The 121,896-nt window shown below is 44.7% G+C and overlaps 2 protein-coding genes across 5 annotated transcripts; one reads left to right on the forward strand and one right to left on the reverse strand.

Moving 5' to 3' along the window:
* Window positions 1–45,563: 45,563 nt before the first annotated feature.
* AMN1 (antagonist of mitotic exit network 1 homolog) lies at window positions 45,564–88,481 on the forward strand. 2 transcript variants are annotated; one of them, XR_014775953.1, is made up of 8 exons: window positions 45,564–45,712; window positions 58,090–58,222; window positions 61,834–61,978; window positions 78,310–78,527; window positions 79,326–79,382; window positions 80,357–80,468; window positions 88,027–88,181; window positions 88,215–88,481. XR_014775953.1 is itself a non-coding variant. In XM_084764865.1 (7 exons), the coding sequence occupies exons 1-7, from the start codon at window positions 45,675–45,677 to the stop codon at window positions 88,098–88,100; spliced, it is 777 nt and encodes a 258-aa protein (XP_084620991.1). In that variant the 5' UTR covers window positions 45,564–45,674; the 3' UTR covers window positions 88,101–88,481. The 2 variants fall into 2 exon arrangements, 1 of the variants encoding a protein (XP_084620991.1); XM_084764865.1 differs by having other exon boundaries at window positions 88,027–88,481.
* A 648-nt stretch (window positions 88,482–89,129) lies between these two features.
* Window positions 89,130–103,585, reverse strand: ETFBKMT (electron transfer flavoprotein subunit beta lysine methyltransferase). 3 transcript variants are annotated; one of them, XM_084764867.1, is made up of 5 exons: window positions 103,413–103,585; window positions 99,825–100,231; window positions 97,141–97,271; window positions 94,135–94,497; window positions 89,130–91,325 (listed from the first exon to the last, which is right to left on the reverse strand). In XM_084764867.1, the coding sequence occupies exons 2-4, from the start codon at window positions 100,115–100,117 to the stop codon at window positions 94,154–94,156; spliced, it is 768 nt and encodes a 255-aa protein (XP_084620993.1). In that variant the 5' UTR covers window positions 100,118–100,231; window positions 103,413–103,585; the 3' UTR covers window positions 89,130–91,325; window positions 94,135–94,153. The 3 variants fall into 3 exon arrangements, with proteins under 3 accessions (XP_084620993.1, XP_084620992.1, XP_084620994.1); XM_084764866.1 differs by lacking the exon at window positions 89,130–91,325 and having other exon boundaries at window positions 93,538–94,497; window positions 103,413–103,584; XM_084764868.1 differs by lacking the exons at window positions 89,130–91,325; window positions 99,825–100,231; window positions 103,413–103,585 and adding an exon at window positions 99,343–99,363 and having other exon boundaries at window positions 93,538–94,497.
* Window positions 103,586–121,896: the final 18,311 nt, after the last annotated feature.

Genomic DNA, 121,896 nt, shown 5'->3' on the forward strand with positions numbered 1-121,896 from the left:
GTGACCATTTCCTGTTGTTGTTAACCACTCATATAAATTCAGCACGTGTTCTGTAATTTAGTAGGGCTTGAGGGTGTTTCCCTGAGAAATCAGGTGCTGGAAGCTGTGTCCTCAGTGTAGTGTTGTGGAGGCATCAGAACCTCTGATCAGGGAGCCTAGCGAGGATGACTGCGATGCTAAGAGTGCTTTTCTCCTTCTAGAAAAACAAGTTCCTATGAGAGGAAGTTGCCGTAAAAAGGTGATTTTAAAACCAAGTGTGATACATACCTACAATCCTAGCATTTGGGAGATGAAAACTAAAGCATACATGAGTTCAAGGTTATCCTTAGCTACACAGTGAATTTCCAGATGACTGAAGTTACATGAGACCTTATCTCAACAAGGGAAAAAGTGGAATGCAGGGATGGCTCGGTGGTTAAGAGCACTGGCTGCTCTTTCAAAGGACCCAGGTTCAATTACCAGCATCTACATAATGGCTCACAACTATCTGTAGCTTCAGTCCCAGGACCACCTTCTGTCCTCTGTGGGCACTGCATAAAGGTGGGACACAGACATACACTCAGAACAAACAGCCATAAACATAAAAAAATAATTAAAAGACATGGTAAAAAGTAAATAAACAGTGACCCTCACGAGGATTGTGAGTTCCAGACCATCCTTGACTTGTCCTAGATCCTGAATCCGACTTCTTACCGTGTGATCCTGCCTTGTTCTGCCTTGCTGTGGACAAATTCTAATGCAGTTCAGAGGAGCCTCATCAGAGGGCAGCCAGGTAGGATAGTTGTGATTTCAGGCTTTAAAACTGAACAAGCAGCCAGGCGTGGCAGTGCACGCCTTTAATCCCAGCACTTGGGAGGTAGAGGCACGCCAGCCTGGTCTACAAAGTGAGTCCAGGACAAGTCCAGCCAAAGCTACACAGAGAAGCCCTGTCTTGAAAAACAAACAAACAAAAACAAACAAACAAAAAGGGCTGGAGAGATGGCTCAGAGGTTAAGAGCACTGGTCTACACTCTTCCAAAGGTCCTGAGTTCAATTCCCAGCAACCACATGGTGGCTCACAGTCATCTGTAATAAGATCTGGTTCCCTCTTCTAGTGTGCAGGTGCATATGTAGGCAGAATACTATATAAATAATAAATAAATAAATCTCTAAAAACAGAAAAATAAAAAACCTGAACAAGCAGGTAAAGGCTCTTGCTTTCAAATCCAACAATCTGAATTCAATCCCTGGGTCCCACATGGTAGAAAGAAAGAACTAAGGTCTGCTGTTCTTCCCAGATCTTGAGACCTGCCCCCTCCCCCCCCCCAGAGACCACCAGGAACACGAGTCTGATATAAATCACACAGGGACACGGGGTCTTTATTGGCAAGCTCAGGGTTGAGTAGCAGACCTCCCTGGCACAGCAGGATTGAAGTGTGGTCCCAAAGCCCCAAGGAAGAGGGATCTGAAAGGGGAAAACTGAAAGGGAGAGGGGATGGTTCCAAGCCTTATCACTACATGATTGGTCTAAGAGTAGAAAGTTGGCCTTTGGGCAGTGGTTATGGACCAAGCTGCAAGGGGGAAGTTTATCTATCCAAAACATCTGGTACAAACATAAAAGTTTATGACCCAGAGTCTGATCAGCTGGCCCCGGTGCAAGTCTCTGTGAAATCAGCAGTTAGGACAGTTTGTAGTCTTTCCAGTAACTGCAGGTGGTGGCTGGTGTAGTGGATATAAACATGTTTTTGTTTTGATTCCAAGTATGGAATGGGGAACAGACTTGTGAGAGAACAGGTGATGCCTATCCACGCGGAAGTCGAACCACTTCGTAGGGGGCTTGTTTTTTGCCAGCTGAAAAACATCCTAGTACAGACTCAGGAGGCTGGGGATTTTTGTGTCTTCGTATTGTTTGGCTGTTCATCGCTCCACTTGGAACACTCCAAGAGAGGACTGCTCCAGCGAAGGCCTCCAGGCTCTGCTGTTCCCAGTTCCAGCAGCAATTTTGGTGGAATTGCTGCTCTGTGAAAATCTTGCTGACTACTCCAGGGGAATCGCTCACAGGAACTGAATTCAGCAGGGTCTACTTCTCTTGTTCCCATAAACCTCCTTTCTCTCCTATCTAGAGCGGGTGGGTTGGAAGGCAGGTATAAGCATTTAAAGACCCCCAGCCTACAGGAAGGTCAATGGAAGGACAAGCATGTACAAAATGGAGTCTGGAAGGTGAAATGGGTTAGTCCTGCTCTTTCACTGAAAGTTGTCCTCCGCTCTTCATATGTATCCTAGGGTTTTCACGTGCTTAGATCCCACCCACAAACACACAGATAAATGCAAAACAAACCAAAAATTGATCTGAAGATTATTTATTTCCCAGCTTTAAATATTTTTGTTAAATAAAAATTGCAACTAAGAAAAAAAAATGGAATCACTTTCTTCTTGGATGTTTTTTTTGGGGGGGGGGGTTGCCAGATATGTATAGTCTTTCAAAGTAATTCTTTATTTTAGTGTGGATTCATTTAGCTATTTTTCTGATCCGTAATTTTAGTTTTTTGTTGTTGTTTTGAGATGGGGTCTCACTATGTAGTTCAAGCCTCAAACTCAATATGTACCTGAGGATGGCTTTGAATTCAATGGGATCTTCCTGCTTTAGCCTTCTTAGTGCTGGGATTGGTGCCAGTTTCCTTTTGGATTTTCTTATGTGAACTGTGTTTTCTACTCTCTATACTGTCCTCCATTAGTTGTGGAGGATCCACAGAGAAGAGCGCGCAGACACAGGTCTAAGCCAATGGGCTTTACCACGCAGCCGGCGGCTATGCTGGGTGTTTGGGATCCCAGGTAGCGCTGAGCCTTTCTCAAGGTGAGGTTCTAAGCACAGAAGCATGCCTTGTGCTGACATACTTCAGTTAACAAGAACAGTTAGCTAGAAGCGAAACTATAGAAGCTAAAAAAAAAAGCAAGGTAGAATGTTCAAAGACCTTCCCAGAAACATGGGTCTTTGTTTTCATTTAACAGGTGGTGCTGTTTATGGGCTGTTTAGTTCCATAGGAGTCAATTGTGATAAGGTCTGGGGGCCGCCTGAGGTCTGGAGGTCTGCTGCACGCAATGTTAAAGAAAAAATGTTGGAGAGTGCAGCTAAGATATACCCCAAGACCAACCGTATGTAATCTCATAGCCAAAATACAAGTCATGTGATTTCCTTGAAACATCCACCAAAATCATGAACAACACTTAAGCTGCTTCTCCTTGGCGTGACTTGGTAATATAAATTTACCAGCTGCGTCTTGAACAGCATGTATGCCCTAAAAACAACAGATGACAGTCAGTCACAAGGAAGGCCAAGTTCTTCACCCTTTATAACCTTTGCTGCAACGCTATCCAAGCTGTTCTCACAGTCAAGATCCACTTGTCCTGAGTGTTACATTTTTTTTTTCTATAACCTTGGGGTTATAGGAAAGTGTTACTCTACCCACCTTCAGTTTTACTTGTTTTTTATTTTGCAGTACTAAGGATTAAGCCCGGGGCCTTGCAAATGCTAAACAAGTTCTCTACCACTGAGCTACTTCTGCCCTGATTTTATAGTTTTAAGTATTTATTTATTTTTATGTGTCTGAGTGTTTTGTCTGCGTGTATATCTGTGAACAGCATGCATGTTTCATGCTAAGAAAGCCAAAGGGGCTTCCAGACCCCTCTGGGAAAGCAGAAACTGATGAGGGCGCCTTCAGCAAATATGGCCATTTGGACCTCCTGTGTTCTGCTTGACAAAATCTCTCCTGCCCCCTCCCTTTCGGTGACTTCTCGGAGAACTCTCCAAGAGACCTCCTGTCTTTAGGTTTCTCAATAACGAGATATAGATCTGTTTCACCTAAGTTAGCGTCCAGTCTCGCTGTCCCACACTTCTAGAAAACTGCCAGCGCAGCGCCACCTGACCATGAAGGGAACATCCTGTGCTACGCAGCAGCAGGGGTTAGGGTTAGGGTTAGGAGTTCCCCCCCCCCCCCCGCCCCCACCCAACATCCTGCCTTGGGCTTTTAAGCAGCCTGAGAAAATAAAATTTTGTCAGCTTGATCAGACCTTTTTGACTTGCTGTCTGCTCTTTGCGTCTCTTGTCCCCCATTTTCTCCCTAGGGGTCCGTGGGTCTCAGTTGATTGTCCGGTGGGCCCAGACAAGAAACCAATAACTACCATGTAGTGCTATAAAGTTGAGCCCAGTCCTCTGGAAGAACAGCCAGTGCTCTAACCACTGAACTTCTCTCCAGGCCCTGATTCCAGTTTTGACTCAAAAAAAAATTTTTTTTCCTTCTTCAAGTTTTCTCTTTATCCCCTTTTCCCATTTCTTCTATCTCCCCCTTCCCCCATCATCCCCCACTCCCCCCCCCATGAATCAGTCTTTATCTGCCACACTCTGCACTACAAGCTCACAAGTAAAACACACACTTGAGCACAATATCTAGAGAAGTGTCCACTGTGCATTTAGTTCTGGAGTTCACAATCCTGAGTAAATACTTCAAATTCCCCTTGTCACCACTGTGCTTGTTCCATGTTTCTGAACAGTGTGTGAGAGCTCCAGGCTGAGGTAGACAGGGAGATGGAGTTGTCCTTTCTTGTCCCTCCGCTTAGAAGGATGCCCTGGCCGTGGCCCAGCACTTGTCGGATGGGTAAGCAGGATCTCTAATCTTCTCTTCTCCCTCCAAGGAAGGACTGTGAGATTTCTTCTCAGATAGCTGCCCGAGGGGCACACGGGGGCTGGGACGAGCCAGCCCTCAGCAGGGGATGAGATGCCAGTGAAAGACCCCCGAAGGGAGACCCTCACTCAAGCCTCGGGATGGCGCGCACCCAAAGACACACAAACGACTGTCTTGCTGTAAACACATGAGGCAGTTTATTGGCAGAGCTCCGGGTTGACACGTATCTCACGCAGGAGACAGAGGGGTCGACCCAGAAGCCCAGGGGTTAGGGGTTTATATGGGCAAGGGTCGGGGGGAGTGGGAAGTTTTGGCGTGGCCACACACGATTGGTTGTTTCAAATATTTGAACATCAGCAAATTGCGTAGGCAGATCTGGGGTAAGCTCAGACTTAATCACATGGGGACAGTCCTTGATTCCTGTTTTTCTTGGAACCTGAGGGTATATGTTTATCTGAGCTAACGACACATCTGGTTAAACTCAAACCTGGAACATTGTGTGCGGGCCTCAAAGAGGATTAAGCAGACACCATAAAATTGGATGAGGGGTCTTGGCTCATTACTCACTCGACCATGTCCGGTACCTGTTTCTCTCAGGAATTTGTCCTTGTGTATCCTCCCTATCTTTTATGGCCAGCCGGTCCCTGGAACACTCAGTAGGCCTTTGTCTCCTAGCTCCGCATTCTTTGTGACTTATCATCTGGGACCTTGGGCTAGAATACCTGTTGACCTGCACTTATGAGTTAGAGAGCTCTGCTGTTCTGGTTGCTTTAATGCTAATTAAAAATTTTCCCTTTCACCAGAAGAACTAAAATTGGATTTCAGGGTAACTGGGGATAAGATTAAGAAAGAGGCCTATAGGAGATAATCTGGCCAGCTGCAAAGAGCAGCCCCACTAGAGATAACGTTGCCTAGTGACTGACCCGAAGGGTCCCACTGGAGATAGAGTTGATAAGAGACCCAATTTAATGGCCACATTCCTTCCTGCCCACCAGAAATAGGATTAATAAGAAACCAGGCACTTCCCTGGACAAGGTAGTGAACAAAGAGAACAAAGAAAGCTAAGTCATGGGTGGTCTTGGAGCCTTTTTCTGTAGCCTGTCACTTTAGACATTAGACCTCTTTATGTTACTCAACCTATATATGCTGCCAGGTTGGAACTCCCCTGCTTTGGGGCACTGGGAGGGATACAAACCTATAAACTTACCCTCAGGCCAGAGATCAGGGCTCTTTCTGGGTACCATTGCGTTGGTGACCGGTCAGAGTCCGACTCGATTGGATTAAAGGTCCTCATGTATATTGCATTGGTATCCAGTCCTGGTGGTTTTATTTGGGGGTCTCGTGATCTGGGCACAGCAGGAAGGTAAAACCTGCCTGGGTGGCCAATGTGTAAAAGGTCTGCACCATGACTCTCAGAGACCCTGAGAACTGTGTGAGCTGAGAGAGCTGGTCCTGAGTGAGCAGGGGGCCATAGAGCTGGGCCTGCATCTGCACTACATCTCCATATATTTCCTTAGCCATGGCTCGAAGAGAGGTCATCAGGCTCTTGGGTAGTGGTGGTGGGGCTGTGGGGGATGGGGGGGGGAGCATTGTTATGGGCAACAGGCTAATCCACCTTGGTGGCCATTGGCTTTCAGTTCAGACTTCTCAGCTGAGATCCTTTGTCTCTTTTTCATCAGGGGGTTGCCTTCATATCCTGTCCTGACCTGGCTGGAGTCCTTGGAACAGTGTTCCCTCTTCCTGTTTTTTTTGTTTTGTTTTGTTTTGTTTTGTTTTTTTTTTTGTCATCTGTACTGATGTACTTCTGTCACAGGTGCTCTGTTGACTGGTAGGTTGGTGCAGTGGTTGACAGGAAAGGTCTGGGCGGGGAGTTCTTGATTCCATGCTTAGGTTGAATTGACAAGCCTTCCCTCTTCCAGCCAATGGAGCAATGGCAGCTTTTGAGCAGAGGTCGAAGAACACAGGAGTTGCTACACACACGCACGCGCGCGCGCGCACACACACACACACACACACACACACACACGGCTGGATGTCTCAGGTACTCTTCAGTCTGTGCTGGATCCTGAGCAAGTGGGCTCCAACGCCAGAGAAGGAAGAGACTTCCTAGCAATGGGAGAGCAAGCAGGCGAAGAGAGAGACTTCCTTCTTTCATGCCTTTCATATGGGCTTCCATTGAAGGTGTGGCCCAGATTAGAGGCGTGTCTTCTCAAAGATCTGGATTAAAGGTTTGTTCCACCTTGAGTGACCCAGAGTAGAAGTGGGTCTTCCAACTTCAGATGACTCAGTTAAGCAAAATCCCTCACAAGTGTGGCCCTACAGTTTTGGGTTTCAGCTGTCAAAGTTGGTGACAGCATGCTGCAGCATCTCAGATAGTGATGGGGCCTTTTTGATGTCTTTACATAACGACCCAAGCAGGACAACAAAGCCAGGAACAAAAGCAGAAGGGACCGGGAACTAGTCCACCAGTTCCTCCTCCTCTTTCCGCCAAGAGATACCTAATCCTTCTAAGCTACACAGTGGATCATCATCACACTGACCACCTATGAATATCCTGACCTACAGCAGCCACCATCACTTTCTCATACCCAGATTGTAGGCACAGATGTAAAACCTCAGACTTAGCAATGACAAACAGAAGTTTGCAGATGGTGTTTCAAATACACTTGGGTGATGTAAGTGTCAAATGTAACCCCTCTTTTTTTTGTAACAGGAATGTAGCACAATGGAATTCCTTCCATTCATAAACAAGAATGACTTTGTAAACGTTAATAACAGTGGGTGGAGATGGGGATAATCATATTAAACAAATTAAGCCAATCTCAGAAAGACAAATATTAAAGTTTCTTTCACTGTGTGTCACTGCCTAGAGTCTGTTATGGTCACATTGCACCAAGCATACACATGTAAAACAAATGAATTCTGCTGCTTTGCTAAGAGATTGTGTGGTTAAACTCTTTCTAAACACTGATGTTTGTCTCCATAGACCTCTGAGGTTCTCACTCTTGTCAAAGAAGTTTTTTTCTTTTAAAAATTATTATTATTATTATTATTATTATTATTATTATTATTATTATTATTAATTCACAATACATCCCAATTATAATCCCCTCGATCTTATCTTCCTGTTCCTACTCTCCCTCCCTTTTCTGTTCTATTCCTGTCCCCTGGACCTCTAACAGGTGTGGTCCTCCTCCCCCACCATCTGACCACAACCTATCGGGTCTCATCTGGATACCCTGCATCCATTTCCTCTGTGTTCCCACAGGGCCTCTCTCCTAAGCGGCAGTGATCAAATCAAGGGCACCAGAGTTCTTGTCAGAGGCAATCCCCCTGCCCCAATGTGGAGACTGAAATGTCCATTGACTAAATCTGAACAGGGGGTCTAGGTCCTCTGCTTGCAATGTCCTTGATTGGTGCATCAGTTTGTAAAGCGCCCCCTGCCCCAATTATTCTTAGGTTGTTTCTTTTCATGTTGTCCCAGATTTCTTGGATATTCTGTTTCAAGAGCTTTTTAGGTTTTCTTTGACTGTGTATCAGTCATATCTTCTATCCCTGAGATTCTTTCTTCCATCTCTTGTATTCTTTTGGTGATGCTTGTGTCTGTAGAGCCTGTAAATCCCTTTCCCTAGGTTTTCCATTTCCAAGATTGCCTCAGATTGTGTTTTCTTCATTGTGTCTATCTCCATTTTTGGGTCTTGAATCATTTTATTCATTTCCTTCTTCTGTTTGATTATAGTTTATTGTCTTTCATTAATTTCTTTAAGCAATTTGTTCAATTCTTTCATCTCTTTCTTTGTGTGTTCCTGTTATAGTTTGAGGGATTTATTTTTCTCCTTTAAGGCTTCTATCATTTTCATAACCTCAGATTTGAAATCTTTCTACTATGTGTCAGATGTGATATTATCTACAGGGCTTGTTGTGGTGGTGGGACTGCTGGTTTCTGGTGATATCAAATGGTCCTGGGATTTGTTACTTGTGTTCTTACACTGACCTCTGCCTATTGTTATGTCTCTGGTGTTAGCTGGTTTGGTGGTCTCTGAGGTCAGATATTTTGGGAGTAGATATAGAGACAATGAGGCTTTGGTCCCATGCCCTACTCACTTCTGCTGAGATCCCTGTCTCTGTTAGCTCCCTGTTTATGACCCAGGGAGGTCAGGCACCTCTGTTTACTTCAGAGTCTCTGTTGGCTCCCTGATTGTGAACCATGTAACCTGGGGAGCAGGCAGAAAGATACCAGAGCAGAGAGCTGCTCCTGTGGGCCAGCTTGCCTTCAGGGGTCTGATGGCAGTGTTCAACCCTGGTACTTTAGCAGCCCACAGCTCTCTCTAGGCCCTGGGGGTCAGAAATTGCACTCCCACCCCACTTGCTGCTGCTAGTCCTTGGGGAGTGCCTGGTGCCTGCTGGGACCCGGAACTCTCCGTGGATTGACCTGATGACCCGCAGTCAAACCCAGCCATGTTCCAGGCTGTGGGGTTTCCTGTGGGCCAGCAGCCCCAGATGCTGGAGTTCCAGCAAATCATAGCTCTCTCTGGGTCCCGGAGGTCAGAAACTGCGCTCCCACAAGGTATGCAAAGGCCTGTGCCTGGAGCGCTCTGGTGCCTGCAGGGGCCCAGGAAATTTCTGTCGATTGGCCTGGGGACCTGAGGTCAAACCTGATTGCTTTCTAGGCTGTGGGGTCTCCAGTGGGTGAGCAGCTCCAGACACTGGAGTTTCAGCAGCCCACGGCTCTCTTGGGGTCCCAGAAGTCAGAAATTTGACTCCCACCAGGCATGCTGCAGCTAGTCCTTAGAGCGGGTACCTATGCCTACAGGGACCCAGGGTCTTTTCTGTGGACTAGACAGGTGGCCTGAGGCCAAACCCACCGATGCTCCACACAGTTTGCACCCTTCTCACCTGAGGAACAACAGCACTGCTGCTCTCAGTTCGGTCCTTAGGTTGCTGTACAGCCACTGTTGTCCTGCTGATTAAACAAGATGGGTATTCAGCTCCGCCATCTTGCATCCTCCCTTTCCTTCTATCTTTGGGAGAAAAAAAAAGCTATGCAAAGATATTAAAAGGGTATGTATATATGTATCTGTATATCTGTGATACTGGGGCCTATATATCTTATTAACAATATTAAATGTAAACCACTATTGATATAAAAAACACACACTCATTTCAAAAGAGGTAAGAGACAGTTTATTCTGGAATCAAATACGAGTGACCATGGTCCAGGGATACATATTTAGGTGTTCCTAAATTCCATGTTTCAACATGGAAGCGTTTAATGAAGTTCTTATAATGACAAAACAAAGAAACAGAATTCCAAAAAAAGGTAGTCTCTAATACTAGTCAATGAAGGGCTTAAAGTGGGATCTTCCTATGTTGTAGAATGAATTATTCTTTCTATATTAAATAATGCATTAAATTATTACGGTAGTAGTTTTCTTTAACCAGCTAGTTCCCCAGTGACTGACACAGAGAGAGTATGATTTATTTTTAAGCTGTAAGCACTATGCCGGGCATATTCTGAGCTACTCTAATCCTAGTACCTCTAAAACCTACATAAAAACCAAGCACTTGCTCAGCACCATCTTCTTCACACATACACACACTGAGACATGGTTTCTCTGTGTATCCTTGGCTGTCCTGGACTCACTTTGTAGATCAGGCTGGCCTTAAACTCACATCAATCTGCCTGCCTCTGCCTCCTGAGTGCTGGGATTAAAGGTGTGTGCCACCATGCCTGGTGTAAGCACCATCTTCTTTCTCTGCTCTCCTCTTCTCCTGTTTCCTCTCCCCCTGCTCCTCTTCTGTTTCCTTCCCCTTGAACCAAAGCCTGGGCACCTAAGATTCTGCCTCCCTCATAGGCTTCAGCATCGTTATTTGTCCAATCAGGGATAACTGGGGAACATTCTTTATCATCACATGGTTACAGGAGACAGTTCAATTAAAATAGCCAAATTAATAGCAAAAATGATCAGAAAAAGGAGACAGCACCCCACACTGCCAAGAGAGACAAAGAATAATCCACACATATATGGTCACTTGATTTTTACAAAGAAGCCAAATCTATTCCATGGAAAAAGGATAGCATCTTCAACAAATGGTGCTGGTCTAACTGGATGTCAACATGTAGAAAAATGCAATTGGACCCCTATTTATCACCATGCACAAAACTCAAGTTCAAGTGGATTAAAGACCTCAACATAAAACCAGAGACACTAAACCAGGTAGAAGAAAAAGTAGGGAAGAGCCTGGAACACATTGGCACAGGAGACAACTTCCTGAACAGAACACCAATAATCCAGGCCTTAAGGTCAACAATTAATAAATGGGACCTCATGAGGCTGAGAAGCTTCTGTAAGGCAGGAAACACTGTCAAGAGAACAAAGCGACAGCCTACAGACTGGGAAAAGATCTTCATCAACCCTACATCTGACAAAGGTCTAATATCCAAAATATATAAAGAACTCCAGAAATTAAGCACCACCAAACCAAATAACCCAATTGAGAAATGAGCCTCAGAATTAAACAGGATTCTCAACAGAGGAATATCGAATGGCTGAGAAACACCTAAAAAAAAATGTTCAACGTCTTTAGTCATCAGAGAAATGCAAATCAAAACGACTCTGAGATTCCAGCTTATACCCATCAGAATGGCTAAGATAAAAAATTCAAGTGACACCACATGCTGGAGAGGATGTGGAGAAAAAGGAATACTCTACATTGCGTATTTAAAGGGTGAAAACTGCTAGGTGAGGGGACACTGGTGAGTGTCAGGGACAGCTGCGTATGCAGCTGGGGAATTTTTGCTGATTAATAAGGCCATGGGGTAAGCTGATCATAAACATAGTTTGTGATTGACTTGACCTGCTGTAGAGAGTTTTTCCAGAACTGAAGGTATAAACATTTTCCTCAGAACATAAACATTATTTTTATCCAGTCTTGTGGTCAGCTTGATCTTTCCTAAGGAATTTCCCCAGAGCTGATGGTCTTTGGGATGGAGTTAGACTGTTTCTGACAAAATGGAGTCTGACAGCTTTTAACATGACCCCATGAGTCTCACCTTAGACTAGACCATGCTTACTCATGGCAAGGGGTATCTTGTCACTCATTTGTTCTGCCAGGTAAGCTGGTAAGTGCAGTAATTCAGTAGGAAACTATCAAGAGCTGCCCAGAGAAATGATGTGGGGGGGCGGGAGGTGGGAGTGGGGGGAAGGTGTGGGGAGGAGGGAGGAGGGAGAAAGGAGGGACTCAAAAGGAGGGAAACTTGGCTCTTCTCTTCCTGTTTTCCTTTTTTTTTTTTAAATTGTTTTTAAATTTTCCTTCTTTCCTTGCTCCCCTCAAGGTGGGACTGGACTTAGTGCATTGTATTTACCAGGAAGCAAGCACCCCACCATAAAGCTCTGTCCCCAGGTTTTTGTTTTGTTTTGTTATTTGTCTGTGAAAGCATCTCACTATGTAGCTTGTTCACGCAAAACGCACAGCTATCATTTTTTGTTTGTCTGTTTGTTTTTGTTTCTTGAGACAGGGTTTCTCTGTGTGGCCCTGGCTGTCCTGGAACTCATGCTGTAAACCAGGCTGGCCTCGAACACACAGAGATCCGCCTGCATCTGCCTCCCTAGTGCTGGGATCAAAGCTGTGCACCACCACAGGCCCATCATCCAGGAACACAGGTTAGGTTACCCAAAATTCCATGTTCCAACGTGGAAGCAGTTTTACAAAATTTTTATACTTTAGCAGAACAAAGAGAGTCATAAACCAAGGCAAGTTTAAAATGCGTTGGTAGGTACACCAGAAAGGCAGGGATGGAGGGAGCTAGTCTATAGGCCTAAAATACTTTCTGATAGCATTCTTTGAGGTTTTGTTTTTGTTTGTTTTCTGTTTTTTGAGACAGGGTTTCTCTGTGTAGCCCTGGCTGTCCTGAACTTACTCTATAGACCAAGCTGGCCTCACACTCACAGAGATCTGCCTGTCTCTACTTCCTAAGTGCTGGGATTAAAGGCTCTGATGGCATTCTTAGTGTGTGATGGCTAAAGAAATTCCATTTTATGGTAGGCATACCATCTTAGTACCAACTAGCCATTTGTCTCTGGCTCCAGTGCCTGGGAGATAAGTTCCCAGCAACCCTGACTCAGTGATCCCCACCCAGAAATGGACAGCCGTGACCGGCTGCTTGTTCTGATATCACTAACTGCTTTTTGGCTTCTGTAACCTGCTTATGCAGATAGTCAAGGACTTTCCTGAGGGCGCCTTGACTACCTAATCTTGACAAAGCATAAGGTCTTCTTGTGGCTTTTGTCTGTTACCCCACCTCCGTCCCCTTGAGAGCAGCAACATCAAGTTTGGCTCAGAGACTGCTTTCCTGCTTGCAGCACTCAGTAAACCCTTTAATTATAATTGAATTGATTTAATTATAATTTTTTCCCAGGGACCAGGAATTCTGAAACACTACTTTTTGGATTGGTAAAAGCTGGATGCTTGCTAAGTCAATAGATGCTAAAAGGTTTTTATCTGTTGTCACAGGATGTGCATTCCAGCGCAGAGGTGGGCAAGGAATTGTGGTTTTCGGAGGCCAGATCTCAGAGAAGCTAATTAGCAACATTGCAGTCTCTCTACAGTGCTGAAATTCTAATCAGCCGAACAGACTCTGCAAGCGACTTTCGGGAGTTTTTGTTCACACTCAGATGCAGCTTCTTCCTAGAAGCTTAACTTCCCAGAGTCATGCTAGTCTTGAACCAGCAGCATCAGTTGCCCTTCCGAGTCTCCTGCACATAGGAATAACAGGTGTGCTTTCTCCTGTCCCTCCTAGGAAGAGGCTCCTCCCAGCCAGCCTGTCCTAAATGAAGGAGGGCTACAGGCCAGACAAGTAGCATCCTCCACCTCATGTTAACTAGGCTCTGGGGTGGACCACATGGCGGCCACTGCTGCTTGACAAAGAGCACATGGACGTCACAGATCACAACCCTCCAGCGCATTTACTTTCGTCTTGATGACTCTCACTGTGTGTTATGGGAGTTTCCTGATGCTGTTTTCCTTTGGGAAGTTTTTTATGGGTTTCGGTAGAGGATGTGAATGCATACAATGACAGTCTCTCTAAAAATATTTATAATTCTTTGGAAAAAGTCTCTGTCACCATTGAACCATATAGCATTATAACTCTGCCTACTCCACACAAGAATCCCCTGTGTGTCCCATATGCACCAAGTATAGAGAAGGGAAAGATTTAGTAACTGAAAGATGGTTCCAACTTGCACCTGGTCCCAAGGATGAAAACACATAATCGAGAGAAACAGTGGGTCCAGACCCAGAGTCTGAGTTCAGTTAATAAGTGTAGAACAGTGTCCATGACTGAATTCCTGGGTACGTGATTTACATGACGAATGGCAAGATCTGGTATACCCCACGAGGAGCAGATTCTGTTAAGATGTTAGACAGGCTTGACGCCCGTCTGCCTTATGCAGGAGCCTATGCAGAAGGAACTAGGAAGGCGTGATGTAATGGGGGGTGAGTAAGATATCAGGACCTTCCCTTTGGGGAGTGTGTGAGGAGAACAGGCCCGCATTGTGAAACTAGGCACATAGAAATGCAATTAGAAACCAGCTCAGAGCTTGTTATGCTGCATGGTGCAAACACTGCATCCTGAGGAATGAAAACTGCTCTTACAGCTTTGTTTTTTAGAGCCAACGTCTGGCACCTCATGACCACAGGGCTGAGAGTGTGCGGGAAGAAATGTAAAGGGACAACTGGCAGGGCTGCTGAACTTAGAGAACAATGGGGCCTTAGGTGCTTGCTGAGCTTACTGCTTTTGCATCAAATTAAAATACTGTAATAAAGTTAATTAGCTCTTTCATTGTGGATGTTGAAAAATAGGGCTAAAAGAGAAGAAGATAGGGCTAAAATGAATTAAAACAATCTTTGAAAAGACCATATGTTTCTTGGAATCACTAGGTTTGCTTTCAACATTACCTGTGATTAAGCTACTATGCAAATATAGAGTATAAAAGATGTAACCCATTTTTTCAGCAGATACATGAGCTATCCTTGGGGACAATAGGCCATATGGCCAGTGTTCAGCCATCTTGTCCAAGTCTGCACCTTTAAGTCTCTGTCTTTCCCAAAGCTTGCCTTTCACCAGAAACTAGCTGACCCTGTTGTGAGTCAGCAGTTAGACTAAAGACAGATGGAGATAAAGTGACCCTGTTGTGAGCCAGCAGTTAGACTAAAGCTAGATGAAGACAAAGCAAGATACCCTGTGTGGCAGGACATTATGACCCTGCCTGGAATTCCCTGTGTTTTGAGAAAGGCCTGCAGCTGGGTTACTATAGCGATATGCTTCCCTGCCTTCTGACTTATAAAAGCTGCTGCCTGACTAATAAAGTTTGAGAGCTTGATCAACCAGACTTGCTCTCCTTCTTTGGGTCTTGTATTTTCCACAGGTGACCTTCCTCCCAAGTATTAGTCGAACCCTGCAGGCCGGAGCACTGGTTTACCCTCAGAGCATGTTCATGTCCTTCCCTCTAGAATTCCACACCTCCTCTTTGGGACCTGAATCCCACTGGAGCTGGACTCTAGCAAGGCCCATTGTTTTTCCAGAGATCCTTTATCTACGAATGTCCTTGGGACTTTTCAAATACCTGCCTTGGTCTAAACCACACAAAATAAAAATAAAAATAGTTTCTCTTAGTCTAGTTTCATAATGTCAGCCAAGTGTTAGGCTCCCTTTATTGGTAGGACACCTTTCCCTCTCTAGTCTCCTGAAAGGGCCCTTAGAAGAGACCCCACCCGGACCTGCGCGAAAGGATGCTCAGTCTCTGCCGATTTCTGGCATATCTCTGTGCCATTTAAGGTGAGCACCATGCTAGGTGCAAAATAGTCTTTTGTCTGTGTTGGTAGAATCTGAAGATGTGGAGCCATAGAGCTGGTGAGTTGTCGAGGCAAACTTTCCCTGAATCCTAATGTTCTCATAGGCACATTTGTCAATTGTTTCCTTCAGTGATTATGAAATATTCTCTCTCTCTCTCTCTCTCTCTCTCTCTCTCTCTCTCTCTCTCTCTCTCTCTCTCAAATGGTTTTGTTTCATCTTCACATTAGGACACAATTAAAGTTCTATGCAGAATTATATGTTGGAAATTCAACTTTCTTAGGATATTGGAGACATTGCAGGATACTTTTAAAGCATCTTTTTCATATATGTTCCTTTATTCACCTCATATTTGGTTCTGTTTTGAGACCAGGTTCAATATGTAACTTGATCATATGTAACTGAAGATGACTCAAATTTCTGATTCTCCTACCTTTTCCTCCCCAGATGCTAGGCCTGCTGCTGGGTTACGTTTCCAGAAATTTCCTTAGGCATGGTCAGCTGATTATGCTCCAGGCTGGGATTCAGCAATCTAGGTACCCAAGTTCTGGTTCAGCTGTTGGAAGGACCTGGTTGAAGGATCCAAGCTTTGGGAGACATATTGTGTTGTTGTTCATTGGCCTGACAAGAGCAAATAAAGCCAGGAGGCGAATCAAGCCTGCTGAAGGCCTCAGTTTATGTTCATATCCATTCTCGGCATTTCACTGGCCAAAGCAAGGCATAAGGCCAGGCTTAAGTGTTACCTGCCCACAGTAGAAGTGGAAGGAGAGTAAATATTTACTGAAGAAAAAGCAAGCTATTGCCCTAATCCATCGTTCAGTAATTGGCCGTAGTCATCTGGTGGTCATGATACTGCCATTATATACAATTTTGTCAATGCACAGGAATTTATATTTCCTGTACATCTTTTTTTTCCTCACAAAGGGTAACATTAGATACAAATTCCTGTTGTGGTAGGTATTATACGACTTTGAAATTATTCCAAATATTTATCTGGTTTGCTACTTGAGTAAGATGTATTGCTATAATAAAAACCTGGAGTATTCCCTCTTCCTTTGTGACTATGACTTTTGTTTTTTTTTCCTTCTCTTCCTTCCTTCCTTTCCTCCTTCCTTTTTTCTTTTTTCCTGTGCTGTGGATTGAAACCAGGACCTTGGTAAATATTAAGCAAGTATTCTCTTAAGTAAGCTACAATCCTAGCTTACTCTTTTAGCAGGCCCCATATCTGAGAACTTAGGGTGAACTCATACTTAGTAATACAGTGTTAAAACTTGTCAGACCAAATATTGTTGGGGGTCTCCTTAGCTACAGAGACTCCCTCTTGTATACAGTCTCCACCTTGTATTAAGCTAAATTCTCAGAAACAGCTTCAGAGTCCAATGTCCCAGATGCATCTAGACCATAATGTCTCACCCTACTTTGGTGGTTAGCACCCAGCTGGGACCGAGACCTAGCAGCTGCTGAGTGAGCTCTGATTGGCAGGCTGAGTGAGCTCAATCCAGGCCAAGCTATCAAGGGAGCCATCTGAGACACCTGAGATATAGGAAGCCACTTAAGGTACCAGGTGTGAAACATACAATGTATGCCTGTATCTGATCGGATGCCCTGACCCCCATCTTATTTGTGGATTTTTTATTTAAGAAGTTGCCCTACTCTACCTTCTATGACACAGTTTGGATCCTGAACCCAGCCGTCTCCCTGATATATCAGCTTTTAAATAAAGATAATTTTTGTTGGCTCAAACTCAGTTTTCATGCTTTTAACCTCTCTTCACATTTTAAAACACAATCTCCAGGAAACAATAGACCCCATCTTTCTTGGTGCCCATAAGCTCTCTAGACAAGTCCATAGGTATTTTGTGTCATATTTCAAATCTCCAGTGATTCTGGATGGATAAACTCTCTTTAAGATGTCCTTTTCAGCCAGGCAGTGCTGGTGCATGCCACCCAGCACTTGGGAGGCAGAGGCATGCGGATCTCTACGAGTTCAAGCCAGCCTGGTCTACAGCATAAGTTCAGAACAGCCAGGGATGTTACACAGAGAAACCCTGCCTCAAACAAAACAAAACAAAAACAAAAAAGCAAAAGACCAGCCAGACATAGTGGTGCAAGCTTTTAATCCCAGCTCTTGGGAAGCAGAGGTAGGAGGATCGGTTTGAGTTCAAGGCCAGCCTGGTCTACAAAGTGAGTCTGGAACAGCCAAGGCTACATAGAGACACCCTGTCTCAAAAAAGTCTTTTTTTCTATAATGTTCCTAGGTCACTGGGAGCCATGATGGTAATTTAAATGTTGACCTTGTGAAGAATTGTGTTTAGGAAATAGTAAAGGGTGTATGTTGGGTATTCACATCAATTCTAGTGGAAGGGAAAGCCTTCTAGGCCTTGGACTTTGTAAACTTTTTAAACCCTCAAGGAAGGAAAGTGGCTAGCCTTGCTGCCCACCTCAGGAGCTCCAGCAGCCAGACCCTGCCCCCAGACTTCCCTAATGTCACTGTCATTTTTTAAGTGTTCTACCTGTAATTTACAGCCTGGAGGCAGAGAGTAGCCAGGCTCCGCCCTACAAGAAAAAAATCCCATCAATTCCTGAACAGGAAAACCAACCAATCCCTGAGCTCTCCCAAGCTCAGGACTTGAAATCCCACCAATCCTCACCCTGGAAATCTCTGTCTGGAAATCTCTGGAACTCTCCCCACCTTCCCCAAGAAACCCTATATAAAGCCTATGTCTACTCAGTTCCCTGCTGTCTTCTCACCCTATCAGGTTTTTCCCTCCCAACAAATCTCTTCTGTGAGATTTGGTGTGGGGTGTGACTTTATGGCATTGCTTGGCTTGCTACTGCCAGAGTACCTTTTCCCTTAAGAGATACAACACATACACACACACATACATACACAATATGTCCCCCTGGTAGACAACACAACACCATTTGAGGTGAGCTTAAAATGTCAATACCTTAATGCTCAAATGCTTTAATACCCAAACAAACACCTCAAGGTTCTTCTAGTTTAGCTTGCTAAAATAAAGCAAATACATTTGGATCTTAAAGGGTTACATTTAACCAGGGGTCCAGGGAACAAAAGACGAACGTTCTGGGTGTGGAGGCACACATCTTGAATCTCAGCACTTGGGAGGCAGAGGCAAGTGCATGGGCCTCTGTGAGACCATAATCAACAGTCTGCACAAAGAGTTCCAAGCCAGCCAGAAAAAAACCATGAGACCCTACCTCAAAACAGATGTCAAACAAGAACCTAAATTAGGGGCTGGAGAGATGTCTCAGAGAGGTTAAGAGCACTGACTGTTCTTCCAAAGGTCCTGAGTTCAATTCCCAGCAACCACATGATGGCTCATAACCATCTATAGTGAGATCTGGTGCCCTCTTCTGGCATACAGGCATACATGAAGGTGAAATACTGTATATTTAAATAAATAAATCTTTTTTTAAAAAAGGAACTAAATTAAATTTTAATAGTTTATAATAAAATTCAATATTTTAAAACATATTTTAAGATTGATTTACTTATATAGTGCTCTATGTATTTTACTTTTTTCCATAAAGCACTACAAAATGTTAAAAATATCATAGACGTTTGTGCTAACATTTAAAAAGAGACGAGATCATCTCTCACGTTCTTTTAATCCTTCTGTGCACCAGAGATAGTTTGAATTTTTTGCGTAAATATAATAACAGGATGCTATTCAAAAACACTGGTCAATAAAACAAGTCCACCTTCTGCACAGTTGATCTCATCAGCAAATAGCCACATTTATGGACAGACAGACAGAGAGAAAGAAAGAAAGAGAGAGAGAAAGAAAGGAAGAAGAAGAAGAAGAAACCTTTGCACCTTGCTCAGTATTTTACATATCTCTTTTTCCTTTTCATTTAATTTTGTTTTCACTACAGCCTGGCTACATAGCAAGACCTTATCTCAAAAAAATGATGATGATGATGGTGATGATTGATAAATTTCTTTGTTAGCCTAGAATTTCCATTATTATCAAATACTTAATAATCCAAGTTCTCAAGCAGTATTATAATTAACGATTCCTTTTACTGATTTATAAAAAAAAAAATGAAAATCTATTTATTTGGTGAGTTAGTTAGGGTTTCTACTACTGAGATGAAACACCATGTCCTGAAGCAAGTTGGAGAGGAAAGGGTTTGTTCGACTTATGCTTCCACCCCACCATCCATCATCAAAGAAGTCAGGACAGGAGCCCCAGCAGGGTAGGAACCTGGAGGCAGGAGCAGATGGGAAGGCCACAGAGGAATGCTGCTTCCTGGCTTGTTCAGCCTGCTTCCTTACAGAACCCCGCACGCCCAGCCCAGGGATGGCACCACCCACAGTGAGCTAGGACTTCCTCATAAATCATTAATTAAGAAGATACCCTACAGGCTTTGCCTGAAATTTGATCTTATGGAGGCATTTTATTTTTTTGTTTTGTTTTGTCTTGTTGTTTGTTGTTGTTCCAAGTATGGTTTCTCTGTGAGTAGTCCTGACTGTTCTGGAACTTGCTTTGTAGACCTGGCTAGCCTCAAATTCACAGAGATCCTACAGCCTCTGCCTCCCAGAGCGCTGGTATTAAAGACATACTTCAACACACCTGGCACGGTGGAAGCGTTTTCTTTCTTTCTTTTTCTTTTCTTTTCTTTCTTTCTTTTTTTTTTTTTTTTTTTGTTGTTGTTGTTGCTGCTGTTGTTGTTTTTCAAGACAGGGTTCCTCTGTGTAGCCTTGGCTGTCCTGGACTCACTTTGTAGACCAGGCTGGCTCAAACACACAGAGATCTGCTTGCCTCTGCCTCCCGAGTACTGAGATTAAAGGTGTGTGCCACCACGCCCAGCTGGCGGCATTTTTAATTGTGATTCCCTCCTCTCAAATGGCTTTATCTTGTGTTAAGTTGACATAAAACTATTGAGCACAACATGTGTGTGTGTGTGTGTGTGTGTGTGTGTGTGTGCATGTGTGTAAGTGGGTAAGCGATATATGTGTGTAGTGCATACATACATCACACATGCCTTGGTGCTCTGCAGAAGTCAGAGGACAGCTTGCAGGAGTCCACTCTCTCCTTCCCCTGTGTGGGTTCCAGGAATCAAACCTAGGCTGTCAGATAGGGGGCAAGTGCCTTTACCCTCTGACCCATCCTCCCAGCCACAGTTTTCTCCTTTGAGACAGTCTCAGCCTATAACCCAGGCTGACCTGGAACTCACAGTGGTACTGCTGCCTCAGACTTCCTAACACTAAGATCGACCATTGATGCCCAGTGTCATTTTGCATTTAGAAATCATGCTATTGCTCTATGGCTCAGGCTGGTCTTGAATTCACTATTGTAGTTCAAGCTGTCTTCATTCTGTATGAACGGATTTTATATAATCTCAACATTAATACCTCACAGTCAAGAGACAGATCTTGGGACCGGCAAGATGGCACTGCTTGTGGGTAAAGACACTTGCCAAGCAAGCCTGGTGACTGGAGTTTGATCCTTGGAATAAATGTGAAATAGAGAAATGAAGCCACCAAGTTGTCTTCTGATCTGTACATATGCATGAACAATCTGTGTGTGTGTGTGTGTGTGTGAGAGAGAGAGAGAGAGAGAGAGAGAAACAGAGAGAGAGAGACAGAGAGAGACAGAGAGAGAGAGAGAGAGAAGGCCAGCTCTTACAGATATATCTGGCAGATGGTTTTGCCTCCTATGTAGAATGCTTTCATGTAAATGCTGACTAGAAGTTTCTTACTTTGTTCGTTAATTATCCCTAGAAAATCACCTAAAGGAAATAATTCTAAGAGATGTCATATGGAGACGTGGTACTGCCATTTCTTAAATATAAGATGTATGAAGCCATGGGCTGGCAAGATGGTTCATCAAGTAAAGGTGCTTGCCAAGAACTCTAAAAAGTCTATCTTCATGGTTGAAGGACAGAATCAGCTCCCACAACTTATCCTCTGACCTCTATGCTTGTGCTGTGTGCAGACAGACACATGCACACACACAAAAATATATAGATTCAATAAAATAAAATATAAAAACAGCCAGGCGGTGATGGCACATGCCTCTGATCCAAGTACTTGGGAGGGTTAGGAAGTAGATCTCTGAATTCGAGGCCTTCCTCATCTACACAGCAACTTTCAAGACAGTCGGGGCTACAAAGAGAAATCCTGCCTTGAAATAAAATAAAATAAAAAAAAAACCAAATTAATAAATAAAAGCCAGCAAAATCTAAATCTAATGACAAGATCACAGAAACTGAAATTGAAAAGCATTCTACAATATGGTAATAACAATAATAACCAGAACTCAATGTTATACAACATACTGAAAAGATGAGAAGCCATTCCAGATTAAGGGCAATTGAAAGGATATGGGATCTAAATGGATTGGACCCTGGCCCTGTGCAGCCTTTTTAATAAATATTTCTAGCTGGGCGGTGGTGGCGCGCACCTTTAATCCCAACACTTAGGAGGCAGAGGCAGGCAGATCACTGTGAATTTGAGGCCAGCCTGATCTACAAAGTGAGTTCAGGACAGCTAAGACTACACAGAGAAACCCTGTCTTGAAAAACCAAAAATAAAAATAAATAAAAAATTAATATTTCTAGAACATTATAATTAAGGGGTACTAAAAGGACTCAACTATTTGTATACCCACCTAAAATAGAATCTGTTCTCTCTCATTTTTTCCCTTTCAGAGGGTAGGGGTGTTTGAGACAGAGTCTCACTCTGTATCTCTGGCCACCCTGGATTTTACCACATGGTCCAGACTAGGCTTGAGTTCTTCCTGTTTTGAAGGAGAGAAACCTGTTCTTTAGGATCCCAAGTGTGGGATCAGAACGGTCTCTTGAGAGAACAGGTGAGGTTAATTCACTAGAAGAGCAACCACCTCATGCAGGAGCTTAATTGCTGCCAGCTGAAAAAATCCCGTGAACAGACTCTGGGAGGAGATATATAAATGAGCCCAGACCTGGCGGTGGAGCAGATTGGAGACTTGGGATAGATTTGGCTGTTCATCGCTGCCCTTCAAGTCGCTCCTAGAGAAAACTGCTTGAGGGAAGGCTTCAGAGCTCCAGCTCCTGCTGAGGCTCTGGGGTCTGGTTACCCCAGTGGAAGAAATCCTGCGGCTCCCCACCGGAAAATCGTTCCTCGGAACTGATATCCTTGTTGTTGTGTCAATTAATCCTCATTTCCTACTGTTTTGGTTAATCGGGTTATAATTGATGTAGGCCCGGTCAATAAGTTACTAATAAAATATTTTGGTTAAGAAAATTGAGTCAACACTGCTTAGTGCCTTGAGTCTTGGGAACATAGATGTGAGCTACCCAGAATCCCATGGGATGCTATACAACCTCCATGTCTCATCTTCCAAGCATCTTTTGTTCAGCCCTCTTGTCAGATGCTCAGCCACAACTACCAGAACGTGGGGCTGTTGTAGGAAGAGGCTGACGAGGAACCACTAGCACTCGGGGTTAGAGAGTTCAGTCTTACTGTGCCAGCAGACCCAAGGCGAGCTAATGCTGAGGGCATGGGCTCGGGACCATAACCGTTTACAACAATTTCAGGCTGTTTTACATGATTTCTGGTCTTTCCTGTCACTGACGAGCTACACTTTCACCCTACATGACTCAGGGCCATGCTTAGGGCTTTCTCTGCAACGAGCATGTTTACCAGTGTAGAAACAATGGGTTAGAATGGCTATATTTTTCTAATGTCTGTTCCTAAAGATATGAAAGGGGGTTTTTAGCTGATGCAGGCTAATGTCTGTTTTCTAGAGATAAGATAGGGGTTTTAGCGATTCAGGAAGTAAACAAGTAAACATAGCTACATTACTCATAGCTACAAGTTCGGTGAAAATTCTAACTCGTTCTGATCCTCTTCATCACACATACACGGCTTTGATGACCTTATTCTCCCCCCTCTCCCTCCCTCCCCTGCCCCTCCCTCCCCTGCCCCTCCCTCCCCTGCCCCTCCCTCCCCTGCCTCTCCCTCCCCTGCCCCTCCCATGGTACTTCTGTGTAGGCCTGGACGTCTAGGAGCTTGCTATGTACACCAGGCTGGCCTCAAACTCACAGAGATCCTCCTTCCTCTGCCTCCCGAGTTCTGCGACTAAGGGTGTGCTCCGCCACACCCAGGCCTTATACTTTTTTAAAGTATCAATTGCTTTTTTTACAGTATCAATTTTGGTTAATAAACTAACCTTTGAAGCGTGATGGCTTCCATGTGGGAGGATGGAACAAGACAAGCAAACTGAGGATGCAGGGACCAAACATGAGCGCCAGAAAAAGCATAGGAGAGAGTCAACTAACAGAGGATGTCAGGTTGCCTAATTCAAAATATTACTCCAATAACTCCAGGAATCAAATACATAGAGGCCACTAAGCTTCAGCGGAGACCTAAGCTTGCTTGAGCATGACTCAAGCTGAGTCCTCTGGCACAGAAAGGCTGAGCTCCCTACCCTCCAACTGGTGATTGTTTTCTTCCGGTTCTGTGTTTGCAACAAGATGGATGAAAGAGGAAGAATTCAAGGTCACTTTCAACTATTAACAAGTTCAAGGCACGATGGGTAGAGGGTGGCTAGAGAGCTGGCTCAACAGGAGCACTTGTTATTATAGAGGCCCTGGGGGTTCCTTTCCAAACACCCACACGGAAGTTCATAGCCACTATAACTCCAGTTTCAGGAAGTCCAACATACACTTCTAATCTCTAAGGGCACTAGGTATGCACATAGATACACACAGGCAAACATACACATCACACAAAATAAAGTAAATGTATCTTTTAAAACTTTTTTTAATTAAAAGGAGAAAGAAGAGGGGAAATAAAGATAGAGAGAAGGAAGGAGAGAGGGTGGAAGGGAGGGAGGGAGGAAGAAAGGAAGGAAGGAAGGAGAGAGGTGATGACACATGTCTTTGGTTCCAGTATGTGGGAGGCAGAGGCAGGTGAATCTCTGTGAGTTCAAGGCTAGCTCGGTCTACATAGCAAGTGCCAGGTCATCTAGAATATATAGGAAGGCCCTAGCCTCAAATTCGTTGTTGTTGTTGTTATTGAAAGAAAGAAAGAAAGAAAGAAAAGAAGGAAGAAACGAAGGAAGAAATGAAAGAAGAAAGAGTGGAAATGAAAGAACACCTGATGGGTCAGCATTTATATGGTTTGATGTGTCCACGTGGTGACTTGCAGCCATTTGTGACTCCAGTTCCAGGAGATTCAGCTTTTTCCTTTGGCCTCCTTGGGTAGCAGGCATACAATACTGTAAAGGAGAACATCTTTTCCTTTGAGGAAACGCTTTAATGTGTTTAGGGTTGTGATACTGTAACGGGTTCCAGACCTCAGGGAGCCCCTAGATCTCACCACAACTGACTCCATGATGGAAGTGCCCTTCAGGCTGCAAAACTCGACACACAGATAGCACTGCCTGCCAAAAATGAAAACAAAGACTTCCTCCATCAGAGTCCAAAGTTATGAGAGAGTCTGCATGTGCTCACCTTGTTTTTTTGCTTCAGTGGTTCTGCTCTGGCTAACTGTTCTTGTTAACTGAGGTATGCCAACCCAGACCATGCTTTTGTGTTTAAAAGCTCACCCTGAGAAAGGCTCAGTGTGACAGTGGGATCCCAAGCATGTAGTGTAGCTACAGGCCAGCTAGTAACAACTCCCTGTTGTCTTAACCCCATGTCCAAGCAGTCTTCTCTGGTGAATATTCCACAATAACACACATAACTTAGTTTGTTATGGAGGAAACATTAAGTAGAAAACAGTGTGGTAAAGGTGTTACTGACTATTGCCCATCTGGTGAGAAAAAAAACCACAACATCAGAGATGTTGTGCTTTTCTCGCAACTTTTCTCTATTTAACATTTTTTTTTCCATACCAGGTGTGTTAATGCTGTAAAAAATGTTGAATAATCTATCCTGTAAAAGCCTGTTTTTTAAAAATTATGCTTACCCCTTCTCTCTTACTGCTGAACCCTTACAGATTCCTAGACTTATTTACTTAATTCATTTGACTCCTTCTAAAGAGATTTAATTGTTTCTATAAAACAATAGTACTCATGCTATTTAGTCCCTGTACTAAAAGGATGTTTGTTTAGCCACATGTGACCATCCTTAAATGATTAAACTGTTCTCTGTTCCCTTCTCTTCCCTTGGAGACATTTTGCAAACCAGCTGATCATGAGGTGTAGATGATGAACGTGAGGAGCAGCCATGTTCCTCCTGCATTAAAAGCAAAGGTAACGACACCTGGGCTATTCACGCTGCTATTTCACGTCTGTGGCCTGCCCACTTTCTCCTCAGAAGTGTAGTTTGCCTCACTGAGCTGCCTGTCAGCGATGGTGCCTTTCTCTGTGACTCCCAGAATATTTCTTGCAATGCTCACCTGTAATCCCAGCTCTACAGAGGTAGGGGAAGGAGGATCAGGAGTCCAAGACCATCCTCCACCACCTGGGTATTTGTAGACTATCCTGGAATACATGAGAGTCTGTCAATAGCAAAACAAAGTGTGTGGGTGGGTGTGCAGAAAACACAGATTAGAGTTAGCGTTGGTGTAACCCGTGAAGTCCCCTCTGTCATAGCTCCCTGGAGTGGGATTCTTGACATAATTTCACAGAAAAGAATTGCAGGACAAAAAAAAGTGAAGCCAAGTCGGTGAATTATTACCACTTGAGAGTCAGGTGTGAGCTTTGGAAAAGAAACAAGGGCTGGTGAGGTGGCTCAATGGTTAAGAGCACTGTCTGCTCTTCCAGAGGTCCTGAGTTCAATTCCCAGCAACCACATGGTGGCTTCCGACCACCTATAAAAGAATCTGATGCCCTCCTCTGGCATGTGAGTGTACATGCATTCTTACTTTAAAAACAACAACAACCACAAAAGTAATGGAAAAGAAACAAACCTCACGCTTAAGTACCCAGTTTGGGACTTTCGGAGCACTACTATTTGAAAAAGCAATCTATGCTAAGGTTGACAGAATTCCACCCACCCACCCCGTCCCTGGCAATGTATTGGTTTCTTCATTTCATTTTTTAAACAATTTTTAAAAAATAAATGATATTATTATATTTTCTTGTTGCTTAGAGTCAGACTTTCACTACGAAATATTAGGCTGACCTAAAACTTGCAGGAATTCTATTGCCTCCTAAATGCTGTAAGTATGTACTGAAAAGGCCAAACTTAATATGAGTGTTAACTCAAAATGGCTTCTCTTGGGAGCTGGCGGGGTGGCTCAGCAGTCAAGGGCACTAGCTTCTCTTCCAGAGGACCCTGGTTCAGGTTCCAGAACCTACATGGTGGCTCACTACCATTTGTGACTCCAGTTCCAGGGCATCTGATACCCACTAGCCTCCTCTAGAGGCTGCATCCTTGAGGTGCACAGGCATATAAGCAGGCAAAAACATTCACACATAAAGTAAAAATAAATCGTATTTATTTGCTTATTTAAGGATTAATTTTTGGTTGTTTTTTGTTTTTATTTTTGTTTTTGAAACTGGCTCTCACTATGCAGGTCTGGAACTCTGTATGTAGACCAGGCTAGCCTCAAACTCAAGGGATCCACTCTGCTTCTGCTTTCCTAGTACTGGTATTAAAGGTACGTGCCACTTGCCCAGCTGATTTAAAACTCTTAAATGGATGTTTTTGTCTTTATTTATTTTATGTATATGAATGTTTTGCTTTCATGTGTGCCTGTGCACCAGAGAGACCAGAAGGCAGCATCAAAGTTCCTAAAAGTAGAGTTTACAAACAGTTGTTGGTGCCAATGTGAATGGATCCTCTGGAAGGGAAGTCAGTGCTCTTAACTCCTCAGCCATCTTTTTCAGTTCTGAGGCAATTCCTTGCTGCTATCTTCACTCAGCCTCTCCTCTCCCGACCATACACAAATCCTAGCCCCTCAGTAGAGAGAGCAGACATTTTCTGAAATGGAAGTTGAAAGGGTGAGGTAGCAGCATTTAAGAACCCTAAATAAAGTTTTTGAAAAACCTAAGCCTACAATTTTTCTTAGATTGTACCTCATCTTTGTCTACGGAGTGAATACATTTATTTGATTTTGTTATCTTTGTGTAACTACCTAACACTGGTTCTTGATTTTTTCCTTCCTTCCTTCCTTCCTTCCTTCCTTCCTTCTCTCTCTCTCTCTCTCTCTCTCTCTCTCTCTCTCTCTCTCTCTCTCTTTCTTTTTCTTTCTTTCTTTCTTCCTTGCAAGAAATAGGTTGGTAATGGGACACAGACATTAGACTATCTGGACTCTACTGAGTTTTAATCAGCTAATGTTTATTTAAGCTGCAGCTGACGTGGCATCTTGGTTAAAATCAGGACTGCAGCCCTGACTGAAGCCGGTGGTGGGTGTGGGGTTGGCGTCCAAGGCAAACAACACAGTTACGCAATGACTTCACTTCTGCAGATGCAAGATAACAACTGAGCCGCATTAAACTGGTTTACAGAAGCCAGAACAAGAAGCTAGCTAGTCATTTTACAATAGTTACACATTCCTGAGAAAGGACAAAGGGGCTTATTGGTCAGCATTTCCTGGAATAGTTTAACAGGCTTGTCTTAACATACTCAAGTTACTGACAGGTCCGGCTTCAAGCTTTGGTCAAAATGGAGTTGCTTTAGATTGCTACAACCTACAGAACAGAAAATAACAAATGTAAGCCCATTTGATTATTTTGTGACCACAGGGAATGTCCTGCCCTGAATACAAACAATCTTCAGAGGAGGTATTCCCTCGGGAAAGCTGAAGATCTCAGTTTTGGGTATTCGGAATTTAGGCTACAAACCCTGTTTTTTGATCGTTCGTTGAGCATTTGGCTCACAGCACTGCTTTGGAGCTTTTCTAGAATCCGGGTCCTGCAGGTCCTTAGCCGACTTGGATTTTTGTAGTCTTTTGACTTTATCTAGGCTTTCCAAAGTCTCTGTTCCTGGCTGCTCTCTGGATTTCTTCAGCCCTCGCTCTAGCTTCTGCAGGGTATGCCTGGGACTCACATCACCAAGACTAGCCTGCTCATATCAATAACAATTCACTCTGCCTGTTATTAAAATCATAAATTGGCAACAAAATACTCAAGATGAGGTTTACTGGCATCTAGGTTGCAGCACCAAGTCAGTAGTACTTCTTGTGAGGAAGGGTTCCCCAATGGCTACTTGAAGATTGAGATCAGCACTATTTGCACAGCCAGTCACACTCATGCACTAGCTGCCACAATCCGGGAGTACACACAGAGCATGGCAGAAGAACCGTTGCAAAGAGTTCAGAATTGGCTATAGGCAGGGCTATTTAGCATGGATGTATGTGAGTCATCTTAAGCTGTCATGGCCAAAGCGGAGCCTCCTGGAGAAAACCGTGAGAGGGACAGCAGCCATGATATTTGTGTTTGCTGTTCCAGAGACTGAAACAACTCCCTGTGGGACACCGCAGCTGCAGTTCTGTCTGGGTCTCTGGCTGGCTCAGAGTCTCTTGAGGTATCACGGTGTTGTGGGGGTCTGTTAAATCCAACAATGTAATGCCGAGATCGCGCAGATCTCCCAGATCTCGAGACCTTGCCCTCCCCCCCAAATGACCACCAGGACTTGATACCGATGCAACACGCACAGGGTCCTGTATTACGGGCTCAGAGCCCGGGTCACAATCCTTCCTGACACAGGAGGATAGGAGAGTGACCCAGAGCTTCAAGGACAATGGGTTTATAAGGGGGAAAACTGTAGTTGGGGGTTGGGGTCACAGGGAAGTAAGGAAAAAACCATAAGCGGGGATTGTGGGTCACAGGAATGTCGACCTTCAGGCAGGTCGGATCTAGGAGGCTGGATCTCCAGGGAAGTTGTTTTAGCTCAGAGCATCATTGGGAGTTAATCGTATCTAATCACTCTGGTGGAGTTTCTGGAGACTGCTGGCAGGTCTAGTTTATGGCAGTATGGTGGTCATTCCCAGAATACAGAAAGGAGTAGGGTCACCTGGAGGACAAATTCTCACAGAACACTCAGACCACAGCATTAATTGCAGAATATACATTACATTTTGAACATGGCATTAATTTTGTCCCTGCAACATAACTTAAAGACCAGGTCAATGTAGATAACAAAATATTTATTGTAATCAAGCAGCTACTGAGTGATCAGGGCCATAGAATAGACTCGGGAGGTGGACGCCAACCCTGAAGGGAGGTCATATTTAAAGGATGAAGCCATAAAGTTTGTGTGGGGGAGGGGGTGGGATGGGTTGTAGCACTGTCCAATAATATTTTAACATAAGGCGTTGAGCAAGGGAGTTCCCATCAGTCAGGATAGGAGTGGGTTCCTGGGCCTGAGAAGATGAACTCCAGTTTGACCCTGCCAGCATGATGGAGACGTGGTCCTTGAACTGCCTGGACCGTGCTGCTTATGTGCTACATCTGAGCAGAGTGTCTAGGTCCTCGCTATTCACGGTCCTTGGATGGTGCATCTGTCTCTACGGCAACCCCCTCCTTCGCCCAGATTTTTTAAAATGTATATTTTATTTATTCTAATTTATTCACGCTACCCCCCCCCCCCGATCATTATCCCCTCCCTCTTATGTTCCTATTGGCCCCCTCCCTACCTCTTCTGCCTAGTCCCCTCCCCTAGACCCCTGGCAACAGCCTATTACATCTCATCAGGAGAGCCTGCATCCCCTTCCACTGTGTGCTCACTAGGCCATCTTGCCAAGGGGCGGTAGCCAAATAGAAGGCATCTGCGTACATGTCAGAGGTTCAGCAGCAGTGGAGAATTGGCAGTCCATTGGCTACATATGAAAAGGAGGGTCTTGGTTCTCTGCATTCAGTGTCTGAGACTGGTGCATCAATTTGTGCAGGCCCTCCTGTGGCCCAACCCACAGGCCTTGATGGTCTCCCTGTGGAGCCCCTGCTCCCTCACAGACCTTCCATTCCCCCACTCTTCCCTACAACTCTCATCACACTGCCCAGAATCCAGCTTCTAGTCCCAGTATCTGTCCTGATCGAGTCTCCACTGGGAAGAGTCTCTCAGAGTGTTAGAGACAATAGGCCATATGGCCAAAGTTCAGCCATCTTGTCCAAGTCTGCACCTTTAAGTCTCTGTCTTTCCCAAAGCTTGCCTTTCACCAGAAACTAGCTGACACTGTTGTGAGTCAGCAGTTAGACTAAAGACAGATAGAGATGGAGCCACCCTGTTGTGAGTCAGCAGTTAGACTAAAGACAGATAGGGATGGAGCGACCCTGTTGTGAGTCAGCAGTTAGACTAAAGACACATAGGGATGGAGCGACCCTGTTGTGAGTCAGCAGTTAGACTAAAGACACATAGGGATGGAGCCACCCTGTTGTGAGTCAGCAGTTAGACTAAAGACACATAGGGATGGAGCGACCCTGTTGTGAGTCAGCAGTTAGACTAAAGACAGATAGAGAGGGAGCGACCCTGTTGTGAGTCAGCAGTTAGACTAAAGACAGATAGGGATGGAGCGACCCTGTTGTGAGTCAGCAGTTAGACTAAAGACACATAGGGATGGAGCGACCCTGTTGTGAGTCAGCAGTTAGACTAAAGACAGATAGGGATGGAGTGACCCTGTTGTGAGTCAGCAGTTAGACTAAAGACACATAGGGATGGAGCGACCCTGTTGTGAGTCAGCAGTTAGACTAAAGACACATAGGGATGGAGCGACCCTGTTGTGAGTCAGCAGTTAGACTAAAGACACATAGGGATGGAGCGACCCTGTTGTGAGTCAGCAGTTAGACTAAAGACAGATAGAGAGGGAGCGACCCTGTTGTGAGTCAGCAGTTAGACTAAAGACAGATAGGGATGGAGCGACCCTGTTGTGAGTCAGCAGTTAGACTAAAGACAGATAGGGATGGAGCGACCCTGTTGTGAGTCAGCAGTTAGACTAAAGACACATAGGGATGGAGCGACCCTGTTGTGAGTCAGCAGTTAGACTAAAGACACATAGGGATGGAGCGACCCTGTTGTGAGTCAGCAGTTAGACTAAAGACAGATAGAGAGGGAGCGACCCTGTTGTGAGTCAGCAGTTAGACTAAAGACAGATAGGGATGGAGCGACCCTGTTGTGAGTCAGCAGTTAGACTAAAGACAGATAGAGAGGGAGCGACCCTGTTGTGAGTCAACAGTTATACTAAAGACAGATAGGGATGGAGCCACCCTGTTGTGAGTCAGCAGTTAGACTAAAGACAGATAGAGATGGAGCGACCCTGTTGTGAGTCAGCAGTTAGACTAAAGCTAGATGAAGACAAAGCAAGATGCCCTGTGTGGCAGGTCATCATGACCCTGCCTGGAATTCCCTGTGTTTTGAAAAAAGCCTGCAGCTGGGTTGCTATAGCAATATGCTTCCCTGCCTTCTGACTTATAAAAGCTGCTGCCTGACTAATAAAGTTTGAGAGCTTGATCAACCAGACTTGCTCTCCTTCTTTGTGTCTTGCATTTTCAACAGGTGACCTTCCTCCCGAGTTTTAGTTGAACCCCACAGGCAGGGGCATCAGAGGACATCTATGTTGGGCAAGTATCCACTTGTAAGTGAGCATATGCGTGTCTTTCTGGGTCTGGGTTACCTCACTCAGGATGATCATTTCTAGTTCCATCCATTTGCCTGGAAATTTCAAGATTTCTTTATTTTTAATAACTGAATAGTATTCCATTGTGTAAGTGAACCACAGTTTCTTTATCCACCCCTGGGTTGAGGGACATCTAGGTTGTTTCCAGATTCTGGCTATTACAAATAAAGCTGCTATGAACATAGTAGAGCAAATGTCCTTGTTGAGTGATGGAGCATCTTTCAAGTATATGGCCAAGAGTGGTATAGCTGGATCTTGAGGTAGAAGTATTCCCAATTTTCTGAGAAAGCACCAGGTTGATTTACAAAGTGGTTGTACATGTTTGCCCTCCCACTAGCAGTGGAGGAGTGTTCCCCTTTCTCCACATCCTCGCCAGCACGTGTGTCACTTGAGTTTTTGATCTTAGCCATTCGGATAGGTGATGTTCCAACATTATAGAGAGTTTTCTGTGACTGTTCAGGCAGCACACTATCTCTGTCATTTTTTTTCACTTTGGAAGCTGCTAGCCTGCACTTCCTGTTTACTCAGGTAACTAATTTTATTCCTTCTGAAGTCTCTGATGGAATTGAAGACCAGATAGTTTAGTTTTACAATTAAGCTTAGTTGCTTAGGGGTTAAGATGTTTTTAGGTCTAGATATATGTCTTAAGCTGATAGAGAGGAGATATGGTAGATATTGATTTACATTCAGAATTTTAGACTCACCAAGATAAGAAAATGTTTTCTTCAAGATTGCCACATACAAATAGCCAAAACACTATGAATATAGCATTTATATAATTCTTGATTGTTTCATGGGTCTTCTTGTTGTATGTAGTTTGTTTTATATATGTGTAATAATATAAATGTATATGTTAAAAAAAGAAAGAAAGAAAGAAATGTCTGGACCCAGACAACTGTTTCATTACAACAGAAGCTATTCAGCTACTGGGAAGTAGCCTCTCCTTCCTCTCCTTCCCAAGATTCTCTGTGCTCAAAGCCCTCACACCCTTGTTCTGCCCCTTCCTTCTGCCTTGCCCAGGTGTAGGCCTTTTATTCATCCAACCAGGGAGGTAAGGTTCAGGACAGCAACTAGGCCTTTGGAGCCTAGCATCAGAATGCATAGCATCAGAACAACCTTCACCGAGCATGGGTGCCAGCTCACAATGAAGAGACCGTGTTAAAAGCTGCCAGACTCCATTTTGTTAGAAACAGCCTAACTCCATCCCAAAGGCCACCATCCCTGGGAAAATTCCCTGCCAGAGGGTCAAGCTGACCTTATACTAGGCTGCACTCTGTTTGCACCCTTGGTATCTCTGTTGCAATGGTGTCATAATTCATTCTTTGCTTTCTACACACTTGGTTACACTTTGTATGTACCCTAAACAATGCCAGGCACACTTTCAAGGTTTGACAGAGCTGCTTGTTAGCAACATAAGTCAGAGCTGCCCACTGTGTTCCATCATCCTCCCCCTCCCCACCAGCCCATGAGTTGACTGTGGTTTTCACCCTTTAAATATGCAACACAACTTCCCTCAAGGAAGGTTCAGCTCCCAAGCTGGCCGCCTCCCTGAGCTCAGAAAATACAACTTTCATTTTAAGCTTCTGTGTCTGAAGTGAGTTTTCTCCGCTTCCACCCCGAAAGCCAACAACAAAAGCTGGGGAGTTAGGGCACACTGCGGTCTGCAGGCAGCTCAACAAGCTGGAGAGCGTCCTTTCTAGGTGGCTCAACTGGTCCAAACCTCTTTCTAGCAGCTGTTCTTGTCTGAGAGTCTGCTTTGCAGGCTGGCTTGTCTGACGAAGATTCTCATCACTTGTTACTGTTTACTCTTGGGAGAAAGGGGCTTTGTGAATCTGGTCACTTTCAGTGAGTCCCTGAATATACTTTGAGTTGTTTATCTTCTGTCTTAAGAAAGCTCTGCTACAGGATGGAATATTCCAATCATCAAGAAAACAGCCACACAAAAAGATCCAACTACTGGCATTGGGATAAATAAAAGTGACAAAAATAAAAAGAAGTTACAAAATATGCATACTATGGATTTTATTTATATAACTAGCTGGAGAGAATAGTTTATCATTAAGAACACTGATTGCTCTCCCGTTTAAATAACTATAATTATATATACAAAGCAGTTTTTCAAGTATATTTATTATCCTCAAAAATGATATTGTTAGAAGGAACAGACTAGGACTTAAAATTTGAATATAGTAGTGAGATGCCAGGAATACTGACAGCAGACCTACAGTATAGGAGTAAAACTATTTACTACACAGAACAAGTATAATGAGACTGAAAGAAAATAAGTTGCAAAACAGGAGTGAGAGTCATCAGGCAATTTTTCAGGCAACCTGTTTGTTGGTTTTGGGTTTTTTTTTTTTGTTGTTGTTGTTGTTGTTTTTATAACAGTGTGGAAAGCTGCTGGTCCTGTTTCCTGTCACATTTTTGTGGGATCCTTATCTGTGTTGATGAGGGAGCTACTCATTCTCCTCTTGAGCAGTAAAATTGTTTAGCACCAGCTGCCTTCAAGATTGATCATTTGTGTCAGATCTCTGTGAGTCCAAGGCCTGAATGGTCCACAGAGTGAGCTCCAGGACAATCAGATCTACACAGAAAAACTGTCTCCAAAAAAAAAAACCAAAAAAAAACAAAAAAAAAAAACAAATAAGGTTGGCCATTTGTGGGTAGGCGGGGCAAGAAACCATCCAACACTGCCAAACTCCATTGAAAAGAAACAGCAGCTTAAATGAAAAGCCACCAAGCCACCTTGCATGGTAGAGAACAGCAGCCCAGGTGAGAGTTTGCTGGGCTGTAAAGGCAACTAGAAGGAGGGTGCACAGCTCAGATGCTGGAATAGCCAGGTGGCCACCTTGGAGACTCAGGAGATGCACCTATTGTGGTCGGAGCATTAAAGTCCCAACTGTTGGAGTCAGGAGCCATTACCCTAAAATATTGTCATCAGCATCACTCTGCCATTGGGAAGCCCTGACTTGGGTTCCTAACCGTGATAAGGATCTATTGGTCATTAGGAGTCCAACCTGTGGCATGCATCCCAGGATAACCGTTAAGGTGGCTCAACACATTTGTAGTCACACTGCATTGTCAAAAGGCTAGAGACTATCTGGTGAGATGGCTCAGTGGGTAAAAGTGCTTTCCACTGAATCTAATGACTAGAAAAGACCCAGCTCCTACAAATTGTCCTTTGACCTCCACAACCACTATGTCACAAAAGTACACACACAGTAAATGTAAAAAGAAATTTTTTTTTTAGCCAGTTAAGATTGGACATGCCTTCTAGATGTTTGTATAAGACATCACAAGTTACTGGATCATACCCTAAGTAGTCAATTCTTTTTTTCTGGATATTTCAGTGTCTTTGTCTCTACAGATAGGTTAAAGTTGGTCTTTTTATCTCTACCGAGAGTGTAAAGAGGCATTTTTCATTGTGGGAGGCAGAATCATCCAAAAATAGCAAGAGGAATAAGAAGGATTTCCCCCCCTATTTTGGATTAAAAGGTTTTTTTTCTAATTTATATTTTTATATATTGTGTTTTGCCTGAATGAAAATCTTTGCCTGGTGCCCAAGAAGTTCAGAAAAGGGTATCAAATCCCCTAGAACTGGAATTGTAGACTGTTGTGAGCCACTATGTGGGTGCTGGGAACTAAACTTGGGACTCTGGAAAAGCAGTCAGTGCTCTTAAGCACTGAGCCATCACTGTAGCCCCTTTTTCAGATTCTTGAAACAAGGTCTCACATTGTAGCCCAGAACTCACTTTGTAGCCTCAACTCATGGCAGTCCTCCTGCCCCAGCCTCCTAAGCACTGACATTACAAGCTAAGCCAACATGTCAGGATGTTTTCCGTTTTGTTTCTGTGGGTGCACACACGTAAAATGGACACAAACATTCTGTATATTTACAATTATTATATTTTACATGCTTACATACATCAAATATACTATACAGTGAATTAATAGCATATTTTAAGAATAATAATTTTGTTTACCTTAATAACCTACCTAGAACAATAAAGTATAATAAAGTTTTTTTTCTTTTCTTTTCAAGAGTTAAACATTTTGAGATGGGTATGGTGGCACACACCTTTGATCCCAGCACCTGGGAGGCACAGGCAGGTTGATCTCTGAGTTTGAGGCCAGCCTGGATTACAGAGTGAGTTCCAAGACAGCCAGGGATACACAGAAAAACCCTATCTCGAACTCCCTCCCTCAAAAAAAAAAAATTGCTGAGCATAGTGGTTCATATTTTTAATCTACTTGGGAGGTAAAAGCAGAGGCAGACAGAGCTCTGTGAGTTCAAGGCCAGCCTGGTCTGCTCTGCAAAGTGCATCCACAGGCTATACAAAGAGACCACAGGCTATACAATCAAAGGAACCGTTTAAACACTTTTATTGTGGGAAACTGCAGCTGTGCTGGTACTGACCTTTACTTGTTTTTGTCGGTTGAAATGTTACTTGTTTTGTCTGCGGTTGAAACATTGTGCTCCACTGGTTGCCTTCATTTCCTTGTTTTGAGTCTCATGATTTGGTCCTTGGTTTGCTTCCTTTTGGGGACTTTCCGCAGTGCTGTTCAGTGTTTTTCCATTGCTGGTTCCTCCCCTATATAAGCAGCTCTGTTACTTCCAATAAACGGCATTCTCTTAGCATGAATGACCCATTGTTGTGTCGTCTTTTCAATCTGCAGACCCTTGCCATAGCCTAGGCTAGTAGCGCGGGCGCTACATTTTATTAGCATATATTAATTATATACAATATCAGAATTCACTGATATATAATAATTTTGATCATTTACACCCCACCCCACCCCATTATCCTTTCTTGTCTCCTGCTCCCACTAATTTCTTTGTTCCATCATGGGTCTCCTGTGTGTTTAAGATCAGCTCTACCTCACTGTCTGGTCTGTCCTTTAAAAGAAGTGATGGCTAGACACTGACAGTTTATTAAATGGCTATTCCACGCTGATGGCCCGAGGCTCAAGGACTCGGGAACTTAACTGTGACATCCTCTGGTTTTGGGGGTGTTTGTTTGTTTGTTTGTTTTGCTTTTGGTTTGGCTTTATTTTATTTTATTTTATTTTTGTCCCAAGACAGAATTTCTCTGTGTAGCCCTGGCTGTCCTGGACTTCGCTTTGTAGACCAGGCTGGCCTAGAACTCACAGTGATCTGACTGCCTCTGCCTCCCTGAGTGCTGAAATTACAGGTGTGCACCACCAAGCCCAGCCTTTTTTTTTTTTTTTAATTTAAAGATGTATTTATTTATTTTTATATGTATATGAGGGCTCAATTTTCCTGTATACCTACATGTCAGAAGAGGGCACAGATCTCATTATAGATGGTTGTGAGCCAGCATGTAGTTGCTGAAAATTGAACTCAGGACCTCTGGAAGAGGAGACAGTGTTCTGAAGCACTAAGCCATCTCTCCAGCCCCATCTGTTCTTCCAACAGACTTTTTATAGACAAACCAAGTGTTGTTACACAATGCCGGTGGATCTGTTGTTGGGGCGTCTGTTTACTCTTTCTTGTCATATTTTCTCTTGATAATACATCCTTTTTCTTCAGATGTTACATTTGCCCAGTGGACTTTGGATTCCTTAGTTAGGTGTTTTATTCTCCTGGAAAGATAAAAACAAAACCCTGTTCCAACCCTGACTGGGGGTGGGGGTGTCTTTTTTTTTTTTTTTTTTTTTTTTTTTTTTTTTTATGGGCTATAACTTTCCTAGGGCAAAATATTTTTTGGCAATAGAAAAAGTATTATCTTTTGTAAGGGTCGGGGAATCACTGAAGGAAGACTCCAGACTCAAGTAGTATGCAAAAGCAAAGAGTGTTTATTCAGCAAGGACTGCCCCTCTTTAAAATAGCAACCCTGAAGTAAGCACACAGTCAAACTTATAGACAGTCAGGAGTTTTTGTGGTAACCTTTAAATTGGTTGGAAGTGAGTCGAAGTCTACGAGGGGATTCAGGATTGGCTACGTTTGTTTTGGGGATTCGTCCAAGTTACCGGGAATTTTGCTGAGTCATTCAGGTTTGGCTTCTATGTGTGGGTTGACCTTTAATTTGACTGGCCAGCTGTGTTCTTTTCCGGAAACAGCAAGGCTACAAAGTAGTATAAACATAGTTTCTGGCATTTCCAGGAATTGTTATCCTGGATTTCCGAGAAACAGAAACTGAGGCCTAATCAGGCAAAGCGGAGAACTAAAGCCTGTCATAGAGTCAGATTAGTCAAACGGACCTGGGGTCTTTGAGAGGTTTCCCCGGGGTCTTTGGAGTTTAATAGTCCTCTCACTCTCAGTTGAAAATTTTAAAACGTTCTTTTGAAAATTTGAAACTAAATATACTTTTAAATATGTTTACTTTTAAATTATAAAGGACAGTCATTTTCAATTTTAGCCTGCTTTTTTCAAGTGGCTTTTAAAATTAAATCACTGTAATTCCCATGTGTCTGCCTCTGTTTCCCAAGTGTTGGGATCAACAGTATATGACACCACATGCTGGTACTAGAAGTGTTAACCACCACCACTGTTATGCCGAGATTACCCAGATCGCGAGACCCGACACCCCCCCCCCAAAAAAAGGCTACCAGGACTCGATACCAGTGCAACATACACAGGGTCCTGTATTGCGGGCTCAGAGTTCGGATCGTCATCCTTCCTGACGCAGCAGGATAGGAGAGTGATGCCGGAGCTTCAAGGGCAATGGGTTTATAAGGAAAAACTGTAATTAGGGGTTGGGGTCACAGGGAAGTAAGGAAAAACCATAAGCGGGGGTCTTGAGTCTCAGGAACACAGTCCTTTAGGCAGGTTGGGTGGAGACCGGATCTCCAGGGAAGGTTGTGAGTCTCGGGAATGTGATCCTCCAGGCAGGTTTGGTCCAGGAGTCTGACTCTCCAAGGAAGTTGTTTTATCTCAGAGGATCATTGGGCATTCATTGTATCTAATTGTTCCGGTGCAGTTTCTGGAGAGTTCTGGCAGGTGTCATTCCCGGAACGCAGGGAGAAGGGCACCTAGAGGACGAGTTCTCATACAGACCACCATTAATTGCACAATATAAATTACATATAGGATATGGCATAAATTTGTCCCTACACCACCACCACCCTGTTCATAGTAACTCTAGAATTTAGAAAGTGACTAACTTACAGGGATCGGCTGATCTCTGCTAGAATTGAAGGCATGAGCTACCATGGCCTTGTTCAAATTTTATATCTTAGCTCCAGGGAGCCCTGAGTCTGTTAACTTATTTATAAACCTACTGGGAAATAAGAAATAAGAGATAGAAAATATGGCCGGGCATGGTGGTGCGTGCCTTTAATCCCAGCACTGGGGAGGCAGAGGCAGGTGGGTCACTGTGAGTTTGAGGCCAGCCTGGTCTACACAGTGAGTCTAGGATAGCCAAGGCTATGCAGAGAAACCCTGTCTCGAAAAACTAAAACCAAAACCGAAAGAGATAGAAAATAGAACACACACACACACACACACACATACACACACACACACATACACACACACACACACACACACACACGAGAGAGAGAGAGAGAGAGAGAGAGAGAGAGAGAGAGAGAGAGAGAGAGAGAATAGACAAGGTAAATAGCACCAACAAGCTTTACTGCCCTGGTTGTTACACTTCTTATACCCTGAGCAAAAGTTCTCTCTATCAGAGAAATAATTACCTCTTATCACAGAGACAGATGAATTTGAAAATACAACAGGATAATAGGTTGCATTTTTTTTCACTAAAAATAAACATTTCTTATGTATGTATCCATTACAAAAGTTCATAGTGAGTTCAGAATGACAAAGGTTGACAAGGCCTAAAGGTTAACATGGTTCAAGAGGTTACAACAAGATATATGTCCTTTCCATTAAGGCTGGCCTGGTTACACATTTTTCAGCTATCTCTTAGTTTATAGTGACTTCAGGACAATAATTTTATGTCTTTCATTCCAAGATTACTTAATTGTCTATTTTTTCTGTGCACACAGAGACCCAGGACTTTATCTCTAGCTCTACAATGAAAGCAAACCTGAGTGATAATCCTGTCTCAGCCCTGTCTCTATCCTAGTGAAGCATAGTTGTCAGTGACAAGTGAAAAACCACAACATTCCTAGAAGATTTAGTTATTCTGCAGGAGGGGCTGAAAAAGCCACTTGAATCAATTTAGGAGTCATTATCAAGAATTATAAAGTCATCCTCATAATGATTCTGTAAGAATCTTCCTGGCAGACAGAAGCAGTTACATAAGAGCATAGGCAAAAAAGAATACATACAAGCATGAGGGAAAGGCAGGCAGCAACAGGAAGCAAGCTAGAGATGAGGTCCCTAGGGCCTTTGCCTGCCAGGGCTCACCCATCCCAGACATTGCAGCAGTGGGCCACCTCGAGGAAGCTCACTTGCTTGCCTCAAGTCCACTGCGGCCTGATTGGCCTCTGGCAATCCTGTTACATAGCTTAGGCATGATCTGCCTCCACCTATGCCTGTCTTCACACCTCCTGAATACTAAGACTAAAGGCATGCACCCCACGCTGCAATAAAGCTTTCTTTGTACTCTGCCAATTGTAGGAAATTGAGGAGGTTCAAAGATAGAAAAAACAAACAAACAAACAAAAATCACTACATCAATACGGACCAAGCAGAGAGGAGAAATGGAAACTGACATCAGTTTAAGGACCCTAGGCCTGACCTCGAGTCACTTACTGTACTCTAGAAGATTTCTAATGAGCTTACATTCCAAGATAAACCATGAATAACATGGACTTCCCAAAGGCTTCCCCTAACAGGAAACCCTCTAGAGACAAACCGAAGTAAATAGGACATCCTCTTTTTTATGCCAAAAGGCCGACATATCTTGTCCTTATCTGATCAAAATTGTTAACTGTCACTTAAACTATAAATGAGTCACTCAATTTGGTGAACCACTTCTGAGAGATTTTCTTGAAGTGCTAGTAAAAATATTTCCTTATGTCGGGCACAGTGGCATATGTCTTTGATCCCAGCACTCTGCACGCAGAAGCAGGCAGATCTCTGTGCCAGCTCGCTTTAAAAAGAGAATTTCAGGACAGCCAGGGCCATTACACAGAGAAACTCTGTCTTGAAAAAAAAATCAAAACCAAAAATGTTTTCTTGTGTTCACATTCATCTGGAATTTTATTTTGACAAAAAGCTGAATCTTGAGCAACTGGTATAGATTTACCCCAGAAATATTAATCTGCTCTCACAGACATGTGTAGCCTCATGGTCTTGCTGTCCTTTGTTTTAATGTTCTGCAACCACTATTAAATGTAATACTTGGTTTGCTTGTTTGGTTGGTTTTGGTTTTTCTATGTAGTCTTAGCTTTTCTAAAGTTTGCTATGCAGACCAGGTTGGCCTCAAATTCAGATCTACCTGCCTCTGCCTTCTGAATACTGGGACAAAGGCATGCACCATTATGCCTGGTCTCATTAGCTTTTAAGAGAGAGCTTCCCAAATTATATTGCATACACCTTATGTGTACCCAGTAGAGTTGAAAGACTGTGGTCTGCAGGTTTTGGCAGATCTTTTCATGTGGGAAAGTGTTCAACTGTCATCTATGAAGTAGGAAGGTACGCTAGACTTGTTTAAGGGTTCCCAAGATCATGTAGGAATTTACTATGCTTGGTGCTTAGATGCTTCATAAATACCAGTTCTACATACTTGGAAATATAACTATGCCCTTGAGCAACGGTTCTCTTCTCAGTCTGAATAGAAGGAACACTTCCTCAAATAAAAAGATCTGCCAGAGCCCATGCTTTTTCTACTCTGTTTCGGTGCCCACTGAAAGGTTGTATGCCACCAGAACCAGCAAGTGAATTGGGGAGTCCCAGTGTCAACAAGTTCATATAGGCATCTTTCCTACAAATCTCTATCAAAGTTAACGCCACATGTTGAAAAAGATGTTTTTTAATAAGCAGTCTGAGCCAGCCTGACTCCACGACAAGCTTCAAATTTGGCCTCAGACTGAGCAGATCGTAGTTTCAGTTTCTCAGAACATGAAACTGCAGTTCCTGGAAAAACCACAGGACTGCGGGCAGCCACTCAGCTTCTGCCCCAACATCTTGGCCCTGAGTCAGATACAATGACTCAGTTTCAGTTTCTGGGAACATCAAACCGCAGTTACTGGGAAAACCACAGGTCTGCGGCCAGCCAATCAGCTTCTGCCCCAACATCTTAACCTGAGCCAGATACAATGACTCAGTAAACAATTTGGACAATCCCTAAAGGCTTAACCAATCCAGAGTAGCCCCCTCCCCCGCAACTGCCTTTATTGAGCCTGCATGCTGACCTTGGGGTCACCATTTTGTGAAGGTGGTGACTCCTGCATGCTGGAAATTTCTGCAGAATAAACGTTCATTGCTTTGGCATACTGCCCGAGTCTGGGGTCTTTCTTCAGAGATTCACAGACCCCAGTAATGTAAATAGTTTCAAAATGAATCCCTTGTCCATGTGCCAGTTGTAGAACAAATCCCTGTGGCTGAAGGTACACTATGATTTTTGTTGTTGATGGTTTAGGCCTGTTCTTGAGTTTATGCTTTCAGTTACTAATGGTCAACTGTCTTTAAAAAAATGAAAATATACATATAAAGAAAAAAAAAAGAAAACTTCCCAAAATAGTAAGCATCCCCCATCTCTCTTGAGCTAAGATCTCCATATATATCCCATACTGGCTTCAGACTATGTAGCCCAAGCTAGCCTCAAATTTACGGTATTTTTCCTGCCTCAGCCTCCTAACTGCTGAGATTATAGGTTACTAGGTGATGAATTGCCCTGCTTATACACAGCTTAGATTCAGAAAGCTGTTAAGCACTTCAGACAAAGCATTAAAAAGTAATTCTGGGAGCTGGGGATACATGTTAGCATATTTCTTTTTCTTTCTTTCTTTCTTTTTTTTTTTCAAGACAGGGTTTCTCCGTGTAGTCTTGGCTGTCCTAGACTGGTGCCTGCCTCTGCTTCCTGAGTGCTGGGATTAAAGGTGTGCGTCACCATGCCCAGTTTGTATTTCTTTCTTAGTAGGTGTAAGGCCCTTGGTTTGATCTCCCAGGACAGCATAAACTAGACACAGTGGCACAAGACTATAATCCCAGTACTCAGGAAGTAGAAGAAAGTTTAAGATCATTCCTGGCCAAACAACAAGCCTGAGGATAGCTAGGCTACATGAACCCTGCCGCCACCATCATCATCATCATGCTAGTAAATCTCAGGAAACACTCCAAATTCTGCAATCTCTGGTAACTAGTACAACTCACCATTGCCTGAAATAGCACTTTGTTCACAGTTGCAGTTTTCTGGTTACAATGTAAATTAAGCACCTGCTCATGTATCAGTTCAAGAGGACCATGATTCCCCGGAGTCTACTGGCAACTGTTGTTGGGGCAGTTTCTCAGTATCTCTTTCTACATACAAGGAATTTCATTAAAGTCCTTTTGGCAGTTACGATGTAACCAATCCAAAGAGCAAGGCAGGGTGCACTGTGGAGAGCTGCGAGGTGGCCCGCCTTAACATGGCGCAGGCTTCCGCCTTCTGCCATCCCGACAGCGAGCACTCTCGAAGATAAACAAGTCCTTATATGGCAAAAGGCTGTGCAAGGGTAACTGGTGATCTGATGACAAGCAGTCCTGCTCTGACGCGGACCTATGAGGAGGTGGCACCTGGCATGAGCTGATTGGCCCTTGAGTTGTACTTAAGCTTGGCCCTTCCCTTCTTCGGGGCCATTCCCACTGAGCTTAATCCTGAGTAAAGATCTCGAGAAGAAGTCTGGTTGTTGGTGTCTTATTTTCGCTGGACGGTGCAGCGCAGACAAGCACCTATTGGCTGAGTCCGCACCTCCTGCTAGTAAGCGTGGTTTTCTTCATCCCCCGACCCCTAGTTCTTTTCAATTTTGTTTCACCTTCCTTTTTTCCCTGTCTCCTTTTATATGTTCCTTTGTGTCAGAACATAGCTGTTATTGGTAGGTCACACATTTCAGAATCTGTAGAATTAGCTTGCAGTTGAGTACCAGATGAGAATGCATGTGCTTCCTTCTATTTTGAATGCTTGGATTAGAGCTTGTTCTTCAATTCTTTCTTCGGTGTAGTATCTTCTGTTTCTTTCTTTTTTCTTTTTTGGTTTTTTGAGACAAGGTTTCTCTCTGGAGTCCTGGAACACACTCTGTAGACCAGGCAGGCCTCAAACTCGGGAGATCAGCCAGCCTCTACCTCCCCCGGGTTAGGAGTAAAGGCATTGGCCACCACCGCCGAGCTCAGGGTAGTATCTTCAACCCAACATCTCTTCTACAAAACTGCTTTCTCCTTCAGAAGATCAATCTGCAACTTAAGACATTTGGTGGCTTTGTCTGCTCTTCTACCCTTTTTCGCTACTGCACTGGTTTCATTTTTGCCAAGAAATAGCAGAAGGTCATGAAGCAGCAACTCCCAAGCACCCCTGACCCCCAACTCTGCACCTGCACGTGCACTACTGCTGCTCCCGCTGAGTCAGCACCTCCTGGGGACTAGTTCTAATGGTGCTTTCACTTATCTAAGGGGCGTGTGCACCACTCAACCTTCAGCACCTAACCCAATCCTGTAGCCTCATTATTTAATAAGTGTGAGTTGGTGTAGGGTTGTGCCCTGGATTCGAGCCTCACTACCACGAAAATAAATAAAGTGTACTGAGTAGCATTCTAGAGAGAGATGGCTGGAGTGGTCTCAGCATTCAAGGCGTTCCAGAGGAAGCTCTGACCTAGAGCCAATAAATCACTCTGCAAGAATGAATGAAAAAATAGCATTTAAAAGCCACAAGTATCCTAGATCAGAGCCATGAAGAGATAATCTACCTTGGGGGAGCCAGACCCCTTCACGATGCTTTCTGAAGACTGGGTCTCCTCCGCAACGTCCTTCTTACAGAATGTATGTGTTGGTATTGTTGGGGTCCAAGAATAGCCGTGCACTTGCACATCAATCTCAAGTAAGGTGAAAGTTTAACTCTTAACTCGGCGGTGGTGGCGCATGGTTTTAATCTCAGCACTCAGGAGGAGGCAGAGGCAGGCAGATCTCTGTGAGTTTGAGGCCAGCCTGGTCTACAAAGCGAATCCAGAACAGCCAGGGCTACAGAGAAACCCTGTCTCGAAAAACAAACAAAAACAAACAAACAAAAAAAAGAGACTAAAGGCACTATGACTACAGTAATGTTAAGGAGCAGGCCTCAACAGGTGTGGAGTGTTCTCATCTGAAAAGTAGAGAAACGACTTCAGTTTAGCGGGATTATAGTGACTATGTCCCATTCCTGAAGTCACACAAGACTGCTCTAGCTCTTACTCCAGGCGTACTCTGTGGGGATGGCCACTGCCATCTTGTAAAACTGGCGTTCGAAGTTTGGCATGCTTCATGGAGCCCAGCAGCTGAAGTAATGACCTGCCAGCAGCCTTTGCCTGCACAGTAGTGGCTTCCTTCGGGTAGCGCGGCTGTCAGGAGGAGCTGCACCCGGCAGCGCGGCTGTCAGGAGGAGCAGGACCCCGCAGCCGCGGGGCAGGAGCGGAGGTTCCGCGACTCCGAACGCCGCCAGTCCCGACTCCGTGTGACGTCATCTGAGCTCGCGGGTCCTGCGCGGCCGGAAGTCGGCTGTGGCGGACCGCCGCAGCGGTCCGGGCTCCGGAGGGCGGCCGCCGCGATGCCTTCGTCGCGACCGGTCAGTCAGCTCGTGGAACTGTGAGTCCGACCCCCGGGCGCCCGCGCCGGCTCCCAGCCCCTTCCCTCCACTACTTCACGCCCCGCCGGTTCCCGGTCCTTGGCCTGGCGGGTCGCCGAGGACCGTGGTGCACCGCGGGACGAGCGGCTCCACCCGATGCCCGGCTACAAAAGGAAGTCCTGGCGAGCGGGCGGGCTGGCGGGCAGAGCTCCGCTAAGGCCGTGGCAGTTCACGCCGGCGATCCCAGCTGGTCTGGACTCTGAAACAGGAAGATAGCCAGGAATTCGAGGCTAAGGGGGTTATGTTGTGAGACACTGCCTCCCCAGTGCAAATAAGCAAAACCTTGAAAATCCGTGGAATTTTCCTATCTCGGGGAGTCTTTGTGAGACTGGGTGTGGTGGCAGCCACTGCTTGAGAGATGAAGGAGGATCAAAAGTTCAAGGTCCTCCTCAGCTATAGAATGAGTTAGAGGCTGGGCTCATTGTTACTTATTGTTTCTTAAAAAACAAAAACAAAACAAAAACCCAACAACAACAAAACCTTCAAGAAAAATGGTTTAGTATTGGAAGCTGCAAAGACGTGTTGGTTCCCTTGATGGGTCTGACATTACATGAGCAAATGCCTAGGTTCCAGTCTTTTCTTGTGTATTGCTTTGTTACCCCTTGAGACAGTGTCATGTAGCCCATGCTGGTCTCCCTCTGTGTAGCCAAGGATAACCTTCAACTTGCGATGTTTCTGCTTCTATTTCCTGAGTGCTGAGATCACAAGCATACACAACTATTGCATACACTGCTGTTTTAAGTCTTCTGCACACCAGACAAGCACAACGCCAACGCATTTAGACTGGCCTGAGACTCACGACGGCCAGTCTGACCTTGAACTTTTGAGCCTTCTGCCCCAGCCTCCCAAATTCTGAGATTACAGACTTGAGTTATCAGCACCAGCTTGTGATTTGGCTTTTGGCTTGCCATCTATCGTAGGCAGGCCTATGTGGCAGGGGATGACCCTAAACTCAGGATCCTTCCTGCCTGAACCGGCAGAGTGCTGGGATTGCAGGTATGCACTGCCGCACTCGACTGCGTGGTTAGATCTTAAAACTGTGGTTAGTGGGAAGAAAATAAAGTAACAGTAAAGAAAATTTATTGGAAACTTGGAAATAAAAAAAAATGATGAGCACGTGATTTTCAGTGTCCTGACTTGGTATTGTTCCTCTCATAAGGGCCCATTTCGTCATTAGGTTTAGTTTGTAACCCTTTGGGGAGGAACTACAGGCTGAAACGAAAGTTGGTGAAGCAAGCAGTTTCTGGTGTGTAACAAAGTAAGGCTCTTGTGTTGGAGTAGCATTTAGCTCTGTCTGCCCCGCCTCCTCCCTGACCAGCACCTTGGCTAGCACTACTTTTTGAATCTGGCCTGTGGTGATGATCTTGGAGTACAGGCACCAAGGAACGAGAAGAATCAGAAGCTACCCTAAAAATGTGAAGTTTTGACCAACTGGGAAGGGAAGGTGCTGATGAAACTTACGGAAGAGGAAATACCTTATGGGAAAAATATATTACAACATCAGGTAGAAGTGTCAAGCAGACAAGTGGAGTGTAAATTGAATCTAAAAGCGCTGGGGGGTGCAGCTAAGATAGTGACCAACTCAGTATAGACGACAGGTAAAGGCATAATCAGGGTGCAAGGGAAGACAAGAAGATTCAAGGATAGCTGAGTCCTTTGCTTTTTGTTTTTGTTTTGTGGCACTAAAGATCAAACCTAGAGCCTTTCGCTTGATAGTGTTCTGCCACTGAGCTACATCCCTACCCGACAGGGTAACTTTTGAGGCACAGGGCTGGCAAGCAATGGTAGCTTCAGCATAAAGCATACCAGCCTTTCTTTTGGTGTGTGTGTTGCCCCTTTGGATATGACGATGGGTCACAGCCATCTTGATGGAGCATCCTTGATTAGTAGTGAATTTAGAGTCTTTTCTGTTAAAGGCATGAGTTTTTTACATGTATTTTTAATTGCCAGCTGCAGTTTCCACAATCTGTAGACCTAAAGAGAGGTGCCTTTAATTACTAAGAACTGTTGTTCCTGTTTTGACAGGTGTTTCAGCTTGCTGGGTTTGAAGGCCTGAGTGGTACTTCTAACATGGTATCTGTGTGCTAAGGCACTAGAGTCTAGGGCCTGTTACACTTCCTCTCACATATGTTTCTTTCAGTATCTAATTTTCATTATCAAACTATCAGAATTTTATGTTACTTACGTATAATAGGTTAGACTTTTACTTTTTTTTTTTTTTTTTTTTTTTGGTCTTTTGAGACAGGGTTTCTCTGTGTAGCCTTGTCTGTCCTGGACTCACTTTGTAGACCAGGCTGGCCTCAAACTCAGAGCAATCCACCTGCCTCTGCCTCCCAAGTGCTGAGATTAAAGGCGTGTGCCACCACCTCCCAGTTTTACTTTGTTTCATAGAGGCTGGAAGAAGATATAAGATTCCTAGATTAGAGAAGAAAAAGGCTGTTCTTCATAGCACTCCAAGCAACATGAGTGTTAGCTTGTTCCTAGAATTCACAGGGTGACACGGAGCCCAAGTGGAAAACTGCACATATTTGGGGTTACCGTTAGAGAAACACACACTTTAAAAAAATGTAGCTTCACTGTACTAGGCAACAGGCAACATACTGTTTTACCAAGCTGTAAGGAGGCTGCCCGTTTCTCTTAGAAATGACACTCAGCATTGCCTGGTGCGCCAAATGATCTGTGTCCACAGAATTAGGAGCCGTTGCTAAGGAAGTGAAGCAGGAAGACAAGCATGGAAATTAGGAAAAATACAAAGATGCCTATCATTATCCAGCATCATACTAGAAGTCTTAGCCAGAGCTATATGACAAGGGAAAGAAATAAAAGGGATGCAGACAGGAAAGGACGAAGTCACATTATCCCTGTTGTCGATGTTAAATCCTTTACTTAAAAGGCCTGAAGGACTCTACCAGAAAATCTTCAGAGCTGATAAACACTTTCAACAAAGTAGCAGAATCTGACATTAACATATAAAAATCAGTCGCCAGTTGGGCATGATGGCTCATACCTTTAATCCTAGCACTCAGGAGGCAGAGGCAGGCAGATCCCTGCAGGTTTGAGGCTACCCTGGTCTACACAATGAGTTCTAGGCCATATAGTGAGACCCTATGTTTAAAACAAAGCAAACAAAAGTAGCTTCCTATGTACCAGGAACAGGATCTGAAAAGGCATTGGGAAAACAGCCCCATGCACAATAGCTGCAAAACTTTAAAACATTTGAAGCTTTCCCTTACCTGTGGCTAGGCAGAGTTCATGGGGAAAGGGCTGTACTACAAAAGCAAAAACAGTTTACAAGTGCAATACTATCTTAATAAAAATTCAATGATATTGTGGTAGTTTGAAAATGGCCCCCATAGGCCCAGTGTCACTCCTGCTGCTGCCTGCTGATGCAGGTGTAGAATCTCTCCACACCATGACTGACTGCATGCTGCCATGCTTCCTGCCATAAAGCTAGTGGACTGAACTAATGAACTGTAAGCCAGCCTCAGTGAAATGTTCTCCTTTATAAGAGTTGCTATGGGCACAGTGTCTCTTCACAGCAATAGAAGCCCCAACTAGGACAGACATTCTTCATAGAAAAAAAATTTTAGTCCTAAATTTTAGTTATTTATTTGGTTTTTTGAGACAGGGTTTCTCTGTGTAGCCTTGGATGTCCTGGACTTACTTTATAGACCAGCCTGGCCTCGAACTCACAGTGATCCATCTGCCTCCCAAGTACTGGGATTAAAGGCGTGTGCCACCACTGCCCAGCTAGTCCTAAATTTTAATAATTTATTTTTATTTTATGTGCACTAGTATTTTGCCTGCATGTATGTCTGTGTGAGGGTGCTAGATCCCTTGGACCTGGAGTTACCGACAGTTGTGAGCTGCCATATGGGTTCTGGGAATCAAACCCCAGTTTTCTGGGAAAACAATCAGTGCTCTCCAGCCAAAAGTTTATGTTGAAGCACAAAGAAAGACCAAATAGCAAGCCCGTCTTGAAGAAAAAAACAATGTTAAGGGCAAGGGAGATAGCTCAGGGCTGCCGTGCAAGCACAAGGACCTGAGTTCAATCCCTGAAAACTACTTGTGAAGGCAAAAACAGGAGGATTGGAGGATCCTTGGGACTTGCTGGCCAGCCAAACTAGCTACACGGGGAGACCCCAGACCAATTGGAAGCCCTGTCTCACAAAACAAGGTAGATGACTTCTGAGGAGGGGCATTCAGGTAGCCCTCTAGCCTGCATATACACTCCCTTAATATTTGACAAAAGTGTCTTTGATGTCTCTTCTTGGTTGTCAACTTTACTACATCTGGAATTAGCTAAAACCCAAAGGGCTGGGTCTGTATGGGATTTTTCTTTCTTTTTTTCTTTAACTTTCTTTTTTCTTTCTTTCTTTTTTTGTTTTGTTATTGTTGTTGTTTGTTTTCTCAAGACAGGGTTTCTTTGTGTAGCCTTGGCTATCCTGGAACTCACTCTGTAGACCAACCTGGCCTCCAGTTCACAGAGCTCTGTCTGCCTCTGCCTCCCTGAGTGCTGACATTAGTATATACCAAAGACCAGATGAGACATGCAGCTTTATGGACTGTAGACCGCCATTGATGAGCTAGCTGGACCACCGCCTGTAAGCCATTCTAATCAGATATATGTATCTCCTGACTGATACAGAATTTGGTGCAGTTGGGTGTGCTAAGCGAGGCTTAGTCCTAGTAGGAGCATGGAAGACAGTGCTACTGAGGGCAATTTGAACTCGGGGGTACCCAGCTCAAGAAGCTTCAGAGAGGAAGAATATTAGTAAGTGGCCTAGAGACCATTCTTAGGATATTTTGGCAAAGAATGTGGTTGCGTTCTGCCCTTGTCCAAGAAATCTGCCTGACACTAAATTGAAGAATTTTGGCAGAAGAGATTTCAAGACAGTCTAGTGATGTTGACTGTGTCACGTGGTTGTTAGTCACTCATACAGATCTATAATGAAAAGGGAGCGAGCTGAACAAAGAGAAATACCAAGTGTACAGTTTGAGAAGCAAAGGGGCACCAGGAAGTATACTGGATCTAAGTCCAGTGCTCAGGGAGATGAAAGGTTTTTTTTAAAGCCTGATCCTAAATGGAATGAAGGGCGTGCTGACCTCCGGCAAGACCTCACCCAGCTAAGCTTCCAACTTGTGAGGAGAAACGAAGGAGAAGCTTAAGCAATAGACAGAAGCATCAGCTACAAAACGCTGATGCAAACACAACTGAAGGAGGGGGCCAAGTTCCAGCCCCAGCAAGCAGAAGAAGTTGGCAGCTTCTGCCAGCTGGTTCTGGGTTCGGAGTCAAGGAAACAAGAAAGGGGTTATAGAATCACCATTGTGTGGAGCTATGAAGATGAATCCTGGCTTATGTTAAAGACCCCAATATGCTGTAGGTTAAATGACAAGCTTGTGGGACACCTGACAAGGGAAGCTGCACATCAAGTGTGAAACCAGCCCAAGAGAGAAGTATGTTGCAGTCAACAAAACTGAATTTGCAGTTTGCCCTGCTGGTTTTTTGTCCAGTGTTTCCTCACTAAGCTCCCTGTCCTCCCTTTTGGAACAGTGATGTGTGTGCTGAGCCGTTGTGATCTACCTTTTGATATTGATTTTATAGAGAGTTACAGTTAAGAGATTGCCATGAGTCTCAGAAGAGACTTTGAACTTTTACACATTGTTGGGACTGTGATAGACTATGGGGACTTTTGAAGTTGGACTGAATGTAGTTTTTTATTATGATACAGGTACAAATCTATGGAGCTAGGGCCAGTCTACATAGAACTCAAAAATAAGTAATTATCAAGGGCTGGAGAGATGGCTTAGTGGATAAAAATGGATGTTGCCAAGCCCAAGACCCAAGTTCAATTCCTGGGAGCCACACAGTGAAACATGAGCAATAACTCTGGCGGACTGCCCTCTGGTTCCCACCTGTGTAGCATGACAGGTGTGCCCACACACATATGCTCACCCTGACACATACACATAAATAAATGCATTAAAAAAATAAGGACAAAGGCCGGACGTGGTGGCGCACGCCTTTAATCCCAGCACTCACTCGGGAGGCAGAGGCAGGCGAATCGCTGTGAGTTCGAGGCCAACCTGGTCTACAAAGTGAGTCCAGGATGGCCAAGGCTCCACAGAGAAACCCTGTCTTGAAAAACCAAAAAAAAAAAAAAAAAAAAAAAAAAAAAAAAAAAAAAGGACAAATACTTTTTAAAAATCACCCATAAATAATCCAGTCAGTAAATGGGCTCAGCTGGATTAAAACCTAGGCATGGTGACACAGTTTCCTTGGGAAACTGAGCCAGGTAATTTGCCAGACTAGACTACATAATGATGCTTTTATGAAACAATATTTAAAAAGGAAGTGCAATCAAGTGTGTTTTGTTTTGTTTTTGTTTTCGAGACAGAGTTTCTCTGTGTAGCCTTGGCTGTCCTGGACCAAGCTGGCCTCCAACTTACAGAGATCTGGCTGCCTCTGTCTCCCTGATTGTGCCACTGCCCAGCTTCAAGTGTGGTTCTGTAAACCCAGCACTGAAAATACTGAAGCAGGAAGATTGCTATGAGTCTCACGTGGGCCTGGAGTACATAGTAAGACCCTGTCTCAAAATCCAAAACAGAAAAAAGTGTGGGCTGGGGGAAGACAATGAACAATAACAGAAAAGATACTCCTTGCTTTTCCAGTAGTGTCGTAGGAATAGGTGTTTTGTAGCGGTTTCCTTGACATTGAAACACTACAGGAAGCTCCTTAAAACAGGAAGCCCCTGACACTGACTAGATTTACTATGCTCCCTCCCTCCAAGAGTGAGCAATACAAATAGCTGAGATAAACTCTCAGACAAGCCAAGGTATGTAGAATTTGAGACTAGACCAGCTGCCTGAAAGAAGTAGAGACCAGCCTAGCTGCCTAGAAGAGGTTTAGAGCAACTGAGTCACTTGAAGAGGACGCTCTACTCTGTTGAGCTGCCTGTAGACTCTGGAGCACACTGGAGCTTTTGTGAGCTGGAGTTCATATTGGGGTAGGTTTTGGTGATGCAGCCATCTTGAGTTAATTCTACTCCCGGAAGTGACCCTCACCCATATTCCTATAAATAAAACTCACGAGATGTCATCTGCACTTTGGTGTGTTGTGGCCTTCCGATCTGGGGTAAGTTATATTCCATCTCCCCAGGAAATATTTCGACATAACAGTAGGGAAAATGGTAATACATGGGAAAATGATCAATAATATTCACTGCTGGAGGGATGTGGAAGAAAAAGACCCCTTCAGTACTGCCAATAACAATCCAGTCACAGACTTTCTAGAAAACAGTCTGACTGACAGTATTGATACCATACCACAGAACAAATGCTTTTCAAAAGGGAAGTAACTAAATAAGATACCCAGTGAAAGTTACAGCCATTACAAAGGATGAGCCCAACCCTGAAATGCTTTGAAGGGTTTTCACAAAGGAGTGTTGAATGAAAAAGATGATTCTGAGGAGTATCCTGGGATGCTGTCTTAGGGAACCCTGAGGCCCTCCCTTCACGGTGCCTTTGTTGTGTTTGTGTAGGGCTGTGTATAGAAGCACAGAGGAAGACAGAATATGTCCTGGATTAACATAAGACATATGGAGGATGGATAATGGCAGATGGGGAAGATGGAAGTAACCAAAGATTGCACTAAAAATGACCACAAGTGTAAGGTTATTGTCATTCGTGAGTTAAAATCATATATGGTGGTGTTTGTAGAGAGGATTTGTCATTGCTTGACACACGTATGAGTTTCTCAGATGGCTAGAATTTGAGGCCATAAGACATGTTGGTCACATTGCTTTAAAAGAAGCAAACTAAATCCTCTCCCATCCTGGCTGGTCATTTCTGTTTGTGTTTGTGATGCTGAGGATCAGACCCAGGGACTTACAGACACCAGAACCATTAAACTTTATCCCCAGCTGCCAATTCGGTTAAGTGGGAATCATTGGGTCTAGGAACCAAAAAATACAAGGCAAAAAAAAAAAATTACAGATTTTTATTAATTTCTACTTATACTTTGGGGCATTTTTTTTCTTTTTAAAATTGTTTAAATTTATTTATCTATATTTTATGTGCATTGGTGTTTTGCCTGCAAAAATGTCTATGTGAGAGTGTCAGATCTTGGAGTTACAACAGTTTTGAGCTGCCATGTGGGTGCTGGGATCTGAACCCCAAGCCTCTTGAATAGCAGTTAGTCCTCTTAACCGCTGAGCCATTCCTCCAGCCCCCTGAAGTGCTTTTTAAACTTCGTTCTTTAGAGAAATGGTCAAAGTAAAAGGCTTTAACTTATTTCTGACAAAGAGCAATAGTGTATGAAGGAATTGAAGGACTCAGGTGCTCCAGCCCACGGGGTTTTCAGCGGGTACCTGTGGAGGAGGCGAGCGAGTGCGGGGACAAGAGACACAAGGAAGGAGAGCAAGTCAAGGGTCTGATCAAGCTCTCAAACTTCATTTTTCACACAGCAGTTTATAAAAGGTAAGCAATGAGGAAATGAGATCTTCGCGAGTGGGTCGTCATGGCAGTTTAATCGCAGGCTGTTCGAAGGCACTAGATGTCCTAAGTAATTTCCTGTAACCCATCTGGTGATCTTATCTCAGCATCCTGTTTCTCAAGGCAGCAGGCCAAGAGCTGGGTTCTGGTAATTACCCACAGACCTTGGCTCCTGGCACACAGGGTGTGGGCTGAGCAGTAAATTCTAGAGCCGACAGTGGGAACTATAAGAAGAGGTATGAGGAGCGTGTGGCCCCTGCCAGCTACATGGCCCAGGCTCTAGGGTCAGGGCTATTTCTGGACATTATTCAGGGACAGTGTTCTACTCAAGGGGATTCCTGTGGTTTGCTATTATAAGTAAGGATAGGTCAGGAAACCCTGCTGCATGCTGCATTCTTCAGATGCACTTATCCTGATATATGCCGGGTGCCAAAATGAAATTTTGACTAAACTATCCTCAGTTGCTTCAGGGTCTTAGTGGCTGCCTCTTCTGGTAACTGCACATACAGGTAACTGATTTGTACTCTCCATAAATCTTTGTGGCTGTAGCTTTTTCTCTAGTCATTCAGTGTTCACATAACTTTTTAAAAAGTTATTTTATGTGGATGGGTGTGCTGCTCCATCTGTATGTACGTCTGTACACACACATACCTGGTGCTGCTCCATCTGTATGTACGTCTGTACACACACATACCTGGTGCTGCTCCATCTGTCTGTACGTCTGTATACATACATACCTGATGCTGCTCCATCTGTATGTACGTCTGTACACATACATACCTGGTGTCCACAGTGGCCAGAAGAGGACATAAGACCCCCTGGAACTAGAGTTACTGACGGTTGTAAGCTGCTCTGTGGGAATCACACCATGGTCCTCTGAAGAGCAGCCAGGGATCTGAACTGTCTTTCCAGTCCTGGTTTTAGTTTTTTTGAGACAGTCTCATGGTTAGTTTCCAACTCACTTTGGTTAGCTATGAACTCTTCTTTTCAAAGACAGAGTTTCTCTGTGTAGCCCTGGCTGTCGTGGAACTCACTCTGTAGACCAGGCTGGCCTCTTAACACACAGTGATCCTCCTGTCTCTGCCTCCCGAGAGCTGGGATTAAAGACGTGCACTGCCACCACCACCATCTGCAGCTGTGAGCTCTTAATCTCCTACCTCTGCCCAGGTTCTGGGTGAAAGACCAGAAGAACTAAAATTGCATTTCAGAGTCACTGGGGCAAAGTTTAAGGAATAGGCCTACTGGCCTGACCAAAGACCAGGCATGATGAGGCATAGCCAGCCAGCTGTGGGGAGGAACTGGCCTTGTTGCATTCCTGTCTGAATATCGGAGATATTGTTGCTGGGGAAACCAGCCCAGAGGGCCCCCTTAGCTGTTACTAAGGTCACGTAGCCTTGTTCCTCAAAATAACACAGAACGTGCTAATTGCCCCTCTCCCCTAGCAACAGCCAATCAGCACAGGACAGGACATTCCAACTAAAGCCCGAGACCAGATGCTTCCCCAGGCAAGGGAGAACAAAGAAAACCAGAACCGTTTCTTGTTTTGGCACCCTCTCATACCCAGTCATTTTAAAACACAATATCCCCTTTTGTATCTTAATAAATAGATGAGTGCCAGGCTGGAATTCCCCTGCTTTGGGTGCGTTGGGAGGGAAGGGGTCCATAAATTACCCTCAACCCTGATACTACTGCGTTGGTGCTGGTTGCGAGCCTGGCTCAAGCTGCTAATAAAGATCCTCTTGTGCTTGCATCAGGTTTTGTCTCCTGGTGGTCTTTCAGGGGTCTCGTGAAACAGGCACAATACTGGGATTATAGGCATATACTACCATGCTCTTATTAAAACATTTTAATGAAGTCAAACATTTTGGCAACATACCTGTTATTCTAGAATTCTACATGTAAGGCAGTACAACTAGGAATTCTGGGTCATCCTGTGTCTCACTTAGTACCTAGCCTACATGAGACTCTTTTAAAGCAAAGATTTTTAATGCATATTGTTAAGTCCGAAATCACTGCTTGGAGACCACCACTCAGCACATACAATCTGCAAGAGTGTTTTTATTTCGAGAAAGTAAGAATCCTGCATACAAGGGTCAGCCATTTTACAAATTGGTGATCCTGGATGTCAGCTCGCAGATCTTTTTATGTGTAGAGAGGGGAATTCCAACAAGAGGTAGGTAATCTAAAACTTGGTTGGTGGGCAGCAAGGCAGTCACATGGGTGATTTTATTATTATTATTGTTGGTGGTGGTGATTTTATTATTATTGTTGTTGTTGTTGTTGTTGTTATTATTATTATTTTGGTGTGGCCCAGGCCCAGGTGGCCAGCAGACCACATTCTTGTGTCAGGAATGTTCAACCATAAGATGCCACACCAAACCATATAGGGATGCCAAGCGCAGATGGCCAGGCTTGGGATACAATGTCTCCATGCTTCTGTGACTATCTCCCAGCTGCCCTTTTCTCTGATTGGCTGTTCCTCAGGTGGGGGATTTTTCCTGGAACTGATGACTTTTCAGGGTCTGGCCTAAGTCAGGCCTGGTCTTGTAATGGAGACCAAGCTCAAAATGGAGGAAAAAAAATTCTCCTTTCACATACATATAACAGTAACTTTTATTTGCCTGATTTCCTTGTCATTCCCAAAGCTTCCTGCCCTTGTCTGCTAGCCCAGGCCTAGCCCTGGAAGCTTCTAGCCTCTGTACAATCTAACCTACGTCTAGAATGTTTCAGCTTCTGAGACTTACTGTTTACTAAGCTCACCCTTTCTTGTTCTTCCTGAGCTCTGCGCTGGCTGGTTCAGCTCAGCTGTTCTGACTCAAACTCCTCTCCCAGCTGACTTAATTAATCTGGTTTTTCTCTTGGCCTCTGAATTGCACTGGTTGGCCTCAAATTAACTCCAGCAATCTGTTGTAATCTCACTCCTCTCTTCAACCTCTCCCTGTAAAACTGCCTCCTCTTTCCCTTATTATCTGTGCTGCTCTCATAAGTAATTTACCTTTCCTTTCTGTTGGACATATCGTACCCTGTTAAATCTTTCTCTGATTCTTCCTTTTTCTGCCACTCAACTAGTCATCACTTTCAAACATGGCACTTTCTTCTACAAACTTATTTTATCTTCACTGCTTGGGATTAAAGGCATGTACCACCATGCCTGGACCGAAGCTTTTCTTTACCTTGAGGCTGCTCTGTACCAGGCTATTTAGGTCCTGCTGCAGGACGTGGCTGGCATGTCTTCCCCTCTACCTAGGGGCGGGGCTTCCCTTCTCCCAGAGACTCACTATATAAACCAGACATTTTGGGTTCACTGGCCCCCATTTGCCCCCCTTTTCTGCCCTTGTCCTTTCCCCACCTCCACGCCCTCTCTCCTTCCCTTCCCCCCAGTGTGCACTCCCCTCTTTCTCCTCCTCCTGTGCCACTTCCAATAAACCTGCATTTATATATTATAGCTTCGCTGCCAGTTAGCTCGTTCTGCTTATTTAATCAACCAGGCTGGCCTTGAACTCAGATCTGCTTGCCTCGGTTTCCTGGAATTAAAGTCGCACACCACCACTGCCCAGTGTTTCTGCATTCCAGCCAGGTCACAGAGATCTAGAAGGTCTTTGGATGTGGTGATCTCTTGCCAGAGTAGCCACATTCTGAGTTAAAATTCCTGTACACAGATTGACAACTGGTATACAGAGGGAAAGTAGCAAAGGAAAATCTTATCATATATAACTTTACATAGGTAGTGGTTATGAATCTTAAATACTATTTTATGAAAGGACTAAGTGCTGACAAGCAGTATTGGTAAGTGGCAGCTTTGTGCAGATTTAGTGTAATTTACTATACTGTGTTTGTATTTCAGATGTCTTCGGTGCCTAATAATCAATATTTCCAGATACATATCAGATATTAAATATTTGCCTCCCAACATCAAAGATAGACTGATTAAGATAATGAGCACCCGAGGTCGGATAACAGATTCCAATATAAGTGAGGTAAGAATGTATAACTATAAAAGTTTATTTCATTGTTTAGATTTAATTTCAGACTTTTTGAACAAAATAAAAGGTATATAGCATAATTGTTAGTCATTTTTAAAAGTTTTTATTTTTAATAGTTTATTTATTTGCATTGGTGTTTTAGCTGCATATATGTCTGTGAGATGTGGTTGGATCCTCTGGAATTGGAGTTAAGATAGTTATGAGCTGCCATGTGGGTGCCGGGAATTGAACTCAGGACCTCTGAAAGAGCAGCCAGTGCTCTTAACCACTCAGCCATCTCTCCGGCCCCAATTGTTAGTCATTTTAAAATGGCTTGAGACTCTGATTTAAGAAGCTAGTACTCAAGCCGGGCATAGTGGTATACTCCCGTGGTCCCAGCACTTAGGGAGACCCAGGCAGCCAGAGAGCTGTGAGTTTGAGGCCAGCCTGGTCTACAAAGGCAAGTCCAGGACAGCTAAGGCTACACAGAGAAACCCTGTCTGGGCGGCAGGGGGAGAAGCCAGTCCTCACCCTTAGATGTATCCTGTCTTCTATTACCCTTCCTTGCTTTTTTTCTACTCCCCTCCCTTCCTCTCTCTACACTTAAATACACATTAAAACCTTTTTATTGTTGTTGCTGCTTTTGAGACAGGGTCTCCTGTCCTGGATGGCCTTGAACTCACAGAGATCTGCCTGCTTAGAAGTTGGGCTGTTGGGACTGGAGAGATTGCTCAGTAGTTAGAGTTCACTTCCCAGCAACCACATGCTGGCTCACAACCATCTTTACTGGAATCTGATACCCTCTTCTGGTGTGCAGGTGTTCATGCAGATAGAGTACTCAAATACATAAAGTAAATGAAAAAAGAAATCGGGCTGTTATTTATTGGTCTCAAGGAAACACTGAATAGTCGCTCCCCCAAAACAATGGGTATGTACTAACTACCCCAAACAATGAGGGGCACTTGGACATGGTAGATTACATGTGTGAGTTCAGTACTCAGGAGATCTGTCATGAGCTTCCAGTCAGCCTGGGCTACATAATGAGTTCTAGACCAGTGTGGATTGTAGGGTTAGACTTTGTCTCAAAAAGAGAGGAGGAGGAGGGGAAATGGCTGAGCAATTAAAAGTGCTTGCTCCTTTTCCAGAGGGTCAGAGTTCAGTTCACAGACCTTCCAACTTCTGTGCCTCGGCCCACCAGGGTTCGACTAACGCTCGGGAGGAGAATTTTCCTGTATAGAGACAGAACACTAGACACGAAGAAGGGGGCAAGTCTGCATTCTGATCAAACCCCGTTTATTGAAACTTTCACAGAGATTATATAGGCACAGAGGCATGGGTATTTGTGTAAGCAAGGGTTGCTATGGATGCCTAACTCTGGAATGCTCCAGCAGGTGTCTACCTTTATGGCTGCTATAATTGCAGGAGAGACATTCCAGGAAAGTTGTGAAGGATCTGGTTAGTAAGGAAAAAGCTCCCGGAACTGCTGCTCGCAGGCAGCTGGCCCTTAATCTGATCTTATCAGTAGTCCCACCGGAAAAGGAGTAGCTGGGGGGTCCAGAATGACCAGCCCCCACAATAGACCATAAACAGGTGTCTAACTGATGAACCATGGCAAGGTCAGCTGGTTTCTGGTAAATGGCAGACTGCTGGAGAAATAGGAACCTAGGCTCTGACAAGATGGCTGAACATTGGCCATGTAGCCCGTCCCCTACACTTCTGGTGACTCTAGTTCCTAGAGATCCAATGCTAGGCCTCCTTAATCACCTACACATCATTAAAAAAAAAATCTTCAAAAGGCTTGATGAAGCCAGTACAGTAGCTCACACCTTTCTTCCCAGTATTCAGGAGGTAGAGGCAAGCAGATCTCTACAAATTTGAGGCATATATAGTCTAGGTAATGTGTTCCAGGACAGCCAGGGCTACATAGAGACTCCGTCTCAAAATAACAACAAAAACCCATGGTGGTATTTACCTGTAATCCCAGCATTTAGGAGATTGAGGCAAAAGGAGCAGAAATTAAAGGCCAGCTTTTTCTAAACAGTAACTTTGAGGATAACCTGAGTTATATGAAAGTGTCTCAGAAAACAAACAAACAAAAAGGAGACTGGGGTTCAATAGGGAAGATGTGTGCCAGGCAAGCCTGATGACCTGAATTCAGTCCCAAAAGCCCAGAGAGGAAGGAGAGACTTGACTCTCCAAAGTTGTCCTCTGACCTCTACATATATAGAGTGACATAAATGCTCACAGATAATAATCCCAATGTAGTAATAGTAACAGTAATAGATTATTTTATAACAAAAGACTGCAGTACATGTTATAAAGAAGTAATATTAGGGCCAGACATGGTGGTACATGTCTTTAATTTCAGCATTCAAAATGCAGACAGATCAGTATGAGTTCAAGCTAGCCCGGTCTGCATAGAGAAAGCCAGGCCAGGCAGAGCTAGCACTCTGTATGACTAAGTATCTTGCCTACAATATTTAATATCTATTAGACATGTTGGGGACACTAAAATTCATTCAGTGGCTAAAAAAAAGAAGTGGGAGCTTTCCTCTTAAGTCAGCTTGTCACTCTCAAGGGCCTGAGTGTTACAGATATAGGGGAAGAGTAACAAAAGGGTAGAGAGACTAATACATATATTTTCTGGGAGTAAGCAAAGATCTCCCAAGAACTCAGGTGCCACCTCTGCTTATTCCTTTTGTGACCTGGAAGTTCTGGCCGTGGTGGCTGGTGAGCATCTTTAGTGTAAGTGATATCAGGGAAGACTAGACAACTCTAGGTCAAGTTAACCACTTCAATATTATTTTGGAAAAAAATATTTCTCAGATGTTCAGCACGTCTACACATAGAACTGTGTAAGAGCTAAAGATGAAGGCGACGGAGGAGACAGACGTATATGGGGACAGGCGTCAAGTGTCCCATTCCACTCCACTCAGCCACACACATTTGTAAGCTAGCAATACTGGTCAAGTCCCTGCACAGTAATGGATGACACAGTCCACAGCCAGATGTGTTACCTTCTTCATATTGCTCGCTATGTGACCTCCAAAATTGATGATTTCACTCAACTAAGAGCTGGAGATGCTGGAGGAAATGCTGGGGTTTTTCAGTAACAGCAAAGGAGAGATGTGTGTCCTAAGGGATTGGTTCTTCCTGTACGGGTGCTTAACATCAGGTATTGGAATGAGAGTGTTTCAAGGGATCAGGTTTTTTCTCTGGAAACAGTACCTGCTGAACAGAAGGACATACGTCGAGTTGAGTGAGTCAGAGGATGATGCCAGTAGAGAGAGATGCCAACACTGCGGCTGCCCAGGCCGGGCCCAATCTACACCAGCCATTTCAGCACTGAAGAATTCAGGCAACAAATGTTGCATTTCCAGCTAGAAGCTAATTTGTTTTGTTTGGGTTTTTTTTTTTTTCCCTGCTTTCTCTTCTCAATGAGAGTTAAATCCTACATTCTTAGCTATATTTTTCATCAGCTACTAACCTGTTAAAATCACCAGATCACTAACTATGGAAGACATGATAACAGAAAACTTAAGTTGGGGACCAGAGAGAAAGCTCAGAGTTGCAAAAGCTTTTTTATTTTGCAATTATTTTTTTTCAAAATCATGTATTTGTTACAGGTGTTACATCCTGAAGTCCAAAGATTAGATCTGAGGAGCTGTGATATCTCAGACTTGGCTCTCCAACACCTGTGTAAATGCAGAAAACTGAAGGCACTAAATCTCAAATCCTCCAGAGAACATAGAAATAGCATAACTTCAGAAGGTATGTTTACCATCACTGAGTGCGTGAGCAGGTCAGTGCATAGCACCTGGTAAAATTTTGGAGCAAAGAAGAAAAAAACATCTAAGAGTAGAGCTTGAGGGACCAGCAAGGTGGGAGAGGGCAGAGGGAGCCGAGCAAGGGGCCATGGCCTACATATGGAAATGCCAAAATGAAACATTTCTTTATATGTTAGCTACATTCTAAAAGAAAGCAAATATGAGCCAGACATGGTGGCACGTAATTGTAATGCCAGCATTCACGGAGGCAGAAGCAAGATCATTGCAAATTTGAGGCCAGCCTGGTCTACATAGTGAGTTTCAAGCCAGCCTGGGCCTACATAGCAAGAGAATATGAAGAGATAAAAAGCAAAACAAAACAAAATCAGAAATTATGTTATCAGTAAAACTATCCAAACTAAGGAAAAAATGTCAGAGTAAAGATGAAAGCAGTTGGCTCACACCTGTGGTCCCAGCACATAGTGGCACATGTCTTTAATCCCAGCACTCGGGAGGCAGAGGCTGGTGGGTCGCTGTGAGTTTGAGGCCAGCCTGGTCTACAAAGTAAGTCTAGGACAGCCGGGGCTATACAGAGAAACTCTGTCTTGGAAAACCAAAAAGAAAAAAGGAAAGTAAGCCGGGCGTGGTGGCACACGCCTTTAATCCCAGCACTCGGGAGGCAGAGGCAGACAGATCGCTGTGAGTTCGAGGCCAGCCTGGTCTACAAAGTGAGTCCAGGACAGCCAAGGCTACACAGAGAGACCCTGTCTCGAAAAACCAAAAAAAAAAAAGAAAAAAAGAAAATAGTCCAAATTAGTGTTGTTGTTGATAACCATTTAAGAAACATGGTAAGTCACTGCCATATATTTTAAACATATTTTAAAAGATACTGCTACATTTTAAACATTTTGCCGGTTACAGTACAAGACATGGCCATTTGCTATTTGGTTAAGGTTAAGGTTTATGCTGTTACCCAGGCACGATAACAAACGCCTGTAATCTCCATATGCAGGAGGTGGAAGCAGGAGATGAGGAGTTTAAGGCCTGAGCTGGTCGCTAGTTTGAAGTCAGCCTGGAATACAGTGAAACAGAGCTATTGTTTTGGATTTTAGAGCTGGCGAGGCAGGCAGGACTTGAGGACTGAGGGTCTGTAAGAGGAATCAGGTGGGGATTTTGCCAGCATGACCCTGGAAGGACCAGGTGCTGGAACTGAGTGAGAGGAAGGTAACACATGGCAGGACACAGGCAGGGAAACTAGCTGAGAGTCTGCCTTAGGCCTAAGCTTTTATAAGTCACAGTAAGTCTCTGTGTCTTTCTTCACCCACTGCTGGGTCCAAGAGAGTCTGGATGTAGGTCTTACTATGTTGATGCCGGCTGGCTTGGTGTTCACTATGTAGACTAGTGTATCCTGAACCGCTCAGCTGTGGGAACCGGGCAAGGCTAGCTTCCCTGAGCAGAAGCCCCCTCCCTGCCCTGTGCTCAGCCAGCTTGAAGTCAACTTCCCTGGGAGCTAGAGGAGGGGCTCACTTCCTGAGATCCAAACAAAAGCTCACCTTATCAAGATTAGGGCCAGCTTCCCCTTACCCCATTGACCTGTAGTGTGACAGCTACAGCAGATGAAATGTCTAGATAAGAGTCCCCCTGCAGCAGGACTCAAAGCTCCCCTCCTGTACCTTATCAGTTAAGGCCAACTTCCCCTATGCCCCTTACCCAGTTATGTGATGCCAAGGCAGGGAAAGTCCTACTTGCAGTTTCTACCTTTAAAAACCTTGTATTTAAAGGAATCAAGGCTGCTCACCTTCCTCAGCCTCTGGGGAACCAACAGTCCTTGCTCTGGAGCAAGATCAATAAAAAAGAGCCTGTGTACATTGTATCTGGCTGGGCTCTGGTGGCCTGTGGAGGTTTCGTGACTTGGGCATTTCACAGTAATCCTCTGGCTTCAACCTCCAGTATGGTTAAGGCACTTTGCTATCTATTTAGGATCTCACTCTGCAGGCTCGGCTGGCCTCAAGCTCACGGAGATCCTTCTGCCATCTACCTCCTGGGTGCTGCGAATAAAGGCTTCTACCACCATTTTTTAAATGCACTATTATAATAGCAATAATCATCTGATTAAGATGATTGAAGTGGCTCTTACTTATAAAGCCAGCACTTGAAAGGTGAAGGAATCTGGATCAAGAGAGAGAGAAAGAGAAGGAAGAAGAAGAGGAGGAAGAGGAAGAGGAGGAGAGGGAGGGAGGGAGGAGAGAGAGAGAGAAATCAAATAAACCAGGCAGCTTTATAAGACTGTCCAGTACCAAAGCCAAGCACTGTGAGGCAGGCGCAGCTAAAGAGATGGCTCAGCAGCTGACAACACTGGCTGCTCTTGTAAAGGAACCAAGTTCTCTTGCAACACCCACCTGGCTGCCTACAGATGCCTGTAGCTCCAGCTCCAGAGGATCCAACACCTCTTCTGGCCTCCTTGGGCACCACATACACATGTCGCACAGACATACATGTAGGATAAACATCTGTACAGATAAAATAAAGTTTAAAAAATGGCTGTGCAGTGATGGAAGCCAGCTCCAGCAGTAAGTTTAGTGCTCCAAGGAGATGTGGAGTTGGCAACTAATGTGAAGCAGGTACCTGCACACACACATGCACATACACACAGTGGGTGAAGCAAGGCTCCAGCACCTTTATTTTTTCTCGTAGTCCTTATATACCTTTCAAATATCCCTCATGCAGATAAAAGTCACATTACAATTTTTTTTTCAGGGTTTCTGTTTAGCCTTGGCTGTCCTGGAACTCACTCTGTTGACCAGGCCGACTGTGTACTCACAGAGATCCACCTGCCTCTACCTCCCTGAGTGCTGGGTGCTAGAGGCCAGCTCTAGACCAAGAGTGGTTGCAGCATTGGTGGGCGGCTGTATGCTTTAACTGCCTTTCTGGCTGGTGGCCTTGCTATTTACTCTTTAACTGTTTAACTTCCTGGCTGGTAGCCTTGCTATTTGATGCCAATGGTTGCAGTGAGAAACTCTCTCTATATATAGACTTTAACTCTTAAACTCTCAGGATCTGCTGGTCACCTGAGAGCATCTAAGCAGGGCCAAGAGCCTCATCAGTGGCGCTATGCAAGCCTCCTAGTTTTCCTGCCACCAAAACAACTCTCTAGCTGTAAAACCTTTTGTTGCTTCATAGCAGGAGGTCCTAATCAACTAAGCCAGGTGGCTCCTTCAACCCAGGGTACAAACTGTGACAGCCATGACAGTTTCCTGCTGTAAATAACAAGGGGTTGTAAAAAGAAAAACCTTGTTCCTTTTATCATAATGGCTAGCAGTAAACAGTGGAGAAACCTAATTAAGAAGGCTTATTATCACATACGAAACTTAGACGCAGGCAAAAGCATAACACACGTTTGGCAGACAAAGCAAACAGATTTTTAAGAATCTCACGCACACATGCACACCTACTCACATACAATCAATAGACAAAACAAGGACGCTCCCAGAGAAACCATTCATCCACATATATGTAAACGTAAATAAATAACTATGCATATACCTGTATACATACATAGACAGTACATACAATTAGACATATAGACAGACACATTCATGGATGAAGCAGATGGCTTCAACAACTGTTTAATTCTGTCTTGGGTTTTGGGGTTTTTTTTTAATTATTTTTTATTTTTATGTGCATTGGTGTTTTGCCTGCATGTATGTCTGTGGATGTCAGATCTTGGAGTTAGATGTTGTGAGCTGCCATGTGGGTACTTGAATTTGAACCCGGGTCCTCTAGAAGAACAGTCAGTGCTCTTAACTGCTGAGCCGTCTCTCTAGCCCTGTCTTGGGTTTTTTGTTTGTTTGTTTGTTTGGTTGGTTGGTTGGTTTGTTGATTGATTGGTTGGTTTTTCCAAGAGAGGGTTTCTCTGTGTAACAGTGCTCTGGGCTCACTTTGTAGACCAGGCTGGCCTTGAACTCAGAGATCAGGCTGGCTTCCAACTCACAGAGATCTACCTGCCTCTGCCTCCCAAGTGCTGGGACTAAAGGTGTGTGCCACCACGCCCACCACCCCACGCCCCAGCCTGTGTTGGGTTTGTATACAGTCTAATACAAAAGTTCTCTATGTATGGAAAAAAATTACCTTGTTCTAAAATAGATACAATTGCTACATAAAAAGCGAGTCACAGTAGGACTCTTGACCCTAATATCTAGCCCGATACTTCTTACAATGTCAAGTGGTGGCTTTCTCTAGATGTTCATTGTGAGCTCAAAGCAGTTTTATCTTTTTCTTATTTCAAATGTACATTGTGTGTTCAAAGCAAGAGATTTTTATGTCATGGTTTTTCTAAGGAACAGGCGTCTGTCTTGTCTTGTACAGATAGCCATTTGTTCTTTGTTTCTGTATTCATATGCTCTTCTTATTGCGGTGTACACCTGAGCCTTATCCTTGGACCAAACCTGAACGAATGTATTTCCTTGATTATTAATTTGTTTCTTTTTTTTTTAACAATTTATTTACTTTGTATACAATGTCCTGCCTGCACGTGTGCCTGCCCGCACGTGTGCCTGCCTGCACGTGTGCCTGCCCGCTCGTGTGCCTGCCTGCACGTGTGCCTGCCTGCTCGTGTGCCTGCCTGCACGTGTGCCTGCCTGCTCGTGTGCCTGCCTGCTCGTGTGCCTGCCTGCACGTGTGCCTGCCTGCACGTGTGCCTGCCCGCACGTGTGCCTGCCTGCACGTGTGCCTGCCCGCTCGTGTGCCTGCCTGCACGTGTGCCTGCCTGCTCGTGTGCCTGCCTGCACGTGTGCCTGCCTGCACGTGTGCCTGCCTGCTCGTGTGCCTGCCTGCACGTGTGCCTGCCTGCTCGTGTGCCTGCCTGCACGTGTGCCTGCCTGCACGTGTGCCTGCCTGCAGGAAGAAGGCCCGGATCTCATTACAGATGTTTCCGTCTCACATGGAGGTTCATAGAGCTCCTCCCAGTTGTTGCTGTACCACAGGAGGGTAAATTACACAAATCAAGTCAGAAATTCTATAAAACCGTCGTCAGGGATCATGAAAGCATCAATTGGTTTAAACCGCACTATTTTTCCCCCTGGGACAGGGTTTCTCTGTGTATCCCTGGTTGTCCTGGACTCGCTTTGTAGACCAGGCTGGCCTTGAACTCACAGAGATCTGCCTGCCTCTGCCTGCCAAGTGCTGGGATTAAAGGCGTGCGCCACCACACCCAGCTTATATTGTTTTCTAGGAAAGTAAATTTATAGTTAACGAGAGAACTTTAGGGCAGAGATCTTTTACTTTTCTTGAGAAACAGAAAAGGGAGAATCTATTCAGTCTGCAGGCTACGCAGTACTAAGTCCTCAAGGTGCACATCAAAGCTCACCAACAAATTTATAGTTACAAAACCAGGAAAATCAGATTTTACAATAGACACACAAACCACAGGGGCACTAAAACTTTACTGTCTCTGATCATTAGCCTGTCCCCTGTAGGTAAAGCCTCTGTAGCTCGTAGCACCTGGGCCCTCTGTTCTTGTTCTCTCTGACCTCAGCTGGTCTTCCATTAAATAACTAAGAATGTAGCCAGGCACAGTGCTGCACACTTGTAATCCCAGCTCTCTGGAAAGCAGAGGCAGGCAGATCCAGATCGCTTTTGAGTTCCAGGCCAGCCTGGTCTATAAAGTGAGTCCAGGACAGCCAAGGATATGAAGAGAAAAACCAAAAAGAACAAAAAAACCCTAAGAATGTGCTTTTTTTGTTTTGTTTTGTTTTGTTTTTTTCAAGACAGTGTTTATCTGTGTAGCCCTGGCTGTCCTGCATCTGACTGTAGACCAAGCTGGCCTCGGAACTCAGAGAGATTCACCTGCCTTTGCATCTAAGTGCTGGGATTTAAGCTGGTCTAAGAGTGTGTTTTAATACATTCTACAAAGTAGCTGGCAAAACACCCTGACCTGATTTAATTAATAGTGCATAAAAAGCACCTTGGTCTAATCTTCTTAACCATGCATATTCTTAAATTTTTCTCAGAAATCTTCAGCTAAATCATTAATCTTTCTGAGTGGCTTTGCTCTTTGGGAAATCACCTCTATTGTGATGTGTTGTGATTGCATTGCCCCATGGGGAGTCCCCTCCCCACCAGGATATTCATGCTATGCAAAAAACAGTGACTAAGGCAGCATCAAGTGCAGTAATGGCTTGCGGCATTAAGGGGTCTTCAAGAACCAGGACCCTAGGGTTTGCCTCTTCCGGTCCAGGTGTTCTCATGTGGCTCTGCTGACCACTGGGGGGTTTGCCTCAGGGTCCAGTACTGACTGCAGCTCCCGCATGGCTGCACGCAGTACATGTTTTATATGCAAAATATTTTCTCTGAGTAATTACATGAAATAGTGGATTTTTATATTTGGTTTAGGTTTCTTCCTTTTTAAATCTAGTATAGATTTTTTTCTATTTAGGATTTGAGGTGGGTTTTTGTTTTGTTTTATTTTTTTGTTTTTGTTTTTTCAGTATATAAAGAAGTACTCAGCTGGATATGGCAGCAGGTGCCTGTAATCATAGCTCTCAGAGGTCTCCCTTGGGCGTGTGTGATGGCACTGTCCTAAAGTGAGAAAGTGGAAGGAAAAACTTATTTGCATAAGTAGATTGTGGATAATTGTTTAGCTAGTTAACTTTATTTCCCAATCATTTTGGTTATCCACTTGCAATATTCATAATACTGTAAACAAGTCCTGAAATGTTAACATGAAAAATAACTCATTAGGAGGAACTCTGAAACAGCATGGCTGTTCTGATAGCAAATGAGCGACTTTCTCTATACCAAGCACTTACCTTACTCTCCACATATTAGCTGGACCTTTTCCACTTTTAATTTATTTATTTTGTGGATGTGTGTGTCCCTGTGGGGGTCAGAGGACAGCTTGGGGAATTGGTTCTCTCCTCCTACCATGTGGGTCCCAGGAATTTAGCAGCAAGAACCTTTGCCTACTGAGCCATCTTGTGAACCGCAGTTGGATTCCTTATCATTTAATTCAGTCCTGTCACTATGTACTTGGAGTTAGCATCATATTCCATCGTTAAGTCTGCCTTGCAGGACTGTCCCCAGTTCATATGGGCCATCCAGTAAGTACTTCTGACTAACCAGCTATACAAAAGTTCTGTGTCTTAGGGTTTCTATTGCTACAGAGAGACGCCAACTCCTATAAAGAATTGGAGCTGGCTTACAGTTCAGGGGTTTAGTCCACTATCATCATGGCAGGAAACATGGTGACATGCAGGCAGACATGGTGCTGGAGAAGGAGCTGAGAGTTCTACAGGTAACAGGAGGAGACAGTGAGCTTCTGAGCCTGGCGTGAGCTTCTGAGACATCAAAGCCCAAACCCTAGTGACACACCTCTGCCAACAAAGCCATGCCTACCTTAGCAAGGCCACACCTCCTAATAGTACCACTCCCTATGGGCATACGGAGGCAAGTTTTACTCAGATCACCACATGCTACAACTTGTTCCTTCTGTCAGTGCGAAGCCTCCTCCATGTTGTCTCAGCTGGAGCCATATTTGGTTTAACTGACCCCACACTCCTTTTGTATCCTTGCCATGAAAAGTCCCATGGGAAAAGACCCAACCCTGTTCTAGAAACTCTTGGTCAAAATGCCCCAGCTAACATCACGGTTTTTGTTTTGTTTTGTTTTTCAAGACAGGGTCTCTCTGTGTACCCTTGGCTGTCCTGGACTCGCTTTGTAGACCAGGCTAGCCTCAAACTCACAGCCATCCACCTGCCTCTGCCTCCCAAGTGCTGGGATTAAAGGCATGCATCACCACTGCCCGGCTTTAAATGCGTGTTTTTGGCTCCTGTGAAACTGCTTACCTGTTTCTCTTCCCCCTACAACTGCCAAACATGATATAGTTTTTCTTTTTCTTTTCTTTTCTTTCTTTGTTTTTGTTTTTCCTTTAAAAATCTCCCTGTAATGCATTGGAGGCTGCTCTGTGAGAACTGTTTTTCTCCAGATAAATAAAGACTCTCCAATTTGGACTTTGGTGGTGCTGAATGGTCTTTGGGTCTCAACCCTGGACACTCCTCAGGGATCAATAACTTGTCTCAGTGGCTCACAAAACCCAAGAACATACTTTGCTTTGTTACAATCCATGTGAGAAAGTTACAGACCATCACTAGTATAAGGCCAAATAAGAGTCCTTTATTTAAGCCAGAGCAGGCTCTTGTCACAAAGAATTCTCAGCAGAAGTTCAGGGATACAGCATCTGTAAAGACAGAAACCCACCGTAGCATCATTGTCAGGTGTAGATTAGGGGAACCTTGTAATGTTTGTTTGGCAGAACACAGCACCTGTGGTTATATATTCAGCCCTCATTTTGCTTACACACCTGGCTGTAGTCAGGTTCATGGAAAGGTGCTGCCAAGGTATAGTCAACCCTGGGTGGGTTTGCAGTGGAAAGAGCACCACAGACCCAAAATGGAGTTAAGGACTACATGGTGTTACCTCAGTCACTTAGCCATTTACTACTTGGTTGCAAATGGTACTGCTAGACTCAGGTCATCAGACTCTATTCCTGGAAGCCCGAGAGTCAGAGTCCAGAGTCGATGCAAAAGCAAATGTTATTGAGACAACTTGCTGGGGTCCCCTAAGCTCCGAGGAGATGGCAGACTCTGTTCTGCAAGAGTTGGGGATTAATATACCATATGCAGAAGCAGAACTTAGTGACAATGGTTGGTTAATGAGTGATAGGCTAACAATAAGGGGTCTACGGTAGTAAATTCTAAGTCGGGTGAGATAGGGGCTACTGCTAATTCTGGGGACAGGGTTAGGAGAGAGACTAGTGGAGAAATTTTAACTTGTTCCTCTCAGGTTACTGTTACTTTATTTGCTCTTATTATCGGCCTGTAACTCTTAACTTGCTTGCTCAGCTAACAATGCTATTGTCATGATGGCTAAGTCCAGGCCACCTGGAATCTTATATTTCCTTAGCTAATAATGATGTCACTGCTGAGTTCAGGCCACCTGGAATCTTAGAGCAGCAGCACAGAGAACATAGGAGAGTCTGGAAGGGTCCCTAGGAGAGGAGCTTTTGCCCCAACAGAATAGAAGTATTAGGTCAATAGCCCAGATCTGGCAGCCCCAGAAGTCTAGAATTTGCTACCCACCCCAAATTACCAATTAAGGAAATGGGTAACATTGAAAACCAGAGAAAAGAGGTTTAATCAGTGTACATTGGAAAAAGGAGCCAGTAAAGAAATCCAACAACACCAATTTCATCTTTAGGGGTACTGACACAAGTTTTAGGTTTAAGGAGAGAAAGAATTAGGGCAGGACAGCAATATATATGCCTGACTAAGTCATATGCCTGGTCAAGATGAGGTTCCACCCACCACTGACTAGTTCTGCTCTGGTACCTCAAGGCAGCTGAATGGTTAACTCTGTAGTTTGTGACCATAGGGAGCCAACCTGGCTCCTACATCATGTTACTTCCCCTACAGGGAGAAGCCTCGCCTTCATGGGTAGTTCTGTTCCCAAATAGTGTGCGCCCAGTCTTTGGCTCCTCCTTAAATCAAAGATGCCTGCAGGATTTGGGCAATTACTTATCATTGTGCTTCAGTCAGTGTTTTAAGTGGGTCACAGCCAAGTATTTCCAGATTCTTAGTCTCTTATCCACAGAATTTAAATAAATAAATAAATAAATAAGGATTCATACAATTTTGCAAAAGAAGTAAGGTAATTTTATACAGAATGAAGTCAAAGTACAGATGATAGAGGGTTGTATCATCAAGATTGACTATGGACCACCCTAGAGAATATTAAGGAACGCCGGGCTATAGCCTTCGGTTTGTTTTTATAGAGTTGTAAAGGGAAGTTGCTAAAAAGAGTCACACTACACTAAACTAATTAACTGATTAGAACTTCTGTGATTGTGCAGTGGTTGGAATGTTGTATGTCCAGAGTCAAGTTATAGTTACCTTTAGCTCCCTTAATAGACATTTACCGCCCTCCTTTTTGTGAGCTAAAGACAACTCCTTTGGAATGTAAAAACAAACTTGTTTCTACCAATCAAAAGATGGAGAATGCCCATAGATAGCGTCTTAGACCTACAAGTATTATTTCCTTTCTTTCCAGGATAGCCAGGACTACACAGAGAAACCCTGACTCAAAAACAGAAACAAACAAACAAACAAAAACAAAAAAAGGAAGAAAGAAATCCCATTCTTTTAAAAATATTAAACTTTGGAGTTACTTGTTAAGCACCCAAAGCTAATTAGCTGACACACTGGGGTTGTAGATGGTATGTGTTCCGTGACACTATCTCTCGGGAGGCATGAACGAACATCTGTTTACACCAGATAGTGGCAGACCAAAGTAAGGATACCAGCAAACTCCAGCTTGGTGAACCAATGAGTGTATCAGGGTTACTTACAGGAGCAGAAATGACTCAAAGACAGCTGCATCACCAAGTGTCCTCCCAGGCAGCTCAGTTGGCCTGAGCCTCTTCCAGGCAGTTGGGCTGGTCTTGGAAGCCTAGTGGATCTGCCCAGCTTCAAGGGCTTCCCTGAGCTTTCCTGAAGGATGGACTGTTTTTACTTCCTCTTTAGAGCATCCTGTTGCCTCACCTGTGAGCCCCCTGTGCATCAGGCCCTACCTTGTGAGAATGGACACAAGGGGAAGGTCTCTTGGATCCTAGACCATTTTCTGGTGACACAAAGTCAGGTGACTCCACGGAAAGGCACATCCTGACCACAGGAGGTTGAGTGGCCAGGAGGGCAGCCAGACTAGGCTGACTATTACCCAGGGTTGTTCCCATGGCAACAGGGGCCAGGCAGAGGAGTCCCCAGAACCTAATCCTTAACCCTAACTTCACCAGCAGGTCTTGCTTCTGAATAGAGATCACCCCACATCCTGGGCTGGCCTTGCCTCACTGGCTTCTTGGGGCTTCCTTGTCAGCACAGTGGCCTGCCCCTCACAATCTTTCTCTTCCATCCTCAGACCTAGAGCCCACATCTGCAATGCTGACTAATGCCAGCTTTTCCTTTCTCTGTCATAAGACACAGCACAGAGGACAGGAAATCCTTGTGTAGTGAGATTTTGGAATGTTGATTTCCTCCCCTCCCTCCCCCACCCCCGAGGCAGGGTTTCTCTGTGTAGCCCTGGCTGTCCTGGAGTCACTTTTTAGGCCAGGCTGGCCTCGAACTCACAATGATCCGCCTGCCTCTGCCTCCCGAGTGCTGGGATTAAAGGGGTGCGCCACTATGCCCGGTGGAATGTTGGTTTCTTTAAAAACAGAAATGTTGTAAGAATATGTTTTCATTTTTATCCCATGTGTGGGGATAAGCAACCGCTTTGCAGCAGCTGACTATGATTTGCCTCTTGCTCTAGCAGAGGCATGATTTTTGCCAGCTACAGATAGTGTCTATGATCCTGTGACATTTGGAATTCTGGGGACTTTTCAGAGGCATATACATGTTAGGGCTCCAAGAGAGGTGGTGGATTGTTGTTTGCTGTTGGTTGTGGTTGTTAAGTAGTGAGCAACAAAGAAACAAAAACAAGAACTTAGATATCCTGACAGCCAAGATAAAACCTGCCCCGAGGAGCTCAATGCCGGAGCGTGACACCCCTAGTCAACAGGAAGTTGCCCTTTTCTTTTTACTCCCCCCTCCCCTTTTTTGTTTCCTACCTAGTGTCAGGGGGTTGAAAAGATAGATTAAAGAGGTGGAGAAAGGTAAGAGAAAGAAGAACTCACAAACTAGCAAACTGCTGGCTAGCTGGCTACACCCTGGCAGGGCAAGGCTGTGGGAGTGGCTCTGGGGAGGCCAGTGGCAGGCAAAGATGCCATATGGGGCATGTTGGGATATTCTGCCACTTTGTGGACTCACTGCAGAAAGTGGCCTTTCCCCAGTGCTGGTTCTCCTTACCTCCCAGATCCACAGTGCCACACAGATGTCCTGGCATCTGTGGAAGTGGAAGAGCACTAGCCATCCATTCCTGATCACAAGGCTCCATGCCAGAACACCAGAGTCCACTGGACCCCATAGTGAGACAGCCCAAGAACGTCAGAGTCTAGGACTGAGGGAGGCAGAGGACCACGCACGATCCTGACATAAATGCCTTTGAGAGGAGCATCTGCTGCCAGAGTGGCCTATGCTGTACTCACACGGCCAGTGAGCATATGGTTGTCCCAGCTGCCTTAGCCATTTGCCTACAAAGAGCTCCCCTTGAAGTGCCGAGCCCCACAGGGAAGCCATTTGTCCTATGTTTGGACACAATTTTGGGCAGTCCAGAAGCGTGTCAGGCTTCCTGCCTGGGCATGTGACTCTCCAGACACAGCCTACAGACCTGAAGCCAGATCTCAGACTTACTAGCAGGGTGGCCTAGGCCAGGAACACGTGTCCTTCTTTGTAAAAGGCTAGTCATATAGACCAGAGGCCACCGAGAGGCCCATGGAGCAAGAGATGTGGTGGTTGAATGAGAACGGCCCACAGGCTCATGTATTTGAATATTTGGTTCCTAGTTGGTGAGCTGTTTAGGAAGGATGAATAGGACAGCCTTGTTGGAGGGGGTGTGCCACTGGGGGTGGAATTTTGTGTTTCAAAAGCCATACCAGGCCTGTTGGACCCTGGAGTCCAATTTGGGAAGGGGGTCACCATGAGAGACCACTCAAGTCACACAGGCTGGAGGTGTAGGTAAAATTTATTACTGACACATCAGAAGTCCCAATTGTCGATGTGTCAGGGTCCCTCAGCACTCGGGAGGTGAGAGACCCCGAGTGACTGTTACAGGCTAGATTTCAAGGCAAAAACCGCAAAGCAGGTAGAGTTGCTTATCAAGTTAAACCATATGGACATTAGGACATCTGGCATTGGGAAACCTCTTGTGGGGACTTGGGGATGGGTCCCTAGAGCAGTTACTGGAAACCATATGGGGACATATGATATTTTGGAACCTTGCATGTAACTAACTATTCAGGGAACTAGGGTGGAACTCTTGAGGTTAGCAGTTCTGAGAACTGGGAGAGGTTCTCAGGCCACTGGGCAAGCAAAGTTGGACAAGCATCTTATATTTTATAATTTTACAGTTTCTCAGGCCCAGTCTTGTTCTCTTTGCCCCTGTTTGTGAATCAGAGGTAAGCTCTGAGCCATTGCCCCTGCACCATGACTGCTGCCTGCTGCCTTGCTTCTTACCATGGTGGTCATGGAGTCACCCTCTGAGACTGTCAGCAAGCCCTCCAATTAAATGCCTTTTTTTTTTTTAAATATATGTCCTGATTGATGATGTTCTTAGTTCTGTTACTTTAAAAATATCAGGAAACTGTTGTTTTTAAACAAAATTCCAAACATTCAATTTTAACAGTAAGGACTGAGGAGCCAGGTGCTGGGGTGAAAGCTTACTAGCTCAGAGGCAGAGAAAGCACCCACCTAACCTTCCTGCTCAGCTGATGTCCCAGAAGGAAAAAAAAAAATCCCCTTCTCCTTCTCTATGCTATCTTAAAAACTGGAGAGATGGCTCAGGGGTTAAGAACACTGTCTGTTCTTCCAAAAGTCCTGAGTTCAATTCCCAGCAACCACATGGTGGCTCACAACCATCTATAATGAGATCTGGTGCCCTCTTATGGTGTGCAGGCATATAATACTGTATTTATAATAAATAAATAAATCTTAAAAAAAAAAAACTCCTCCAACTAAATGTTCCTCCTTTCTATGTCCTGTGTGTCTCTCCTCTGGACTTCCTCTCACTCTCTATGGCTTGTTCCTATGTTCACTTTCTATGGCTTGTTCCTATGTTCACTTTCTATGGCTTGTTCCTATGTTCACTCCCTGTCAGCTTGTTCCTATGTTCACTCCCTGTCAGCTTGTTCCTCTGTTCACTCCCTGTCAGCTGGTTGCTTATCACGCCTCTTTAACCTTGTTTACAGAAAGCTCTTGGATTCAAGGTGTGTGTTAGGGCCAAGCCACACCACAACTAGAAACAGGATTTTACAGTACACAATCTCGGGGTTCACAGTGTGATCAAATGTCCTGCAACATGAAACTGTTCACCTGGAACCACCCTGAGCGGTGTTGCAGGGCCATCGTCATTCACCTTAGGCACTAGAATAAACTAGGTGAGAGTGGTGGTTTTGTGTCAATGGCGTCTAAAGGAAGGCTGATTGCTAAGGTGGCTCTTTACTTTGATTGCTAGATTAAGTCATGTGTCATTTCTTCCTACTGTGCATGTGTTTTCCCATAATTTCCCTCCATGCCCAACTGTGCACAGGCACAGAATGGTAAATAGGAGCGTCTCCCTGAAAGTTTACAAAGAGACACAATTCTGCACCCAAAACCGGTTGATCTTGAATTCTGTTCTTTGTACCCGGATCCATTAGAAATGCGTTTGTTACTGGGGCCTTGGAGAAGATCTACACAGTTTCTAAATGCCTGTTTCAACATCACCAGAAAAATAAGTATATCTTCCTAAGATTCTGACAGGGCTGTTCCTCTTGATTTGTCTCTGCTTCTTTTTTCCCTTTGGCCCATCCATTCCTCCCATCCTTTTGCTTAAAAGGTATCAATTGCCAAATCATTCCTTAGAGCCATAGAATCCAAAATATCTCGCCTTTATAATGTTTTTCCCTAGTTTTTGGCTAATAGCTATGAAACTTAACATGAAGACTATATCTGTTTTAAGACAGGAAGCCAGTCATGGTACTCACATTTGTAATTATAGCACTCTCGAAGCTGAGGCAGGGTGATTGTTGTGAGTCCAAGGCCAGTGTAGACCACATAGTGAGTCCCTGACTGAAAAGATAGGGAAAGAGGGTAGGGTACGAATGAATGAATGAATGAATCAATCAATCAATCAATCAGTGAAATAGCTACAAAAGATCTGAGTCCATCGTGATGTTCTGGCCAGAGAGAAAGGAAACACTGGAAGATGCATGATGGCAAACTCTCCTGTCCCCACAGCAGATGGCGTACCAAGAAAAGCCTGAGAGTCGTGATGCTTGCCTGAGAAGCCTACATTCCCTATATAGTAAAACTGCCTCCTGGTTTCTTACTTCATTTCTGAGTTCTTTGCCAGTGACAGGAACTTGGAAATAGCCGCTGGAAAGCTCCATCTGGGTTTTTTACCTCTTAAGATCTCTCGCCCCAGCGCTCACCACTAACAAAACCGCTACCTCTATAAATCTACTTTCCTTGCCCCTGCATCTTGTCCTGGATGTACTTGTCCTGTTGTGGGATGGACTGTCCCATCCAGCAGAACCAGTAATTACGGGGTCGAGAGCGGAGCCATACCTGAAAGATGGGACGGGAAAGAGAGAGGCGAGACCAAGTAGCGTTCCTATCAAGGTCCGTTTATTGAATCAAAAGCAAAAGCTTATATGGGGTGGAGGCAGGAACTAAGCAGTAGGGGCGTCCCGAGAATGTCTCCAGATGATACCACCAGGGGAACATCCTGTGGTTTATCTCAGCAATTTCTATCTTATCTTAGCTAACTATCACTTGGAAAGTCCCGAGCTAACCTGCTAAATAACATCTGCAGGGGGTGAAAGGAGGAAGTCAGCTTTGGAACGGGCATCAGCATCTTTCCATAGCCAGTAGATTCTTTTAGCCTTGAATGACCCCGGGCTGGCTCCGAACAATGGACTGCTCTGAAAATGACTAACATACAATTGGTGATTGCTGAAATGAAAAGAGTCTTAGTCACATTTCTTACATGCACACGCACACACACACACACACACACAGGATGTATCTCAGTGGTAGAGCCTTTCCATATTTTATATGATACAAAATAATGAGCTCACTTGAAGGAGGAAAGAAAATAGTTTATTCTGAACCAGATGTGGATAGTCTAGGATACAGCTTCCAGTTTCCAAAAAAAAAAAAAAAAAAAAAAAGTGTTCCAAAGTAAAAGGAACTGTAATGACTTTAAAATACAAGGCAGAAGTAATTGTAATGCATTGCACCCTGTGACTACCTTGGTGGGGGTAAATTATATAGCCACTTTAAAGCAAGGAGACCCTGCCAAGTGGACTTAGAATCTTACTGCCTTCTTAGTGCAATAACTATATAGTCAGTTCTGGGGTCTGTTCTTTGACAAGGTAGGTATGTGTAACATGCATCCACAGAGGTGACCTAGCAGAGAATGTTCGGTCAGGAACACAAGGGCTTGCTTTCTAACGGCCTGAAGTAGCCTGTGTAAGAGCAGCCTCTGGTGTCTACTCCTACCTGCTCCCAAAGGCTGAGCTGTGTTCATATCCCATAAAGGAAGTCCTTGTCCCTCTGACGCTGAAGAAATTCTTTCCTGATAATTCCGTGGACATTTTTTAGTTTTGTAATTTACAAACATATAGTTCACTGATAGTGTGTTTTCTCCCAGGAATAAAAGCTCTGGCTTCATCCTGTTCAGACCTTCATGAAATTTCCCTGAAAGGATGCTGCAGTGTCACTGATGAAGGAGTCCTTGCACTTGCACTCAGCTGCCAGCTGCTAAAGATCATTGATTTGGGCGGCTGCCTGAGTATCACTGATGTGTCCTTACACGCGTTAGGAAAAAACTGCCCATCTTTGCAGTGCATCGACTTTTCAACTACTCAGGTAAGTGAGATGTAAACTATGTGCTCACTCAGTTACTATCCATGACTGATGAGACTATCATAGTTCTTTTGCCATTCCATGACATAGGTGGTGTGAGAGTGATTTTGCCTCTTGTAGCTTGCCTTCATAAAGAGAACATTTGCCCAACCTTGTAACTAAGTTAGTTATATACTGTGTGTTCACTTTGTTTATATATAATACCTTTAAGAAAAACAAAATAATCTTACTGTCCTTTGAATGCTCTGTGTAATCAGCTTTTAAAAGCTAAGCTGAACACATAGCTTTGATCTCACACTGTGGTCTTTCTTTTTCATTCCTGACTACTCCATGCCCCTGACTCAGACTAGTGTGCGTGTCTCCCTGTGACCTTCCATGGCCCTGACTCGGAACAGTGTGTGTGTGTGTGTGTGTAAGGTATAACATGATTTGTGGTTTTGCTTGCTGCTTGGGGTCAATGGGGTCAGTGAAATTCCTTCTTCCCTTGTAAAACTTCTGTAAAAGATTAATACAAAACTCGTTCCTTTAGAACATCATGCTTGATGTGATTTTCAATAAACAGAAAGTCCAGTCCTCTGTGAGGAGCATGGAGCTCATTCTTGGTTAAGCATCTCTTCATGCTGCAGTGCCACAGGTGGTTAATGATTACACTAGAATTTACATGTTTCCATTAACTATTTTATGTAGCAAAGACGGGAAGAAAATATGACTGAAATATATGTTTGCTGAATCATGGTTAATGCACTTCAGAAAATTCTTTCATCTCCATTACAGGATATGTTTCTTTTCCCTTTTGCTTAGGTATCTGACAATGGTGTGGTTGCGCTTGTTAGTGGACCATGTGCCAAACAATTAGAGGTAATTGTTAAATGGCTATGAAAATACTAAGTTTTATTTTATCCCCAGGAAAAAGGTATTCTTAGTGATTGGCAGGGTGTCAAAGAACAACTTGGCACAGTTGGTCTTTCCTTCCAACTTCACACAAGTCCTGAAGAGTTCAGGTCTCGAGGTTTGCATGGCAGGCCTCTGTATCCGCTGAGATAGCCTTCCCCTCTGGCCCTTCCATCTCCTGTAGGTTTTTGTTTGTTTGTTTTCATTTTTGTTTTTGCTTTATATTTTGAACCCAGATTGGCTTTGAACTTGCAGCAGTCTCCCTTCCTCACCTCCTCATTGGTAGAATGACAGTGAGTGTCCCTCCACACCCAGCTTTTCACCCTACTTTCTTTTTTTCCTAAAAACAAAAACAACAACAACAACAAAAACTAAAACTAAAACTAAAAAAAATACTTATGTTTGTTCCAGTTACAGATGCATGGTTTTTAAGCCAACTAAAAGCTGTAAGAAATCCTTTGTTGGCTGATAACCAAGATTAAGCTAGTGCCTCAGAGAGCCTCTAGGTCCTGAAACTCAGGGACACAGAATTTTTAAAGACAAAACCCACAATGACATCAAAGTCAGATGAGGGTCACAGTGACCCCACTATATTTGCTTTGGCCAGACATGACAGTTATTTCAGTCACAACATAACAATTTATTTTTATTTATACCATTATCAGTTATTTTAGTTTATATAAACATAAGTTATTTTGGTTAATACATTTGGACCATGGTCAGAGTCATAGAAAAATCCCAAGTGTTTTGTCAAGGCAGATGTAGCTGTGGGTGGGGCAAGGGGCTGAGAAATGCCTACACAGACACAAAGTGGAGTCAGGATGAGACGGTATTACCTTAATCACTTTAGTTCTTTTCGTATAAAATTTTCCAAGCCCTTTGTGCTGTTATTATAGATCTAGTTTTTAAAATTGTTTTCTTTCATTTTGTTTTCTACGTAGGAGATTAACATGGGGCACTGTATAAATCTAACTGATAAGGCTGTGGAAGCTGTCCTGACCGCCTGTCCTCAGATCTGTATTCTTCTTTTCCACGGCTGCCCCCTGATAACAGGTCAGTCTGACAGGCGGCTTGTATTTAAATCTGGCCTTCATCTTATACCAACTGTAAAACCCTGAGAAAAGTCCTGAGTCCTCCAGTTCCGTTATTCACTGCACTTACCGTGAAACGTGGCAGTGATGCACGTCCTTCGTAGCCTTACTCATCGCAAAGCAGATACTGGTCATGGTAGTGGTAACCGTGGTGGTAAGGCTCAGTGTCAGCTACATAGGGTGATGCCAGCAGTGGTCACGATCACAGTGTTAATAAGACGCTTTATGCAGGCAATGAAAAATGTCAAATTTGGCCGAGCATGTTGGCACTCAGGAGGCTGAAGCAGGCTGATCTCTGAGTTCTAGGCCAGCCTGGGTTACAGTGAGCTCTAGGACAGCCAGGGCTACACAGAGAAACCCTGTCTTGAAAAACAAACAAACAGGACAACAACAATAAAATGTTAAGTTTATTATATTCCCTCTATTATATAAGCTAAATGACTAGTTGACTCCGGTTTTCTCAAGATATAGAACGTGAAGACTGAGAACTTTTTAACCTAATGATCATCCCTGTAATCCCAACACTCCATGAGGCTGAAGTAGAGTGGATGGCTTCTTGTTCAAGGTTAACCTGAGGTACATGGTAAATTCCAGGCTGACCTGGACTAAAATTACTCTATTTCAAATACCTCCACAACGAAAGTGTTACCCATTGATGGCTGAGAAGACAGCAGGTATAGTTCTTGCTGCACAAGAGCTTGGATCACCAAACCCCACCTGTAATCCTAGTTCATGCACCCACAGGAGGCAGAGGCAAGGAAGCCCCGAACAAACTAACTAAAGTGGCAAGCTCTAGGATCAGATACAGTAGGCAGAAAGCAAGCAAGTGCGCGCGCACTCGCTCACACACACACACATACACACACACACACACACACACACAAACCATACACACACATGCAAGCACGTACACAACAACAGAACTCTAGCCATTGAATTATGTATGCTCTTAACTATATACTGAATAAGCAAAGGTGCTTATAAAGTGACCCTTACTCCCTGTACAGTATCACCATCACTATGCTTATCACTGAGCCCAGGCTAGCCCAGAACTCTAGGCGTGGGACACAGGAGTAGAGTTTGCTCTTGAGCCCTTTCAGTATAAGGATCTGCTATTTGCACGTCCTGTTTCCAGGAGATTTAGGCTTTCTATGTCATTTGACAGCTCTATGACAGGTCCTTCTGTCTGTGGGAAATTAATGCTTAGATGGGGTGGGGGGAGGAGAGAGAGAGAGAGAGAGAGAGAGAGAGAGAGAGAGAGTGAGTGTGTGTGTGTGTGTGTGTGTGTGTGTGTGTGTGTGTGTGTGTGTGAATGTATGCCATGTGTGTGCCCCTACCCTCAGAACCAGGAGAGGGCACTGGATTCCCTGGAGCTGGAGTTACAGGAGGTTGTTATAAGCCACCCAGCAGGTAACTCAAGTTCTACCAAAGCGCAGCAAGTACTCTTAACCACCGTGAACTATCTTTCCACTTCTGTATTTTAAAACTTTCATATTTTAAAATAGACTCTAAAATCTGAACGTCATGAACACGAATTGCATCAGATTTTTGAAGTGCAGCAGTCTGTGGGCCAGAGGGTTCTAACTCTCTGTCTTTCTGTGCTCTTTTCTTTGTCTAGGGATGGCTTGCACATACGTTATAAAGTTTACCTCTGCTAATTTAACCTTAAGTATCATGCTGGCTACTATCTGGAAATACTCAGATTGGCATTTCTCCTCCTATTTGTAATAGAAACCAAGTCAGGAAAAAATTATGTAGTCAATGAGAAAAGTTATTCTTAGGCAAAATCTTTTATTTGTTTATTTGTGTGTGTTCACATGCGTGTGAAGGTCAGAAGGTAACTTGCTAGAGTCAGTTCTCTGCTTCCATCATCTGAGTCTTGGGATCAAACTCTGATTGTCAGGCTCCATGGTAAGCACATTTACTCATGGAGCTGTCTCACTAGACCTGGACACTTTAAATAAATACCATAAAAGTAGAGAAGTATCTAATTACATGACAACCTTTGTGTAATAAAATTTTGTTTAAAGTTTGAAAACAAGAAATAAATACCATAACACTTAAAGTGTGTGTGGGGTAGTGTGCGTGTAGAGGCAGGAAAAAAATAAGTTCAGCAAAACCTATATTTAAATGGTTAAATATGTCTAGACTAATATGTAGATACCTAATTTTCAAAACTAGAAACATGTTGGGCTATGTAAATACAAAAACCACAGCTCTCATCTTCAGAGGAATAAATGATAGTTTATTCTGGAGCTATTCCAAGTGAGCATGGCCAGGGAGCACAGATCTAGGTTACCCCAAATTCCATGTTCTAAGTGAGCATGGCCAGGGATCTCAGATCTAGGTTACCCCACATTCCGTGTTCTAAGTGAACATAGCCAGGGAACACAGATCTAGGTTACCCTGAATTCCATGTTCTAAGTGAGCATGGCCAGGGATCACAGATTCCCCAAATTCCGTGTTCCAACATGGAAGCAGTTTCACAGGGTTTTTATAGTTTTATGGAACAAAGAAAATCACAAATCAGGGCAACTTTACCCATATGTTGGTGGGCACAGCAGAGAGGTGGGTGTGTCAGAATGGGGAAAGTGATTTATAGGTCTAGAGCTGTATTGGTGACATTCTTAGCTCCTGAATTGGTGGAAGATAATGTTCTGCTAAGTTAATAGTTTCTAGGAGTTTTTATTATTACAAAGTAAAATATTAGTTCAAATACAGAGTAGGGCTGTTCCAGAAGGCGAGAACTAGCCCAAGATGAAAAGTAATTAGCCTCTGAGACTAGAGAATTCCCGTCTCCTGTAGTGCTGTAATTCCAGTTGGTCCCTCAGTCTCCACAGATGCAGAATTTCCTCTCCGGGGCTTTTTTGTTATTGTTCACAGCCAGACACAGCTTCTTTTCAAGAATTTTTGTTAATAAGTAGTTAATTAGATTTTCAGATTAAGAGTATTTAAAATGAATTATATCATTATTGATATGATTGATAACCAAAGAAATGTTAATAGTTGGTGGATTCTAAAGGCCAGGAAAGTTTAATCTCTTTAAATCTTTCTCCATTTCTCAGATATGGTGGTCCAAGCCTTTGATACCACCATTTGGGAGGCAGAAAGCAAGAGAGTCTGTGTGAGTTCAAAGCCAGCCTGATCTACATAGAGAGTTTCAAGCTAGCTAGGGCTACATTAGGAGGCCCTGTCTCAAAAATAAAATCAAATAAATTTCTGCATTTATATAATAGCTGTAAATACTGCCCTGGCCAGTTATTTGTAAGCCTCCAAAGGATTGAAACATGTCATTATTTTTCGTCCTCCACATCCAATACAATGCCATGTATACTATTCCACAGGAGGCAGAGGTAGGAGAATCAGGAGTTCAAGGTCAGCCTCAGCCAGTGGGAGACAAGTCTGGACTACATGAGACTCTGTCTGGAAAAGAAAAAACAAAAAACAAAAACCAAGAAAGGTCTGGAGAAAGAGCTCACCAGGAAGAGCACAAACTGTCCTTGCAAAGGACCTGAGTTTTGTTCCTAGCTCTCATGTCAGCCAGATCACAACCACCTATAACTGCAGCTTCAGGAGATAGGTTATCTAACTCCATTCACCTGCATATACACACACACACACGTGTGTGCACATAGTTAAAATAAATCTGTTAAAAATATAATAAAACATACACATGTGGATATCCACATATGATATACTTAGAGTTTATTTTAGTTTCTTTCTCTGTTATCCTGACAAAACCACTTGTGGGAGGGGTTTCCCTGACTCACGGCCCAGGTTACACTCCGTCACGTGTAGACATCAAAGTGGCAGAAACTTGAAGCAGTTAGTCACAATACATTGACAGTCAAGAACAAAAAGTCATAGCATATATGTGCTTGCCTCAGCTCATGTGCACTTCCCTGCCCCGGGAAGGTGGCACCTGGGTCTCCACACCTCAGTTAACATAATGAAGACAGTCCCCCATAGATACACCCACTGGCCAACGGAATCTAGACAACCGCTTGTGTGGACTCTCTTACCAGGTGATTCTACGTTGTGTCAAATTGAATTAAAACCAACCACAGTTCAGTAACAAATAAAATGCAGTTATAGTTGTAAGACTTAAAGTAGCTCAGCCTTTTCTCAGTGATACTGTGACCAGGAGCAGTAGGAGGAACTGAACCCTCTCCTCCCTCAACTTGCTTTTAGTTACAGCATTTATTATAGCAACGGAAAATATAACATAGGGTCTCACTATGCATCCATGACTGGCCTGGAACTCTGTTTAGACTGGGCAGGTCTCTGACTCAGAGGTCTACCTGCTTCTGCCTCCCATGTGCTGGTCTGAAAGGTGTGCTCCACCTCGCCCCTGCATCGCTAGTGTACACAGCCCTATAGTTTGTCACTCGATCAACTCATTTCTAAATATCCCAACCTTTTGTTATTTAGAGTTGTTCTTTCTGTTTTGTGAGACAGATTCCTACTTTGTAGCTCATTTTTGTCTGGTGCTTGTGATCTGCCTGCCTCTGCCTCCCAAGTGCTGGAATCACCACACCCAGTTTATGGTGGATTTTTAAGGATAGTTCTTCTATTCTTGTTTGTTCAACGTGAGCAACATGCTGCCATCCTGTGCTTCATCTCCCCCCCCCCTACTTTTTATTTTAGGTTTTGGGAGTTTTTTGTTTGGGGTTTTTTTTTGTTGTTTGTTTGTTTGTTAGCTAGACTCACTCTGCCAGGTGTTCTGATATACACTATGTAGCCCAGGCTTGCCTCTAACTTATGATAATAGATTGCCAACATGCCTGGTGTCCACTTTTCAGTTTTAAGGGTCTTAAAGTTTCCATTAAATAATTGCCTGGTTTTAAGGCTGAGTGATGGTGAAGGGAGGAGGACTAGATTAGCAGTAGAGTTTGCCTACAATGCTATGACCCCAGGTTGAATGAATACATGGCATGGAAGGGGGAAATGTCTGATTAGCAATTACTTTGATTCCATCTGCAGCCGTATATAGCAGGGGCTAGGCATTTGTGGTACCCTGAATGAGAACACCCCATATGTTTGAATACATAGTTTCCAGCTGGTGGGAATGTTTCAGAATGGTTAGGAGGTGTGGCCTTATTGAAGGAGTTGTGTTACTGAGAACAGAATGGATATTTCAGGAAGCTCCCATCCCCAGTGTTTTCTCTCTGCCTCCTACGTATGGATCAGTGTGTGAATGATCAGCTATTCTGTCACCATGCTTTACTCCACCACCACGGATTCGATGCTTCTAAAACAATAAGCCCAACTACATACCTTGTTTTATAAGTTGTCTTGGTCATGATGTTATTGTCACACCAATAGAAAAGTAACCAAAACTGAAGGTGGTGCCAGGAGAGGGGGATATTGTTGTGACAGCCTTGACCATGCTTAGTTCTGGAAGAAAGTGGACGATCCTGGTACTCTAGACTAGGACCGCAGCTGAGCCTGGAAGCAGAGCTCGGTAAGCCATCCTAGTATGGTCTTGGAAGACAGCAGTGCTGAGAGCAGTGCTGAGAGCTATGTGGGCTATGGAGGCTGGCTCAGGAGATTTAAGGGGGAGCAGTGTTAGCAACTTGGCCAGAGACAATTCTTTATTGTCTTTATTGTGATATTTGGGCAAACACAGTGGCTGTCTTCTACCCTTGTCCTAAGAATTTATCTAAGGCTAAGTTGACAATGATGAACTAATTTATTTGGCAGAGATTATAATACAGCCTAATATTGACTTTGTTGCATGGTTATCAGTGATTAAACCTATGCCAGTCTGCAATGGAAATGAGCAATGGGGCAAAAAGAAACACAAAATGTACAGTTTGAAGAGAAAAATGAGCACCAGGAAATTTCATGTTGGAGCCAAGGCTGTGCTGAGAGAGAAATGGAAACCAAGGCAAGGCCTAATCTGCATCGGGATAAAGAGGAGGATGCCCTCAGGGCAAGACCCAACCCAGCTAAGATTCCAAGTTGTCTGCTGCCGGAACACAACAAAGGAGAACTGTTACAAATGTGATTCGAGGGTGTTAGGGTACACCCCAAATTGGTAGTCAAACTTGGCAGTGTCACCTACTTGTTTCTGGCTTTATGAAGGGTACACAAGCAAAGGTGTGATAGACTCTTCTGTAGTTAAGGAGAGCAGCTAAGGCCAGGATTGTGTGTGGTAAGGAGTCCCTGCATGGAGGCCCCGAGAAACCATTTTGTGAAAGTGAAACCTGGATTACAATGGAGACCCCAAGATATCTGCCAAGGAGATCTGGGTGCAATCAGGGATCAGAGGGACTATGCTGTGGGCAGCAATGGTGGCGGGATAGAGCCATCTAAGCCTGGCACGGCGTAGAGCTATAGGGTTTGGAGTTTGTCCCGCTTCCATCTAGTATTTCCTCGATATGCCCCCTTTCCTCCCTTTTGAAATGGTGATATGTGTTCTGTGCCATTGTATGTTGGAAGTATGTAATTTGCTTTTTGATTTTATAAGGTTTACCATTAAGAATTTCACTGGGATACACACACCTTAAATTTGGAACTTTGGAGGCAGAAGCAGGTGGTTATGTATGAATTTGAGGCCAGCTGGATCTATATAGCAATTCCCAGGACAGCCAGGGCTATGTAGAGAGGCTCAGGGCTGAGGGTGTGGTGGTGGTGGGGGGCATTGTTTAGGATCTTAGAATTGGCTCTGAAGTTTGGACTTTTAAACAGTGTTGAGACTGATTGTGGAGACTTTTGAAGTTGGACTAAATGTATTTGCATTATGATACAACCATGAGCTTGTGGGGACCAGGGAGTGGAGTGCAGGTGTTGGTAATGGAGCCTGGGTCCTCTTAGCCCTGAGCTGGAGCCCTGAGCTGGAGCCCTGAGCCAGCCCTGGTAAACAGACGCACTTTAAACATTCAAGCACAGCACACCGCTGAATAGTTCGTTGATAATCACTAATGGTATCCACATGATGTCTACAACTCGAGTTTGGGGCATCTGATGCTCTCTTCTGGCTCTGTGGGCACTAGGCACACACTTGGTGCAACATCCATACATACAGGCAAAGCACATAATGCTTTTCATGTGCTTTATAATCACATGTATTTGTTTGTGTGTAGAACGGTGCATATGTGTCATCTAGAGTGCATGTAGAGGTCAGACTATTCACTCTACTCTGGGGTTCCCAGAGATGGAACTCAGGTGCTTAGGCTGAGCAGCAAGTGCATTTACTTCTGGAGCCAGCTCACAGCCCCACTGCGCTTCCTAGGCCATGCTGTTTTCAATCCTTCCAATAACCCTGTAATAGTTACCATCACACCCAGTGTCTGTTTTTCCTTTGTATTAAGACAGTATCTTATATAGCCCAGCTAGCCTCCAACTTACTATGAGCTGTGTCTGCCGTAAGTTTCTGAGTCTTGTGCCTGCACCACACAAGGACTAGTATTACAGGAATGCATTGCCACACTGAGCTTACATCTAGTTTATGTATGAAGAAACATTAAGTACCTTGATTATTGTAAATTAATATTTGTCACTGTTCTCTTTTATAGATCATTCACGAGAAGTCCTGGAGCAATTAGTAGGATCAAGAAAACTAAAGCAAGTGACTTGGTCTGTTTATTGATCTTTACTGAGGCTGATAATAGGAGCCTTCACAGGATATGCTCTATAAATATCTGTCTTCACTTAACACTAATTTATTCTTTTATTATCTTAGTAGTAGAGAATCCGTTCAGTCTTATGTGTTTGTGCTTTTAAGTAACCCGGCTCAGCATTTTGACACTTCTGTTCTCCCATATTTGTTTGATGAGCCATCTTTTCTTATTTTAGCAGTGATCCTGTTGTGAGCTCTACTTGATGGACAAGAGGCTAGGTTTGTTGCTTTAATAACGAAAGTTTCAAGTGATTTATTTTCCCTCTATAGTCCTTTCTGTGGTATAGGTATCTGAGCTGTAGTAAGAGACATTATGGGAGAATTCTAAATAAAGATGCTTTTAAAAGCATAGCCACTTTTTGAGTTGATTTCTGGCTTTTGCCCTTATGAAATAGTCAGCCAAAGCAAAGTGGAACATAAGGCCTATAACTTCTTCACAAAAAGGAATACACCTGTTTCACTAAAATTTGTCAGTTAAAATGAGGCTGCTGCAAAAGTGGTTCAGTGACAGAGCACTTTCTAGCTTGCGTGAGGCTAGAATTGAACATATTCGAGTTGCTGAGGCTTTGCTCAGACACTCATTTCATCGGTTTTTACCCTCAGCCCTAGGGCTTGAACTCAGGACTTTACACATACTGGGCAAACATGTTACCACCGAGCTGTATCCTCAAGGCAACTTCATTGGGTTTTATAGCTGTTCTAAGTTCATTTTGTTCATCTATGATCTTCTTTGGCAAAATCAGATTCAGAATGTATAAACTCTGTGTGTGTTGGGGGGGGGTGTTTTACTGGGTATTGAACCTAGGGTTCCATGCATGCTAGGTAGGTGCTGTTCCAAAAGTAAAAATTAAACATGAAATACCATTATAGAATTGGGCATGGTGGGTGCCATCTTTAATTCTAGCACTCAGGAGACAGAGACAGGTGGATCTCTGTGTCGTCCAGGGCTACACAGTGAAACCCTTTCTCAAAACAAACAAAAACAAGTGAAAAAAGACCATTATAGAGGTTGTTTACTGAGCTCCATTAATTTTACATTGGGAAAGAAACAGCAGGTTCATTCCTAGCAGTGCTATAGCAGACAATAAACAGAACCTCCTGAAACTTCTAAAAAAATATCAGCAATGTTATCCAGTGCCACTGTAGTCTATAATTTCTATAAACCTGTTAGCCAAAGCTAAATCAAAAGTTGCACGCTTTCATTTTGTTTTTGACATTTTCCTTTTTAAATTTATTTTTACGCATTGGTGTTTTACCTGCACGTATGTCTGCGTGAAGGTGTCAGATCTTGGAGTTACAGACAGTTGTGAGCTGCCATGTGGGTGCTGGGATTTGAGCCCAAGTCCACTGGAAGAGCAGGCAGTGCTCTTAACCACTGAGGCATCGCTCCAGCCTCTTATTTTCTTTTTTGTTAGATGCTTTTCTCACATAATATGTCCTGATCATAGTTTCCCTCCCCTCCCCTCCTCCCCTCCCGTCTAGATCCACTCCTTTTCTGTCTTTCATTAGAAAACAAATAGGCTTTTGTGGGATAATAATAAAATGAAACATTGTGAGATAAAAGAAAAGCTAACACATCAAAACTGGACAAAACAAACAGCAGGAAAAGAACCTAAGAAAAGGCAAAAGAAACAGAGACCCATTTGTTTGCACTGCTCTGTGAATATAGAAGAAAGTCATTAGGAATCATTTCACTGGGTTTTTTTGCTTGCTTGTTTGTTTTGTTTTGTTTAATAAGAGTCATATTTGGGTTTACCCTAGGTCCCTGGGCCGTTCCCAGGGAATGCCTTGTTGATGTCAGGGCTAGGATAAAGCAATGAGTGGGCAAAGGGAGTTTGGAGGAGATTTGTGTGCCTCGTGGAGAAGGGGTGGGGGCTGAAGGGGTCTGCTATCAAGCCTGGGATAGAGAAGACTGGGGTTGGGTTTGGAGTAGCTGAGAGGCAAAGCTCTGCAGTTAGCCTGCTCCCCTGGCCGAGGTGGCCAGAGTGAGCTGCAGGTTCCCAGCGAGTGCCTGCTGGAGCTGTGGCTGGGATAAAGGGGGTGGGGGTGGGTGCCAGAAGATTGGGCTCTGTGTGATTTGTTGTGGGGGGGGGGGAGGGGGGGAGGGTAGGGGGAGCAAAAGAGAAAGGCAGGCTCTGGTAGATCTGCCACAGAACTGGGAGTAAGGTAGGGGGTTGGTTTTGGAGGAGCTGAGGGAGAGGTGAGGACCTGAAGTGACCTTCCTGTTTCCCTAACTGCGTGTTTCTGTTTCTGAGCCCACACAGATACTAAGGAACACTTTATATAGTAAGAGTTGACTGGCTGGGTTAGTACACCCCTCTGACTTCCAAGACCACAGTGCATGTGGCTCAGTGGATTGAGTTTGCCTAGCTTGTACAAAGCCCTGGGTTCAATCCCCAGTACTGCATAAATCAGGACTCTCAGCACTTTAGGTAGAGGCAGGGAGATCAGGGGTTCAAGGCCATCTTCAGATACGTACGTAGTGGGATACACGAGACCCTAGTTAAAACCACAACAAAAGCTTTTCTGAGACCCGAAGCTCTGCTTCCTCTGCTCCGGTCCTGACTCACCTCTGTTCACTCCTGCTGAGGAATGGGTCAGTCAGGAAGCCATGGCTTTTGGAGAGGCTGGGAAGCAGTCTCAATACTGAACCAAGGACGTGAGAATGAGCTCCTTGTCCTCCCTTGTGGAGTCCAGCTTGTCCCAAGGACAGCTAGCTTACGTTTAAAGATAATAAAAAGTCCAACTTGACTCAAGGTCTCAGTCTGTGCCCAGGGTCCCGCTTGACTCAAGGACAGCCAGCTGCGTCTAAAAACATTCCGCTGCCCCTGAAATGTACTATCCCCTCCCTGCTAGCCTGCTAAATTCTGCTTTTGCAAAAAGATATTTTTTTAAAAAGCACTTGCTCCTGCTTTTCAAGGTGCAGCTTGAAAGAACTGGACAGACCCCGATGCGCCGGCTCAGTAAATTCCTGTGTGTTTTGCATTGACGTCAGACTCTTTCTCTCACTGGGGACTCCAGGAATAGACTAGAGATCTCTCTGGAGGTCTCAGTCTTACACTTTTAAAGATGCGGGAAAGACGCCTGTAGAACCTGAGGTGGTGCTTCACCGAATTCGAATCACACTCACCAGCCGCAGCTTGAAGTTGCTATTGAAGGTGTGTTGACTTGTTCAGAGGCACAAAGGAAAAGAATCTGAAAATGAAAGGACCGGTGCTCATGCCAACCAAGACACTGAGAATCACTACAAGAAAAACACCTGGTAGAGCCGGGCGTGGTGGCGCACACCTCTAATCCCAGCACTCGGGAGGCAGACGCAGGTGGATCGCTGTGAGTTCAAGGCCTGCTTGGTCTACAAAGTGAGTCCAGGACAGCCAAGGCTACACAGAGAAACCCTGTCTCGAAAAAACAAAACAAAATGCCTTGTGGGGAAGGTTCTAAGACTTGGCATCATTTCCAGATAGGAATCCACAAATGACTCATTGACTTAAACAGTTCTTATGAGATTGTTAAGCGGATTAAGGACTGGAGGTTGAAATCACCATTGCAGATGCCTAAGTCAGCTATTTTAATAAATTGACTTAATTAGTTCTTTAAAAAAACCAAAAACCCAAGACAATATTTTACATGTCTAAGCCCCCAAACTCCTATATGATTATCCTAGTTTTTTTCTTTTGCTACATCTCTGCTTTTTAAATCTAATCTTATCATCCTAGTATCTTGGTGTTTATTATTAGAAAGTATGTAATTCAAGTTTCCAAGACAATTCCAAAGCAATGTAGAGTAGTACCCAAAAAATATGAGAGGACTTTTGAAAGACTAAATTTGGCATTTATAACATGCAAAGTGGCAGTGTTTAACTTTCAAATGAGATAATAGGAAGTACAGCATATATAAGTACAAAATTCAAAAATTTAAAAATAAAAACTTTGCTTAGCCCAGTGAGCAAACCATTTGGTTTCCTTGCAGAAGAAATAGAGGGAACTGGGTTGGGGTTGGGTTTTTTTTTTTTTTTTAAACCATTTTGGTGTGCTTTTTAACCAGTTATAGTATTAATTTGTAATAACTTCCTACCCTCAAGACTTGTGTTGCAAGCCTCACCCATGCCCAGTGCAGTAATATATAAGTGAGCGGAGGGTCTCTGACCTCACCAGAGGATTATCATTAATGGGTTCAGGGGAGCAGCAGCAGCAGGAGGAGGAGCAGCAGCAGGAGGAGCAGCAGGAGGAGCAGCAGCAGCAGGAGGAGGAGCAGGAGGAGCAACAGGAGGAGCAGCAGCAGCAGGAGGAGGAGCAGCAGCAGCAGGAGGAGGAACAGCAGCAGGGGGAGCAGCAGCAGCAGAGGGAGCAGCAGCAGGGGGAGCAACAGGAGGAGGAGTAGCAGGAGGAGGAGCAGCAGCAGCAGGAGGAGGAACAGGAGCAGTAGCAGCAGCAGGAGGAGGAGCAGCAGCAGCAGGAGGAGGAACAGCAACAGGGGGAGCAGCAGCAGCAGAGGGAGCAGCAGCAGGGGTGCAGCAGCTGTCTATTCAGAGCACTCTGGCCACTCTTGGGGCTCTAGCATTTATATATTTTCAGAAAAGTCCCCAAAATTCCAAATGTAAACTGTCTGAAACTGACAAAATCACATTCCTGCCAGAGCACAAGACACATTATAGTCAGCTGCTGTGGACAGTCTGAAGCAGCCCCATATCGCACACATGGGATTAAAACAAAAACATACTCCCATAACATTTCTGTGTTTTTAAAAAAAAACCAGAAATCTCACTACACAGCACTTAGCCAATTTTCCATACCTCTTTTATAGGACAAAACTGCAGGAAGGAGGATTTGCAAGCAGTCTGGGTTACAGAAGCAAGACCATGCAGTTAAGGAAATCTTCCTGGAACGTCTGTTACAAAACATTCTGTAGTCACAGGGACAGGGTGCAGGCCAGTTCTGAGAAACAGAAACTTAAGTTTTACAGTAAACAGAAACCTAACTATAGTATCAAAATAGCTCCTGGTTACAAAATGGAGTCAGGCTGGTTCCTCAGCGAGGGGAATCCTGGGAGATGGGCTTTGTTGGAAGAGAAAGTCAGCTCAGAAGTGTCCTTGAAGCTGGGCGGTGGTGGCACACGCCTTTAATCCCAGCACTCGGGAGGCAGAGGCAGGCAGATTGCTGTGAGTTCGAGGCCAGCCTGGTCTGCAAAGTGAGTTCAGGACAGCCAAGGCTATTCAGAGAAACCCTGTTTCAAAAAAGCAAAAACAAAAAACAAAAAAGGTGTCTTTGAGAGGGTGTAACTTATCCCCGGTCCCTTGATCTTGCTTCCTGGCCACCGAAATGTAAGAAGCCACTTCTCCTGCACACTGTGGTTGCCATAATATCCCACCTCGCCTCAGCACAAAGCAAAGAAGCCAGCAGACCATGGATTGGACTCTCAGAAACTGAGCCAAAACAAATATCACTTCTCTTTTATAAGTTAATTTTCTTAGTCATTTTGTTACAGTAACAGAAAGATATCACTCCAGTTCCTTGTTTATCTGTCCAGAGATATTTCACTAATATTGCAGCAAATTGTGTGTATTGCATCCATACACGCAGAGATGTACCTTCTGCGTCATCAGTTGTGTGTGATATATATTATTCACATTATTTTTGCTTAGGGCACAATGCTTTGTTGTTATAAAAGCCTGACAACCTGCTATATGAAACGGGAACAGAACTTTTACCAACTTTAGAAAGCACAGAGCCATCCAAGGTGTCAAAGAAGGGATTCCTTTTTTCCCCTCTTTTTTTGTGGGTGGGGTAGGATGGGTACGGTCTCACTATGTAGCTCTGGCTGTCCTGGAGCTCACTGTAGACCAGGCTGGCCTCACGCTCACAGAGATCCGCCTGCCTCTGCCTCCCAAGCAGTGGTCTTGAAGCCTCAAAGCCACCATACCCCCTGAATTGCAGTCTTTAAACTGTTGAGTACCTCCCACAGGGGAAGGTGCTAAAGTTTAACTCTAACGGAACTATATTCATACTTGAGAGCACTCTGGGAAGTCAGGGATGGAACTCCCACACTGCACTTGTGGTCAGGCCGTTGTTGTCTCGCTGGGTCGGCTCTGGGAGTGGGTATTCTCCTAGTCGGTGCAGTTGATGCCGGATGCTGTGCCCACTGAACTGGGGCCTCCCAGGGTCACCAATCAATACTCGGGGCCTGTGGGCCCAAAAGTAGTTCTCCAGCCACAGATGAAGACTGTCTGCAAGGTCCTCGTCATAAAACATGTCTCCAAGAACAATGACGTCAAACTTAACTTGTTGGATATTCAAAATGTTTTTGGTTAAAACAGGAAAAGGATTCAGTCCATTTAATTTGCAGTTCAGTGTAATCGCCATTCCTGCAACTTTACAAGACATAAGATGAATTGGTCTATAAGCATATATCAGTAGGCTATTTTAATTCCTTATTATTTACATACTTTTTAAAATCTAACAATAGCAGCTAGTGGGATGGCTTTTTATATTAAGAGGTCTGCCACTGAACCTAACAAGTTCAACACCTAAAGGCCAGGCAGTGGTGGCACACAACTTTAATTCCAGCACTCAGGAGGCAGCGACAGGCAGATCTTGTGAATTTAAGGCCAACCTGGTCTGTATAGGGAATTCCAGGACAGCCAGAACTACCTAGAAAGACCCTGTGTCAGCAACAACAATAACAAGAGATCAATACCTGAAACACAGATGGTAGAAAGAGGGAACCAAATCCCACAAGCTGTCCCCTGATCTCCTCATGTGATGTGTACTATGGCACATGCACACACGAACAAGTAAATAAGTGTAAAAATAATCTAAATAATACTTCTTTTTTGTTGTTGTTTTTGTTTTTTGTTTTTTTTCGAGACAGGGTCTCTCTCTGTGTAGCCTTGACCCTCCTGGACTCACTTTGTAGACCAGGCTGGCCTCGAACTCACAGTGATCTGCCTGCCTCTGCCTCCCTACTGCTGGGATTAAAGACGTGCGCTACCACACCAGCTTATTTCCTTTTCTTAAAAGGGATTTGTTTTTGTTTTCAATTTAATTTTATGTGTGGTATTTTCTCTGCATTCATGTCTGAGTGAGGGTGTCTGATCCCCTAGAACTGTAGCCACAGACAGTTGTGAACTGCCATGTAGATGCTGGAAATTGAACCCAGGACCTGAGGAATAGCAAGCAGTGCTCTTAACCACTGAGCCATCTCTCCAGCTCCTGTTGTAGTTTTTAGATAAAGAAGTTTAATGTTTATGCCAACATAAACTATATACTGGCTGGGCATGACATGCATGCCCGTCGCTCCAAGGCTTTGTAGTAGACAGCAAGAGGATCCCGCAAGCATGAGTCACCCTGGGGTACAAAGGGAGGTACCAAGCCAGCTGGGTCTACAGCCTAAGACCCTTTTTCAAACAAACAACACAAAGAAGCTCGGCATGGTGATGCATGCCTGTAACCCTAGCACTTGAGAGGTGAAAATAAGACAATCAGAAATTCAAGGTCATCCTTGGCTACATAGCTAGTTGAGGCTATCCTGAGCTATATGAGACTGGGGGAGGGAGGGAGCAAGGAAGGAAGGAAGGAAGGGAGGAAGGGAGGAAGGGAGGAAGGGAGGGAGGGAGGGGGAAAAAAAGGGAAATGGTCTAGGAGAGAGCAGGTTGTCCTGATCACATGCCCATGCCCAGAACTACACCCTGCTTGACAGACAGTTTCTCCCTTCTGGAAACTGATGCTTGTAAAATGTTTAACAGATCAGTGCTCTTCCTTCCTTGCTGGGAAATGATCCCTTGTTAAAAGTAAAATCTCTCCTGGCCTGCACCTGATGTGATTTAATGTGGTTCTTCTGTCTGTATAAGTTCTGTAGTGCTGCGTTGTTGTTGTTTTGTTCTTTGGGACAGGTTTTCTCTGTGTAGCCTTTGCTGTCCTGGACTCTCTCTGTAGACCAGGCTGGCCTTGAACTCACAGCAGTCCACCTGCCTCCCGCGTACTGGGATTAAAGGCATATGCCACCATGTCCAGCCTGTAGTGCTTTTCTGGAGGCCCAGGCTCCCTGTGAAAAGAGGCTACTCTCAGTCTCTAGCTTAATAAAGAGATCTTATCTAGTTTATATTCATGGTGGTCTGTAACTTTCTCATATGTGCTACAGTCACAAAGGGAACTTTTTAGAAAGCTAGAGGCTGGAGAGATTGCTCAGAGGATAAGAGCACTGACTCCTCCGCCAGAGGTCCTGAGTTCAATTCCCAGCACCCACATTATGGCTCACAACCATCTATAGTGAGATCTGATGTGCTCTTCTGCCATGCAGTTGTACATGAGACACGCTGTATAATAATAAAATATTTTTAAAGCTATATATTAAATACAGAACAGCAATGGACGGATTTTTAGGAATATTTGCTGAGGTTTTTTTTTTGTATGTTTGTTTACTGTAGACAGAAAAGCAAATACTGGACTTGATCAAGTTATATCTAAAACTTCTTAATAAAATTAGGCCCCTGAGGGTTCCACCCTAAATGAAGTAGGATTAGAAAAACATCAGATGAAACAAAAGCTTATCTGTCACAACTCGGCCTTTTTTCTTTGTTTTGTTGTTTGTTTGAATTGGTCCCATGCTATAGCCCTAGATGGCCTGGAACTCTAGAGATCCACCTGCCTCTGCCTGCTGAGTGCTGGGATTAAAGGGAATAGGCTGCCATGCCCAAGACAATGTGGGTCTTATGCAGTAAAAACACCCACTAACGGCACACGTCTACTTTACTTGGATTTCCTGTCAGATACCAATTACATATTTCAGGGAATTCTCAACTGGCAAGCTAACATGCATGCCCCCACAGCTGTCCCTCCAAAGTGTCTAGCAAACAAATCAAACCCTCCCAGGGAGATGCACAGGCAGTTCAGGCCCCAGGTAAAGCCCCACGGAACACACCTCAGCATCAGATTACAAAACAAGACAATACACTATCCTGAAGCATCCTGAACCAGGGAGGGGGCTTAAGTGTTTTAAAATATGCAGTCCTTACTGGGGTCTATGTCGTTGGCCAATACCTTTGACGCTCCACTCATCTTAGCAGCAATGGCTGTAGCACCACATCCGCTCCCAAGATCTAAGACAGACTTCCCTCTAACAACGTCAGGGTTATCCAAAAGATACCTGATTAAAAAGAAAGGCGAAAACACCTCAGTATGGAAAAGGACAATAAGATGTATTAAAGCAGAGACAAAACCAGGCAAGATAACTCAGCAGATGAAAGTGCTTGTTTTGAAGTCTGATAACCTACGTTAAACATCTTGGAAAAAGTGAACCGATTCATCCAAATTGTCCTCCACCTTCACATGTACACCCTGGCATGCCTGTACCCCCAACACAAACAAAAGCTATTAATTAAATGTAAATTTTTCCGATGGTAGAGAACCTACCTGGCCCAGGCCAGCAGTAACTATTAGTCCTGGGAAGCAGAATACTTTTTGTTTGACAGCTCTATACCCTTAAAACATAACCAGTGAAATCAAGATCAATGCTAAAGAAAGGAGTGGATGGACATGCTAAGCGCTACCTTTGTTTCACTAACATTTCTTAACAAAAAGTACAGCTGCCTATATGGAAAAACAAGATGTTCAGGAACTGAATCAAATGCAGGGCCCCCGAACACGTTCGTGAGCTGCCAACAGAGACAGAGAATCCCAAAGGGACACTCACAGCTGGGGGGGGGTGGAGGCAGAAGGGGGGGAAGCAGGGGGAGGGGAGGGGGGTTGGCAGTTCTAGGAGGGGTGTGGCACTTAAAGTAATCAAGCACAATGTTGCAAAGTCTGGATCCTTAGGATCCTCCTTGGAGCTCTCTTCCACCTTAAGAAGCTTGTGTAAGGTGGTGAAAGTATGTAGCAAAGTACAAAAGAGATGACCAAGCTGCTACAAAAACAAGACTTTGTGTGAGGAATATGTTACAAAAGTTAGTGTGAGGGCTGGAGAGTGGACTCCGTGGTTAAGAGCACTAGTTGTTCTTGCAGAGGGTTCAAGTTCAAGTCCCAGAACCTACATGACAGCCCACAGCTGTCTGTAACCCCAGTCCCAGGAGATCTGATGTCTTCTTCTGACTTTCACGGGCACCAGGCATGCATGAGGTACATAGACATACATTCAGGCAAAACATTCATACACAAAATAGAGAAATCTTGGTGGGAGGTGGGGTGGGGGGGTGGGGGGGCGGGGGAGTTGCAAGCCAGGCAGTAGTGGTGCATGCCTTTAATCCCAGCATTCAGAGGCAGAGGCAGGTGCATCTCTGAAGGAACAGTTTGAAGATGCAGTCTATCATGGTTAAGGGCATGCAGGAGGGACCTGCAGCTGTACAAAGCTACTCACTCTGTAGGCCAGGCTGGCCTCATATCCACAGAGACCCACCTGCCTCTACCTCCCCTGTGCTGGGATCACAGGCATGTGCCAGCACGCCTAGCTTAAAGTATGACTGAGACTGATGCTCCTATGGGGAAAAATGAAGAAAAGAAAGGAATTCTAGGATGCCAGTACCATCCTTCCTCTTTGTCTTGGTATTCAGTGTGCAACCTAATCCTGCTGGAATGGTGTCACCCACACTCAAGTGGGCTTTCCCGCCTCAGATAAACCTCACTGGAAACATCCTATCCTGGTTGGGTTTTTTTTTTTTGTCAACTTGACACTAGTTAAAGGCAAATGGAAAAAAGGGACTCTCAATCGAGGAAACGCCTCTACCAGAGTGGCCTATAGGCAAGCCTATGGGACATTTTGTTTGTTTGTTTAATGATTGATGTGGGAGTGCCTAGCCTATTGGGGGAAATTTGATGAACAGTAATCTTTATGTGGTATAAGAAAGCAGACTGAAGCTAGGTGTGGTGGTGCACGCCTTTAATCCCAGGAGGCAGAGGCAGGCGGAATCCTGTGAGTTTGAGGCCAGCCTGGCTCCAGGACAGCCATGGCTAACACAGAGAGACTCTGTCTCGAAAAACAAAAAAAACAAAACAACAACAAAAAAAAAAAAGAAAGAAAGAAAGAAAGAAAGAAAGACTGAGCAAGCTTTGAGAAGCAAGCCAGTGAGCAGCAACCCCCTGGCCTCTGCTTCAGTGCCTGCCTGAGGGTCCTGCTCAGGGACTATTATAGGGAGGTGTGAAATGAAATAAACCGTTTCCTTCCCAGGTTATGTTTTTTGTTTTGTTTTGTTTTTACAGCAATAGGAAACCAAAGAAAAGCACACCTTCATAGACATGCCCAGAGGTGTCTTGTAGGTAATTCCAAGTTCACTGGACCCGATATGGAAGGTCACCTAGGACAGGTGTGAAGAGAACACTTTATTATTAAGGCACCTGCATCTGTGGCTGCTATGAAGCCATGCTAAATTAACAGTGCCCAGATCTGGAGGCAGCTATGGCTGCTCTGAATTTCTGTTGACAGGCCCGGTCTTCTCTCACAGTCTCAGTTGAAAGCCCAGACTCAAAAGGCCTCACAGGCTGCACCGTCATGGAGATGACTTTGTCCTTCTCCCACAGGACAGATCCTCTTCTGCTCTACAAGGAGGATGACAATCCAAGCCATGCACCAGTTGGGACCTGCATGAGCCCCAGTGACTTTGTGGTTTTGCTGCTATGATATGGGGCTGGAGAGAATGGAATTGTGGGGGGGGGGGAGATTGTGGATGCTGAAAAAAGAAAGGATCTTAAACATTCCAGTGAGACATACCTTGACAGGGCCTGGCCTCCTGGCCAATAGATTGCCCAGTAAGGATCACCGTAGGGCCACAGGTCAGCTCTTTCCCACCAGAACTTACACCTGGGGGTCAAAAGCCGTAACTGGATTTCAGGGGTAAGGCTGCCACTGTTGGTGACTTCTGTGTTCTCCTCCAGGTAGGCTTTCATCTTAGGATCCAAACAGCTCCCCACTGCCCTCCGGGGAAGCAGGGGGAACCCACGGCTCACAGCCTGCAGGAAACTCCATTGGCTCCTGGGAGCTTTCCACCCCAGACTGAAAGCCATTAGGACTTCTCTGGGTCTCAGGTTCTGTCAGGGTTGCTTTGAGCGGGGTTATTTCCCAAGCAGTTAGACGAGGATTGGCCTCTCCGCTTAGTTGACACTGGAATTTCTAGATCTCTACAACAAACAAACAATACTGAAAGTTCTTAAGTCTAGCCAACGTGTCCACATCCTTCCACGTAACAAGAAAAAATAAGCTAGTGAGTGCACTATCTGACAACTCACAGGTGCAAGTCCACCTCAGAGGACAGATTTGGCTCAATTTGAGCAAAGAAATCTAGTTGTTTTGTTTGGTTAGTTGGTTGGTTGGTTTTGGGGTTTTCTAGACAGGGTTTCCCTGTATAGCCTTGGCTGGCCTGGACTAACTTTGTAGACCAGGCTGGCCTCATATTCACAGAAATCCACCTGCCTCTGCCTCCCCTGTGCTGGGATCACAGGTACATGCCAGCACACCTAGCTTAAAGGCATTTTGTTTTGTTTTGTTTTTTCACTATGAAATCCTTTCAGTAATTCATAATGACAAATACAGAGGCATTTTATTTTACAACAATCCTCAAAAAAATTAAATAAGGTGTACCTTTTTGCTTTGTTTTTAGGATAGACTCACTTGCTAAAGAAATGGCTCAGCAGTTAAAGGCACCTGATATTCTTGCACAGGACCCAGGTTCGGTTCCTAGCACCCACGTGGTGGCTCTCAACCATAACTCCAGTTCCAGGGGATCTGGTGACCTCCTCTGGCTTTTTCAGGCATCAGACAGACAGAAAGACACACAGGCGCAGCGCACACAAGAGGTGCATTTATACACTTGCAGGCAAAGCACTCCTATCCATCATATAAAAGATAGACTTGTACTGTAGCCCAGACTGCACCGGAATTGACTATATAGACCAAACTGACATCAAACTTAAAGTGATTTTCCTGCCTCTGTCTCTTGAGTGCTGAGATTATATGTATATGCCATCACACCCAGCACAGATTTCACTGTAATAACATCTACTCCTAAACTTCCTATCAATATTGATTCAACTCTATCAAGCCTAAACTTAAAAATTTTATAACGGAAAGTATAATTTTGTTAATAAGGAATGAGGAATATCATCTTTTGTTGTTTATTTTTTGAGACAGGGTCTTTCTAGGACAGCCAGAGTTGTCCTAGAACTCACTATGTAGACCAGGATGGCCTTGAACCCACAGAGATACACCTGCCTCTGCCTCCAGAGTACTCAGACTAATGGTGTATGCTACTGTGTCTGGCTTATTGTTTTAAATTTTTGTTTTTATTTATGTGTCTGAGTGTTTGTGACTGTCTGCAGAGGCCAGAGGCACAGGTAGCAGGAATTGTCCTTGGTCTTCCGCAGGAGCAGCTAGGGCTCTTAACCTCTGAGCCAGCTCTTTTTTCCCCCAGACAATTTCATGTGGCTCAGATTGGCCTCTAACTTGCTAAGATTCTAAGCTTGATTTCCGGATTCTCCAGGTTTACTGCTGCTTGGGGTCAAAGCCAGGGCTTCGAGCATGTGAGGCATTCTACCATCTGAGCTTTGAAGTTTACAGGAGAGAGCAATATGGGATTACTGTGTATTTGGACATTAGATCATCCCAGCATTGACAGTTTGGTTATGAAGAAGCTATAAAGCCAATCTAGGCAGGTACTCAAAGCATGCTATAGGTAAGATGGCGTGCTAGAGCACACCTTGCCTTTAGTCCCCGCACCTGGCAGAGGCAGGCAGATCCCCAAGGGAGAGAGAGACCGCCATAAAAAGGGCTGAATTCAAGCCGCACCTGTCAGTGTACACAGTTATACCTACCTGAGATGGTGTCACTACCTAGGGGCTGTTGATTGGGTTCAGTTTCTCTGCCAGTTAAAGAATTAGAAAGCAAGGGGCTGGAGAGATGGCTCAGATGTTAAGAGCACTCACTGGCTGCTCTTCCAGAGGTCCTGAGTTCAATTCCCAGCAACCACAAAGTGGCTCACAACCATCTATAATGTGATCTAATGCCCTCTTCTGGTGTGCATGTGTACATGCAGGCAGAGAACTGTATATATAAAAGAAATACATCTTGTTTTTAAAAAATTTAGGAAGCAGGAAAACTTTCAAGTTCAGAAGGTAGCAGTGGAGAAATCTCAAACACTGAAAACAGGAGCAGGAAGCATCTGTAATTGGAGAAAGGCTTTGATTGAGGAGAGAGAGAGAGAGAGAGAGAGAGAGAGAGAGAGAGAGAGAGAGAGAGAGAGAGAGAGAGACCTTCTCCTCTACAAAGCAGAAGGGACCTAGGGAGCTAAAAAATCCAGTCTCTTCTTGGGGATTAGGGTTTTTTACATCTCTGAAGGGTCTTCCTCCCCTAACTTAGTGTTGGTTATGTAAAACTGAGACCTCCAGAGAGATCTCTAGTCTATACCGGAGTTCCCAGAGAGAAATGGAATCTGACGTTGATGCAATACACACAGGAGTTTTACTGAGTCGATGTGCATCGAGGTCTGACAAGCTCTTTCAAGCTGCAGACTCTGAAAAGCAGGCGCAAGTGCTTTTTTAAAATATCTTTTGCAAAAGCAGAATTTAGCAGGCTAGCTGGGAGGGGTGAGTACATTCCAGGGATATGGGTAGTGGAATATTTTTATATACAGCTGGACCCTCAGCACAGGCTGGCTGGCCTTGGGACAAGCTGGACCCTACAAGGGGGCCAAAGAGCTACAGGACACACATAGTAATTTCATATTGATACCTTGGTTCAATGTTGCGATTGCTTCCTGGACCCTCCATTTACTCTGAAGACAGACAGGATGGCTGAATGGACAACTACTCTGGGGAGGGGGAAAAAGCCCTCATTTGCCCTTGAACTTGCTGATCCAGCCTATCAGCAGGGGACCTGCTCCTGCAAGGAGCAAAAGTTCACAAGGCTTTTGTTTTAAGTCACCAGTCTCAGGTCGGAGGGTGCAGAAAAGCCAGCCATCTAGAAAGTTTTCCACCTTTATTACCCATCCGTGGCCCCTCTTCCTATCTGCCTGCCTGCCAAGAAATCTGTCTGACTCCCAGTCCCTCAGTAGGAAGACTGCCTCCCTACACTGCTATCTTAAAGACAGACAGACAGGCAGACAGGCAGACAGGCAGGCAAGCAGGCAGGCAGAGAAGAGTGAGTGAGTGAGTGAGTGAGTGAGTGAGTGAGTGAGTGAATAAATGAACGCAAACCATCATTAAGAGAACTGCTCTGTTCTGCAGACCAGCATTTGGTTCCCAGTGCCAGAAGTGTGTACCTGTAATTCTAACCTCTAGGGACGCATTCTGGTCCTTGTGGCCTTACCTGACTTTGCTCCAGCTGCACCTGGAAGGACAGCACAGTGCACTGGTGGAACTCGCCCTTCTCGGTTAGGAAAAATGAAAGAAAGAAGAAAGTACGCTAAGTCCCCTTTCTCGGGAGAGGAAGCCTGTACCGGCGGCTGGAAACACAGGGCCGCCGGAACGTGAAAACTTGGAACCAATGAGCCGCGGACCGCGCAGCCGGGGGGACATGAAGACGACGCGGACCGCACCGGCTCCGCCTTCTTCCTAAGCCGTGTTTTGATTTCTAAAACCTCCTGGCGAACTATAGGCTGCTGGCACTGTATGCCGAGCATACTTGAGCATGAATCTGGAATGGTGAGTTGACTTTTATGACGCATTCCGTTGCAGTAAGTCATAATATATGGTTCCCTATTATAAAGTCAGTGTGAGGCTAGTTTCAGCCTGTAGGGCTTAGATTCTGGAAGGCTTATACTCACCTTTCTAATGACTTTAAATTTCCCACTGGCCCCTCAACTCAGGACTCTAAAATTAACCCATTTCACCTTCATTAATGAAAATCTGCTATGATGTACAAGAAAGAAAAACAAAACAAAACAAAAACAACAAACAAACAAACACAAAACCCAAACTAAGAAAATGGCAAACCATGGTGCTGTATCTAAATTTACAGACTGGAAAATGTTCTTCAGATGCCTGGTCAAAACCAGGCATTGGGGCCTGGGGACGTAGCTCAGTTCTTATAAGTGTTTATGTAGCCTGAGACCCGGGGACCCTTCTCTGGTCCTAGCTGGCACTCATGAGCGGAGGGGCAACATTCGGGGCCACACTCACAAGTTAGTAGTCAGTCTGGGCTACATGAGACCCGATCTAATTTTTAAAGAAGAAGGAGGAGGAGGAGGAGGAGGAGGAAAGAAAACAACAAACAAAGCTGGACTCTATCTAGGTGGCTCAGTGTGTAGAGGCCCCCTGCCAAGCATGACACTGACATCCTCAGGCTCCACACGATAGGAGGGAAGAACAAGTGTCCTCTGTCCTCTGCCTTTCACCCCAGGCGACACACATGCACGCACACACGCACACACACACGCACACACACCAGAATAAATAAATGTAGTACAAACTTGAGAAATCTGTAGTTAGGGGCCAGAGAAATGGCTCAGTGGTTGAGCATGTGTAGTGCTCGCAGACAGTCTGAGTTCTCTCCCCAGAGGCATACAGGGTGACCCCAGCTGCCTGTGATTCCAGCTCTAGGCGATCCAGTGTCTCCAGCCTCCTTGGACACCTGCGCTCATGCATGCACACACAGGTGCACAAAATTAAAAATATTTTTAACTGCCAGGTATGACGACACACTCAGGAGGCAGAGGCAGGTGAATCTCTGTGACTTCAGGGCCAACCTGATCTACATAGCAAGTTCTAGGCCTAGTGAGATCCTGTCTCAAAAAAAGAGGGGGAAGGGTTTGAAAAAATAATCCCAGCACTCAGGAGGCAGAGGCAGGTGGAGCTCTGTGAGTGTGAAGTCAGCGTAGTCTACAGAGCCAGTTCCAGGACAGCCAGGGCTACACAGAGAAACCTTGTCTTGATGATAGATGATAGACAGACAGACAGACAGACAGACAGATCTGTAGTTACAGCTTACTGTCTCATGCTGCCCTTCCATGCTGATGTGCATTTCTACCAGCGCTAACCCTCCAGTCTAAGGCCCTCCTCTTCATGGGTTTCTAGCTGCCCATAATAGACTAGCTAGGAGCCTCCAAGGAGGATAATACCAAGTAATAGCCCCAAATGTATCATAATTAGCCTCAAATCAATGGTATGTATACTCCTGGTGATAGGACCCACAGCCTCAAATGCCAGAGTAGCCTTAGGTTTCTTCTACGGCAACCCCCGTATGCTTTTATGGCCTAAATTAGGTATTTATGGGTGGTGTGTATGTGTGTGTGTGTGTGTGTGTGTGTGTGTGTGTGTGTGTTATATAATGCATGCTTGTGGTGCTGGTGCACTTGTCAAAGAGTGTAGAGGCCAGAGGTTATCTTACTCAGTCAGTGCCTTCCTTAATTCCTTCTCCAACTTGTTGTTTCAGACAGGCTTTTTCTGGGAACTTGGAGCTCCCTCTTTCACCTAGACTAGCGGGCCAGCAAGACCTAGAATCCACCTATCTTCTCTCCAACCCCCTTCCCCTTAATAACTGAAATCCTAGCACCTGGTGTGTGTGTGTGTGTGCGTGTGTGTGTGCGTGTGTGTGTGTGTGAGAGAGAGAGAGAGAGAGAGAGAGAGAGAGAGAGAGAGAGAGAGAGAAGTAGAAGGAATGCTGGAGCTTGAGGTTGGCCAGCCTGAGCTACACAGTGACTATCATGCCAGTGAGGACTATGTAGCAAGGACCTATCCCAAACACACCTACCTGGCTCCCTTCTCCCTACACCAAAGATTGAAAGCTGGAACTGGGGAGTGTGTCTTGGTGGTAGAGAACTTGCATAGCATGAGTAAGAAACTGGGTTCCATCCCTACCACCATTGAAAAATAAGAACTACCTCCAGAGGTCACTCCTCATCCCCGAGAACTCAGCCATCCCCAACACACACGAGTCCTAATATCTCCTTAGCTTCCCTTGAGCATATCCAGTTCAGCATCATTTACCCGGCCTTTGCACGTCTCTCCCTTCATGAAGGCTGGCCAATCTTAAGACTCTTCTACCTTTTGACACAACTTAGATGTTCTAGAAATTCTATTAAGTGAAAGTAAGAGCACATTTATATATAGGTTAACCAACATTACCAAACTAATCCCGTTAGTATTGCTATAACAACACATGGTGGGCAAAAACAACTTACAGAACAAAGTTGAGAGGTTTTTAGCTATTTTCTTTTCTTTCTTTCTTTCTTTCTTTCTTTTTTTCAAGACAGGGTCTCTCTGTTTAGCCTTGGCTGTCCTGGACTCGCTTTGTAGACCAGGCTGGTCTCGAACTCACAGTGATCCACCTGCCTCTGCCTCTCTAGTGCTGGGATTAAAGGCGTGTCCCACCACGCCTGGCTGTGTTTCTTTTTTTCTTTTTTTAATATTTTTTTTTTAATGGGGGAGCTGGAGAGATGGCTCAGTGGTTAAGAACACTATCTGCTCTTCCGGAGGCCCTGAGTTCAATTCCTGGCAACCACATGGTGGCTCACAACCATCTATAATGTGATCTGATGGTCTATTCTGGCATGCGGGTGTACATACAGGTAGAGCACTAATATACATAAATAAATAAATAATAAAAAATAAAATAAAATAAAAAATGGTTTAGTGTAGCCCAGGCTGGCCTTGACTGGAAGTTTCGGTTTCTCAGTGATATAAATATGTTTTTGTTTTAATTCCAAATGTGGGATTTTAGTTTGGGCTTTAGTTTGTAACAGCCTGCTGCATGGAGAGGGGTGTGGTCTAAGGCTCTGAGGAAGATAAATAGGAGAGCAGGAGAGAGAAGGTGGCCTGAGGTAGTGGCATAGGCCTGTAGCAGTTTAGAGAGACCATACACCAGTGTGGTGGACGGAGAGAAACACTTCCATGCAGTGGCTCAGAGAAGACTGCTTGCTGCATTTGCTCTTGGTGGAGATTGGTATTGCCCCAAAAGAACCCAATTGACCCTAAAATTCTTTCTCATACCCAGAATTAAGGGGTTGGTGAACCTATAATTAAGATGGAGTCTGAAAACAAAATGGCAGTACTTAGAGCAAGTTTCTTTTGCTTTTTCCCAGCACTAAGGCTCAGGGCTTCGTGCATGCTTGGCATGTGTTCTGATGAGCTACATCCTCAGCTATCACTGTTTTCTTGAGACTGGTGACATGGCTCAGCAGGTGAAGGTGCCTGCTGCCAAGCAATTGACCTGAGTTCAATTCCCAGAACTCACACCATGAAAGTAAAATGCTTACTCCTTCAAGTTGTCTTTTGACCTTTACATGTACACTGGCCTTCCTTCCCCTCCCTGACCACTGGAAACAAACACACACACACACAGAGATAACATAAATAAATGGATTTTTTTTACCTGTTGATATGCAAAACACCACTGACACTCCAAAGAGAATAAGAAATCATTTATTCTGAGCCAGATGTGAAGAACCGTAGGACGGGTTGCTTTTCCTGACACATCCCACCATGACTGTGGCTACATGAATATTTACAGTTACAGAGCAGGGCAGCCCTAAATGACAGCCCTAAAGTAGAGCATTCTCCACATACATTGTGGGAATATCAGGTAGGCAGAGTTATAGCAGAGTGAAAAATCTGTTCTGTCGACTTCAGACGGTATCTTATAATACTCCTAGTTTTTAAGGTGGTAGGAGCTAGTGCTCTACAAAGTTCATACACATTCATAATAAATAAATAAATAATAACTGGGCCACCCTGGCATATTTGAAGTGGATTTTCTTTATCCCCTTAAACTAGCAATATTTGATTATGTTTTCATGCGCTCACCAGATGGCTTAGTGACGCACCATGACCAAAACCAAGGAAAGGGCTTATGTGCCTTACTCTTCCATATTTATTTAGTCCCTCACTGAAGGAAGGCAGGACAGGAACACAAACAGGGCTGGAACCGGAAGGCCAGGAGTTGATACAGAGGAGCTGGTCACTGGCTGCCTCACCATGACTTACTCAGCCTGCTTTCTTATAGAACCCAGAACTTCCAGCCCAGGGATGGCCTCACCACAATGGGCTGGCCTCTCTCTCATTAATCACTAATTAAAATACCTACAGCCAGAATTTATGCAGGCTTTTTCTGAAGTTCCCACCTTTCAAATAACTCTAGCTTGTGTCAAGCTGACATAAAACGATTCTGTCATTTTAAATCCAAACTTTTGCCTTATTTTTCTGATCCAACATAATTCAAGGTGATCCTTTTTCTGCCAGCCCTGGAAAGTCATAGTACAACAGTAACAAGAGAGAAGCAAGTCTGAGGCAAGATAAAAAGATAGTCAAGAGATCAGGGAGAGAAGAGCCCCTCATCCTCAGACCTGCCTCCTGCTTCCCTCTCTCTGAGACAGAGTCTCACTATGTAACTCTGCTGGCGTGAAACTCACAGAGGTACACCTGTCTCTGACTCCCAAGGGCTAGGATTAAAGGCTTTCACCACCATACCTGGTATGTTAATTTCTTGATGTGGCTTATGCAAGCTTACTTTGATTTCTTTTTTTCCCCATTTATTTATTTATTTTTCTTACTTTGATTTCTTAAAATTTTTAATCCATGTTTTTGTCTTAGCCATATTTCTTCTTTAGATGTTCACCTGCCCAGTACCCTCATAAATCCCTTGTCCGGAGCAACGAGCCAGCAGCTAATAAAGAGGGGCTGGGCAGGCCCGTGAGATGGTTCAGTGGCTAAAGACACTGCCAAAGCTGATGAACTAAATTTGATCCCCTCCACACGTACTCTGTTGCATGTGCCACCCCTCCCAAAATAAATAAAATTAAGGAAAAAAAACAAAACAAAACAGCTCATGGAAAGATGACTCTGTGGTTAAGAAGGCACAACATTCTTTTACTTTATGTTTTATTTTGTGAGACAAAGTTTCTCTGCGTAGCCCTGGTTGTCCCAGAATTTGCTCTGTATACTAGGCTGACTGCAAACTCTCAGAGATGCCTCTGCCTCTTGCCCCCGCCTCCTAGCCCCTGCCTCTGCCTCTCTGCCTGGAGTAGAGGTATTTGCCACTACTGCCTGGCCTGATAACAGGGTTTTTACAGAGTTTGCCTAGGACTACTGCCTATAACTCTTAGCTCCAGGGGATCTAATGCCTCCGAAAGCCCAGGTACACAAATACACACATCACTAAAAACAAATACACTGCAGGAGAAACTGCAATGACCAAATTTTGAGAGGGAGGGAGAGAGAGAGAGAGAGAGAGAGAGAGAGGCCCCTGAGAAGAAATGGGAATTCTTTTATTCAGAAAGGGAAAGCCATTTGGTCTTATCCTTGTGTGTCAGGAGCCAGCAGGAAGATGAAGAGAAGGCATTTTACAGCGTGGGTGGAGAGACTTGCTAATATATAATATGTGATGAGGTAAACTCAGTCAAGGACTTCAGGGATAAGGAGAAAGTTTATCTTCAATCTTACTGTCAATCTAGGCTTCAGGGCAGGTATAGCTGTTCCTCTTTTGTCTCTGCTTTTCCCGCCTGAGTCCTCTGCTCTAGGAGAGAGCATGGCTTGGTTCATCTGAAGAGGACCGACTCATGGCCTAACAGTAGAAGTCACTGCACACTTCTGCCTGTTACACCAGCAAGGAGCACTAAAAGTAAGAATATGTGTCTGTTTCATCCAGTCTGGGGATGAATGGTTCAAGAAACTGGTTATTAAAGTTACTGGTCCAAGTAACTCTGTCTGGTCCTTCTGGTTCTGTGTTGCTTCCTTCGCCTTTCTTCTGGAGTCACCAAGACAACAGGATGGATGATAAACATCTTTATAAGCTGGAACTCAAACTATCCCCAAGTGACATAAGCCTGTAGGGCCTGCTATTTCCAGACACAGTTATCCATGGTTGTGCGACCTTACCCTACAGCAGAAGTAATCATCTCATGAGAACCACAGTGTTCCCTCAAGAGATGACAGAGACAGTGACCAGCCAGAGCCCACCTGCATCATGGTTATTTGTGCTTCTTGCTCCTGCCTCAGCTACCTCTCTACCAAGCCTCCTATTGGTATCTAACTTTGGGGTGGGGGGGGCTTATAACTTGTTCCCCAAGTCAGGTCAAGGTTCAATAAGCCACTTTAAAAAGCCAAATTAAAATAGAAAGCAGCTGGGCAGTAGTGGCACGCACCTTCAGTCCCAGCACTCAGAGGCAGTGGCAGGTGGATCTCTGTGAGTTTGAGGCCAGCCTGGTCTATAGAGTGAGTTCCAAGACAGCCAATGCTACACACTTAGAAACCCTGTCTAAAAAAACAAAACAAAGCAAAACAAAAAGTAGAAAGCAAAGAAAGGAGATCTAGCAAACCCCTTCAGAGTCTTTCTTCAAGGACCTGAAGTGAAATCAAAGTTTAGAGGGCCCACAGTATCGAAACAGGCCTGGTCAGAGAGGGCCCACAGTATCGAGACAGTCCTGGTCAGAGAGGGCTATCATTTGACCATCATTATTTGGGTTTTAGGCACATCCTGTAAAGTTGTCTGGCAAATTATTAGAACTGTGTGAAATCTCTTTCCAGGAGATAAGTTCTGGCTGGGAACTGTCCTTCTCCCAGCATAAGAATCCTTGGAAGTTTCCGTGTCTTTTGTGCCTGTTGTTTCAGTAGTCTGATAGACTGAAAGACACACTGTCTTTTTAGAATATCTTCTTTCAGGCAGGCCAGTGGCTACCAAAAGAGAAAAAAGCAATAAAAAGGAAGAATACGACTGCTCCTGGTATGGGGGAGGAGAACGTTTATTGTAGATAAAAGGGAGAGCATTCCAATAAGCTCCAAGAGGCAGCTAATAGACAGGGAACAGTGAGGCCATAAGAGACAAGGAGGAACTAGTAGGAAGTCCACCCTAGGGAGAGCTCCAATATCCTAGGAGCCGGGAGGGCTTGGAGAAGTTGCAGAACTTCCAGAAGGGACTAGATTGCAGAGGCCCAGAAGGGCTTAGCAGGCAGCTCCTGGTGGGAGGTAAGGACACTCATATCCTAGAGGCCCAGGAAGGCACAAGGGGGGAGGCTTAGAGGGGAAGGAGCAAGGAAAGGGTCCCAGACCCAGGAGCCTGTAGGAAGGCTGCTGGAGGTGAGAGGGACCACAAGGGAGCAGAGCGGGTAAGTGTGGTGGGACAGTCAAGCCAGCGCATCCCCAAGTGGATAGAGAGGCTTCTCAGAGGAGAGATGTCCCTTCCTGTGTAGTGGGGTCCAGTAGGATGACAGGAAACTTTCCTGACACACAACTGTGGCTTCTGTGGTAAAAGTAGATAAAGCAGGGTGCTCCATGATGGTATGAACCCAGTAGAAAGGCGTGGCTAGAACAGGCAGAGGAGAGGGCAGCTGAGGGGTGGTGGGAGAGAGTTAGGGAAAAGGGAAAGTTCCAGTAGAGGGAGCGCGCAGCAGCACTGCCCACGTGGTGGGGCCCTGAAGGGTGTGGCAGGGAGACGCTCACCACCCCAACGTGGTGAGAGAGAGAGTAGGCAAGGAGAGGTGGATGGCTAGGTGGTGAGAGAGAGAGTAGGCAAGGAGAGGTGGATGGTTAGGTGGTGAGAGAGAGAGTAGGCAAGGAGAGGTGGATGGTTAGGTGGTGAGAGAGAGAGTAGGCAAGGAGAGATGGATGGCTAGGTGGTGAGAGAGAGAGTAGGCAAGGAGAGGTGGATGGTTAGGTGGTGAGAGAGAGAGTAGGCAAGGAGAGGTGGATGGTTAGGTGGTGAGAGAGAGAGTGGGCAAGGAGAGATGGATGGCTAGGTGGTGAGAGAGAGAGTAGGCAAGGAGAGGTGGATGGCTAGGTGGTGAGAGAGAGAGTAGGCAAGGAGAGGTGGATGGTTGGGTAATCTGGAGGGAAGGGGCTGAGGAGGCCGACTCTAGAATCAAAGTTGGTGGATGGCAGGAGCCAGCAGAAGCAGATGATCCCTACAAACCTTGGGAGAGTCAGGGCAGCAGCTTGCTCAGAGGTGGAGCTCCTGGGGAGGGAGCCCACTTACGCCACACTCAGCACCAGAAGAGTGACAATAAGAAAAACACTAAGGAAGGACTTGCCTGCTCCTAGGTAAGGTGGAGGAGAAAGTTTGTTGCAGATGAAAGGGAGAGCGTAGCCAGAGGCAGGGACATCTGGGAGCAACCAGACCGAGCTGAGCCGTGGGGGTGGGGTGGGACTAGGAAAGTAAAATGCAAACAAAAAAAGCCAGGTAACCAAAATGGCTAGATTATATAAGGAAAGGCAAGCCAGTGCCTGGGCTGTATGCCAGCCACATCCTGTAACAGGTAGGGACTGAGGGATGCTGGTAGAACCCGGTGGCCATGTCTGCCTTGATATGTTAAATAGGCACCTCAGCAGATTTTCCTGGGTTTCAGACCCAACAATCATCTGTTCCTGAAATGGCATATTAATTATCCTAGCAAGAAGTTGCTCTGAGCACCCAGAGATAAAGAAGGAATACTTTATTGAGTATTGCTAACTATTGCTCGAGGACGCTAGGCTGAAACAAATCTTCCATAGCCTAGGCAGGTTTGTGCTATCACTTGGTGTTCTTTTTTGTTGTTGTCTGTTTTTGGTTTTTCGAGACAGGGTTTCTCTGTGTAGCCTTGGCTGTCCTGGACTCACTTTGTAGACCAGCTGGCCTTGAACTCACAGAAATCCACGTGCCTCTGCCTCCCAAGTGCTGGGATTAAAGGCGAGCGCCACCACACCTGGCAGATGAATTTATTCTTACTGTTAGCAGAAGGACAGCAGCCTTAGAGCTGACAGCATGCCAAACAGAAGGCAAGTTAAGGTGTTTAAAAGTGGACATCAGAAAGGTGTGTGCTAGAGCTGTCCATGGGGTCCACGCTGGGCCTGAACAGTTTTACTCCTGGTTGCTTACTTTCCTGCCCTACTGCAATAAAAAGACCATCTGATTCCCTTCCCACAGCAATAGGCAGGATTTACAGAAGCGAAGGCAGCTGTTGGCACCTCATAGCCCATTATCCTATTCTCATCTCAACCTGCAGGCCACTAGGATGTCACAGGCATCCCGAAGGAAGCGGCCCTCAGGGAATGGATGTCTGGCCATGTTAAGTTTCTTTAGTCATCACAGGACCCGTGTAAACTGTCGCTCGGGCCTGAGCACTCCAGTGACTGGGATAGAACAGACAGAAACACAGTGCCATCGGGGTAGGGCTGGCTGTCACGTCCCCACAGAATTTTACAGAGACAAAACCTGCAAATTTTGGTCATTTGGACAAATAGTAATTGCCCTGGTTATCTTGAAGCAGTCCAGGCCAGAGCTGCACTTTGGGGCAGCTGTCAACCTGGGCCGTTCGCCTGCCTGGCAGGGTTATGCTTTTCTTGATAGAAGGTGGTTAGTCAGGTCATCTCTGAAGTGCCAAGCAGAAGCATGCTCCCTTTGAAATGGAAATAGGCCTAGGGAGCAAGCAGGCCTGGTCAACAAATCTTAACAAAAGCATCCTCGGAAACTCTAAATTGTAACTGTGTTTGAAGTAAAGGTCCATGTGGACAGCGTGGCCTATGGGAGACAAGGCACTTGGCAATTAGGATCCCCAAATGAGATCTGTTTTTCTTTCTTTCTTTTTTTTTAATATTTAATTTTAATTTGTGTCCGTTCCTGTGGGAGTGTCAGATCTTGGAGTTACAGAGAGTTGTGAGCTGCCATGTGGGTGCTGGGAATTGAACCCCGGTCCTTTGGAAGAGCAGGCAGTGCTCTTAACCACTGAGCCATCTCTCCAGCCCAAGATCTGTTTTTCATATATCCTTGGTTTATTCATACAAAAGCCCCTTATAATATCATGCTAATATAAAAGTTAAACAGACATCTCTCCAAAAAGGGACCAGCTGACCGAGCTGGAAAAGGGTTCCCCTGGGGAATCTTCTGGGAGGAGACTTAGGAAGCTGTCTGCTCAGCCCATGTCCACTGTGAAGTTCTTGGGCTGTGGCAGGCTGGGAGGTCGGCCTTGATGGAGGGTCCAGGAGGTCCAGGAAGCACAAGCCAGTGGCTGGCACTGACACGTGGGCCTGTGTGGGGCCAGCCGCTGGCTCACTGAAGCCAGGGCCGAGCAGCCTCCAGCCCTCTTGCCAATGGGTCTCAGCATAGGCTGGAGAAGCAACATGATCCTAAAGCCCAGTTCCCAAAGCTCCAATTTTTTTTTACCATTTCGTTGGGTGGTAGCCCTGCTGGTGGGGCTCACAGCTTGGGGCTGGTTCACTCTTGTAGGACTGGTCCAGGTTCCTATCTGAGCTGGCCGGTAGCAAGCTCAGATATCGTATTATTTCAAGTTACATAAAATGGCTTTTTAAGTTACACAAAATGGTTTCATCTATGTTCCCAACGCTATACTTTCCTTAGCCTTACACCTTTTTGTTTGTTTTTTGTTTTTGTTTGGTTTGGTTTTTCGAGACAGGGTTTCTCTGTGTAGCCTTGACTGTCCTGGACTCACTTTGTAGACCAGGCTGGCCTCGAATTTACAGCGATCCACCTGCCTCTGCCTCCCGAGTGCTGGGATTAAAGGCGTGCGCCACCACCACCTGGCTGTTTGTTTGTTTTTCAAAGGTGTCTAGTTTAGTGTGCTTCTTATCTGAAATGATGTCTGAGGTAGAGAATGGGGTGAAGGTTGAGTCGCACACACACACACACACACACTCACACACACACACACACTCACACAGAATAGGAAGTAACCGCTGGTTTATGGTTTGACTGGGAGCAGGGTGAGTTATTATTTTTGCAGATGGAGCAGTGAGGTCAGGCTGGAGTTTAGCAGTTCTTCAAGACTTAGGGCTGTCACTCAGTACGACCTGACTCATGGCCCCGTGACCTGAAGTTATTACCCAATTGTGCTTCCTTAGCTACTTTGTGTTACTTAATATTCTCTAAGCAAACTTATTAATAAATTCTCTTGTTGGGGTTTGTGACTTGCTGCAGAAAGACCCCAGAATCGGGCAGTACGCAAAAGCAAGGAGTGTTTATTCTGCAGAAATTTCCAGCGTGCAGGAGTCACTACCCCCACAAACCGGCCACCCTGAAGTGAGCGCACACACTCAATTTAAAGGCAGGGAATTTCCGAGGGTGGTTAGGTAACCTTTATGCTGATTGGTTGGCAGGGGGCAGGGAGTGGTACTCTGGATTGGGCAAGCCCTTAGGGAGTGTCCAGAGTGTTTACTGAGTCATTGTATCTGGCTCAGGCCACATGTCTGGGCAGAAGCTGGTTTCATGTTCTGAGAAACCGAAACTCAGGTCTGCTCAGTCTGAGGCCAAATTTGAAGCTTGTCATGGAGTCAGACTGCTTATTAGAAATAAATAAATAAATAAAATATCTTCACTCTAAATTCAGGAGGAATGTGAAGTAATAAAATGGCTGCTGTAAGGATTTATAAATATTAAGTTAACAAAGTAGAATTTAGCTAAAGCAGCTTTGCCTCAATATCCCTGGAAGATGAGTAGTGTACTAACCAAGTTTGTTAGAAACAAGAATATTCCCGTAGCATAACTGAAGGTTAGGGTTGCTGAGAAAACATTTCTACTGATGTTTGTTCACCAAGATGTCTCAGCCATCATTAATATCTAGTGTGCTGAGCTCTTGCTAGGAAAAACGTAATTCTGCCAGGTACAATGAACCTGAGTAGCAGCTATTTGAAAAGAACAACGCTGGGCTACTTAAATAATTCTGGCACCATCTTTGCCCTGTAAATTTCCCAGGTAGCCAGACTTACAGTCTCCTGTCTCTGTTTAAATTGTTCAAAGCGTAACCTGGGCCTGGGTCCTGAGAGAGACTTAAGGATGGCAGCGTGTGTAGAGTGTATAAGCTGGCAACATTTTCTACATAAGATTGTCCCTTCCTGTGCCTTAGCTAGGACCAGCCATGTACTGTTAGTAAGGAGCCGCTTCCTGAGTGACCGAGTGTGGGGGATGATTTCCCACTGGGAAGGCATGCTAATTCTATAGCAGAAGCTCTGTCTTCATTCTCAGGGTGGCCGCATTGACAAGTCCCTGCTTCTCACCGTAAATTGTCTCCTTTATCGGAATGTCTGGCCAGGATGTGGTGCTGACCAGTTGAGACTGTGCGACCTGGGCCTTCTGCCCTGACACCACCCCCACCCAGAGTTCACATGCAAGCAATGGACAAATTAACTGTGATTTCCTGAGCAACCTGGGGAAAAACCCATCCCAACTCCTGCAGGAAGTTTGATTTTTCTAGAACTTCATTCTTCCAACCTCTCTCTCCAACAAATTGCCTTATGATGAATCTCTAACACCAGCTTCGTGGGCATCTGCAAATCTCCCAGGTTGGGTTCCTGCTCTGCACTTTGCCTTCAACCAGATCAGGCTCGTATCTGAAAACCAACGGAGCCTAGCCCAATCCTTCGCTAACGGATGCTGTGGTGCCACCCAGTGGTCGTTTAATTTAGTGATCACTAATTCCTACCTAAAAGGATTAAAATGAAAACACTGTGATTTGTAAAGAGCAAAGATTCTTGCCAACAGTGTCACTACACACTGGAATGCTTTTTTAGCTGTAGATATGGCAGAAAGACTTGTTACTGATAAATAGATAAGCCCTAAAGTTTGCTAGTGTCCAGACTCACTGAAGGAAAGACCCCCAAACAGTGTGCAGACAACAAAACGTGTTTATTTCTACAGAAGTCCAGCATGCAGGGATCAGCACTCAGGCAGAATGAAGACCTTGAGCTGAGCTCACAGGCTCTTTCTACAGCCGGTTAGGGGATTCCAGACACAGTGAAGTCGTAGATTTCTCCACTGGTGTAACCTGAAAGCTCAGGTATGGTTGCCTTGGGGAATGGCTGGTACTGAGTCAGGAGTTAATCAGGATTTAGGGGCCCGAATAAACCTTACCTCCCACGGCCAGGTGTCTTGGCCAACTCTGACTTGATGCCCATTTTCTTTTATTTTTCTTGTAACTGAAGTTTCTATTTCTGAGGAACAGAAACTAGGGTCTGGAGCGGTGACTCAGAGGTTAGGAGCACTGGCTGTTCTTCCAAAGATCCTGAGTTCAAGTCCCAGCAACCACGTGGTGGCTCATAACCATCTGTAATGAGATTTGGTGCCCTCTCCTGGCCTGCTGGCTCACATGCAGGCAGAATACTGTATAAATAATAAATAAAATCTAAGAAAGAAACTTAGGCTTGTGCTGGCTCAGTGAGAAAAAGAAGCCTGTCATAGGGGCAGTTAGGCTTACTTAATTAGGCCCCCTCAATTTAGGAACAATTTGTCACCATCCAAAACACCTTGCTCCTTCCCTCTCCTGCTTGTAAGCACCCACTTCACCTGGATTATTACAATTGTCCCCTAACCCCTCAATTTCTATCCTTCCCACTCTACAGAAAAAATGCAATCACACACACACACACACACACACACACACACACACACACACACACACAAAGAAAGAAAGAGAAAAAAGAAAAAAAGTAGAGCCTGGCGATGCAGGACTGAGGCCCAAGGATGGAGGGTTGAAGATTAGTCCTGGCAACATAGCAAAATCCCATCTCAAAGCAAAATTTGTGGCTGTTACGTCACAAAGCAGGTCCCAAAATGGCAGTGCTGCTGACAGTGTCTGAAAATGACAGCCTGGGTCCAATGCAGGCTAGGTTCTTATCAAATAAATAGAAACCTAAATTCCTCAGACACCCTGAGGTGGGGGTTTCTGTTGGTCAGGAAGGCCGCTGACTCCTCTCGGCCTGCATCATCTATCCTGGACTAAGCCAGACAGCCTGCAGCAGCCCAGACCCTGCTGACTGTCGTGTGGATTCCACTTGCTTTCCCACCGAGCTCTGTTCTCTGTGTGATGGCAGCTTGTTACCTGACGACAAACTGGAGTGGAATTGAGGGCAGCTCTGCTTCAGTGCTTTCTCTGCTCGTGTACAGCGATGTAGCTCGCTAGGCATAGTGGTGCACGCCCTTCAATCCTGGCACCTGGGAGGCAGAGGCAGGCGGATCGCTGCGAGTTCAAGGCCAGCCTGGTCTACAATGTGAGTCCAGGACAGCCAAGGCTACACAGAGAAACCCTGTCTGTACAGTGATGTAATGCAGTGATATAGCTCAGTGGGACAGTACTAATGCAAAGCCCTAACTTTAACTCTGGTATTATAGATATATTTTAGTCTTTATTTCTTTCCAGTAACTTAAAAGACAGAATATATCTATAGACAATGACCAACCTACATGATAAAAGAAATCTGGCTCATATCTGCAACAGTCATTGTAAAAATATCAGGGCAAGCTGCAGTCTTATCAAACTGAAAACCTACCAGAGATGTCAAAAATGCCATCCTCAAACAGTGCCTCTCTTTAGCTGGCCCCTCCTGACCCCATACAAGTGGCCACTGGTTGGAGCTCACTGGAGACCTCCCCTCCCTTCCTGCCCGTGCTGGAGATGGAGGGGCTTCCTTACTAAAACAAACCCAGTTAGCCCCTGTTCTCATTTTTCACAATATAGTTGATTTATTTCATTAGAGAATGATAAAACTTACTGTCCTCCAAAACCTGCAGATTGATTCCTTCTCTCTGAATGTCAGTACAGGGCGATCCACTGCCTACTCTCAGGGACCTAGCAGCCTCTTTAGTCATCATCGGCCATGGCCAGGTGTGCCAGGTGTGTATTGCAGATAAAGGCCCCCAGCCACTGCACATCTCTCCCTCTGCCCTTGAGTCCTCTGTCGCTATCTATCTATCTATCTTTCTTTTTATTTTATGTGCATTGTTGGTTTTGCCTGCAAGTATGCCCTGTGAGGGTGTTCGATCCCCTGGAAATGAAGTTACAGACAATTGTGAGCAGCCATGTCGGGGCTGGAAATAGAACCTGGCTCTTCTGGAAGAGGAACCAGTGCTCCTAATGGCCAGCCATCTCTACAGCCCCACCTCCAGCTCTTTATTCACCCAAAACCTGTTGGAGAGGGGCTACATTGCCAATGTTCAGCCATCTTGTCAGAGCCTAGGTTCCTATATCTCCAGCAGTCTGCCATTCACCAGAAACCAGCTGATCTTGTCATAGGTCGGCAGTTAGACACCTGTTGTGGTTTATGGTGGGGGCTGGTCATTCTAGACCCCCCAGCTACTCCTTTTCTGGTGGGACTACTGATAAGATCAGATTAAAGGCCAGCTGCCTGTGAGCAGCAGCTCCGGGAGCTTTTTCCTGACTAACCAGATCCTTCATGACTTTCCTAGAATTTCTCTCCTGCAATTAGCAGCTGTAAAGGTAGACACCTGCTGGAGCATTCCAGAGTTAGGTATCCATAGCAACCTTGCTTACACAGATACCCATGCCTCTGTGCCTATATAAACTCTGTGAAAGTTTTCAATAAACGGGGTTTGATCAGAATGCAGACTTGCCCCCTTCTTCATGTCTAGTGTTCTGTCTCTATACAGGAAAATTCTCCTCCCGAGCGTTAGTCGAACCCCAGCGGCCCAGGGCAAAAACCTCCTTCTGGATACAAAAAAAGGTTTACTGACATAGTGGGAGAGGTCCCACAGCTTACTCACTCTGAACCAGTCAGCAGCAGGACTATGCCTGGCCTGTCTATCTCTTAGTGTTGCCTTTTGGCCAGATTGAGTGCTATCACCTCCCCCAGGAAGCTCACTTTTTAACATGATAATCTCAGAGACTCCTTGATCATGCTGTTTGTTTGGTTTTTGGTTTTTCCGAAATGGTTTCTATGTGTAGCCTTGACTGTGATTTGCCTGCCTCTGCTCCCCAAGTGCTAGGATTAAAGGTGTGCCCTGGCTCCTGGATCACTCTGTTTACCCCTTTTTGAGCAGATGAGGAAGTGACAATCATTTACATATAGAAAGCAGGTGTTCTGGGCTATAGAAATGACAATACCACAGTAATTAGCAACTGAGAATACAGGGACACACATCCACAGCCAGTTAATACAGTATGTGTAAGGGGTAGGTTACCCCAGCCTCTCACTCTTTACTCTAAGAGATGGCTTTATCACTAATATCAGTAAACTATATACTATATGAATAATTATGGGGGTTGTAGAGATGGTTCAGCAGTTAAGAGCACTGTCTGTTCTTCCAGAGGACCCAGGTTCAATTCCTAGTACCCACATGGTGGCTCACAACCATCTATAATGAGGTCTGGTGCTCTCTTCTGGCCTGCAGGTGTACATGTGGGCAGAACACTGTACATAATAAAAAGGAGGAGGAGTACAATCACAGTGCCCAGCCCTTTCGTATTTGGCAACTATGGAGAAAGTGTTATGCCGAGATCACCCAGATCACGAGACCCCCAAAAAAGACCACCAGGACTCGATACCAGTGCAATCTACACAGGGTCCTGTATTACCCCGGGCTCAGAGTTCGGATCGTCATCCTTCCTGATGGAGCAGGATAGGAGAGTGATACCGGAGCTTCAAGGGTAATGGGTTTATTAAGGAAAAGCTGTAATTAGGGGTTGAGGTCACGGGGAAGTAAGGAAAAAACTATAAGCGGGGATTGTGGGTCACAGGAATGTCGACCTTCAGGCAGGTCGGGTCCAGGAGTCTGAATCTCCAGGGAAGTTGTTTTATCTCAGAGGATCATTGGGAATTAATTGTATCTAATTGTTCCGGTGGCAGGTCTAGTTTATGGCAGTGTGTGGTCTTTCCCGGATCGCAGGAAGTAGTAAAAACACCAGGAGGACAACTTCTCACAGACCACGACATTAATTGTAGAATATACATTACATATAGGATATGGCATTAATTTCCCCCCTACAAAAGTACTCCACCTTCTGTCCTGTCTTGGTGAGTTCAAAGTTCTGAGGAGAGTTGTGTCAAATGTCAGTTTACACTCAGCAATCTGAGTGTCCTTCTGAAGAGTCACATCACTTGTGACAACAACAGCAAACGTGATAATCTTCATCATCCACGGAGTCCTTTCCAGTCCAGCTTAGGTTACAGAGTGAATTCCAGGCCTGCTGGTGCTACCGAGTGCGACCGAGTCTTACGTGTGTGTGTGTGTGTGGTGTGTGTGTGTGTGTGTGGTGTGTGTGTGTGTGGTGTGTGTGTGGTGTGTGTGTGTATGTGTGGTGTGTGTGTGTGTGTGTGTGAGAAAGAGAGAGTGTTAGATGAGTGTGTACATGAGCCTAGCATGCAGACGGCCCTGGGCTGTAACCTCAACACTGAAAAATAACAGACTTTACCTAGGCAGTTCTGGAAGTTCTACTTTTAGCCTTTGCAACTATCAAATTTGCAGGATGGACCTTGGTACCCAGCAAGTGCTGGGCTTGAACACAGGCATCTTTTGCTATTGAACAGTACTGTTTAAAGACTTTATGTATTGTTTCTCCAAGTGTTGGGGATGGGCTACATGGCCAATGTTCAACCATCTTATCAGAACCTAGGTTCCTATTTCTCCAGAAGTCTGCCATTCACCAGAAACAAGCTGACCTTGTCGTAGGTCGGCAGTTAGACACCTGTTGTGCTTTATTGTGGGGGCTGGTCTGTTCGGAGCCGGCCCAGGGTCATTCAAGGCTAAAAGAATCTACTGGCTATGGAAAAATACTGATGCCTCGTTCCAAAGCTAACTTCCTCCTTTCAGCCTCCGCATAACTTCCTCCTTTCACCCCCTGCAGATGTTGTTCAGCAGGATAGCTCAGGACTTTCCGAGAGATAGTGTTCCGAGATAAACCACAGGATGTTCCCCTGATGGCATCATCTGGAGGCATTCTCGGCCCCTCCCCCCACTGCTTGGCTCCTGCCTCCACCCCATATAAGCTTTTGCTTTTGATTCAATAAACAGACCTTGATAGGAACGCTACTTGGTCTCGGCTCTCTCTTTCTCGTCCCATCCCTCAGGTATGGCTCCCCTCGCGACCCCACAATAAAGCACAACAGGTGTCTAACTGCCTACCTACGACAAGGTCAGCTAGTTT

Source organism: Acomys minous (assembly GCF_964271855.1).
Source record: "Acomys minous genome assembly, chromosome: 17".
Classification (NCBI taxonomy): Eukaryota; Metazoa; Chordata; class Mammalia; order Rodentia; family Muridae; genus Acomys; species Acomys minous.

Coding starts and splice junctions, on each gene's coding strand:
- AMN1 (XM_084764865.1), top strand. CDS start 45,675: ATGCCTTCGTCGCGACCGGTCAGTCAGCTCGTGGAACT. Junction 78,528..79,325: donor TCGACTTTTCAACTACTCAG/GTAAGTGAGATG, acceptor CCTTTTGCTTAG/GTATCTGACAATGGTGTGGT. Junction 79,383..80,356: donor CATGTGCCAAACAATTAGAG/GTAATTGTTAAA, acceptor TTTTCTACGTAG/GAGATTAACATGGGGCACTG.
- ETFBKMT (XM_084764867.1), bottom strand. CDS start 100,117: ATGGCTTTCAGTCTGGGGTGGAAAGCTCCCAGGAGCCAATGGAGTTTC. Junction 97,272..99,824: donor GGAGGCCAGGCCCTGTCAAG/GTATGTCTCACT, acceptor CTTTTTAATCAG/GTATCTTTTGGATAACCCTG. Junction 94,498..97,140: donor GGCCAACGACATAGACCCCA/GTAAGGACTGCA, acceptor TGTCTTGTAAAG/TTGCAGGAATGGCGATTACA.